Source organism: Mixophyes fleayi, chromosome 6 (assembly GCF_038048845.1).
Source record: "Mixophyes fleayi isolate aMixFle1 chromosome 6, aMixFle1.hap1, whole genome shotgun sequence".
Taxonomy (NCBI): domain Eukaryota; kingdom Metazoa; phylum Chordata; class Amphibia; order Anura; family Limnodynastidae; genus Mixophyes; species Mixophyes fleayi.
The window spans coordinates 17,071,230-17,215,408 of record NC_134407.1 but is presented as its reverse complement, the minus strand read 5'-3'; the positions used below and the strand labels follow the sequence as shown (position 1 = coordinate 17,215,408).

Below are 144,179 nucleotides of genomic sequence, written 5' to 3'. Positions count from 1 at the left end.
CTGGCTGGGCTGGGGGGGGGGGGGGGGGGAGTGGGACATCCAGGCCGGACTCATACTGGGCTACCTTGGGCTGGTAACCCTCGCTTTGTATACAGAGTTGCCAAATTCTTCACTCGGTGCGAAGTGTTCTTAAAATTTTGGGCAAGCTCAGTCGAATTTAAGAATTGTCCTAAACAATTCTCCAAACCTCTAAACGCAGGCCATGGTTTGCACGTACTATTAATTTATATTTGTGTTGGCTTTGTATGGCAGAGCCATCAGACAACGGCTTAAGTAGAGAAAGAACAGACTCCGTAAGATATGAAGGACAAACAAAAGAGCGACTCTCAGAATTAATAGCTGTACCAAACACAGCATATTTAGTCCATGTAATGTTGGAACAATGTTTAACATAAGTACACAAGTCACTTAGTACTTCGTTAATTTAGTAAAAAGAGCGAAAAAATATGCTGTGAAAAGTTTGCAGCAGATGGGAACCTTGGCTTAATGAGTGCTGGGATTTCATTTCTTAACATATATTGCCATCTGTAATCCTGAATTTACAGACTTCACTAATCCAATAAATATTGTCTCTTTATTCACCTTTTCTGGGGGGGTTTCTGAGCAATTATCATATTCTGCTGACCAGTTGAATACTCCTCTTTGCAGTATAAACATAAAAAGTCAATTAGCGGTTCAACACAACACATCAATATTCTTCGGTGGAACACCATTTGTGGGAGGCTGAGCTTAATGACCCCTACAACTGATTATCTGCATGCTAATTAGTTCATTATGTTTGTGATTAGACAATAATGGAGATGTTGAACATCTTTGTTCTATTAAAACAGGTGGAAGACGCTCTCTATATGTGAGTGTAGATTACACATTGTCAGTAGGCTATATGCTGATTTAATATTACACTTAAGAATCTTGTAAAAATAAACTAAACATTCCAAAACTTATTTTCTAAGGCATTGTTGTTGTTGTTTTTCATAGCTCCACTTGGTGCAGAAAGGTCACTGAACAATATTCTCCATGTTGTTCCCTTTTCCTGTGTTCCTCCAGCATTAGCCCGTACCTCCCAACTATTCCGATTTCAGTGGGACAGTCCTGAATTTAGGGCTCTGTCCCGCCACGAGACATTGTGCCGTGTCCACACCCCAACACCCCACCCTGCTGCCGGGGACTTGCGTGTTGGGAGGTATGTTTAGTCTGTCACTTGGAGGACCAGAGGCTGCTTCTAAATGATGACACCTAAGCGCTTACTCAATGGCTCAACATGTTTCTCTGTATAGTCCTGATTCCTTTGGCATGAGTGAAGCCATCTTGAGAAGGAGACGGGTGTGGCTGAAGGAGAGGTGTGAGAGGTCCACATGTAAGACCCCAGGCCTCATTTTAATTATACAGTATATGTTTCATAAGGCTTTGGCGCATATTTAGGGCCAGAGGAAACATTACAACTCAGGTGGTCGCCTAGTGCGCCAACATTTCAATGGCACCTAAAACGCTGAACAAATGAAGTTATATAACTTATTGAGTGTTTTTCCTTTTCCTGTCACACCACTACTTTGAGCTGACTGATTTGGGGATTTAAATTAAACACGCCCCATTGTCTTCATTGGTACATTTGCTCCAAATGGAAAAGCAACCAATCAGATTCTACCTGTTATTTATTTACTGCATTCTAGAACATGGAAGCTGGAATGTGATTGGTTGCTATGGGCAAACACCTCAGAAGGTTTGATAAATCTACCCTAGTCACTTGCTAAAGGAGCATTAATCATCCACTGTAGATTAGGATTAGTTTAGTGTTCAGGATGATGCTAGTGATTTAGGGCCTGTTGTGGGCTACCTGACTGAAGGTTCACCAGGTGGTTGTGGGAGGGAGAAGAAACACCCCGATCCGCCCAGCTGCTCCCATCGGAAGATGCAAAATTTTGCCCCAACCACAGATGCCAACACCCTGGCACACACAGCTATGTGCTTCATGTATAAAGAAATACAATTGTACAAAAACAACATATGATGTCATAAAACACCATTACACAGCTTGTCTGCAGCTTTGCACTTTCCTGAATAGAGATGAGGGAAAGACGTTCATAGAAATATGGCAGCATGAGAAACTATTTATTTTATAAATCATCACGGCGACTTTGACATAGAAAAAGCAAAACAATACAGTTCAGCTAACTCTAGCAAGAAATATATCATTTATTTTCTTAATTACCTGTTTGTGAAAATATATGAAATCACATTGTTACTAGGGGGTATATTTACTAAACTGAAGGTTTAAAAAAAGTGGTGGAGATGTTGCCTATAGCAACCAATCAGATTCTAGTTATCATTTATTTAGTACATTCTACAAAATGACAGCTAGAATTTGATTGGTTGCTATAGGCAACATCTCCACTTTTTAAAACCTGCAGTTTAGTAAATATACCCCCAGGTGTTTATACAAATAATAATAATAATAATAATAATAATAATAATTTAAAATAATTTTGCTTTAATTGTACACTAACTACACCAGTTTCCATGATAATCTCTTTCTCTCTTGTTTTTGTTTTGTTTTATTAAATTAAAGTGTTATAGAGAAACCTATATAGTAAATATAATGAGGGCAATCTTCTGATATTATGTGATACATTTTGTTTGTTGAGGGATTTAAACAGTGTCTGAAAATGTCATGTACGTCACAAAGGACTGTGGATGTGTAAGTCACAACTCATTCTGGGTCAAGGAAATTCAAGTGATGCTAATGGGTTAAATACTGGAACAATTGTGCAAAAGAGAGAACATTAATTGACATAATCTTTAAATACCAGTTTGTCCTCGCTATTCACCCTGCTAATCTGCTTATTCAGGGAGAATGGCATCGATCCAAAGCTTATACCACCGTCGTTTCCAAAAACTCTTTGGAATAGGGACTCTGTGGATCTATTCTTATCCATGCCTGTTCCCCCTCATCTTGTGTCTTTGGATGCCTGTCTGCCTCACAGTCTGGGGGCCCGTGTTTGGCTAATTTGTCCCATTCCCATGTGAAAAGGGACTGACTACTTGGAAAAGCACATAGACCCAGACACGTACTGCAGCCCGGCTTTATTCACTTTGTGGAGAAAATTAACTCATTGGTTCTCCTTATTCAACTGCAGGTCAAACAGGGATAGGAGGGGGCAATTATTTGTGCATGGCAGCTTATTAGAGGGTCTTCCAGCCCAGTGAACCTTTTTTCTTTCACAGTCCTTGGCTGTGGGCTGTAACAAAGACTAACAAAGCCACCCAGATGGGCTTTATTATGACCTAGGAAGCTATATACAAACAAACGTGAACAGTGCGCTTTCATTTGCATATGCACACTATGGGCTAGATTTAGTAAACTGTGGGTTTGAAAAAGTGGAGATGTTGCCTATAGCAACCAATCAGATTCTAGCTGTCATTTATTTAGTGCACTCTACAAAATGACAGCTAGAATCTGATCAGTGGCGGATCCAGGGGGGGCGATCGCCCCCCCCCCTAGCAGACACTTGCTGCCAACGGCTGCACAGTATGTGCAGGTCCGTCCAGTCGTGACAGGCAGGGACAGTGTGCTGCCCGGCTGCTCTGATTGACACAATCAGAGCAGCCGGGCAGCACACTGTCCCTGCCTGTCACGGCTGGACGGACCTGCACATACTGTGCAGCCTAAGATGTTAGAAAGGGGCGGGGCCTAAATCCCCCCCCCCCCCTAAATCGCCCCGGGTACTGTAGATTTCTAGAGCCGCCCCTGAATCTGATTGGTTGCTATAGGCAACATCTCCACTTTTTCAAACCCGCAGTTTAGTAAATCTAGCCCTATACCTCAATAGGTACAGAGAGTAATGCTTCTCTGGAGACCCCAAGGAGAGGACGCGGCACTTCATCACATAGCAATATCTCTACCCAGATTTTTATACATTAATGATCGAGGTTCATGCACCTTGTTCTGGACCTCGCCATGCGGCCAAAACGCGCGTCATCCGTATATTAACGAGGGGACCCTCAGTGATGGTCAATCTGATACACTTCCAGGGCCGCAGACGCTGACCTCTTACCTTACCGCACACTACCTCTAATCTCACTATGAGTTAAAACAATACATTTAATCAATGATAAAGACAACACATGTCCTTACAATAGACCCCACATGCCACTCAAACTCCGACCTCAGCCCAAAACACCCCTCAGACACCTCACAATGCCCACACACCCAAAATACCCTTAAATGCCCATTTGCCACAAAAATGCCTCACAGACCTCACACTTTCCCTAAAACATCCCTTCACCTTCCCACTAACTTACTTAATAAGATCTTGGAAGTGGGGGAAATTATATATACAGTGACAGCGGTTGAGATCTGGCAAATTTTAGCCCGAGGGGCAAGACTCGGCTCAGGAGCCTGGTAGGAACATTTTAAAGGAAAACAAATGCAAGTGGCCCAGTGACCCAGCCCAAGGTAGCCCACTATGGGACAGGCCTGGGGGGCAGATGCCCCCATGTTCCCCCCTTCCCCAGCCCACCCTACACCTGAGTGATAGTCTTGCACCAGAAATCTATGATCCCTGGCGGGTGGGCACATTTGACTAAACCAAAGAGCACAGCGGGTCAAAAGGTTGGTCTGCACTGTGCAGTGTCCAATTTGTGCTTAGGAAGTTACCCCCAGGGAAGGCAAAACAAATCCAGATATGGGGCTCACCTCACACAAGCAATTTTTAGTGTAAGTGTAAGTATTATAAGGAATAATATATAATAATAATAATTTAATAATTTATATAATAAAAAGGATATTAGAAGCTACCTTGGTGTTATATGACATGTACAAAAACACATAACATGTGATCTCATGCTTTCATATGCTCACAGAAAACCTTTAGGGCTGTACTTATATTTTGCAGCGTTGGGTTCAATATTCCTAATATATATATATATATATATATATATATATATATATATATATATATATATATATATATATATATATATATATATATATATATAGCCATGCATTTACTAGGCTGCTGCTATTTTGTAAATGTAATAACAGTGTAGATCTCTAGACAACTTTACTGTATGGTACGGAGAGCTAAAAATGCTATTACCGTGTTGTTAAGTGATCAAAGAGTTTCCTAATAGAAGGCTGCAGTTATGGACTGAAATCAAAGCTACCTCTCTCTCTCTCTCTCTCTCTCTCAAGCTGCTCTCTACAGAATTACCGCTAGGACCATTTACACAGAATGTAATTATGTTGGTCGTGGTTATTAATGTATCTATTTTCCAGTTTGTATTTAGTGGAAAAAACAGCAGGCACGAAGATGGGTGTTTAGATGTGATGTCTCTATAATACCGTTTGTACCAAGCTACCTGCCTGGAAACAAGCTTACAGGTACAGGTTCTATGCTGGCGGGGAATGTAATCCACTGAGGGACCTGGCATAGGGCAAAATCAGCTTTGAGCCTCAATTTGCGCTAATGTGTCCAGATTTGCGCAAGTGTGACCGCCTGGGTTTGTGAAGGAAGCAGGAGGTCTTTTCAGCAGAGCAGAAGATTGCACAGGCTAATGGGAGGCCCACCAGCGCAAAAACAAGACTTTATTTTGCTCAGTGAGAATTTTGAAAGGCGATAACGTTACGGACGGGATATATTTTTGGGGTGTTCTTTGTGGTCCGGGTGGTCAATGGCCCTTTTCACTCTGCAAGAGAACTTGAACTGTGCACCAGTTCAGGTCTGGTGGCCTTTGGCTGTTGTTTTATACTTTTGATCGTGACAATTTTGTGCCTTCATGTTGCACATCAGTGGAAAAGTATTGTGCAATGTAATAAAGAGGATCAAACACACAAACATGAGACATAATAAAAGTACTCCCGATGTCCCCTCATTCTCATGAATAAGACATAAATAAGTCTACACATAGCAGTAATATAGGAGATAAAGTTCTATGAATGAAAGGGGTTGTTCTTAAGTGGTCGGAATTTGGACATTGATGCGACTTTATACTAGAGCAGGTCTGGCCAACCTGTGTTGTGAAACTACAAGTCCCAGCATGCATTGCCAGCAGATAGCCATGTTATGGACACCTGTTTTGTATTCTCAAAATTCTTCTTTTTTTTTTTTAAATTCTCATATATATACTTTTTAAGTTATACGTTATACTGTGAACTAACGCTCATCTACGTTGTATTTGCAATTTGTCATCTTTGAATGTCTTGAGTTATACCATATACCAATGTTTACCGTTGTTTAAAATTGTTTTTTAAAAATAAAAAAGATAAATACATTTGATTTGGGCAAATAATCCAGGGACAACCGAGTACTAGTAAGGACATCTGACTTTAAGACAAAAGTGATCTGCTATAAACGAACAACTCTCTACTCTGTTCACTTGTATTTATTGTAATATACACTGGTTTAAGGGGTTAATGATAAAATCTTATTATAATACCTGTTATTTGTAAGCGATTTGGTCATTTTGTTCTATTGCATCCCCCTATTGTAGACTTCTCCCTTTACATTGGACCAGTGTGTGTGTAGAACATCTCCAGAGGCATTCTGGGTAATTTACACAATTGGCTTTACCGGCTCATTGGCTTTACCGGCCGGAAGCCAGTTATCAAACTTCACCCAGTAAACCTATTATATACTATTGTTGGTTCAGCCACTAGAGACAAAGGCTCGTCATTTGATTAAAAATATCTCTGTGCCCCTAAGTGAAAAAGCCACGTAAAATCTCATAATATATATTCTGTGAGATGTCTGAGAGACATTTTTCTCTCAAATTACCATTTGGCAATGCCACCGACAGTTTACCATTCATTTGCCTACTGGGTGTCGCTCATCTATCACTGTCTATGAATACTTAACTTTACAACCACAAAGCAAAAAGCAGCTACTAATTAATCATTTTGCTGCCAGCCTCATCCTGTGCAGAGGGAGAAGATGGCACTATTACACCGGAAAAATTGTCTTTAAAAATACACCCACACATACACTAATTAATTTCCCAGACACTCAGGGTCCTATCATCACGGATCTGCACTATGAGGGCTGGGCTGATGGACTTATTGTATCTAGTTGGCTTTATAAGGCTGCCAGCAGCACACTCTCATTGCCTGTTACAGGGTTAGCTTGCTTAGGCACTATGCTCTGTATCTGTTTTGTTGTCTGTTGGATTTTTGACCTTGCCTATTGACCATTCTACTTTGCCACCTGTACTGATCTTACTTGTTTATTGACCATTCTAGTCTGCTGCCTGCCCTGACCTTAGCCTGATTATTAATGATCCTTGTCTGCCGCCTGCCCTGACCCCCTTTTTGTCCCTTACTATTCTGTTCGCCACATACTACTACTTTGGATTCTAACTGACTATTCTGCCTTTTGTATTCAGTTACTGTTTGTAATCTGGTATAAGCTCTGTGTTGATTCAGGGTACTAGTCTTCAGTATATCCTGTGTATGCACCAGTTTAATAATATAAGCCTATGCTATTGCACAAAAATCTGGGGTCACCTGAGTATAGTATAAAGCTGGTAGTATACATTACAATAAGAGACTGCTGGTTTGCTTAACAGCAATGATGATAAAGGAGATTCTTTGATTACAGCTACATGACTCTTTCTCTTATAAGGCCATCACAGTAACAGTAGACTTACTGATAGATTAAGTTAAAATTTTAGACTAACATGTTTAGATATAAGGTATTTTGGAGGGGATGGGGGGAGTTTGAAGGGCTCCAAGATTTATTTTCCTCTTGGGCCCCACGTTTTGTTGAACCACAGTTGACCCATATGTTTTACTGAACACTATTGGAGAGAAACCATAGCGTCTGGAAACCTTACTTAGAATATGTATAGTGTCCCTTTCATGGGAGGGCTGCCCCTGATCCCTTTATTATGGCTGTATTGTTCAGATGTTGATCTCAGAATCCACATATTGGGTCTAATTAATTAAGGAACTTAAATTAAGAAGTTTCTTATTTAAGTCTCCTGGACAAAACCATGGTACAACGCAAGGGGTGCAAATTAATTTTGTTTTGCACATAAGTTAAATACTGTCTGTTTTTTCATGTAGCACACAAATACTTGATCGCTTATTTGTACACTGAAATTTAAAGTTGATATTTGTGTGCTACATGAAAAAACAGACAGTATTTAACTTATGTGCAAAACAAAATTAATTTGCACCCCTTGCGTTGTACCAAGGTTTTGTCCAGGAGACTTAAATAAGAAACTTCTTAATTTAAGTTCCTTAATGAATCAGGCCCATTGTCTTATATTAAGGCTCAAGTTCTCAGATATTAAAAAAAAAAAAAAATGGTAAAACTAACCAAGCCTTTAGTAAAATAAACTAACAATCTCATTTTCCTCTATTCCTCCTAGGTTATAGTTTATGTCTAATGTTAAGTGCAGTTAAGATTCTGAAACCAACCTCTCAGCAGGGGCGGATCTAGACATTTGTCCTACCCGGGGCGATTTTAGGGGGGCGCGATTTAGGTCCCGCCCCCTTTCTGATGTCTAAGGCTGCCGGCGGCTGCACAGTATGTGCAGGTCCGTTCAGCAGTGGCAGTGTGCTGTCCCGCTGCTCTGATTGTGTTTAAAACACAATCAGAGCAGCCGGGCAGCACACTGTGCAGCTGTCGGCAGCAAGCCCCTGGTAGGGGGGGGGCGATCGCCCCCCCCCCCCCTGGATCCGCCACTGCCTCTCATCCAACAAATTGGATGACAATTTATATACTATGTGTTACAAGAGCAGCACAGATACAAATACCTATCCCTAACCATATCTTGCGTTTTTATTTCAATGCATAAGAGGGAATTAAACACCCACCTTCCATTCTGCATTTCTGTCATACCAGAGCAGACTCGCTGACCCCAGTATTACTCCCTGTTGATACAGTCCACAGTTTTCAAGCACATGTCTTTAATAAGATTTCTATCAGATACTATCAAGAGTCTTAAAATCCTGCTGGTTCTCTCGTGTGGCTGCCAGCCGCCTCCCTGTATGCTGTGTAAAGCTGCTTAGCAACCAGCGGCAAACAAGACATAGTTTTCTCATATTTTTTACATTTTCGATTTTTTTTTTTCTGGAAATTGTTTTGTTCAAGTGTTTTTTTTTATCCTACATAGATGTTCCAGATGTGCTGAATATAGGGAACCAGGGGAAAGGTACCCTTTGGCCAAACAAGGTAAGCGGTGTCTTTTGTTCACCTGGCACAACAATCATCTTTGCTCATACCTGCCTACTCTCCCGGAATTCCCGGGAGGCTCCCGAATTTCGGGGAGTCCTCACGGATAAGTAGGCAAAAATGCCGAAATTTGGCGAAATTAACGGCAGTGAATGGAGGGGGCGGGGCTTAATCGCGTCATTAAGCTCTGACCCCTCCATTCAATGCCATGAATTTTTTTTCACATGACTTCTCCCCCGGATCTCCCCGGGGAGAAATCTTAAAAGTGGGTATTATGTCTTTGCTTATGACGTATTAAAACATTAATTTGAAGGTTACACCCTTTGCTTACATTCGCGGCTTTATATCTGACCAGCAGTAGCTCTTGTACTAATATACAGCCGGTCACATGATCCTCTGCCAGTCACTAATACAGAGGAGTTATCACTATTAAACACTTTACTTTAGCTGATAGGATTCTCTCCCTTGTAAACGGTGGTGGATGATAATAAGGGTGGATGAAGTTAGAGGTGTATTACAATAATCTATTACCGCGATTCACCCCCTTCATTGCTAAAGTAACATCAATGATCTGTGACCCTTCCCAAAATAATTCCAAGCACCGCAAAACAACAACTATGGGCTAGATTTACTAAACTGCAGGTTTTAAAAAGTGGAGATGTTGCCTATAGCAACCAATCAGATTCTAGTTATCATTTATTTAGTGCATTCTACAAAATGACAGCTAGAATCTGATTGGTTGCTATAGGCAACAGCTCCAATTTTTCAACCCCGCAGTTTAGTAAATATACCCCTAAATCTTTATTAATCGGTCATAAATTCTTGAGCTGTAATTGTATTCTTTAATCCCAGTTAGCTGCTAACTGCAGCCTTAATAATGTTGCCTGTTGAAGCACTTCTGATTCTGCAGGTCCCTTATGCTGCAGGGCACCGTAGCAGTATAACTGAGCTAAGTAATACACCCACCATAACTAAAGTGTTCCTTCCAGTCCTGCATGTTACCTATATTATCATCATCGTCGTCATCACCATTTATTTATATAGTGCCACTAATTCTGCAGCGCTGTACAGAGAACTCATTCACATCAGTCCCTGCCCCATTGGAGCTTACAGTCTAAACTCCCTAACATACACACACACACACACACACAGACTAGGGTCAATTTGTTAGCAGCCAATTAACCTAACAGTATGTTTTTGGAGTGTGGGAGGAAACCGGAGGAAACCCACGCAAACACAGGGAGAACATACAAACTTCACACAGATAAGGCCATGGTCGGGAATTGAACTCACAACCCCAGTACTGTCAGGCAGAAGTGCTAACCACTGAGCCACCTTTGCTGATGACTACTGTTGTAAATTGGGAAGTTCAATTTTTTATTAAATAAGAGCATTTCTAGAACAAAAGGGACAGAGGGACATATTTATTAATATTTGCTATTTCAGTTCATTAATTAATAACTCTTATCACCGCTTTTCAGAGCGACAGGTGATGCAGTTACGCATCGATTTATCATTTTCTGGCTGCCCTGGTGAAGACTATAAAAATAAGATAGGTTTCACCGCTTGCGGATCGCAGAGGCGAAAGACGATCTCTGAGTTCTCTCCCCGGCTGTGCTCATTTCGCATGTGTGCTGCTATGTCTACAGTACTGTAGACATTAATAATATCTGCTAACGCTATCCTCCAAATGCTGTGTGTATAGGTAGACAATCAGCAAAGGAATTCAGCGTAGGACATCAGAGATGCAGATGAGGTAGAAAGACAGACATTAGACATAGGGTAGAGAGGGCCCTGCCTGTGAGAACATTATAGAGGGAGGGGGTAGTAGGATACAGTAGGTGCAAATGGGACACAAGTGAATGTGGTGGGTGGAGAAAGTGGATGGAGTGAAAATGGGAGTCTAGGAAAGGCATGTGTTCACTTCTACCATTTGTCCAAAACAAATGTGTTCCATGTTTGCTGTGCTTTACCACTTGAGCTTGTTGTCCTAATCTAGCACTGGTTTACCTTTGTCTATGAGCTGTAGGAGGTGTATATAGTTGTTTGTGATAGAGGAAAGAAGAAATACTCAATTCTATTTTACTTGCTAACAGTGCTGCGATGAAAAGTCAGGGTTAATCTCATCAGTAGATTTTGCCTTCATGTTTCAAATGTGAAAATGTGCTCTTTTAACCCCTTTCCACAGATTGACATTTTAACACATCTTATGGAGCCTTTCAGCAAACTGAAATGTAACATGTCATACTAGAGACGGGGGGACTGCACTCCTTCGTTTCGCGATCAGTCACAGCCGCTGGGTTCAGTGATGGGGTTGGGAACCATTTTCTTTGGTTCCCGGTAGGATGATCAGACAGCGTTCAAATGCAATTGCTAATGCAAATTTAAGTTAATGTTCCCATAGTTTTTTCACATGAGAAATAGAGACTTCAATTTGACCTGAACTTTTCTCAGGCCATGCCTACCCCTTTAACATCCCAAATAAAGTAACACAGGTATAGAAAGCTTTGCCATTTATCCTGTTAATTTGAGTTATTCTAGAGTCTGAATAAGAGGAAAATAGACTTTAAGAGTCATTAAGGCAGCATACTGAGCACATCGTGCTGATGTTCTCAACGCCAAGTTAAATCGGCTCTGCATACTCCCAGCAAGGTCAGCAAGGAGCAGTTCTCATGATACGTGTGGTGATGACTATAGGTGTAGGTTCACTCTGCTGTATTACACCAGATACTGTACAATACATATGTGGAAAATGAAATCTCAAAACGCAAAGAAAAAAAAATGAATCAATTAAAGTTACCTTTCAATAATATAGCAATTTACGATTAGAAATGGAAACTGTCCAAAACCAAAAAAAATTTAATATTTTTTTTTTTCCGTTGAAAAACATTTATTAGGCTGTCCTTAATGTCTACTGTACATAAAATACATTTATACAGTTGTTCCTGATTGCAGACATATGTTCTAGCATGTATACGCTACTGACCCAGGACTTAGACTAGACCGGTGGTTCCCAAACTGTGCGCCGCGGCTCCCAGGGGTGCCGCGGCGCTGTCACTGGGGTGCCGCGGGCCAAGCATTGACAAAAAGAAAGAACACAGAAACTTACCAATCTGTCGGGCGCCGGGACCCAGCAGACTCCTCTCTCCCGCAGCTGTCACTGAATATCGACGTCAGTAACAAGCTGCTGCGGGAGAGAGGAGTCTGCTGGGTCCCGGCGCCCGACAGATTGGGTAGTTTCTGTGTTCTTTCTTTTTATTCTATGGCTGACGCGCGGCAGAGGAGTGAGAGGGAGCGGGGCACAAGAGGACAGAGGAGGGTGACAGCGGGGCACAAGAGGACAGAGGAGGGTGACAGCGGGGCACACGAGGACAGAGGAGGGTGACAGCGGGGCACAAGAGGGCAGAGGAGGGTGACAGCGGGGCACAAGAGGGCAGAGGAGGGTGACAGCGGGCAGAGGAGGGTGACAGCGGGCAGAGGAGGGTGACAGCGGGGCAGAGGAGGGGCACAGCGTGAGAGAGGGCAGCGGAGGACAGCGTGAGAGAGGGCCGAGGAGGAGGACAGCGTGAGAGAGGGCAGAGGAGGAGGACAGCGTGAGAGAGGGCAGAGGTGGGGGGACATCGTGAGTGAGGGCAGAGGTGAGGGGACATCGTGAGTGAGGGCAGAGGTGGGGGGACATCGTGAGTGAGGGCAGAGGTGGGGGGACATCGTGAGTGAGGGCAGAGGAGGGGGGACATTGTGAGAAAGGGCAGAGGAGGGGGGACATTGTGAGAGAGGGCAGAGGAGGGGGGGCATCGTGAGAGAGGGCAGAGGAGGGGGGGCATCGTGAGAGAGGGCAGAGGAGGGGGGGCATCGTGAGAGAGGGCAGAGGAGGGGGGGCATCGTGAGAGAGGGCAGAGGAGGGGGGCATCGTGAGAGAGGGCAGAGGAGGGGGGCATCGTGAGAGAGGGCAGAGGAGGGGGGGCATCGTGAGAGAGGGCAGAGGAGGGGGGGCATCGTGAGAGAGGGCAGAGGAGGGGGGGCATCGTGAGAGAGGGCAGAGGAGGGGGGGCATCGTGAGAGAGGGCAGAGGAGGGGGACAGCGTGAGAGAGGGCAGAGGGGGCAGTGTGTCTGGATGCAGAGGGGACAGAGTGCCTGAGGGCAGAGTGTCTGGATGCAGAGGGGGCATTTTTGCATACATAAGTATTTCTGTCCTGACCTAAATACATATTACAATTTTTTGACCCAACTACTTCTAAAACAGGACTGCTCAGCAATTATTTTGGAGGGGTGCCTTGAAAAAATTTGGAGACTCTAAGGGTGCCGCGAACTGCAAAAGTTTGCGAACCACTGGACTAGACCCTTAGCTGGTGCAAGAGATTCGGCAGAAAAACAAGAAACTCTCACACACGCAGAGCTTCATTCTGACGTGGCTACATTCATTTCAGTTTGGCACGTCCACATTGTGCATCGAGTATGGGCAGATGTTCGAAATGACGCCCCGTTCACGCCCCGAAATCGTAGGCTGTCGTAACCGTCATTTGCGTTGGCATACACAGCGGACTTGCTTTTGTTGACGGCTGTGTGTCCTCGCTCTGGGCATGTGCAGAAGGGAATTGCGTAAGATACGCACAAAAAACAGAGATATGTCCCTTAATGACTCAGGCCCTAAGAGTTAATAATGTTGGGTGTAAAATGAAATGGGGACAACATGCAGACATTACTAATAGTAGAGATAGGCGGACTCGGTTCCCCGAGATCCGAATCCTACCGAATTTAGCCTATCCGAGTACCGAGCCGAGCACGCTCGGTACTCTCCCGCCAGTTCGGAATCGAAATCGAGGCAAAACGTCATCGTGACGTATTCGTATTTCTGAGCTCGGTTCTCACGAGATTTGAAAAGCATAAATACCAGCCTCCACAGCAATCCATCGCCATTTGACACAGGGAGAAAGCAGGGTTAGGTCACACAGGCTATATTAGCGCAGGGACAGAGCAGTAATTGGACACATTATTGTTTCTATTCAATACCATTCTAATCTTAATACCAGTTGTTATAGCAGTAAGAGGAGGATAGAGGAGGGTTTTTGTTCAATTTCTGGCACTCCAAGTGCTTTTGGGGTGTTCCCCATTCTTTTGCAGTAATTTTTCTGACTGTCAAAAGTCCTATTTGTCAGGAGTCTAAAAAAAAATATTTAGCACTACTAGTGCTTTTAGGGTGTCCCATATTCCCCAGTGTTTTACTGTAACTTTTCTGGCTGTCAAAAGTAATATTTGTCAGCAGTATCTAAAACAATTTGTAGCACTCCAAGTGCTTTGGCCTCATTATAATGAATTTAAAGCAGTCCACATACGAGCAGAATCAGCAACAAGGTTCTGTCACCAGTCCTGATGGTAGTGTTCCCAGTACGTCCTCTGGGAAAGGCTATGTCAAACTACATAGTCTTTTGAAATCAGGCAAAAAAAACACACCCCAAAAAAAATTACTGTGTTGAAGCGAAAAAGAAGTGTAACTGAGGAAAAGTTAACTACCGATACAAAAAAATTTGCCAACATGCCATTCTACACACGCAGTGGCAAAGAGAGAATGAGGCCTTTGCCTTTCTCTATTAGTGGCAGATCCAAAAATGTTACTGAGCCTTCTTCTTGTACAGTCACTCGTGACCAAGCAAGACCAAGTAATTTGGAGTCTACAAGTGGTGCACAACTACTGTTTTGCGTCAAAGCCGAGCTGAAAGATAACAGTAAGGCATTAGAGGATAATGTATGCTCTGAATCAGAAATGACACCAATCCCTGTGGTGAATCCATCCACCAGTGGGATGTCTAATCGTGAGCATTCTGTTAGTGACAGTGTACCCATAAAGAGGGGCCTTTTCAGCAGTTCTGCTGATGTGTGCCTGAACAGCTCGAGTGTAGCCGGTGATACCCAAATTGAGGATGCCACTTTGGAATTAGAAGAGGATGAGGGGGAGATTTGTGTAGGCGACGAGGGCAGTAATGATGATGTTGATGATTATGATGCAGACAGATGCCAAATTGCCTTTCTCAATTTCTATTTATATTCTAATTGTTCAGTCTATGCAGGCTGTTTTTTTCTATTCAACTACAATCGGAGGGCGGTCATAGACACCCACCAAACTACCTTGGTCCATTTATTATTTATATTGTTCAGTCTATGCAGGCTGAAACCAAACTGCCTTTGTCCATTTCAATTTATATTGTACAGTCTATAACGGCTGAAATTTTTAGTATTTTCTACAAGTGGAGGGGGGCCTAGAGAGACAGAAACCAAGCTGCCTTTGTCCATTTCTTTATATATATATTTAACTATAAGTGTAGGGTGTAATATACACCCAAAGACGATGGCTGCATTGCCAATAGGCTAAGATGAAGAAGAAGACAATCAGGTTTGTGTGCAAAATTAAGGACGGCCTACCAGGGATTAAACGGTTTTCTTCCTAATTTATTAGCTTAAGAATTACCTTACTTATCCAAGAAACAGGTGGAGCACTAAATTTGGTTATTTTATGCCCCAAAACATTGATTGTTAAACAAAATAGCAAAACAAAACCAAAGAAAAACAAAAAACGCAATGCCGGTTTGGCAAAACCAAAGCCAAAACACAACGGTAATCCAGATCCATAACCAAAACACGGGGGTCAGTGAGCATCTCTAACTAATAGATCCATGCTAACATGGCTGTAATAATGACTACTAGAAGTCATGTGACAAGGGGTAGGAGGGGGGCGTGGTGACATCGTCGCATCACCATAGCCCCGCCCCCACTATAAAATGCCAAAATGCATGGCATTGAATAGCGGGGGTGGGGCTAAATGACACTATTAAGTCCCCTCCCTCCGCTCACTGCTGTGAATTTTGGCGAATGCAGGAGCCTCCCGGGAGTTCCGGCAGAGTAGGCAAGTATGAGTTACTAATAGATCCGATATGCATTGGATCTATTAGTAATAAAATAGGGGAGACTTATTGGTGTGTCTAATACTTAGGTATCTCTCTGGTTAAAAACAAATAATGAAAAGACTTAGCAGGGACATCGCTAAACAGTGTCTCTTAAACTGTAACGTTAAATTCACAACTTAAATCAGTTTGTAATCAATTATCCTGCTCAGATCATGGTCATTTGGAACATCTGTTAGGAACTAATTTGAAATTGTTCCCATAGAGAACAAGTCAACAAACCACCAAATAAACACATTAACAATTTAGGGGATGAAGGACACCATGAAAGAATGTTGGTTCCACTATCAATAGCTCCTTTAAGACCCTTGAAACCGTAATATAGATTGTTTCATAATTAGCAACTGCGGAAAGTGAACATCTGGATTATAAAATGAGCATGAATTTCAGTAGCAAACCGAAATAGCCCGTAGGCCGGAACCATGTCCATATAAGCGCGATTCTCCTGCATATTTCAAGTGGGTGTTTGCAGACTTTTAAAGAGAACACCGCACATCTTAATAAAAAAAAAGTATATCCTCTACGTTATAATAAAGTTACCATCATTTACTAACATTATATTTACATATAAGCACAAAGTTTGCGCTGAACCACCGTGAACAATCAGCCACCACTTCCAGCATGCTCTGGACAGATAAAAGTGAATTGCTAATTGGTGACTGTGGTTCAATTTTGCACCTAAAAGCATCATGTTTCACAATCATTGTCATCTGGTATTATTGGCACAGTCTACAAGATTCACTACTGGGTACAGAGTTCATTCACTGGGAGCAGAGCAGCTCACATACATTTCTCTGGAGCATTGCACAGAATTCTACTACTTTTAGGCATGGTTTGAATTAAACCGCACTCTCTGTAATGTGTAAGAATTGTAATGTTTCTTGCACCGATTAGTAGTAGGAGTGTCTGTCATTAACAAGCAAAATGCACACATCCCACATCCGATACTGATAACGTTTTGGAGCAGTCTGCATATTACTTATACACAGTGAGTCCAGCTGTAAATGTTGTATCCAGGAGACAAGTTTTTCCTCCATAAAGAGTAAGTCGTTAAGTAATGTTTTCGTCTCAACTTTTTAATCCTGATCAAAATCCATTGTTTAAAAATACACCTATCATTTAGGGTGAGGGGAAAAGCAAAAACACTGAGTAAATATGAACCTTGGCAAATGTAAAATGTGAAGACAGTTTTAAAGTTGGGAGAGGGCGTGTCCTAACTCAACTCTAAATTGAAGGGTGAAAGCTGTCTAGTGTTTGTGTGCTACATCTCGAAGCAGCCGGTGATTTCCCAGCATGCAAACTGTTACGGTGCTGGTAGTTACAGGTCTGATAGTCAGAGCAGGCGCCTGTACACGACCAGATGTTGAGTCTACTAGGTTCTGAATAAGGAGGCAAGACACAATGTAGTTCTTCAATACTTCAATGAAAAACATATTTTATATATATATATATATATATATATATATATGCAGATGATGATATGCAGATGTCAATTAGCCGCGGCGGAGCGTGACAAGGTGGTAAACACAATAGCAGTCCATTCACAGCACAGATGATAATATGCAGGTGTCTAATAGCCACGGTGGAGCGTGACAAGGATAAACACAATAACAGTCTTGTTATATGCACATGAACAGACTTGCAGCAGGCTGTGAATCAGTAGAGGCACAATAGAGAGAAAACAAAGTCTTGGTAATATGCACAAGATGATACTTGCAGCAGGGAAATCCCAGTAGAAGTGCTCCAGCACTAGGTAGAGAACTGAAACTCATACACAGGAAGACACAGGATACACAGGAAGACACAGGATACACAGGAGTCCAAGGAATCAGGCTAGCAACAAGTTGCACTGACGGTGAGCAGATGTCAGTGCTGAGTTTAAATAGAGCAGGTAAAGTGACCACACCCTAAGGGGGAGTCATGTGATGCACAGAAAAACAGAGCAGACAGGGAAAGTAACAAAACCTGGTCAGGATTGTTACACAAACAAAATAAATACATGCAGTTGCACCCCATACAGTGCAACAAGGTTTGTCCTGGAGCAACTTTGACTAGCATGTGTTGTGGGAGGAGCCACCAATTTTGTGTGGCCACGTCCCCTTCAGTAGGTATCGAGCTATCGAAGGGGCCCCAATAAGTTGCTTTACCAGGTTCCGAAAATCCTCTTGGCGGCCCTAATCAATAATAATAATTAAAAATCTTGGCAACATTACAAACCTAAGACATTATGGGGGGAATTCAATTGACCGCAAGGTGTTTCTTTTTGCTGCCGGGTAAAAAAAAAAATTCCCTGAGCGGGTTTTGATCCGCTAGCAAGATCGTTTTTAGCTAACCCCGCATAAAAAATAGTGCAATTCAATTGAAAAACAGGTAACGCTGCTTCCGCATGTTAATCATTGGTGCTTGCGAATTTTTAGAGTGAAGGGGAGGGTTTAACGCGGTCATGTATAAAAAAAAAGGATTGGCAAACATTTGCATACATTAGGTTGCATTACACAACCTTTCTATTTGATAATATCTACATTACAGTACTTTCTTTTAGCATATTTTTTTATTTTACTATTTTTTACTATGGAGTCATCTATACCACGTCAAAACACATTAGTACATACATATTAGTACAAAAAACATATATAAATATAATTAATTAGTGATTTTTGTGTTTTTTTATTTTGATGGAGGTTTTTTTCCATTCTTTTTTTAAAGTAAAAAAAACTTTTACGCATTACTGATAAACATAGTTTACCTTTTTTTCTAATTATTACATGATTTCAAATAGTTTTCTAAGTTTTTTTAATTTTATCACACCCCAAAGAGGTGCGAGATAAAACAGCATATTGGCCTGTTTAACGCACCGAGTTAAAAAACAACTGAATAGATTTTTACGCGGCTGCCTCTCGCACACCCTATGCTTTCAATACATCTTCTACTTTAGCGTGATAAAACCGTTGCATTAAAATTTGAATTGAACAGCGGGTAAAGTTAATGCGCTCCAAAACTAAGAAAAAATGCGTTAAAATGATTTAACACAGTGTTAAAAAATAGCTTGCGGTCAATTGAATACCCCCCTATATACATGGGTATTGTATTAGGCACAACTGAGAAATTGTGACATATCCTTGACAGCGATGAATGCACAAGTTTATTTATGTAATTATCCTGTCTGAGGAAAGTATTCAGCATCTTGCACAAAAATTTATATTATCATATAATTGAATCAATCACAGTGACAGTTGATTAAAATTTAGCACAGATGTCCCTAGCCCAAAGAGCTTGCAATCAATAGATAAAATAGATTAAAAAAAATAAAAACAATAAATAAGTGCATAGGATCTGCAGGTATCTTTTATGATATTATCTGAACCTTTTCCTGAAGAAAGTAGTGAGAATGATTGACACTCGAAGCTTGTGAGCTCCTTACTGCTTTATTGTTTGCTATAGCTTGTAACACTTGTTTAAAATACCTGCTGATATGTTATTACCGATAAGTGTCTCTTTCTTTGACTAAATGTATTGTTTTAACTTATTATTGAGAATAAGTGTAATGTGCGGCCCCTTTGAAGGTTAGAGAGTATCAGGTTGCCTATCACTGCCATAGAGTACAGATCCGTGTTTCCCAACCCTAGTCCTCTGGACCCCTAACAGTGCAGGTTTTCCATATCTCCTTTGTCGAAGTCAGCAAATTGGATAAAGTCATTTCAATTAAAGTCTAGCAAACCTGGTTGTCTTTGTCTGAAAAGATGCGTACGGTACGCTATGACGTACAAGGGCACGCTACGGCGTGAAAGGGCGTACGCATCCACTGCACGTGGCAGCAACAGTAATTGGTCTTTTACCATACATTCGCACAAACACGCATACTTATAAAATAGTACACATTAATGGTAGTTGCAACACATAGTCAGTTATGTCGAAATATAGTAGTATTTATATGTTATATCAGAGTTACATGCATATTAGTGAAATACACGGAACGGGTTAAAGGAATAACCTCATGAGTGGTATCATAATGAACCTTGTTACATATCCTACTGTTTGGTTCACTCTGCGAGGGAATCGCAGAGTGCATACGCAAGTTATGAATGATAGGGAACTACTTAAGACTAAGGAATCCTGGCGGGAAGAGCAGAGCATACCCCCTGCAGAGATGACCCCCTCCTTTGGATTCCTTAGGATGAACCAGCCAATGATTGACGACCTCTTGGACATTCCTGAGACCCGGACCAATAGATGCAAGCTATACCATCTTCATTGTATTACTGTATTTGATTGTGTATATAAGCAGCAGCTTGTGATCCAGAGTGCAGACATCTTGTCCCCAGACTTCAGGATTGAATGACTGCACTGGATCCAGAGCGCCTGCGATAAGTAACGGCTGTATTTACTATTACTTCGCTTGAGCATATTATTCCACTTATTGCGAATAAATCTTTGTGCTTTGGAAACACAAATCGAGGTTCGACAATCGTTATTGGTTAGCGACAATACGCACATAACACCTTGCTGGAGCACAGGTGTAATCATTACTGACTGACACATTTTGAAAGATGCACAGGTGGTATAATTATATCACTTGTGACCTGGAAAACCTGCACTGTTAGAGGTACTTGAAGACTAGGGTTGGGAAACACTGGTATAGATAGATAATTCATGGAGAGAGAATGACTATATGCATGACCTGTCTCTGTATGTACAGGGGGTGGAAATATATTAGATTATGAGGTGTGAGGGTCACAGGATGAGAGGTGAAATGTAAGCAGGACCGTAAGCTTGTCAAACTTTCTCTGTACAGAGACTATTTCTCATTCACATCAGTCCCTGCCCCATTGGAGTTTGCAGTCTAAATTCCCTAAGACGCACACTAGAGTCAATTTGTAGAAACCAGTATGTTTTTGGAGTCATAGGCAAACCGAGAAAGGGGGGGTTCCTAGTGCCGGGAACCCCCCCCCTCCAAGGCTGGGGCACTGTATTACTGAGGAGGCTGGACCCTGCCCCCGCTTCACAAGGCTCTGCTTGAAAAGGGAGAGCTGCTTGCACCTAACACGCAGCATTGCCCATGTATATTATGGGGATAGGAAGAGTAGGAGAGCAGCCAAGCACTGTCTAAAATTATAGCCACGCCCCCATGCATGCTGGTCACACCCACTGGTGGCGTGGTGTGTAAACCCCCTCTACAAATCCTGCGTTTGCCCATGGGAGTGTTGGAGGAAACTCACGCAAACACGGGGGGGAACAAACAAACTCCACACAGATAAGGCCATGGTCAGGAATCGAACTCATGATCTCAGTGCTGTGAAGCAGAAGTGCTAACCACTGAGCCGCCTTGCTGCCCATGAAGATACTTTATTACTTTATCTCATCTACCACTGAATGGAGGAGACATTTTTAGATATTGCTGAGGTTATACAAGCTGCAGAATGCTGTACAGATTGTGATAGAGGAAGATATGAGTGAGGGAGTTTATTAACTATTAAGAAAGAAAGTACAAGGACATATAATTGGAGAGTATGTCTAAGCACGCTGCCGGTTACTGAGAGATCAGTAAGTGACAGTCAGCGCCTATGATTCCCAGAGCATGTGCTCCTGAGATCCGGCATATAGTGACATAATTACTGCCATTAAGGAATTGGGAAGAGGTTCGGGCTTTCACATATTCAGTTTAAGATGACAGACGAGGTCTAAATGCCAGAACATTTATACGTCTCAGAAGTTACAGCTGAGAAAGGGATTTTTTTTTTGCAGCTGAATGTTAGAAATATTCTGTATATAGAGGTTATTAGAGTGAGATGCAGCCTTCTCTCTGATTCCTCATCACCTATGAGAGTAACCTCATATTACTGTACAAAAAGAGCTGTGCTTGGACTTTATTTTAGTTTAGCAGTGTAATAGATTTTAGTAACTGCATTAGTTTCAGTCAAATAACACAACACAAGGTAGCAAGACAAAGGCAACGTCTAAGCACATTTACAGTATACTTGGCAACTCTCCCGGAATGTCCGGGAGATTCCAGAAATCCTGGTAATGTGGGCAGGATGGGATCCTTAATGACGCAATTTGCGGCGAAGAAAGTAATCGACCGCATCCCGCTCTCCTGACACGCCCCCTGACCAGGATATCTCGGACTTTTAATTATTAAAGACGGTAAGTATGATTTAAAGCAAAATATTAAATGCCAAAGAGCTGACACCACTGCACCCCCTTACCTATTTTACCTTCAAGCTGTGTAAGCTTAAATCATGACCTGAAATAAGGGCATGGACACATGCTTACATTTTTGGCGAACAAAGGCCACAGTTTTAATTGTTATAGAGATTGTGGCAACGAAAGCAGTTGCAGTAACAGCTACCAATCAATACCAAAGGAGAACTCGGTGTGGCCAGATGGCCCTGAACCCCGGTGCTACCTTACGGCGTCAGAAAGACTCCGCCCCTTCTGGCCTCAAAAGGCACGCCTACACAAGCCATACCCCGAGCACCTACACAAGTGACCCTGAAGAGGCAAGAGCGAAGGGGGAAGAATACTGCGGACCAACATAACACTTGCGCCAATGTATTAAACCGCTGGCTGCGCTACCCTTCTGCCGACTGTGCCTCGCCTGAATTAGGAAAGGGAAAACAAGGATAACAGCAAAACACAGATAGCATTGAGAAAAACACATAAATAGGGAGGGTGGGAGGGAAATCCTGAGAAAAAGAAGGAGAATTCCTGTCCCTCCTGTTTCCATCCCCCTCCTTGTGCTCTGGCCTCAGGTCCCCCCAATATCCATGCCCCTTACTTAAACAGTAATTATTTTGATAATAATAACACGACCTTTGTAAAAAAAAAATTTGTTACCACTTTGACTTCCCCCAAAGTTTCATTTTTTGATTACAGAATATACATTTTTTCGTTACTTTTTTGCCTTAAGGTCCTGTTTCAAAGGCCGTTTAAAATGGATACAGTGTCTATTGGATTTAAGCTCAGCTTGCAGCACTTTCATGAACTTTAAAAGAGTACCTTTTCACTGAGCAATTTGTACTCACAAAGAACAATCTAAATTAAATAAACTTGATACATTGATCAAGGGAGAATCCAGAGATTGCTTAGTTTTCATCGTTCAATCTGCCATATTTGTGAAAGATCTTTTAGCTAATACTGTGCGCCCCACATGTAACAATAATTATTGTTAATACAATTATAATTGTAAGATAAGATCAATTGATTGCATTGTGGGAGGAAATCATTGTGTGGGGGAAAAAAGTGAAACTCTGTAGACTGTTACCTCTATTGGTTTATCTGTATGTATAGAATGTCCTGCAATAGGGTCAAATTCACGTCCTCTACCTTATGTCTCCTGTCTGTTCTCTATGGCTCATGTCTGTTCTCTATGGCTCATGTCTGTTCTCTATGGCTTATGTCTGTTCTCTATGGCTCATGTCTGTTCTCTATGGCTCATGTCTGTTCTCTCTGCACCTGTTTTGTCTTGTACTGTATAGTTTATGTTCGCTCTGCAATTTTCTGTTACTTGCATCCATTCATTTATTATTTTACAAAACTGTAATTTTGTTGCATGCTGTATCCTCCTATATAAGATGCTACAAAAGCTTTGAAGCCCCTTATAAATAAAACATAATAATAATTTGCTGCAAAAGTCATTAAATCTTGTCAGTTGGAGAGATAGAGAAAAAAATAAGCATCTTAAGTTCTACAGTGGTCATGGGCTACTGAGAAGATGATCGGTGGCCATGGAGATCTGAGAAGATGATCAGTGGTCATGGGGTACTGAGAAGGTGATCGGTGGCCATGGAGAACTGAGAAGATGATCAGTAGCCATGGCGAACTGAGAAGAAGATCAGTGGCCATGGAGAAATGAGAAGAAGATCAGTGGCCATGGAGATCTGAGAAGATGATCAGTGGCCATGGGGTATTGAGAAGGTGATCAGTGGCCATGGAGAACTGTGAAGATGATCAGTGGCCATTGAGAACTGAAAATATCAGTGGCCATGTAGAACTGAGAAGATGATCAGTGGCCATGGAGATCTGAGAAGATGATCAGTGGCCATGGGATACTGTGAAGATGATTAGTAGCCATTGAGAACTGAAAATATCAGTGGCCATGGAGAACTGAGAAGATGATCGGTGGCCATGGAGAACTGAGAAGAAGATCAGTGGCCATGGAGAACTGAGAATATGATCAGTGGCCATGGAGATCTGAGAAGATGATCAGTGGCCATGGGGTACTGAGAAGATGATCGGTGGCCATGGAGAACTGTGAAGATGATCAGTGGCCATTTAGAACTGAGAAGATGATCAGTGGCCATGGAGAACAGAGAAGATCAGTGGCCATGGAGAACTGAGAGGATGATCATTGGTCATGGAGAACTGAGAGGATGATCATTGGTCATGGAGAACCGAGAAGATCAGTGGCCATAGAGAACTGAGAAGATCAGTAACCATGGAGAACTGAGAAGATGATCAGTGACCATGGAGAACTAAGAAGATGATCAGTGGCCATGGAGAACTGAGAAACTGATAATGGCCCACATCAAAACAGTGGAGCTTCCAACTATGATGTCTGTACCATTCCCAAGATGCAGACTCCGAATAAAGGATAGAAGATAACTCTACCCAAAATGAGTGCAAAGAAATAATAATCAAGCGTTATTAATGTCCCTCCCATGTAAACATTCTATTTATGTGAAGTGGGAGGGACTTCTCTGTGTACGCCCATGTCCCGCTGGTTGAGTACCTCTTTGTTCATGAAATACAAACGTATCAGACCAGACTTGCTGTGAGCAAATGGATGTGCACACTGTACAACATCCATACATAGGCAGATAAGCTCCAAAAAGACACCGGCAGATGCATTAGGTGTTTTATTGTTGTGGCTCTGCCATGTTCTATACTTCTGGTTATCAGGTTACTGATTTTTGGCCCGCGCTCTTTGACCCTGCTCCCTGACTTGACTTTCTCATTATTGCCGCCTACCCTGAACCTTTACTTACCATCGGACATACTCCTTTGGTGCCGGCCCAACCATTGTCTCTGTATTCTCCTCTGAAATTTAAATTTTAGCATTTGTTCTACTCTGCACATTATCTGCCTGTCATATATTGTAATAAACGTTAGTGGTACAAAGGGCATACTTAATTTGCTGATAATTCTAAGAGGCACCTGTACTTTTTCTTTATTTAAAACAATGGCAACTTACTGCTAAGAATGAAAGGAATCCACATGATTAATATTTATAAAATGAACAACCACAGCACTTAAAAAGTGACAATGAAATTCCAGGGAGTAAACCACTAAGTACTTCATAATAAGTCCTATTAAAAAAGCATGAAAGTTGTCTAAAGCATCTAAAGCGTCTTGTTCATGAATATACAAGTTTGTGGGTCTGGCTTCCAGCTTTAACCACAAACAGTCATCTACTATAAATGTGAACATATCCTCTCTCGCTGAGCCATACAAACCTCAATACCACATCTGCTGCCACACAGCAATTCTATTCCACTGTGTGTCTGCCAATCTGCTAGGAGCCATTACAGTTATATGAGACATAGAGAGTAGCGTGAAAATGGTTTTATGGTCACTAAATATGTCACCGGGATATGCAAAGGTTCGTTTTACCTAGACACACGCACAAAATTGTTGCAGAGGAGTAAAGAGGAGCATAATGGACATATTTAGTTAAGTATAAGAACTCCAGTTACTTAATTCATGCCTTTGCCATGTCTTCATGTTAAAAAGTAGCGGCTTTAATTGCTTTTTAAAGAGCACATACTATATCAATTTATATTAGAGTGACACAGACTCACCACCTCCAGTGTCAGAGCTATTTCCACTTACAGTTTCCTCATTTCTCCTTTGGTTAAACAGTTTGGATGGTCAATTATCGGACAGGAATATTTGAAACTTTCAGGGCAGTAAACTGGTAGCCCAGATTGTTTTGCTTTACAATGTGTGTAGATCTGCTCATATGTAGAAGTTGGGTAAGTGTGACTGCAAATTGCAGTGTTCTTCTGTACCATGGTCAGCAGCCATTGCAGTGTTTTCAGGGAGGGGAGAAATTAAAGACTGTCCCGTCTTATTTTTACTTTTCTTACTTTGTTTGTGGGGCAGTGAATGTCTGTTATCTTTTCTCTGCCAGTGACACAGAGGGAAGAAAATAAATGATCAGAACAGTTACTATACACGACTAATTTACAAAAACACCAAAATATAAGATACCATACTATGGTATATATGGTCACTTTTATGGAGCTGACATAGGGATATATTTACTAAACTGCGGGTTTGAAAAAGTGAAGATGTTGCCTATAGCAACCAATCAGATTCAAGCTCTCATTTTGCAGAATGTACTAAATAAATGACAGTTAGAATCTGATTGGTTGCTATAGGCAACATCTCCACTTTTTCAAACCCGCAGTTTAGTAAATCTAGCCCATAGACTTTATCCATACACATCTATATGTTAGGCCCAAACAAGGGACTGATTGAAAATAAAGAGGGACAGGGAAATTCGGGACTAAAAGAGAGATAGTTCCTCCAAAAAAGGGACAGTTTGGAGATAATCACCAAAATTAATTTAGTGGGATATTATGGAAGAAAACTGGAATGATCAAATTTAGTGTGCAGAAGCAATAAAAATGGTTATGGTGAGTTGAATTCCCTAGAAAGTATAATACTGGTCAGTGCTGAGACCATACTTGCCGACTCTCCCTGAATATGCGGGAGATTCCTGAGTTTCACAGAGTCCTCCCGGATTCCCAGAAGAGTAAGCATCCTCCCGGACTATGGTGGCGACCAGGCTTAATGGCGTATTTGGGGTCATCCAGCCTTGCCCGCTATGTCCCGCCCCTGCTTTATTTCTAGAGTCCCATGCCCGTTCTGTTTCTGGAGCCATTTACATAGTGGAATTTGTAACCCTAGATTAAACCATGCTCATATCTCATTGTGCAAAAAATGGCTGCCTCCACTGCATGTATTGAAAGGTACACTTAAGTCGTACGTCCTGGAGACTCCTGAATTTCGGGGAGATCTCCCAGAAGAGCATGGAACATCCCTGGATCCCACCCACTTCATGAGGTGGAGGCGTGGCTTGGTAACGCGATTCGCTGCAAATTGCATCATCCTGGCTCTACGCAGTGCTGGGGGCGATGACGAGAATCACAGCAGATTCTAAACAAAAGCATGCACTAAAATTATATAACAAGATTTGTGTCCTTTCATGAGAAATAAAGAGACGAGACCATTAGGATTCGATAAACTTAACCATTTATATAGCAACTACAAAAGGACACACATTTCTACCTGGATGAAGAATTGTGAATATTGAATGGACACACTATAACTACTTAGATAACTTGGCCTTCTGACCAGTTCGGTAGAATTTTATAGGGCAGCACGGTGGCTCAGTGGTTAGCACTTCTGCTTCACACCACTGGGGTCATGAGTTCAATTCCCAACCATGGCCTTATCTGTGAGGAGTTTGTATGTTCTCCCCATGTTTGCGTGGGTTTCCTCCGGGTGCTCCGGTTTCCTCCCACACTCCAAAAACATACTGGTAGGTTAATTGGCTGCTATTATATTGACCCTAGTCTCTCTTTCTCTCTCTCTCTCTCTCTGTGTGTTTGCTTGAGAATTTAGACTGTAAGCTCCAATGGGGCAGGGGCTGATGTGAGCGAGTTCTTTGTACAGCATTACGGAATTAGTGACACTATATAAATAAATGATGATGATGATATACTTGAAGCACTATTTTCCTTATTCCTTTTCACTTATCTATATTTTACATATATCGACGTATTCAGGCCCAGATATGTAGAGAGCAACATATATTTTAAAGAGAATTAAATTATTAAGGGATATTATAAATCAGTGGACTGGAGTGCCTCTCTGTGTTACATTCTAGTTGTTTAATTAGGTTAGCCATTACTTTACCTGGTTTGAGTCAAGTCAAGTCCTCTTGTCACGTGGTGCAAAATTTTGCATGAAACTATAAATTGTCCCCCAATCCCCAACATTCTGCAGCAGTAACAGAGGAATCTGCCCACTGCAGAGGTACAACCATGATATAAAATCTGTGCTTTCCTTAAGCACATACCAGATAAACATCACTCAAGCAGAACGTTCTCATGTCAGAATTCCGTGGATTCACCTCAAGGCGTTATAGCTCATTGTTCAACAAGGCCGTCCAGTTCCCATTGCAATAAATAATAGAACTAGGATGTTGCTTCACGACATTTGTTACACAACATTAACAATGAGATATGTACGGAGGAGCTAGATAAAGTGCAATAGCGTGCAAAGTAGCCATCAATCAGCCAGCTGACAGACATGACAGAGAAATATGACCTAACAAAACAGGTAATAAAAGCCCAAATATTAATAGATGGTGTTAGTGAGACATTTTAAAGGCTTGCATCAATAATAGAGGTTTATTTTCACACAACCAGGCACTGTGACCGTGCAGTAGAGAGAGCGCCTTCGCTGTAGCATCTCGGTAAATAGATCACACCGGACCATAAATTAGCTGCTGAGAAACTTCCATTGTGTAAAGAGCTACGTTAAAATAACAGGCTCAGCCACCCACATTCGCCGCTGGATAGACACCGGCAGCCGCAGAACCTCTTGGCAGAGCCGTAACTTAGAATTCAAGTGCCCTGGGCGAGACAGACAAATGCCGCCCCCCTAGACCTCAATTTTAACCAAATTAATCTAAAATATTCCTAAATTGCGCCCCCCTTCACTGTTGCGCCCTGGGCGGTCGCCCCTGTCGCACAGCCCTAGTTACGGCCCTGCCTCTTGGGATACTTCTCTAATGGACAGTTCTTCTATCTCTCAAGTTGGGGAATATGGGGCCCATTTATCAATGTTCGCTTAAAGTGAAAAATAGTTTTCAATCCTTATCGCATTGATAAGGATTGAACTATTTCTCAAATTTATGAAGAACCTGACACAGACACAGCAGTTCCGACAAACTGCTGTTTCTATGATAAAAAAAAACATACTCACCCCGCCTCTTCGGAATGCGCTGTCTCCCGATCTCCTCCTTGTCTCCTTCGTCTCTCTTCTTACTGCAATTGCGCATGTGCAGTTCAAAGACCTGGACATGCGCACAAACATCTCCGCTCTGTCTCTGCAACTATAGTCGCAGAGAGAGAGCGGTGAGTGACAGGGAGAGATCATGTGATCCCTCCACACATGCGCTGTCCAGCTCTGCTCTTCGGAGCAGAGCTGACAGCACTGACATTTTTCAATTATGATAATGTACACGCGTGCGTACATTAACATGACAAGTTTCCGAAAAAAAAACGATTTTTCGGAACTTGTTAGATTGCGGCCAGGAGCAGTCACCATTCTGTTGAATGGTGACTGCTCCCAAAAACGAAACAGAATGCAAACCAGCAGATATCCACGATATCTGCCGCATGCACCCTTCATAAATATGCAGCAGACTCCATCTCACGTTGGAGTTACGGAAAGACAGTGAAATTGTGCTAACACCACTTCATAAATATGCCCCTATGTCTCAAAAGTGTCACGAGCCGCGGCGGTACTTACAGACGCCGTGACTTGCTTCCTGGTCTCCCCTGCATCACAGCCATCACCTTGACGACCGGGACATCACTTCCAGGCAACGGTCGAACGCTCAGTCTCAGCACCGCGTCCTGCAATGAGAAAAAGCCGGGCGCGTGTGCAAAGCCCCCTTGTTAGCCTGCTGGCTAAATAGCAAATTATTATTAGCAGCTGCTGGGCAGTGATTGTTTCAGAGCTAGGCTCTGATTGGCCACGTGGAGTATTTAAGGCAGGGAGGGCTTAGCCTCCCTGCCGGTAATAGCATCTGTGTTGTGCACTTGTGCTGACCTGCTCTCAGTTTATGTTGGATTGCTGTTGTGACCTTTTTGCCTGCTTACTGGATTTTGCCTTCTTGCCTGTGTCCCTGATCTTTTGGCCTGTGTCTCAGATTCTGCTGACCTGCTCATGACCCTGACCCTTTGGTGTGTTTCTGACTATTCTTTTCTGCAAGTGACCCCTGACCTCGGCTTGTTCTCTGGATACGCTGTCTGCCATAACTCTCTATTCCTGGGTTCTCCGCAGTCAGTACACATCTCACGACCCTCCGTTTGTCTGCAGCCAAGTCTGTCCCCACCACTAGGGGCAACAGTGAACACCAGACTTTCGGAGCAGACTCCGGGTTTTGTTGTACTGGCTGCAGGGGTTCCTAACAAAAAGTAGCGAAATTTAGGGCTAAACATGTTTCTCTAACTATTTGGAAGAAGCAGTGCATTATGAATCATGTTAATCTTCCGTCATGTTTTTGTAACAATATTCTGTGTGAAAGTCTAGCATTACCATTAGCCTGAACCGATGGATTATTTCAACATTAAACACACTGACAGTTATGGAGCAAATTGGGACATATCGCTTTAATGCCCTGTGTTATCCAGCTGTTTGTTCCAGCACAGACATTTGGATGAACCTAACGGTCACAAAGCCTTTACTTTCCTTCACCCCCTTCATTCACACAGATAATACACGTTAACTGACTGTGACACGTCCAGTTGCCAATTAAGATAATTCCGCTGTTTGGTATGTGCGCGCTGTCACTATGATGTATAACCTACATTTTTTAACATTTAGAACTCGGCACAAAGGACAGGCCTCTTGTCCAGCTTGTGGGATGGTTCTAGCTGTGGGAGCAAATTCTCCACACGGTAGTCTGCTTTTGCATAAGAATTTCAGTTTCCAAGTCATTTAAGTAAAAACGTATTCATTTTATTTGTTTTTTCTGTGTGTCAGTTCCCCAGGCTTTGCTTCTGGCATGATCAGCATGCGTCATTATATGTCGATTTACTTGCTTCTGGTGTGATCTACTACTATAATTACATACTAATTACATACCGTTATGCAGATCTGAGCACCAGAAATGTACTGCACAGATCATATTCCAGTGGTGTCAGCATTTACGCATCTATAGTGCAGATTTTAGAATCACATGTGGATGACATGAATTATAAACATCCAGAGGTCTGCTCCTGCTTCCCACCTTCCTTAGGGCCCGGTAATACTGCAGAATCATTTCCAGTTTATAAGAATTACTTTATTGCAGTCCAGAGAAAGTATATGGGAATATTAACCTTCTGAGAATTGCCAGCTCTAGTTAAATACATTACAATCTGGTGAACCCAGCCAATTGTCTGGGATGCTTTATTTGTAGGACTATTGGATGGTGGCCTAGTGGGCAATCCAAGCCATCCCCATCTGCTAGCTGCAGGCAATACTCAGAATTGTATCACACTTTCTTCATCAAATGCATAAAACATTTCTGCAGAGCACAGGGCAAATCCGTGCCCGGGCCATACAGGTCTACAACTTGATCATGTCAAATCTGGCTGCAGCGTTCAACATCTCGGTTTAAACGAAGACCTCAGCTGTTGGTAACAGTGCGGAAAGATGAAAACCTATTTCCACAGACAGATTGAAAATTCTATGAGTAACAAGCTGATATGTTGGATAACAAAAAATATATTATGAGCAGTTAGATGTATTTGATGTACTGCTACGGAATAAAAATCAAACAATGTTTACAGATGTGTAATAAAAGCAGACATAAAAATGAAATAATTACTAACCTGTATAATTAACTTATATACAAATAAGATTAAAAAAAGCTCAGGAAGTCCACTGAAACATGGGAACGACAGAATCTTTAATACCACGGTGCAGTCAGCACTATTGTCAGCAATCTGTCATACATCTCTATCGCTGAATGTTTCTGTGAACTAGGTTCGCGACCCCAATTCCCATTTACAAGGAATAGTTTCCATCTTTTTAATATGTATTGTTTACAAATGAAATATATTATTGGAAACAGATATAAAAAAAGAAAATCAGATTTGAGGACCGGTACAAAATAATAATAGTAATAATAAATATCAGATTTTTTTAGTTGTCCACACACTTTGCAAAGAGAGGATCCTGGTAATCCACCCTAAAAGGCATGGCAACCGGTATGTTGGATCCTAGGCAAAAGAGAAGCCCATCCTCAACAGACTGATCTAAGCTAATATCTGATTGGTTGCTGTGAGTTGCAGCACAGATATACCCATGGTTCTGATTCATTACGAACGTAAATGGTGATTTTTTTAAAAACGCACGCAAATCGGGCATATACACGACTGTATTCAATGAAGAGCGGATTTAAAGATATGTCTGTTGATGAATAGAGGTCTAGGTGTGCCATGCGGTGGTAATCATTTTTCCGATTATCATCCATCCAACATCGTCAAGCCCTCCAACTAAAATCCGAATTTCTAGGAAACCCATGTGAAAATGAACAGACTTACTTAGAAGTCGACGCTGGAGATCTCCGATTGGATCACCATGCTGACATCAACTTATCCCGATTGGACAAATATTCGCCACTGCAGCTTGATGTCATCGCGACGTCTGTCAATAGAAATTTAAAGCGCCAATGTGGGGAACACTAAGGTTAAGTGTTTAAACACTTAGGGCTAGATTTACTAAGAATCGTGTTTGGTGGCGGTTTGAAACTGCCACCCATCGCCGGCGGTTTAGTGGTTCAAACCGCCCCATTTACTATAGGGCGACTTGAGGCTTCAATTTAAAATGACTGGCGATGTATGGCAGATTGAAAAAGCTAAACCGCCATCAAAAAGACAGGACAGGACAGTTTTAATACCTGCTTCAGAATGGCTTGATAGCTTAAACAGGCTGTTTGAACTATTTTGCCATTCAGAACATAAGAGAAAGCACCATTGACATTTAAATTACGTTGGCAATCATTATTTATTGATTAAGGGGCAAAATGAATTAAATATTAACTTATGAGGGAATAAAAAAAATTCATTATATTAAGGGGATACAATTATTTAATAATTATATTATATTATTTGGACAATATGTCATGAGAAATTGTGCAACATAAATAATTATATCCACCATTAACAATCAGTTAATATTATTATATATTCACATTTTCTACATAATATAATGCTATAATAGTGTCCCTTTAAAAAGAAATATAAAAAAAAAATTCTCTCATAAATTAATATTACATTTATTTTGTCCCTTTAGCAATAAAGGATGATTTTTCAAATGATTAAAATATCAATGGTGCTTTCTCTTATGTTCTGAATGGCAAAATAGCTCAAACAGCAGCAGTTTGATCAATCTCGCCTATTGCAACCTCCTCTTTCATTTTGGCCGTTTGGATGGCTGTTTTGCGGCGGTTTTGAAAACCCCAGCTTAATAAATCTGGCTGTTTGTATGTTCATCATTGTTAAAATCGGGATGGCGGTTTGTAAAGTAGTGGTTTTGAAAAATGTCATTTCTGGCCGTTTTGACTGCGGTTTGGGCTTCAGTAAATCCAGCGGTTTCAAAACCGCCGGAAAACCAGCTGAAAACCAACACGTTTCATCCAATAAGGACTTTCTCAAGGGAATATGATTGTGTGGATCCTTCATGGATTTGCAGCCTCCTTCCAATTAACATAAGGTTTCTATTGGTCAGTAGTAGATGTATAGTTTAAATCAGCTGTAGTCACCTGTACTGCAGCCACTCTGAGGTTTTATACAACCTCACAGAAATGACGATGAAAAACAGCATGAAATTCTATTCTGTGTTATTAACACACATTGCTATAATCACATTTATAGAGATTTATTGCTTTGCTATATGCGACACAGTGAGACAACTGTGCCAGGATGGATGTTTATCCATCAGAGGTTTATAACTAATTATAGCTAATGCTCCTATATTTCATACGACACACAGTGCGCTTCTTGTCACCGAGTGATACACAATATTCCGTATTCTAAATGTATACAATCCAATTCAACAAAGATCCAAGTTGGATAATACAAGGTCAGATCTTTAGTGACATATTAGTATCCATTACATTACATATATCATAAGGTGCGCCTCTTATCTCACAGGATATTCGGGATCTATATTTCCTTATTTGCATGTAATTTTTGAAAGTGGAGACCATATAATCAATAAGTTTACCATACGTTAAACTCAAGGATGATACATAGACTAGCCTGCCTCTGAAAAATGTGAAGTTCTTGAGTACATGCTGCTGCTGTCTCTGCTGGTGAAGGTGAATCACCAACCCAGTGGGCTGTCACAGTCATATAATCTTTAGTTTGCCCAGTTCCTCTTGGTTAAGTGTACAGTGGGTAGAATGGCATTTTGTAGCCCAATAATTACATTTTTACGAACCTTCTGGTAGAGGTGAGGAATAGCTTTTCTAGTAAAATGGTGTTGTGATGGAATTTAGTAACGGGGACAGAAGACCTCAAGTAACTGTGTAAAACCAGCTGCATTATTAGTGAATATTGGACGCAGATCTAATACTAGCATAGTCGCCATGGCGCCTGTGATCCGCTTTGTGACTGGGTGACAGCTTTCATACTTACTTCCCCATGCAAAGGATTGTTTAACAATCAATTGTTGTAAACTACTAGTAGTCTTCTTCTTGGTCTGCTTCTGGGTTGAAGATCCTCCCCCCAGCAGCAGGAGCAGCAGTGGGGCGAACGCTCAAGGATTCTTCTAAGGTGTCCTGGATAGGGGAGGAGTCATCTCGCCTTAGAAACTTGGATGCAGGACCATCTTCGGTCACTTGTGAGGATGTTGATGATGAAGGTGTTAGGGGTGTAGATTGCAGGTGCTGGGATCTAGCTGAGAGAAGGGAGGTAGCTGATGCTGGACTGCTTGTTGTTAATTTTTAGCATAAGTTTCTGATTTTCACAAAAGCTTTCCATGAACTCGCTTCAAATGGTGTAACATGGATGAGGATCCTAGATGGTTAAGGTCCCTGCCTCTACTGACTGTGGCTTTACAATGCTACAAATGGCTAGACAACTGTTGTCAGGATTTGTGTAAAAATAATTACACACACAAGAGATGGATTTTTTGGTTTTATGCCCAGGCATGACAATGGCCTTCTTCTTTTTTTTTACTGGCAGGAACGGTTTCCACTGGTGCATGACTTGCCACAGTAGAGTTTATTAACAGCACTGTTTGCTTAGGTGCCTTAAGGCCATTGTTAGCTTCTTTTGTGGGGGCCCAAACAAACCAAGCACTTCAGCAACAAAAGTGGCACTGCTTGTCGCTGGAGTGCTTGCTTTGTTAAACTGTACATGTCCTTTTCAATATCTTACATAGGGGTGGGTGGGAGGGCCCAAGTACAATTCCATCTTACACCATTGTTCTTTTCTGCCACTGCTGTGTGGCAATGTTTCCTAGATGTGCTATGAACTGCCATGTGTTTGTGTCATTGCTCTGTCGCTTAGCATCCAGCCAGGTCGCTGCAGTATTTGTTTGAGAGTGTATGAAAATAATATTGTTACCTGTTAGTTGGTCTAAATTGACTGCAAATTACTTGAAATTAGTGTTAAAAAAAGAGCAAAATTATGTGATTTTAGCAATAGGGATTTAAAAAAAAAAAAAAAAATAGGGATCCAAATCCAAAACACGTAAGGGCGGTTTTGCCAAAACCAAAAAACGAAGTTAATCCAGATCCAAAACCAGAACATGGAGGTCAGTGAACATCTCTAATAAAAAGTCTCCATTCCTCATGATTGTGCTCCTGTCTTAATACATCACCATTTATTTATATAGCACCACCAATTCCGCAGAGCTGTACAGAGAATATTTTTCATTCACATCAGTCCCAGCCCCATTGGAGCTTACTATCGAAATTCACTAACACACACTAGGGTTAATTTGTCTGCAGCCAATTAACCTACTAGTATGTATTTGGAGTGTGAGAGGAAATCAGAGCACAACCATGCAAACATGGGGAGAATATACAAAGTGTACACAGATAAGACCATGGTCGGGAATTGAACTCATGACCCCAATGCTGTGAGGCAGCAGTGCTAACCACTGAGCCACTGTACTGTCTAGTAGATTATACATCATTAATCCACTAGGTCATCTTGCATGGAGAACAGATGCTGCCAAAATTAATCATTTATTTATTTATTTTTAAAAACTAGTTTGTCAGTTAGGAAAAAGTAGAGCAATTGGTACAAATTCTGACCTCATTTTCGGAATCGGCACCGAAATACATAAGATTCAACCAAAATGATTTAACAAAATTAGTTTTGACCAGTTTTTTTAGCACCAACAGTCTTTAGTTGGATCAATGGGCTCAAATCATTAGGACTGAGGACAACCTTTCTTCCAGTATGCTACATTATTCATTTAGCAGGGGTACTATAATTAAAATAAAAACGAACACTGGCAAAACCATGAGAAACTTCAGAATTTTCTGGAAAAAAATATGTTTTTTTTGTAAATGTTAAGTCCAAATGAAGATCAGTCAATCAGGAAGATTTGACCCGGTACACCAGGAACGGCAGCCGCACTAAATCAGGCCCATGATGTACAAAATATTTTAGGAAAAACTTATTTATATATTTATTATGCTAGGGCACCAATCCAATCACAAAAATAAAATCTTGGTTTGTAGCTTTTTCCAGTCCCCTGTTTTACAATACTTGCACCCCCCCTTCCCCATGTCCTACCTTTATCAATATCAATTTTATATCACCTTTCTCCATAGTCATATCTTCCACATCTTCACCATCATAATCACCATGTGTCTGCATACAGGTGTAGTTTTGAAACAATAATATTTCAGGCTTTGCTTGGCAGCAGACTACAAAATTTAGCACCAATTAGTCACAGAGGGGGTTTATAGCTAAATTGGCTAAAATAATACTGCTTCTAATCCTATAATCTGAAGATCAGTCAAGAGGCCAAATTACAATTGTGAATGCAAAAATATACATGCATACAATGCAGAACATCATAAAACGTTCCAAAAAGTGGACACAGGTCATGTTTTGAGAAGTTCTATAATAATGCGCAGGTTAGTCTATCTGTTTGGCTGAGTAAGTAACTTTCCCACCTGCTCTCTCAGACAGAAATGCACAAAACATGAGCTGTTTGGGGTCCTTGAGGACCGTAGTTCGGAAACAATGGCATGATAGAGAGGAGGGGCTGTCCAAAACCTTTAACTCGAAGTTCCCATATAGACAGCAATTCGGTCTAATAGTTAAATAATTTTAGTTGGCTACAAATTGTTGCATGTGTTTGCCTAAAACTATCGCCAATCACCAACTGACCATAATCAACATCAACATTTATTTTTATAGCGCCAACATATTCCATAGTCCATTACAATTGGGAGCAGACACAGTAATTAAACAATACTGGGTAATACAGACAGACAGAGAGGTAAGAGGGCCTTGCCCACAAGCTTACAATCTATGGGACAATGGGAGTTTGATACATGAGGGTAAGTGCCACTTATTACATATTGGTCCAGCCAGATTGCAAAGGTAAAAAGTGCTTAGTGTGCTGTATGATCAGGTTACACAGCAATGTTGGTCAGGGGGTCATAGAGGAGTTGTCTTGTAAGAACTGTGTAAAGGGCGGTAGCAAGGTAACTAGGGAGGTTAAGAGGTTGGTTCAGGAATTTTATAATCTTGCCTGAATCTAACAGATGCATTTTGAGAGGCAGAAAACGACAGTGATCTGATTTTGTCTGTGGTCATTGCCCGATGACACTAATTGGATCTGACCATTTAGTCTGAATGCCCAATGGACAGATCTTACCAATTTGTTTGTTGCCAAATTAGACATAGATCTGTTTTTTTTTTTTAGTCGGTTTATAGAATCTTAAGTTCTCATGCTCTGACCTGTTAAATCTCCAGCACTTCTTCTCCCCATTGTGTCTCACACATACATGCTGTTTCATAATTCTCATTATGTTCTCTTCTTCAAAAAGCCACCATAACATAATCTCTTCTAGAACTTGTCTTTGCTTTGATACATTATCACCCCCTGTGCTATGTTGAAAGCCTTGCTGTTTTTGGACAAAACAAACTAATGATTTACGCATTAAACACACAAGCAAATGTCGATAATCTGTCATCAATAGCTGTGGTTATTGAATACTTCAGGGAGGAATCAGGGGTCAGTCCTTGGTGAAAGACAAGGTCTCACTTTGTTTGACTGGTTAATGACAGTGCTGTATGTATTATAACACCAGTATACTAATGATTCCGTCAAACCATGACATATTTCACTTTACTGAGTTCATCTACAATATAAGGCACGAAAATCAGAACGAGTTACATTCATTCATTCCAAGTTAACACATATTAACATAATTAGTAACAATTTTAACAACAATTATATGGAAGATACGGGAATCAGAGTAATATAAGCAGCATTGTGGATATAACAATTGCAATATTACTAATAGGAAGTGTTATAGAAAGGGGAAAAAGTTATCAAGTTTAGTACAATGAGGATACACAAATTAGCAAGTTATTAATTATAATTGCCAGGATAACACATTCAGAGTAAATTATGTAGGTATACAATATGTATGTAGGATACGCAAATCAAATTGTATTAATAAGAGTAGAACTAGTGAATTGTCTTATTTTGATTACTGAATACACATTGATCAACTTCTGGACTATGATTTATGGACCCGCCGCACCGAACAACCAAAGACGTTGATGGCGTTGTTGACCTTGGGTCAGCTCTCCCTTTTATTTTGCAAACCCTACATGTACTTGGAGCAGACTTTCACTTATAGTGGATACATATGTATTTTTGGTCAACCAATCATTATTTATTTGGATTTGTTTTTGGATTTTTTTTTACCAAATTGATCAATCATTGCACCCTGTGTGGTCCTGAATGAAACGTACAGGAATGCGTCAGCTTTTCTGCAGACATGTTGGTAGAATCTGATTGGCCGATGACTGCGTCAGAATCTGTGAGCAGTGATTGGGTGACCATATGGCATGGTGTCCTGTATATGTCCATCCTCTAGATGTGGCTGTGTGTGCCCATTATCACCTGTGCTAGACAATCCGTGCTCTCGTGTTGAGTCCTGTTCTGGATATTATGTCCTGATATCAGCTTGGCTCATCTTTACTAGCCGTTGCTTGTACCACCCCCCAAATGTTGGCATATACCAGGTACTTTCCTGAAGAAAATCTTGTTTATCCTGATATTTCTTCAGGTCCTGCAATGCCCATCCCAGTCCTCTGGAAGCAGACCAGCGTGTGTCACTAGAAGCCAATAAAAGGCAAAAATGTCTTTTCCATCTAAATATTATAAAACGTTGCTTTTTATTTACATGCAAATGTGCTTAAAAGTTCTTACAGCCTGTTTACTATTACAATCTGCCCAATTATCATTGACAGAAAGCATGGGAGAGGAATGTGGTAGTGAGATATGTAAAACCATGTAGTTTTATTTGTTACAAAAATCTGGTGATAATCCCCCTTTCATCTACAGAGTTTACAATGGCTGTAATGTAAAACGGCTGTATACCAATGGTTTATCCTCTGTTTACTTACCACCTACAAATATGTTTATCTTATTTGGTGTTATTAGTAAAAGCTTTCTGAACCTATTTTTGTAAAGTAAATACTATGGTATATACTATTTTTTACTTTATGTGTTGTTCAGCAGGCTGGGCTGGTGCTGGGGTTCTCGGCGCCCTAGGTAAAATTTCAAAATCCCCCCCTCTCCCCGCCACGAACACACCAAATACCCACTTCACAGACCCTCATATGCTTGACTTTGTGCTCTTGTGTTTAAAAAAAGGGACCTCCTCCAGGGGTCCAGATGCAGTGATGTTTGATGCAGGGCGCTGTCCAGACTCCACAGCAGACACAGGATTTCTAGAGGGGAGGTATCCAGGTGTTTGATTTCGGAACAAACAACTTGACACAATAAGCATCATGCCACTCCCCCCCCCTCTGCATCACACCACTGCCCCCCCCCTCTGCATCACACCACTGCCCCCCCCTCTGCATCACACCACTGCCCCCCCCCTCTGCATCACACCACTGCCCCCCCCTCTGCATCACACCACTGCCCCTTCTCTGCATCACACCACTGCCCCCCCTCTGCATCACACCACTGCCCCCCCTCTGCATCACACCACTGCCCCCCCCCTCTGCATCACACCACTGCCCCCCCCGTCTGCATCACACCACTGCCCCCCCCTCTGCATCACACCACTGCCCCCCCCCTCTGCATCACGCCACTGCCCCCCTGAATCACAATGACCCCTCTCAAGCACACTGCCCCCCTCGGATCTCAATGTCCCCCACTGCATAACACCACCCCCACTGAATCACATTGTCTCCTGCCCAGCACACCCATCTCAATGTCCCCCCTACAGCACATCAACCTCCCCCCCAAATCACCATGTCCCTTCACCAGCACACTGCCCCTTCCTGGATCTCAATGCCCCCCTGGGCCTCAATGCCCCCCCCTTTAGCATACCAACGCCCCCCTCCCCTTCTTTCCTTACCTGAAACTTTTCTCCATGATGAAGATGCTCCTCTCTGCCGGGCTCCTCACTGATACTGTAGAGACGTAATGATGATGTCACGACCAACAGTCAGTGAGGGGAAGGTGAGGAGAGGGGAGGAGACAGAGGGACGGTGTGCCCCATCGGCTGTTGGAGGGGAGGGCGGCGATCAATAGCCCCTCTCCCCTCTCTGTGGATCTAACTGAAGCTGTGCGGTTGCCGTGGAAGGTATGATCAGCGGTCGCCGCACACCATTAATAAATGCACCCAACTTCTTTGGCGCCCACCACAGCCCGGCGCCCTAAGCAGCTGCCTAATGGGAGTGCCGGGCCTGTCAGCAGGCATAGTCCATAATGTATTCGTTTCCTATTGTATATGATGTCAGGATATATAATATCTGCAACACTGCCTATAACCTCCCAAACTGTATGTTATAGTACAACATCTATTCTCCATTATACTAGACCGTGACTAATATAGATCATATTTGTGTATATAGTATACATATTAAACTTGGATGTGGCACTTCACAAACCAAAATGGTGTTAAGTAACTATGAAAATCCTGTTTCCCCCCGAAACGGCTCGCAATCTACTATAGACCTTGAAATAACCTGTCGCCTACACATAATCCAGACAGCTATTGTGTAGGAGGGCTGGGGGGGGGCAGTTGGGGCATCTACCCAGCAGGCCAGTCCCATAGTGGGCTACCTTAGGCTGGGTCACTGTTCCTAATAGCCTGCTGCCCCAAGTATCGCACCCAAGGGTAACCTTTTCCAGCCAGCTCCTAGTGTGGGTTGAATAGTATTCATGAGCCTCAATTCACTAAGACCAGAGATTCGTTGAGGAGGGCAGACAGAAGATTATAGCCAAACATAAACAATCTTAAGGCTACTACTCAATCTCACGAGACCTTGATGTTCTCGTTTACACCGTACATGTTATTAGTAGAGATGAGCGGGCTCGGATTCCGCTAATCCGAGCCCACCCGAACAGTGCGGATCCGAACGGGATCCGAGCACTGTTCGGATACTTCCGGCGGGCAAAAAAATCAAAACGAGGCTCTGTCGTCCAAGTCTCGCGTCGAATCTCGCAAAGGGTGGGAGGGAGGGCCCAGAACAATTCCATCTTGTACCTCTTTTTTTGGCATTATGTGCTCAAGCTACCTCGGTGCAACCTTTTGGCCTAAAAACAATATTGTGAGGTGTTCAGAATAGACTGGAAATTAGTGGAAATGATTGTTATTGAATGTTATTGAGGTTAATAATAGCGTAGGAGTGAAAAAATAAAAACAACAAAACTGGTTTTTAGCACTTTTTATGTTTTTTTCAAAATAAATCCGAATCCAAAACCTTAAATCCGAACCCAAAACCTCAAGCAAATCCGAATCCAAAACACTAAACACGAGACACCAAAAGTGGCCGGTGCACATCCCTAGTTATTAGTAAGTTTAGGATGAAAGGCACTGTAGCAAACTTCCCTGAGAAGAGAAAACTTGATTGAAGATTGAAGCACAGGTTTGTTTGTTCAAGCGGTGGAGAAAGCACCTCGATCATCTGCCAGGCGGATTCAAGCTGACCTCCAGACACAAGGTGCCACCGTTTCAATTTGCACCATCCATCGCCAAATCAATAAAAGGGGGTAATGTAGTAGGAGGCCCACTGCTGAGAGAGAGACATAAGAAAGCCTGCCGGTCAATGGACAAAACACACCTGAACAAACCAAATTCCTGGTGGGAGAATGTCCTAGAGAAAGCAAAATTAATAGAACACCTTATAGTGTAACATGACGGTTCATGGCATCATGAAATCAGGAGATTACCAGGCTATTTTGGAGAGTAACGCTGAACCCAGTGTCAGTAAGCTGGATCTCTGTCGAAGGTCATGGGTCTTCCAGTAGGACAATGACCACAAACAGACTTCCAAAAGCACCCAGCAGTGGTTCAAGACAAGACCCTGGGCTGTCCTGAAGGGGCCAGCAACGAGATCATATCTACATCCCATAGATACCTGTGGAGAGATCTGAAAACAGCAGCTGGGAGAAGACGCCCTTCAAATCTGGAGCACCAGAAGAATGGACCAAACTGCCCGTAGAGAGGTGCCGGAAGCTCGTCCATGACTGTAGGAAGTGGTTTAATGCAATTATTTTGACCAATGGCTGGGCCACCAAATATTAAGTCTAGAGCATCAGTCTTTTGTCAGGGCCACTTCTTTTCATTTTCTGTTGTTTCTGTTTTTTAAAAATACATTTTTAAATTCAGAATAAAAAAACAAAGGTTCTGTATATTAACAGAGAAAGAAATTGTGGAGACCAAATATTCTTGTTAATGCCAACTTCCGTTTATTTTATAAAAAGTACAAGGATGCCCTTGTTCTATAAATCCTCTTCTGTTTTTTTTTTTACATACTGCCTTCCTGAGTTTTATTAATACCTATGATTTATTTAACTGGTTCGGTCATATTACCTCTGTTCTCTCCTCTAAGCTGTACATGTTCAGCCTGGGAAGTCTTTTCTGCAGTTCATGCAGTATTTTAGTAGCTCTTTGCTAAGTTATTTCTATTTTATGTAGATAGAACTTACCAGTGACCAATAAAAGTAGCAAAAGAACCCCCCCCCCCCCTCTTCCTGCTGGTAATACATATTCCTATACAATTTTCATACAAACCATTCATTCTGTATTCTGGTTTTGTACCATATGCATTGCTTTACATTTTGATTTATCCCTTTTGGAGTAATAACCTTGTTACACATCTTTATATAATCTGCAAAAAGACAAGCCTTCCTTAACAGACCACAAGTAATATCCCTAATCAATACATTAAACAAAACAGAACCCAGGACCAATCCCTGAGGTTATCCGTTAGTTACCAGCCCTCTCTCTGAGCTCACGCCATTGACTACAAGGCTCCGTTTTCTGTTCTTCATCCAAAAATCTTTATCCATTGCAACTATATTTGAGTCAATTCCAAGGATTTGCAATTCCTAAATTTATTTATTGTGACATCCCATATGAAATGCCTTATTAAAAGTGAAATAAACTATATGCGCTGATCCACTTTAATCTCTTGTCTTAGTTACCGAATAAAACAATCCATTAAATTTGTTTGGCATGATCTCCCAGTAGAAAAACCTCGCTGTCTCAGATCCTAATTCTAAATAGTCTACAATCCTTTTTGTTGTTTGTTTTCCTTTTAAAAGATTCCATTAATTTCCTTCGTTGTTGTGCGACGTGTATGTCTATAGTAATCATGCATTTACCTATCGCCTTATTTGTGTAGTAGAACTACAATTGGCAATTTACATTCTCACACCTGGAATTACACCGGTCAGTAGCGATTGGTTAAAACTATTGTTTCATTACACTGAAAGCAATATCATCATCATCAGCTATTTGTATAGCGCCAATAATTCCACAGCGCTATACAGAGAACTCACTCACATCAGTCCCTGCCCCATTGGAGCTTACAGTTTAAATTACCCAACATACACACAGACCGAGAGAGACTACAGTCAATTTGATAGCAGCCAATTAACCTACCAGTATGTTTTTGGAGTGTGGGAGGAGACAGGAGCACCTGGAGGAAACCCACGCAGACACGGGAAGAACATACAAACTCCACACAGATAAGGCCATGGTCGGGAATCAAACTCATGACCCCAGTGCTGTGAGGCAGAAGTGTTAACCACTAAGCTCTAATAATATTCTTGTATACCTTCTGGACACACTGATGATTTTACTTTTCATTTTGAGAATACAAGTAACACCTCTCCTGTAGTAAATATATTTGTGTCTACAGTACAGTAGGGTATCTTTTTCCCCTCCAGTGTAGGTGACCCTTTTGAACAGTTCTACAGAGAAACAAATGTTATTTCGGCAGTGTGCAATTTCTTAGCCACCTCCAAGAAACTCCCTTCAGTTTTTAGCCTTAATATTTAAAGATTTGTTCATTAAGTTGATGCGCAAAATATCTTCTCATAGTCTACACAGGATCAATACGAGGGAAATAACCAGCGGAATCCTAATATATTCAGCCGATTTTGTCTGTCTAGATGCCAGAAAGATTCCAGATTACAGCCACAGTTAAATCACCCTGGAACAGTTATTAAGTGAAGCAATGGAAGAAAAACATTATAATTATTATTTTCACAATGGCTGCAGGTAAACTCACAGCACTCACTGCCGAAATCCCACCTGAACCCAAAAAATGCAAACGTGTTTTCAGATCAATGCAGCTCCATATTGGAGGGTGCTAATCACTAGCACGTGTCCGTCATTCAGAATCCCAGATGTTTCTGGTATTCAGACCTTGCAGGCAGGGAAGGGGAATAGGAAACAAGGCTGAACATTGTCCTGGCTGTCAACACGTCAAGGGCATGCCTGTCAAGTCTCATACAAGGCGTGAGCTTAATTCGGTGGCTGTCGGCCTCTACGCCCCGCAACTAAAGTGCCATCGGAGCTTTCAAAATAAGAATCAGCCACTGGAAAGATACATTCATTGTAATGATCTGGCAGGGACTTATCAGAAAATGGGTGGACAATGAGCTACTGTTGATCTGTACCTTTAACTCATTGGACCTTAGATCTAATCAATGAAATGAAGTTAGGAATATACGGATGACACATTCCCAGTGTACAGAAACAAACCAGGTATTGTAACACACAAGTCCTATGTACGCTCCCTGGTGTGATGTTTGGTATCTAGAATTTGTTTCCTTAAAAGATTTCCAGGACAAAAGAGGGAAATGAACAGGGCTATTTAATCTTCACAAACCGGCAGCATTTTTGCCCAAGTAACAGTGATTAAACTAAATATATAAAATTATAAACATCAAATATATCATTGGAAACCATCACAAAAAGATATACGAGACATAATAATCTAGAAACTCTTCTAACTATGAAAAAGGCATCTCGTAAAATTCATGAATGTATACGTAAAATTACCGGTATCAACCGTAGAAGACGTGGGTTTGCGAATTATCTTACTCAGAGGCATTATCCCTATATTTGTAATTTTAGACACTGAAAAACTGCAGGCAGCAACCTTTAATATGTTTTCATTGGTTGTAGTTGAATGACAGGAAAGTATGGTGTACAAGGAAAAAAATGGAATTAAACTTTAAAATAATTCAAGTCCTCTGGTGCAAAAACTAATAAAGTGGTAGGTTAAGTCAAATGAATGGGCTTCTGACACCCTGAAGAGCGGTCAATGAAGATACTACTTACTACAACATGTCCTTAATGCTGATTGGATGGGCTGCTGTGGCTCGTCCAATCAGCTTAATCTGCACACTGCAGTGATGTTCATCTGAAAATAAAACAATTTTTTGACAGCCAAGAGCAATGATTATTATCTGTAGCCTAATAGTGACAGATGGAAGTCGCAATTTTACTGATCAGCATTTTGTTTTTTTTACCAAAAGGACAAATAATTTGACTTTTTGTTTTACTATGGGTAGATGTACTGACTTTGCCCACTATGCCTGTTGTATAAATGTTGAGTTCCATGATATAAAAGTGATTCTAAACAAACGAATTAGAACAAGATTAATGCTTACAACAGTTTTCGGTCGGCTGTTTCTCTTGGCTGTTGCCTCAGCCACACAGGTGTAATAAACACCCCTATATATCACATCATTAGTGTCAATCAGAAACCCTTTATGCCCACCGCCTATCACCGACACCTAGCAGAAAATCATCTTTTGTAAACAGCATTTTATTATCTGGTGGTGTTAATGACAGAATCATTTTCTGCATTGGCTAAAACAGGTAGATATGGCTAGTCAAAGTGCGTGGAGACCACACAAAACTAATTATCAGAAAATACAATTCAGAGAACAATGTTTACTGAAGTATTACACCACAGATTGTCCATTTCCTCACTTGGGAACACACACGAATAGCTCATCACTCTTTAGTAACCCAAACGAGTTGCTTGTATGAGGCGATTCTCTTATCTAGGTGTGATTTATCTACACTGACAGGAATACTCTGCGTCTGGGAAAACTTGCTAAGTCAGACACATGACACAAGCGTGTTGGCGGGTCTTTTTACCCTTGGTATGTAAATGCGTACATAGATAGGCACAGACATACATACGCACGCAAACATACACAGATGCACACATTATATTATATATACCAACATTCTGAATATCCAAACCGGAACAAGGCTCAAAAAGGGGGCGTATCTGTGTCATGACAGGTGGCGTGTCTGCGTCATGTTAGAGGTCATGGTCACGGTGCTATAGGCATGGCTACACACCCCAAGGGCGTGTTCGTGTGCTCTAAAGTGCTTGACCCCAAAAATCACCAATCACTTGCCGCGGGCACCAGTGACACCCATCTCTGGTGCCCCTGGCACTGGCTCAGCATGATACCTGCTAGGCTTATTTTCCTCTCTCGCCGTTCCACCTCTGTATCCCCACTCTACCAAGCCCTTCACTGGCTCCCCTTCCCCTACAGAATCCTTTTCAAGCTCCTCACTCTGACTTACAAGGCCCTCGCCAACTCCACTGCTCCCTACATCTCTAACCTTATCTCTATTCACACTCCCTCCCGCTCACTGCGATCGTCCAATGATCGTCGCCTCTCTTCCCCTCTGATTACCTCCTCTCACGCACGTATCCAAGACTTCTCCCGCACCGCTCCCCTCCATTGGAACAAGCTCCCCCGCTCCATCAGAACTTCCCCTAATCTGTCCTCTTTCAAACGAACATTAAAAACCCACCTTTTCCTTAAAGCCTTCCAGTCTCATGCCTAAACTCCCACCGGTCGGCTACCTCTCTTTCTCATCTCTTCTTCCCTTCTCCCCCTTCCTCCCGTCTCTCCGTCTCATCCATGTGTCTGTCTGTCTTCCCCTCCCTTTAGATTGTTCGCTCCTTTGAGCAGGGCTCTCCTACCTTCTGTTTCCATCACTTTTAACTGCGCTCTCCAGCTACTCAGCTCACCTCCTCTCAGTCCCTCTGCCCTCTGTCTCCTCTCCGCTCCCCTCAGTGACTCTCAACCTGTCATCCGTGCCCACCCTCTTGGGCCATAGTTACCTGCCTGTACTCACTTTTCCCCTCCCTCCCTCTTTCATGCTGTGCCTGAGCCCCCAGAGTTATAGTGCTTACTGTTACTTGTACTGTGCTGTTTCACCTTGTACTGTGCCATTGTTTGTCCTTGTACGGCGCTACGGATACTTTGTGGCGCCCTATAAATAAAAATTAATAATAATAATAATAATAATAATACCTCCCACCTTTCTTCTTACACTCAGGCCTCAGCAGCATGCTGTATGACCCTGGTTTCCAAAAGGTCATCATCATTAGTGTGTACTTGTACATGCCCTATAGCAGGTGTAAAACATACGCTTCCCAACAGCTCAATATGCATGTTTGTATGTCTGCGTGTGCTGCACTTGTGAGAAGACTCATTTAGTGTACTCAGCCTGTTTGTTCGCCCCTTGCCTCCCCCATTCTGCCCCTCCGGGGCGGAATGGGAGAGGCAGAATCCCACAAGTCTGCATTGGAGTGTATGCGTGCGCCCACTTTCTGGGCACGCGCAGACCGTTTTCATGCTAGAAACGCTACATAAACTGGCGTTATGTCCTACTCTGCACCCAGCTCAATATGTGTAGTACAGTCCTCCTTCTGTATACTACCCACTCTCACTTGCCTAAAGTATATTCTCCGCAATTGTAATAAAATGTATTATTTCCGTTTTACGCCACCCTCCATATTTGGCCTGTGTTTTAAGATGGAATTATAAAGAGGGAGCGCGGTAATAACAATTAAAATACTTGTAGCACACCAGAAATTCAATTACTCGCTTTATAAGTATTTTTTCATATAGTACACAGCGCTGTAGAGAATATGGAATCATTCACATTAATCTGTACCTGGGCTTTCTTTTGGCAGATTTAAATAGACACTATATACTTTTACGTTAAGTATAAAATACATGTTTCAAGATTCTGTTATTTGCCACTTGTTTACGGTTAATAATTTATTTAGCAAAACCCTGTGCGTACATGGCGTGGCTTAAGAGACGATCTTTCTGTGGTGCATTTATATGCTGATCTGAGAGGAGTTTAGCTGATCAGCTCAAAGCTGTCATAGCAGAAATGTGTAAAGAAAACACAAAAACACTGTGATTTACTTATATACATATTTTTATTTTTACATATTCTCAGTGAAAGCAGGGCAGTATTGAAATAACAAAAAAGGCAGATATCGCAGCAGGAATAACAAACAACAACTACATTCTAGAAATCTTGAAAGAAACATTGGTAAATCGTCTTTCGTTAGGCTAGCCTCAGACGAGAGGGGCAATTCTATTTGATAGCTATTACAGTGATAGACAGATGGTAATTAACGGAGTTTAAAAAACAAGGCTTTTATGGTCTGCAACAAAACTTCTGAAACCCCATTCATTGCCAAGTGTTGGGAGTCGATTCAATTCCAAGCAATGTGCGGCCGGACGTCACTGCAAAGTACACCTCCGCACATTACTGTGTACTACGGTAACCCAACATTCTGCGCAACACTACGGGCTACGATACTTTGCCGTGGCGCGCCTTTGCGAAAATTCTCCGCGGCACATCTCTTAGGATTGAATTGAACCCTTAGGGGCGTATTCAATTGTTAAAAAGTCCTGCGGCATTAAAACTAGTACCGTTAATACGGTAGAATCTAGCTGGATTTCAGCTCGCGGCTCAGGAAGCTGCGAGCTGAAATCCAGCGAGTAAATTACCGTATTAACTGTTTTTCCGTAATAACGGTAGTCGTGCGCGGACCGCGGGATTTCCGGCGTTTCCGCCGACAATTGAATACGCCCCTTAATGTTGTAGCGATTAAACGCAGGATAGACTATCTCCCAGTCTGACACTAGCTTACAAAAAACACACACACACACACAAAACAAATTATTACACATCAAACAAGTCTACATTACCTCCTAGTCAGCAGAATGGAGAAGTGAGCGAGGTTCAGTTAATGTATTGATTAGTCGAAATGAACATATTAACTGTTCATTGTCCCTTTAATAGAATACCTGGATGACAGACATTAGGGAAAATGAGTTTGTATCCTAAGCTGTTCAGTTTAGGTCAGTGCCTCTGCTCAAGTACAACCTCTAGAAGGCCATATATTTCCAGGCTACACTTAATATAAACCCCATTCATTTTTTATTTAAGTTTTTTTAATTAAAAAACCTGATCAAAATATTAAGGCAGGTTATTATGCACAGAGAACACCGTTCTCTGATTATCTGAATATAGTCAGACACTGGAAAATGCCCCCCACCTACAAACTACCCTTTACGTTACCTCTGATGGGCATTGTTCACGATGGTGACATCTACAGCACGTCACCAGCGGGCACACCGATTCCGCAGCCCAACTTTGGTGATAGATATCACCAATGGTAAGGACTACTCTCTGAGTGACAATTATGGGTCATGCCATGCATGATTTCTCCTGCCCGGTGAAAATGGATCTTGCCAGTTGTACATATTGCCTCCTTTTCAGAGGTAAAACTTAATGGCTTTCTGAACAGTGCTAACAATTCGTTTTCAATACCACCCATTGGAATTGTTACTGCTTTGGAACATTGAAATGTAAATAAACTGGCAGCAAAAAATGCAAAACGATGCCAAAATAGAGGTCCAACACTGCGCTCAGCTCTGTTCTGTTCGGGTGGACCATTTATGTAAGGGGTTTTAATATCTAAAACCCTTGTTGTTAGAATGTGAAATTATCCTTTAAACATTATCCAAGGTGTCCAATGGAAACTTGCTGTAAATGGCCATGTTGCCAAGGTTGAAATACATTGTTTTGAGAATAACCAATGCTTCTGTTCAGTGTCAGAGCATGAGACAGTGATGTCACTGGGTCTTAGTGAAATAATAGAAAACAATCTCAGTGATGTCACTGGTTCCTAGTGAATGGATAAGCTGCATTCTCAGTGATGTCACTGGTTCCTAATGAAAGGATAGCCTGCATTCTCAGTGATGTCACTGGCTCCTAGTGACTGGATAGGCTGCATTCTCAGTGATGTCACTGGTTCCTAGTGAATGGATAGCCTGCATTCTCAGTGATGTCACTGGTTCCTAGTGAATGGATAGCCTGCATTCTCAGTGATGTCACTGGTTCCTAGTGAATGGATAGCCTGCATTCTCAGTGATGTCACTGGTTCCTAGTGAATGGATAGGCTGCACTCTCAGTGATATCACTGGTTCCTAGTGACTGGATAGGCTGCATTCTCAGTGATGTCACTGGTTCCTAGTGAATGGATAGGCTGCACTCTCAGTGATATCACTGGTTCCTAGTGAATGGATAAGCTGCATTCTCAGTGATGTCACTGGTTCCTAGTGAATGGATAGGCTGCACTCTCAGTGATGTCACTGGTTCCTAGTGAATGGATAAGCTGCATTCTCAGTGATGTCACTGGCTCCTAGTGACATCACTGTGTGTAGTGACAGATGCAAGTTAATTCATTTGGACAGTATTTAAATCCCCATGTTTTGTTTGCACGGATTAACTCCTCAAGACAGGGCCTGACTAGGGGTACTGGGGGCGGTGTGTGTGAGAACTCCCCCTTCTCCTCTCACAAAATTGACATTGCCAAAAAAATGTTAAAGCTGACAGAAAACATGGATTTATCTTCCATTCCTGGGAATAATGCCCGTGTTTAGGTAGAAATAAAATGTAACAAAACATTGAGCACTGACAAACAGTAATAAAATATTTGCTTTCCACAAAAAGGGACAGTATGACAGGAGCAGCTACTATACTGAAACTAAAATACTTTGCAATAAATATAATAAATAAAACACGTCTATCAAATTTATTTAAAAAAAATGCTCACTAGGGACCGTTAGAACAACATAACTAAAACAGCACAAAACTATATTCATGTATAAATCTAAGTTAAAGAGAGAAAAAAAAATACATCTCCTAATAGCACAATGTACATCCGAGTCATTGTATCATGAGGTCATCCTTTATAGAAATGCTTGTTACCAATTCCTGTTCAAACAATTACCCCCCTCCCTTCTTTACAAGAAGACTCATTCACACATATACAAGCTCGTGGGCCAGATCCTATTAAAAAAATATATTAGAAGACTAAAGAGTAGATTGATCAAACATTCTAAAAAGGAAAAAGTAGAGGTGTTGCCCAAAGCAACCAATCGGATTCTAGAACCATCGTGTTCTAGAATGTACAAGATAAAGGATAGATAGCATCTGATTGGTTGCTATAGGCAACACCTCCACTTTCCTTTTCAGAAGGTTTGATAAATCTTCCCCCTAAGGATTTTCTCACCAATGCTAGGGGCCACCAAAAAGCTTTGACATTAAAATGAAGAAAAACAGCTTTCATATCCTCTGGATTTGGTGGCCCTCCGAAGCTTTGTTATTTTTTTGCCAAGCAAGGCAGCGTTCTTGAGAACCTCTGTAGACTATTATATAATGTTATTTTTTTTCTTCATAGAATTGGATTCAGCGTTTGGACATGTAACAATAACCACTGTTGCTTCTAACTTCTGGAAAACGAGAAACTTAAAAAGCTTAATCTTATGAGAACCCATCCTTGAAGGGCTACTTTTACAGTGTAATCATGAACAATGGATTTTTTTCACCCTAGAATGTTTAATTTTTAAAAGTAATTTCCAGAGAACAATGCAGTGATTATTAAATTTTTATGTAAAGAGAACTGCTCTAGATAATTAAACCTGATATTACAAACTGACCCTTTACACCGAAGGCTCGAATCCAAATCTTGGCACTTCTTTTTTTTTTTTCATAATGCAGTTACTTGCTGAATTAATTAATTTATGAGAAACATGCTTTTTTCCCCCCTCATCAATTTAGCAGCAATAGGCAAATAACTGGGGCGATCAGGAGCGGACTACTGTGATTCAGGTGAGATCGGCCATGATGCAAGGCAGGAGCAGTATTATTGGTTAGCCAAAACAAAGATCTATTTTACCACGCAACAATTGAGTTAAGAAAATAAATTGCTTTATGTCAAGTAGAAGATCCATGAGAATGATCTGCTTGATGAGGGTGCTTTTTGGATACAAACATACACAAAGCTTAGTAACCACCGAGTTTATGTACATATCCGTCTGTCTACATACAAACCCATTTACAGTATGCAAAGACAAACAAGTAATGAACGCCGACTTCTACGTACCTAACCGATGGTTTGAATGAAGATTTGCTGTGTTCTTTGATAAACTATGGAAATCCAGTGTAGTATTTTGTATACATTGTGCTCAAGTATTCATATTTATGCCTATTTTTGGCACACTCTGTTCTTTCAAGGCCACCCAACACACCGCCAGTCATAGAGGGGGGTGTCACGGCATTTAATAACTGTCTAACACAGATAATGTAGTATTTTTTTTACAGCAACCATTGCACATAGCCCAATAACGTTTACTATTAAACTTTTGAGGGAGATGACTTGGTAATTATAGCTCTAGAAAACAAATTTTGAAACATGTAAGACAAACAGGCCGATAACGTTCATCGAAGGAAGCATTAAAAAGTCAAATAGCTCAGATGGAATTTTTAGCCAACACACCTCCAACTAGCGGGTCTTCCACATGACCATTCTCCGCCAGATTTTAGGAGAACGCACCCCAAGACAAGAAGCAAAGCAGCGTTAAGGAGTTCTCTCAAGCTGCGGTCATCCCCAGGATAAAACCATTCATGTTTCTGGTAGTTACCAGGCACGAGGGTGTGGGGTGAAACAAAAAGTCATTTTAGCTAGAGTCAACCTTTAAAATCAATAAAAGTTGTAGCAAAAAAAACACAACAAACTTTGTGCCCATAAAATAACATTGTATCCTTATGCAACTGACTGTGTGTACATCAGAATCCAGACCGGTGAAAGCCTCTTCGATCATCACTGGTCAGTCTGTGGCCCTAACAGTCGCTATTCATCTAGAAACCTTCTGCGCACTCACAACTCCAGTGAACGGCTACAAACAATCTGGCGGTGTTTGAAAACGATGAGTCAATGGAAGCCACTTTGCGGCAAATGAGCGGAAGATGATATACTTTGTTGTACATGGTTGTGGTCTCTATCACTCCATTGGCTGCGGTAGTGAATCCGCCATTAAACTCGGAAGGCATTGCTCTCAACACAGCGTCAGGCTGACAAAGGCCTTTAGCGAATATCAGCACTTTTCTCTTACGCGTCCTATGAATAATCCCGCTCGTCTAATTCACTGATTCGTTTAAAGTCTGTCACTAAAAACCGTAATGTTCTATAGGTTTCTAATTTAGATTCAATGCTTGTTTCGTTTACTGAAATGTCGTTATTTCAGGTGTATTCAAATGAACCTTCAAAGCTTTCTTTTTTAGCATAAGGCTACAAGTGCGGGGCCTAGAGAATATACCTCTATATAGATATACAGACTGTGTATGAAACATGTAATGTTATAGTTACATAACATGGGGAGTTTGTGTGCTATCGCAGTCACACCATATTTGCCATCTCTACAGATATTTCTAACATCTTCCTAGGCTGCAGGAGAAGGTTTAGATCGACGCTTCCAAGTCCAGAGAGAATATTCCAGTCCTACTTGTTTAACGCCTGGTTGCAAAGCGCACAAACAAATACAGTTTCTCTCTGTGCGTCTGGAGCTGCAACAATATAAATATACGTACGTATTGTTAGTTTGTGAGCCGCCTGCAATAGCAAATACAAAGAAGAGTTTATACACACTAGTCACATACACGACACACATTACCCATATGCTCCTTAGGTCGGCCTGGCTGCCAGCACTGAACCACACATTTGGTACCCACCTGTGGCCCCCATAACCGATTTGAGGACTTTATAAGAGCAGCATCTTGAGCAGTAGCTATTTCCGCAGTTGCTGCAGCTCCTCTGTAAGGAGGAAAGATGGGAGAACCAGAGTCAGTTTCAAGTTAAATGAAAACTGTAATCTTAATTACATGTTGTTATTATTAATTATTATTATTAATTTTTATTTATAGGGCGCCACTAGGTGTCCGTAGCGCCATACAGGGACGAACAAAATTACAATACGAGGTGAGACAGCACAGTACAGTAAACAATAAGCACAGTAACTCAGTGAGCTCAAAGCACAGCTAGGGGTGGGGGGGAGGGGAGAGGGGAAGGTCCGCATACGACGGAGCCCAAGAAGGAGGGCATGGATGACAGGGAAACCCCCAGAGGGGAGAGGAGGGAGCGAGAGGGGACAGGGGGAAGAGGGCTAGGTAGCTGGAGAGCAGAGTTAAAAGTGGTGAAGACAGGAGGAGAGATGACCCTGCTCAAAGGAGTGTACAATCTAATAATTGCTGCATTTAATAAAGTTTCTGCACAAGTTCTATAGAATCATGGTTTTGTGCATTAAAAAGTATTATATGTCATCATATTTATAGTGCTACTTTTGGCTTATGCTGGTGATATGAAGAGGGAGCACTGTAGTATTACGCAATGAATGGGAACCGGTAAGAAACATATAAGCTGTTCTCATCCATCCTATTTTCCTATACCTTCAATAATGACCCGTAGGCACCCAGCAAACCCATCACAGCACCACATAACCTTTATCTAGACATATCTGTATAGAATAACTGAATGCATAAATATACCACTTCTACACGGACATTTCATAGATGTCATGTACAGGAAAAACAGAATTTTGCAAAGGAGAATAATGGGAAGAAGCCAATTCATCAGATTATATACGGAGCTATAGACCATAGCGACACATCCAAGTTATTTTTTAATACCGGTTTACCTTATAGAAAGCACTTACTCTTAACAGTTGCAGTACAATAAGGAATACAGGGAGTAAAATCAAAAGTATACGTACCCTTTTTTTCAGTACCGAAAAAGTGGCATTGCATCCATTACATGTACCTAGAAAATGAGAACAAAATACAGAAATTAGTAAATGAAATGAATGAAAAGTATCAATTGTATCACTGAAAAACAGTTTTCATTTTATTTTTCCATAACTAGACACAGGCATTATGGGTGTACGCATTAAACACATTGAGATCCCTTTGCCATTAATCCATACAGGACATGATAGTCTACACTGTGAACGATTGTATCGGAATGGGCAGATGATTAACACAAAGGACAAACATTCTGACCACACCCATTTATGTGATGTCACCTAGACAGGCGAAACCAGCAGAGCCGCAGGGTACAACAGACGAACAGGCTTGAAAATCCGAACTCTGCAGCAACGTGGCCACCAGTGGTAGCAGAATTTGAGAGATACAAATCTGAAGACGTGGCGAAAAAAAATAAAAATCTGTATATAAGTTGGACCTTAACGGAAAGTGTCATTTATTGACTTTGTCACCTTTCCTGGCATGTTTCATAGACAGTTTGACAAGCCCCTGCATTATAGGGTAGGCATGTTAAAGAAAGCATATGTCCTGGAAGGCAGATATTCCACAGGCTTCTATGCAGAAAGAGAAAACTCCTGAAAGTGATGTTATACATGACAGACGTCAGGGAAGGGGGCTGCAATGAACACCTACAATGTTCTTACAATATAGGCAAACATTCTACGGACAAGCAGCATAAGGTTGATGGAAACCAATGACAGGTTCCTCGCACACTGTGGGTTAAATCCACACGGCCCCCTGGTGAAGAGCGGATTGTGTTATTTTCGCTGTCAGAAAACATACAATGAAACAGAACTATAAAAATCCACTAATAAAAATCCACCTCTTGGTCTCGACTCTCGATTTTAGATTTATTTTACAATAAGGATGTGGCAGAAATTTTAAAGTGCATGCGTCTCCTACGATAAAGTGGAGGCACCAACCTATCCAAACTGTCCAGAAATAGTATATGGAGTTCGCGAAGATTCATGTCCGAGATCCAGGTAAAACGTAGCGTGTCTCCACTCTTGTGCAAGCAGATGTATTTATGGAGCAGTCATTAACCCAATGAACTACTGCTTAGTAAATGAAGATTTACAAAAGATACCCTGCACCTAGATAGTACTGGCCCAATGCCGATTAGCGCTGGCACTCTTGACTGATGGGTACTTGAGAAACACTCTTAAAATATAGTGCAGTATGAGCACCAGTGCATACTTGCACTCTTATCTGTGATTGGCTCAGAAGTGTAAGAGACTGCTCCTGATTGGCTGCCTCGGCTATTAAGTATCCAGACTAACCGAAGCTCCACTCATGATGGAATATTTACTAAAATGCAGGTTTGAAAAACTGGAGATGTTGACGATAGCAACCAATCAGATTCTAGCTGTCACTTTGTAAAATGTACTAAATAAATAACTAGAATCTGATTGGTTGCTATAGGCAACATATCCACTTTTTCAAACCTGCAGTTTAGTAAATATACCCCATGGCGTGTTGGGTGCTCATTGAGAACAGTCCATTCGGTTCATAGGGTGCTTTATATTTCCAAAACGGATTATCTACCTTCATATTAGATTACGTTGGACCAAGAAAAGTAAAAGTATTTAGTGTCGATGCAACATTTATTTATAATTTATGGATCACATAATATTTTATTGATTACGGCAGCAATATTTTTTTTTTATTACTTTATACAAGTGGACACTATATTTTTTATTTTATTGCTATAACTAATGAGGGCACCATTACTTAAATTACTACTGCAGTCTCTACTAGTTATTTTAATTACTACTGTTTATTTCCTTTAGGTAAAGCTTTTAGTGCTCGCTCCTGTGGCACTACAAGTGCAAGTACGCACTGGGTCGATGTTTTCATAGACTGGGTTTGTAGAAATCGTATGGGGTAACACCGTATGCTTCCCCATCTGGTTTTACCATGTGCTTTGGCCTAGGCCAGTGTTGGCTAACCTCTGACACTCCAGGTATTGGGAAACTACAAGTCCCAGCATGCTTTGCCAATATATAGCAGCTTATTGCTGGAAGGGTATGCTGGAACTTGTAGTTTCACAACACCTGGAGTGTCACAGGTTAGCCAACGCTGGCCTAAGCCGTAGGCGGTTTAGGGGGTTGCAACACATAGGATACGAGAACAGTTTTCAGCCTCCGAACCTGGCGCTGACCATTGCACACAATCTGTGGCAGTTTGCAAGTCACAAACAAATCCTTGCTGTTTAGTCAATTAACTTCCGTGTAGTATCAGTTTCAACAATTTACAACAACTAAAAAATTTTCAACCAATTATCGTGCAATAAACTTTATACAACTTCCCAAAAACAATAATGTCCATACTTTGATGGTGGCCGCAATGCTGACTATAGTGACACATTTAAACAATCATTATACCTCCCTCCTTAATCCTAATTAGCTGAAATCTGGTGCAACGTATTTAAAACATAGGACTAGTCCATAGGACCCGCTTGTAGTTTTCCTCTAGCCTAGTGATGTTCCCAATGTGTGGTGGTGTTCTAGACTCATACCACATTCATTGCCTGTTACCCTCACACTGTAAACTTGCTCCAGTTTTATATGGTTAACGTTTTGAGTGATGAACTCGTCTTGAAACACGCCGCTGATCGTAAAACTTCTGTCCGTACCTTGAGCAGCACAGGAGCCCCGTGATTGGATTAAGCGTTATCTTGAAGCTTATATTAGTGTACTAATGCATAAAATACCCTGAAAACATCTTTTTTCCATTACACACAGCAGAACAACTGTGATCATGTGTTTGGGGATGAAGAACCGACATCCCCTGCCTGCAAAACATCACTCATACCTGAAATCTCGCAGCACCCCTACAGCAATCGGTATGTTGTAAAATTGTTACATCTATAAATTTTCATGTTTTTTTACTTTTACAGTGTTTTGATTTACTGTTCTGCTTCATGCTGGGAGAAAATCAGTCCAAAATAGCAAATTAGGGAGCTGGACTAAAGCCATAGGTGGCCGCTTTACGACTTAGCCTTGGAATCCAAAAGTTACAAAAAACTTTCTTAATTTTGGATTTCATGTTGATCCCATCTCTCGGGCATTGTAACTGTAAACCTCCCCGGGGCCGATCAACTATTAGAACCACGATGGAAAGGGCCAGAAAAAAAAATATATTCATAAATATTAAACTATTTGCACCTGGTAACGAACATTTTGCAAATGGACTGTACTTAGATGTCTGCCGCTACAGCTTTGATCTCTGAGGATGTCATGTTATTTAGTTCCCTAGCAAAATTAAGACAAACAGGAAAACATTTTGACATAAATAATAAACAGCATGTGTTCATAGTTTGCATATAAATACAATATATTTTTAAACTGCAGTAAACAGTTTGTTGTTGAATATAATCTTGAAATTCTTGGCTGGGACGCTTACGAGGTGAACGAAATTTGAAGAATGCAGCGTAGGAGAACTTGCGAAACAGCCAGATATATACATTTCTACCCATCGCGCCTCTGATCCAGCAGACATGTTTTCCAGATGTCGTCGTCGCTTCCTACGCGAGACGTTAATTTGCTTTCTGAATCTAGAAATGAGGATAATTTGCCCAGATCACCTGTTTTCTCGGCAGTATTATTTAAACAGGTGCGGTTAATTTGCACTTGTGATTGAATACATCATATTTACACGTACCATTAATTTCAAACTAATTGCACCTGCTTAAATCAGAGAAGCGATCCATTCATACGGCTCTTTATGTAGCGTTTACCAGTCGTAGAATTAAATCACACAATATACAGGCAACCGGCTCAGCGCAGATGAGGTGGATACAAAGCAAATGTTACTTTTTTTTCTTTTTTTTAATAAAATTAAAACCTCGATCTATATTGCCGGCTTCTCTTTTTTTCGTCTAACATTCTACCACACTTAAATATTGTTTACCAGTCACACAGACCACAGCATGTTGAGCTAATAGGACAGAATGTTGTCTGATGACTTAACGTGATGTTTTTCTTATACTGCTAACAGCAGCTCTTTTTAGAGTCATTGCAACAGACCCTGAATCACAAGACTATTTTTTTTAAATGTTTTGTCATTAATGACTAGATTATTAATAGGTGACATTAATTGAATAGGTTTTTTTTTCCTGTGCGTTCTTTTGTGACTTTATATTCCATATATATTGAATTGGACATAGCCTGCAATGTGTCGTCTGTTAGACCCGTACTCATCGACATATCTTTACAACCGCTCCTTGTCGAATATGGACGTAAGTATGTCCGATTTACGTGCGTTTTTTAATTTAAAAAAAACGCACAATACACTTGTTTTGCATGCCTTAATGTATCAAGCCCTTGGTGTCCAATTGTTACAATCAAACTGGTCTCCAATGGTGTAGCCACATTGGGTAAGACATTTACACAGGCCTCTGTGCATTTTTTGTCTCCAGAAACATGGCTGTCGCTTGTAAGAGAGACACTGTAAAATGTTCAGTCACCTGAAACGGATGTCCTGGCAAAACTTTATTTAGCAACGTCCCCTGAATTGAAGGAACAAACCAGTTCTACTATTTATTTCTTCATTACTCAACACTATTCCCAGCATCTCCCTCAGGACACAGGAAGGCACTTTAGTGATAGAGCCGTGTGTGCGAGTCCCATGTTTGTGAGGGGATAGCACCAATATGTCTTTGTACAGGGGCAAACACAGGATTTGTAGAGGGAGGTTTCCACACCACACCACCAGTGGGCGTGGCTATAATTTTAGACAGTGCTTGGCTGCTCTCCAACTCTTCCTATCCCCATATTATACATGGACAATGCTGTGTGCACTACTGTTATGTGCACGCAGCTCTCCCTTTTCAAGCAGAGCTGTGTGAAGTGAGTGCAGGGTTCAGCCACCTCAATTATACCGTGCCCCAGGCTTGGAGGGGGTTTCCATGCACTTGGAACCCCCCCCCCCCCCCCCGCCTCCCCTCGGTTTGCCTATGTTGTATTATGCTAAAGAGCATCTAAAGTTGGGCTAAAACTAATTTAAAATTATCAAACGCCATGAAGATTTGGGAGCCAATTTGCACTGTGGTTATTACTGTGGTTATTACACACATAACTGTATCTTCATAATTTCCGGCATATGGTGGTTCTAAAACATGTTCAACCCCTTTGGAATTTTTCACGTTTTATTTTTTTACATCATGAAATCAGGGTCGAGTTATTAGGGAATTCTCACCACTGATCAACGAAAAAAATAAAAATAAAAAAATATGTAAAGTTTTCTCTGTTCGGCCCACAAACACAGTTTATGGAGGGGAGGAGCTAACTGCAATGTGAGCTTTGCTTATACCCAACCAAGTTCATTAACGTGCCCTGGAACCCAGACTATACTCATCCTCCCAGTAACAATCCAACAGTTGGTTTCCTTACAACCAATGGGAAGAGACATTTTCACATTCTGCTCCTCTGACACGCTGTATGGATTCCATTGGCTAATCAATGCTCTGGACGCGTTACTAGACACAGACAAAGCCACAATGTGCTAAAAGACCCCATTTAAAATTTCTCCGGGCCATTGGCTAGTTCAGTCATTAGACAGCCACGGGGACAGGCAGCGGAGCTCCTAGAATCTGTAATCTACCGTTCCAACAGGGTAGAGGGGGTTTGTTGCTAAAATACATATGGATGACCATCTCTTTTAAATGCTATCTTAATACACTTTGATGGTAGATAGCAAGCAGCTCCCACTAATGTACCCTTAATAGATTCCTAGGGATATGAACTTTATACAGTTAGATGTGAAAACCAATCTAAACACATTTTTATAGGTCGATTGCTGTCACGCGAAGCGAGAGAGAGACAGAGAGACACACAAACTAGGGTCAATTTTGATAGCAGTCAACTAACCTACCAGTATGTTTTTTTTGGAGTGTTGGAGGAAACCAGAGTACCCGGAGGAAACCCACGCAAACACAGGGAGAACATACAAACCCCACAGAGATGAGGCCATGGATGAGAATTGAACTCATGACCCCAGCGCTGTGAGGCAGAAGTGCTAACCACTTAGCCACCGTGCTGCCCCATTGTGTTATTATTAGGATTCACAGTCCATCCTGTCTCCTTACCTTACACTTCCTATAACTGTTCCTATTATAAATTATGCTGTTCCGTTTATGAATGGTCTGAATGAGGGCTATGGGAGTCAAAGCTCTGGATTAACATTTACCACTGACGGATTTGGCAAACGAAGATCTAAAAGGCTTTGATCATATTCCACCTCGGCCTATACTAACCGGAGATCACATATGATAATGTATGTAGCACAGGATTACTACATGTCACTTACTCATAGACCTATAGCATCGTACTGCAACGATAGGACTTGTAATGTGTACAACTGGCAGTGGCCTTTTCTCCACATCAGCACTTCCAGTCTGCATTTATTATAGTCATCACCACAGTACAAGCCACAATTCCCTGGACCATTAATAACAAGCAGTAAAGTCTGTCACCACCAAGATAGTATGTTTTACAGAGACGTTTCTGGGCCATCAAAGATCACTCCGCAGCTCGGGGGCAAAGTTCAGCCAGCCGGTCCCTCGGGGTCTCCGCTTTATGACACGAGAACATTTAGATCACATCATTCCGTTCAAGCTGTTTACCTACAGCTCACAATATGTCACCTTTACAGCTCTGCCTGAAATACAGTGTGCAGTTTCCCACCTACACAACAGGCACAGAGGAGCGGTGGACCAAGGTTCCTATATATGGTTCCCATATGGTCCGTTATTACTTGCATTTCAACCTGCAATGGCAGAAATGCTGCCTGCAAACAGACTCAAACGCACGGGGATGATCCGATGGTGAAAAACGAGATATAAAACAGTTTATATTAAATACGTCTCGTCTGAAATATTGGCCATTGAGTAGAAAGAACAAAAATGTTTCAGGTCTGTTAATATATTAAAGCAAAGGGCTTGTCAACGGAGAATTTATATCCATCCTCTCTCACTCTCCATGAGATGCACACAGCTGCTTTACATAGGACCCATAAATCTCTCATTCTCCGGGGATATCCGCTCGTACATTTATCCGCCCCCTCCCCGTCTATTGATTCCTTTATCCCTTAATCTGATAGAAACATTGATAGTAAAGTGATGGAACCCTTACGATACAATATTCTTCACACACACACAATAAAGCAGTGAATGATACTAACGGAGAGAGATGCTTTTGGAAACAAGATCCCATAGATTGTAAGCCTGCGAGCAGGGTTCTCTTACCTCTCTATCTGTATGTATTACCCAGTATTGACTTATTAATGTTTGTTCCCAATTGTAAAGCGCTACAGAATTTGCTGGCGCTATATAAATAAATGATGATGATGATGATAATGATCAGCGGCGGCCTATGAATATGTGACAAGGAATTTAATCAAAACGTTGTTAGCCCCCTCACCCAGATAAGGTTTAATACAATGACACGCCAGAGGTTTATAGGGAGGAAGGGCAAGCTTTAGCAACGTGTGAAAATGTAACATGTTGTAGTACTATAAGCGCTATCTTTATAAGCACAAAAATCAATTTATATAAACATTTCACTTTAATTGAGTAGTTTATAGACTAGAGACTTTATACGAACGATGAATCCAGTTTTATAGCTTGTGCACAGGGTACAGAACTTGGAAATAGGTGAATGAGCTGACAAATCGCTGTCTGCTAAATAAGCACAATGATTAATTAGATACAAGATTCAAAACACATTTATACCAATATGATTTACTTGTTTAATAAAATACCCAAGTGTGATGATCTGATTGGACCCAATCCTGGACTAAAACTGGAGACAAAGGGTTAGAATTATTAATTAAATAGGAAAAGTGGAGGTGTAGCCCATAGCAACCAATCAGATTCTAGCTATTTATCTAGTACATTCTAGAACATGGTAGCTAGAATCTGATTGGTTGATATGGACATCACCTCCACCTCTACGCCTAAAGACTGAACAACTGTGACCTCACAAAGGACAGCTCATCTGTACAGCTGATGAAGGAACAGAATGAGCGGAGGTCATGCACTCAGGACTGTCTGTACAGTATAGGCCAACTACGGTATAGTCAGCAGAGGAAATGGTTTTATGATCCCTAATTGGTATTTAGGATGGTGAGTAGGACAGAGTTATGAGCATATAAATTACTAATTTAGAGCATATTCATTCACAACGGCCAGGGGCAGAGTCACCCCTAAATAAGTCTCTTGTCTGCGGTATAAAGTTATCGTCAACTCAGCTATGCCCTGTTTATTGCAAGGAGCAATCATTATGTAACAAAGCTTGATAATGGAATTTCAGATCTCAAGTAATCGGAAAACAATATATTGCATTTTGGTGGGAAATTAGGATTTTCAGTAATTAGGGTGAACTTACCCTTATCTACTTTAATGTTTAGGGAAGACAACTCCCACCCTTGGGGGAGCCCTTGCTTTTAATATGCTTGGTGTCCCCCATTTACCCAGGATATGGTGCATTATACCTAGGGATGACTTTTTTTTTTTTTTTTAAATAGAAAATCAGGATACCTCAATGATGTGAAGTCTGCTCAGTTCTTGAAGAGCAAAGCAATCCACTATTTGACATGAAAGTATATCAAAGGTTGCGTATTACTGAGCCTGATGATACACAAGGACTAACTTGGCTGAGTAATATACAAGGATTGGTATATATATTATACATTACACACACACACACACACACACACACACACACACACACACACACACACACACACACACACACACACACACACACACACACACACACACACACACACACACACACACACACACACACACACACACACACACACACTCTTCTGCAGAATGTACCATATTGTGGGTTGGGGGAATGGTGTAAGTATTTGACTTTCATGGGTTTTGTCTATTCATATTTAGAGTTTAACGGTCATGTAAAACCCTCCTTTCCATATTTCTAGGGGGCCGACTACAGTAAATAGTTACGGTTGATCCCCGATAATCCGGATAACACAGGTGCATCAGTCTGAGTTATAGTAAAATAATCTCTCTTTGTTAAAGGATTTCCATTGGGAAAAGCAGAACACTTGGGGGTCCTGGTTATCTCTTCCACAAAGAAATATGTGGTCTATGCAAAATGCGATTCTTGTTATTATGTAACGAACAGGCGGAGGAAAGAATGTGCCACACATAGCTGAAGTGTAAATGAACTTCCTGTCTCCAGGCGACGCACAATAAAACTTCTGCAGCTAAGAGGCAAAGTATAAACATGCGGTCTCAGAAGGCGATTCCCCTGGACACACAGGCATAATGAATGGACAGGAAACATGGGTTATGTAACTCTCTCGTACAGTGTGGGGTTTGGACAAAGCTAAGAAATGAGGAATTGTTCTCCCACATCTGTGCCTCATTCAGTGCTGATCGGAGGTGGTGATCAGCTGTATAATAACTAACGACAGACATTGTGAACAAGATGATAAACACAGCCGGTTACAATGTCACACACTTACACTACCCCTGCACGGAACATATATCTACAAGATTAACAAATTACAGGATTAAAATCATTAGACGTAATTACAGTTCTGGAGACGCCCAGTCCAATCCCAGGATCGACTCTTGTGCCCTTTGATAAATCACAATCCCTTCTGAGCCTGTTTCAGAGTATTGAGCAGAGTATTGTGGGCTGATGTGTCTGAGTAATTCCAAGTAAGGACTCTTAATAAAAAGCTAAAGGTTATAGAACAAATTCCAGCAACAGCTCTATATACATCGGCCTCCCCCCCCCCCCCCCCAAGACCCCCAACCTTCCAGGCACAATATATATTGTAGATGGGCATATTTTTTATATCCACCAGAGGAACGATAGCTCAACACTGGAAAGACCCTCAACACCCCCTTCATTACTAAAATTCTAGCCAAAACATAGGAAAGTTTTGGAATGGAAACTACTATGGGGTCAAATACCCCAATTCATCACCCCCCCCCCCCACTCCTCCCCAAAGATAAGCAGTATATATACATACAGCAATTAAATAGATTGAAATAGGATCACTAAAACCCATTATAGAATAGAACAAAACTGGAGGTCATAGACGTTTCAATTGCAGAGGTTTGAACTCCCTGGGCTCCTCTACATACCCAGACTTGGTGAATTCCACACACATAACGGATGTTGGCATGGCCCATATAGCATGAAAATATATTTGTGTACCACCCGTAATGTGCAAATCCAGACTACATTAATAGAGCAAATCTTATTAGGGAAAACACTGTCAAAAGCCATCTACCAAATAAATGTAATTCTTTTTACCCTCATACATATTTAACCCCATATCTCCCTTTTCTTTTCTTTTTTCACTACCCCTTTAACTTTGGAGAACGCAATGTACACCTAACATTTAAACATTTCAGCTTTTTTAACATCATTGCCAGCAAAAAAAAAAAAAAACACATACTGAATTGTGTGTCTACATGGCTTGTAGTCTACAGTGGGATCTTGTCCAAGCATTTGTGATGTCATAGAATCCTTACATAGTGACTTCATCGCCTCTGTAGTATCAGACACCCAGGTGTCAGAAATTACCTTTATATCAGAGACTGATCAGCACTCTGCCAGTTTTCACCACTTGAAAACTTTATTAACAAAACAAAGCAGGAACAAGACAACGAAACTGGAAGATCTACACTTCTGTCAGTCACATAGGTCTTTATACACTGAGGAACGTATAGAAGCCACGACGCAAGTTAGATAGGACATTTAGCCATACTTGGGGTTGAATGACACTTTGAAGTACACCTGGTGCTTTTGCAGGATTCTAAGAGTCTAAACCTCATTGATGTATATCAGTGGTGGGCAGCGATCCGCCAAGACTTCACCTTCGGCTCCTCAGGCAGCTGGTCCCAATCTTATTCTCCATGTTTGTCGGGGGCAGAGTCACATGACCTCCTCTGCACAATGCAGGGAGGTCACACAGCATAGCGGAGGACGGAGAAGGAGGGAGCGTGTTGTGCTTTCCTTCCTTCCTTTTAGCTGCGCATACCCAAGGTCGCCCATCGATGTTGTATAATTATATATATCAGACTAAAAATAAAAAATTTAGCTGTAGTTAAGAAATGCTAGGTCCAAATTCCTGGGGTGTTGTCAGTTCAGTTTCAACCAATTGGGGTAGGTCCAGTGTCTAGTTTAAATACCTTCCCCAGTAGGAGCTCTGCAGTGTTGGCTGGTGGATTAATACAATATTTGAAAGTAGAATCTATTGAGAGAATGATACAACCTGTCTGTGTTTTGGAGGGAAGGTGCAGAATCAGAGGTCCCTTCCAACATAAACATAGCCACGTCCTTGTCTGTTCCGTGGCTGCACTACCTGGGTGGGGCCGGATCACTGAGAAATAACTTATTGTACAAATGTATTCCTATTCGTGGCGCAGGGCGCCCGCTATAGATCATTGTAACTATATTGATTTCTGAGGTAGTATGCCAATTTGGAGGCAACTTGTTTCTATTACATGTTAATTAAGCATTTGGTTTGAGAGTGACCAACATATCTCTTTAGCTTGAATGCACAGCAGAGGTCACCTTACATTGTATCCTGTGTGTTATAGGGAAACAATTTTAATAATGAAACAGCAAATTACTTGGGGAAACACAGATTGATGTAAATTGTGTTAAATCCAATTTTAGAGAATGCTCTTAAAGTCTGATCTCTCAGACTTGGTTGTACCAGGGATAGGTAGGAGGCTGGATTACCCTCTACCAAAATGCATGGTAGAAAGTTCAAACCTCTGCAATTGAAACGTCCAAGACCTAGAAACTGTGTATAAGGGAGCTGCACTGCGCATGTATTCTGTATTCCATCTTTGTACATCCAAATGATCACCAGTACCTCTAACTGGTGTGAAATGGTCCTTAAGAGTAATACGGTAAGACATCACTGTGCTTTCAAGATTCTGCCTGATGCCTATTGCCTGCAAGATGTCCTGTGATCAGAGAAGAGAAGAGCGAACACTAATCTGTTTCCTGGCCGTCCTTTGTTGAAGCCAGCAGTCCTGATCCATAGTATGTGGTAAGGAGAAACCAATCAGTCTGCAGCAGCTACATACTACACCCAGAAGAGGTTCCAGGTGCCAGTGAAGGAGCCTTGTGCTGGGTACGACTACTCTTGTACAACCAGTGCGCAGTAGGCATTCGCAGTCTCGGCGAGTGTCTGGTGTCCGAGAACACCAGTAGAAGTGGTCTGTAACAACAGGTTGCTGCTGGTAAGAGAGAACCCCCCCAAATAAAACTGTAGTGGCGAGAAAAGTCAGAGCGGCAGAGTAAGCCCACCCTGTCCCAGTTTATAATTGGTGCCAGTGGTGGGATTAAAAGACAGGGTGGCCAAGTAAGCCCACCCATTCATACTGGGCCTCTGCTTTGTTTTCTTAATGTGGGAGTGGATGTCTGGTCAAAGCAAAGTGAATCCACAACTTCTCTACCTGGTTCTCCAGCCTAGAAAGATAAAGATACAATATCGTCCTCTAAATCAGTGTACCGGTTTGTGAGATACTATCCTGATTTGCCGGGTAGGAGAACTCTTAACATTGTGGATTATAGGGTGTACCCCTTAGAAATACAAGCGGCCGCTAAAATCGAAACAAAGTATTTTTTGTTTCTTTATTTTAAGCACGTTGAACTTTTCAATAGCACATATGAAGTCACTACCTAAAAAATGTATCATTGTGTTATATGATGAATCGAAGATGCAGTGCAGCGATAGACAACCGGATTTACATGAGGGGCTTCATAGTGCGGTTAACTAACCAACAGAAGGGCTGCACATTGCCTTTAATCTCAGTAATAAGATAAATACATTAAAATCAATTAAATGGATCCCTATCTGTGATAACATATCAACAGGCATTTTAAACAAGTGTTGCAAACTATATAACAAACAAATCTGACAATAAAGTAGGGAGAAACCAGGGTGACCGCTCATCCATCCATCCATCCATATATATATTTGCTTCAGACATACAGTCCAAGGTGACATTAATACAGGAATTAATTTGCTTTCTTGTACAAGTGCCAGAGATCATCTTTAGTAACGACTATTCTAAACAAATGTTCTAAAAAAACTGCATAAACAGCGTAATTCTGAAACATATTTTATTCAAAAAGACTGGAGGAGGACAATGGCTTTTTTTCAATATTCTATGTGACTGTTCCGCTATGTGGTAGGTCTTGTGCAGCACAGAAAATAAGCAGAAGATATGTGCGATCGAATGCTGCGGCCCAGGACAATCTATACAAAACTGGGGGAGGGAACGGATACGTCCCCCCCTCCTGTTTGAGCAGTAAAATGAAAAGAAAACAACATTTCTTGGGAAAATGTATCAGTTTAAAAACGTTTCAAAGTCCCGAGCAGGAAAAACTGATGTTGTTGCAAAGACTATTGTACTAAATGAAATAAACAAGGAGCTGCCACCCTGGGTGATGATATGCATGGAATCCATACATTGTAGGCACATGTCCGCGCTCTCCGTAGAGCGGACATTAATGCTGCACACATGGTCTTAGAATGGAAACATGAATTTTGAAATCTCCTTTAAATCTCTTTCTGTATTTCATTAAATTCTGGGCTGTGTGATTATACGGCTGCTAATTTTGGATGCTGGAGCAGCAGAGCTTTACATGTAAGCCTAGAGAATAAAGTGTTGAATAGAATAGGTCCGATATGTTATTACTGCAGAGTGGAAAGAATTCTCTCCTGTGTCATCCGCATAAAGGAATTGCACACAGTCCACGACCGCTGGCGTGTCCTTTGACTTATACGTTGGATTAGTAAGCCGCAGTCCATGCTGGACGACGAGCAGTAATCCAACGGAGAGGCAACATAGACTACGTGGTCACATCTACTTTAAGGTCCAAGCATCGCCATCATCACCATTTATTTATATAGCGCCACTGATTCCGCAGCGCTGTACAGAGAACTCACTCACATCAGTCCCTGCCCCATTGGAGCTTACAGTCTAAATTCCCTAACATACAGACAGACAGACAGAGACTAGGGTCAATTTTGATAGCAGCCAATTAACCTACCAGTATGTTTTTGGAGTGTGGGAGGAAACCGGAGCACCCGGAGGAAACCCACGCAAACATGGGGAGAACATACAAACTCCACACAGATAAGGCCATGGTCGGGAATTGAACTCATGACCCCAGTGCTGTGAGGCAGAAGTGCTAACCACTTAGCCACTGTGATGCCCTATATGTTCCAACCCCAGTACTTCCACTGCGATGGTCCTCATATATTTACTACGCAATAATAACCAGGCTAATCACTGTGTGCTTCCTCCTGCAGGTATTGTAGAAGGTACGCACCAGTAGGTGGCAGTAATGGAGCTACAGGTGGAGGGCACGTGCTCCTTAGGGTGACTTTAGAAGGAAGTAACGAAGGTCAGTCTTTGCTGGACCATGTGTGGTTCCTATAGCAGGATGCACACAGATAAACTGGAGAGGGGGGTAATATATCAAGATGCCGGAGCAAGATTAGGCAGCATACGGGGCAAGAATGTCCGTCTATAACTAGTTTACAACCAGTGCTGTTTTAATAACTGACCGGAATTGGCATTTCCTAAGGCCCACCAATAGGGTTTAGTAGAGCCAAGTAGGTGGAATATTGGAAATAATTGTATGTATAAATGTACATTTACTTCTTTTACATAAAATCGCACAGGACCCAGGCTGAAACAGTACAATTTTCATCATTACAATCAAAATGAAAACCCACATCCATGGAGAGGTCACACATCGCCAACATGGAACGTCTTAAGCATAATATGCAGCTATTTAGGTTGTACGCCCTTAGATTGTACGCTCCTCTGAGCAGGGCCATCTCTCCTCCTGTTTCCACCACTTCTAACTCTGCTCTCCAGCTACTTAGCCCTCCTCCTCGAGGGTCCTCCACCCCACGTCCACTCTCGCTCCCTCCTCCCCCCTGGGGGTCTCCCTGTCTTCCGCGCCCTCCTTCTTGGGCCCTGTCGTTTGCGGATCCTCCCTCCCCCTTCCCCGCCCTCTCTAGCTGTGCATTGAGCGTACTGAGTTGCTGTGTTTACTGTACTGTGCTGTCTCCCATTGTATTGTGATTTTGTTTGTCTCTGTACGGCGCTGCGGATGCCTTGTGGCGCCTTATAAATAAATATTAATAATAATAATAATAATAATAATAATTTAGGTCAAAGTGGTGGTCCGGTGTGCATTACTGTTGTGAAATGATTCGCAAACACCTCTTTAAATCCCAGACAGACGTCAACTGGAGCACGGCTATACTGATAATCCATAATTAAAGTATTCTGTACCGTATAGATGTATTGTAGATTACAACAGATTTTGTTAACAGTTAACTAAACGGTCTAAAAATGGAAGACTTTTAATACAAACTATTATTTTTCTTCAGCTTACGTTCTAACCGGACATCATATTTATATCACTATACATGTTCCAATCTATAATTAGAGCTTTTCTGTTTGTGATACAACATTCACCTTCCTGCCAACGCTGGGGACCGTTGAGGCAGTCGTTTTGTTTGCCGAGCCAATAGTCAGCCTTCTGCCTCAGTGATGTCACTAGATCCTAGCTCCTCTCCCGCCATATACCCAAAAATATGGGTTCAACCAAAAAAAATGGCTGCCCCCACTGTGTGCGACATGTATGCTCAAGTCAAACTCAAACCACATGTTGATAATAATTCTCTACATTGAATAAGCAAACACATGAAGCAAAGTTCATTATTTATTACATGGTGTTTTGTTAACATGTAGGTTGCAAGTAGCTGGCATAGGAGAGATCCAGGAGGTGATAGGAGATCGGCAGCAGATGATTCATTGTACAGAGAAGAGGGGTGGAAGCCATCTCTCACTGGGGCTTTATATCTGCACATACCGCTGCTGCGCTCCAGGACGACCCCTGGCTAGTCTGGACAAGCATTCGGCTGGAACTTAAAGAATAAAATGCTAAAGCTATAGTGCGGCAACATACCACGGAGGAGGCATAATTTATCCATCTGTCCCGAGGAGGGAGCTTTTCCAGATGGGATCAGTATATATTCAGCTCCTAAATGACAGCCATTCCCTTGTAGCTCATCCAGCTCGAATTATTTGTGACGGACAATTATGACCATCTGAAAACCACCATCTTACCAGAACGGAGTGATTGGACTTAATACATGTCACCATTAAATGATTACCTCTGTAAGTGAGCCGCTACTGCTGAACTTTCATTTATCATGTTGTTATCTAGTGTTTAAGCTAGAATGAGCAAGCTGTGGCTCTGTACTCAGGTCTCTTGTGCTTTGGTGAAGTTATTTCAGTGCAGTAGATATGGATTTAAGGTGTATTAGACCTTCTTGTATAAATAAAACGGTTGTATGTATCAAACGGTTATTAGCTTCACATTATGCAATGTAAAAAGCTCTTTTATAATAGATAAATGTTTTTGTTCATTTACCAATCACTTGTTCAGAAGCCAAACAGTAGGCAGTATTGTAAGACACTATATTTATATAATAGATACTCAGGGGTGGTACACAGCTCCATAGCAAAATTTGCAAGAGAGTCCATTGATGCTGCACCCCCCCCCCCCCCCCTCCCCCTTTGCTGAAGGCCCCGCTCTGCTCAGGGGCCGGCGCATGTGCAACTAGGTCCCAATCTGGTTTTCACTGCACATGTGCCGGCCCCCGCTCAGGCTCAGAACAGCAGAGGCAGGGCTGCTGGAGAGGAAGCTGGAATTGCCTCTGGGATCTGTAGCCCATGGCGTGGCGATACTTCCAACACTGCAGATACTAAAGAAATCTTGAGAATGGTGGACACATATTTGGATTAATAATAGAATAAAGCCCCTTTGTAACTTATTTGTTGAAGGCACGTGGAATCCCCTGTTTAGAAACACAGTACAGTGTTTTTTTTTCTAGCATGACTGTACTCCAGAGCATGTCATCGCCTCTTTACTGGTGAGCCTTAATTCTATTGCTCCACACCGACAGCATGACCAACTGGCTTCACTTAACACACGTCATGACAGCATGGGGTTAATCCAGCAAACACGCTGCTCCCAATTACTTCCCATGTTGGTAAAACCAACTTACTCCATGTTTATTTGACATTCTTTTCCCCAACCAATATGGACATACACAACAGCCAGCTCATGTTTCCAGTGAGCAGGCGAAGCCCAAACTTAACTCTTAATCCACAGCGAAGCAGAGTGAAAAGAATGTGCGTCTGCGATTGAATTATTTTACATGCATGGACTGATGGTGTAACGTTACATATCTCAGGAGATGGCAAGTATGTACGCCCTGTGTACCGGTGTTTTATAGAGCGGTAACCGAGCGGAACAAATCTCTTTCCTTAAAATAAAGGTGCATTTGTTACAAAACTTTCTAGGGACCAAAAAATAAAAAACACAAAACAAAAAACGGTGGGTTTCCTGCAAACCTTACACCATTCATTGTTATTATGGCAAATTCATATTTATAAACGGAGATCGAAGCTACAACATTCCACATTAACCAACGATTGTACCGTTGGCAGGATCAGTGCTAGGTAAAGAAACAGGAATGGGTACATACCAGTGTTATTTTGAGGGTATCTTTTGCGCAGCCGCTCGGTCAGTTTTGATACTTTGTTTTTAAGGGCGTCGTTTCGGCTGAGAAACCCATTGTCCTGTAGGTTATCCTGTAGGTTGTCCTGCAGGTTGAGATCATACTCCGAAGGGCACTGGGAAACGTCGTCATCCTCCTATCAAGTACAGCAATACAAAGTCCATGGTCAGTAGGACGACACAGCACCAACACTCTCTTATATCACGGCTTACACGTTACTCTATGCTCCATGCACCGGAGAATGCAGCATGACTGGGAATGACGTTGAAAGAATTGCAGCCAAATGTAACACTGATGGATCTAAATGGGTCCCATCAAAGTTCTGTTCAGAAAACTTAAAGGCCACTGAAGTACAGCATTCAAATTCAGTGTTGGGTGGAGTTTAGTAATTTAGGTTAGTAACTTACTCTACTTACCCAAGGTCAGGCTTTCAAATACATAGTGAACTTTTCCGTGAACTTCCCAGAAGATATAGCAATAACTAAGCTACCTAGCGATAGTAGGAATGCGCTAGACCAGGCCTCTCCAGTGTATTATGGAACTACAAGTCCCAGTAGACCTTGCCACCTTACCAACTGGCTATGTTCTGCTGGAGCATGCTGGGGATTGTGGTTTCACACACCTTGAGAGCCACGGGTTGTCCACGTCTGTACTAGATTGTCGGTGGCTTCAGGTGACTGCCGCCGGGGTAGCGGACCTCAAGTAACTTAAACTAATGATTCCAGCACAACTTATTGACTCCATGGATGAAGTTCTTCTTTTAAACAAGCAGAATAAAATACTAACCCAACGTCAATTTAATGCTGCAAAAGAAGAGCCAATAGTTGATTGGGGTCTGGAGGAACCTTCACTGATCCTACTGCTGCCAAATATAATCACTTGGCTTAACTATAGCGGCTAGTACTCGCTATTCACCAGTGCTAGGTTTGGCGGCTACATTTGGCTGCAACATTTCATGATGGCAGCTTTAAGAGTCCGCCTGCCGCCTATTCCGTGGCAGCACCTGAAGAATATTCGGCGGCAGAACATGCAGTAAGCGTGACAGCAACATAACTGTGAGCAACTGAAAGAAAACTGGGATGATTTGACAACGAAACTCCTTAATCAACTGTTTCATTACAATCTCCCTGCGTTACATCCCCGGAACTCACCATGACCATTATTAGCTGCTGCTCCTTCCTCAGCATGGACAAAAGAGAGGACAATTAAGTATGAACCATTCCTCAGCGCATGGTTCCAATGTACCTGGGCCGGTACACAGGCAGACATTTCCACCTTCCATTTTTTGCAGTAATTAGAGGTAGCTACCTAGATGGCCAGCAGGTAAACAGACATTTAAAATCAGGTTTATAACTTGCCCGAGGGGACGTAAGAGAAGGGGAAGGTCTTATTTTAACAACCAGAGGGAGTCTGTTAAAAAGAAAGGTGCAGGGTGCGTGGTTGGCACTAATTTCTATGCTGTGGTGCACCGGATGGCATCTATACGAAGGAACTGTGACCCATTTGTAAAACCTTTAGTAAATACAGCCCTGACCGAACCCTCACTGCTTGTTCTAGACAATATTCAAAAGTGCAAGAGCTGTCCTGACCAGGGGGTATATTTACTAAACTGCGGGTTTGAAAAAGTAGAGATGTTGCCTATAGCAACCAATCAGATTCTAGCTATCATTTATTTAGTACATTGTACAAAATGACAGCTAGCATCTGATTGGTTGCTATAGGCAACATCTCCACTTTTTCAAACTTGCGGGAAACTCGCAGCTTGATCAATTTACCCCCAGGAGGAAGACTCAAACCACAAGAAATGAAGAAATACTGTAGCTATAAACCATGACATTCCAGGTACAGCTCAAAGTAATTTCTGAAAACCAGTATACAGTTAAATGTTATTGTAGGCCACGGCAACCAATCAGATTTGGTCATTTCTCATAAATGCTCTCTTTACGTATGATAGGTGTATTATATGAACTCCAAAAACGTCTGCACAAGTTATAGACGGCGTTTAGACATAAACCACAGGAATAATATGAATATTTGCCTCGTCAGACAAGTCTGCGGAAAATAAAATCCTAATTAAAGTATTCAGTGCTGTTCAGCGTGGGGACAAGTTTACACAATGCTGGATGCAGATATATCCTTTATTTACACTAGAGCGTTAAAACAAATCTGGGATCAACTCCTCCAAGTGGATAGAAAACAAGAATGCACAGAAATTCTATTTCATCTCCCAAAACCACCCAATCCATCACTTGTGCTCAGATATCGCTCATCAGAGGAACATAAATGTTTAAAATATTTCAACCCACCTCAATAGCATCTTTAAATTCTTCATCAGGCTCAGCTTCTTCCGCTTCCTCCACACTCCCCGGAGACAGATCCTGCCGTACACAAAGCACTTTGTGAAATACTAAATATTTTAACAAACCTACAGCGAACACACGCTTACGGGAAAGGAACATTTTTTTATACTTAATTTGTTTGGTTGCCAAGTCATAGATTTTCTGTGGCTTGCCACTAGCCTGGGTAATCGGAAAGGACTAGTTAGTACTTGTGATTCAGCAGCAAACGACAAGAAAGTTCTGTATTAAAATCGGTGGTAATCATTCTCACGATTACCACTAATCCCACATCGAAAGAAAGAAAATCCGAATTTCTGAAAAACCGATTGGGAAAATAAACAGACTTGCTTTTAACCAGACACTGGAGATCTCCGATTGGATCATCATGCTGAGAGCAAGTTATTCCGATTGGACAAGTGTTCGGCACTGCAGCATGATGTCATTGCGACTTCTGTCAATAGAAATTTAAAGCAGCAATTTCGGGTTAAGTGTTTAAACACAGAACCTTGGGGGTCCCCACATTGCCGCTTTAAATTTCTACTGACATCAAGCTGCAGTGCCAAACTCTTGTCCAATCGGAATAACTTGCTGTCAGCATGGTGATCCAATCGGAGATCTCCAGCGTCGGCTTCAAGGTAAGTCTGTTTATTTTCCAATCGGTTTTGCAGAAATTTGGATTTTCTTTGTAGGGCTTGTCGATGTCAGATTTTTCCTCATCGGTCAAGCGTACCCAACCCATATTAACAGCGTGTGCCCATATATTGTTCCTCCAGCGGAGGGCTACTGTGCCACCCTAATATATATTTCCCTTATTTTCATCCTATTTACAGCACCAACATATTCCGCGGCACAGTACACTGACTGGAGTACACAGAGCCAAGGGAAAGCAGCTGATTTTCGGAGGCAGTTATGTTATAATTTTCATAGGTGTATTTAATTAACTTAAAATCAGCGACATGTGTTTGCCCCCTGTTGGCCAAACGTGATATTGCAACAGGGTGATAATACCTGTCTGGAGATTTCAAATACTTTCCCCCGTCTCCCCCCCCCCCCCCCCCCCCAAGAACCCTTTATAACAGAGTTGTTCAAAACCAATTCAACGCAGTGATAAAGTCGGTAAACAAAACTCCACAGTAAATAGTAGTTTTCCCAGTTGATTGACAATCGCACAATTACAGGCAGGATTTTACTGAATGAAGAGTTTACATAATTTCCTCCCAGATCACAGGGTAACAATAGAATGATTTTGTTTTTCAACAGTTCTTTTACCATTGAATAGAATCCAATGTTTAACGCTGAACATTCTCTCTGCTGCCGTCTAAATGTTCCCCGAGCTCAGAACAAAGTGGTTTATATTCTATATAAGCCGATTCCTTTATACCATCGCAGTGAAGCGCTAACTCATCAGTCTTGGATAAAAAAAAACAGCTTTAGCTTCAATTTCATTATGAAATCTGGACTTTTATTTAATCTGTTCTGAAATACACCATCAGCAAAAAAAACAAACTTGGCCGTACTGAGGAGACCGGAGTTGTAGAAGAAAGCTGGTTAAGAATAATGATTATAGAATGAAAACATTATAAAGTGTTGGGGTGTTAAATAGAACGGGGATTATGTGCTGTTACACGCCGCTATCAGTTTACTTCAGTACATGAAAAGTCTCTTGGTTATAAGAAACAAAAAAGCTTATTTAAAAAAGGCTAATTCCACATATAATGAAACATTCCCAGATGGATGAGAAAAGCAAGGGGGAGGGGCTTAGACAACCATGCCTAAGTAGGAGAGAAGGTTGTCAGAGGCAGTACGGGACAACCAGGAAAGGGCTTTTTGGAGGGGCAGGGGGGTGGTGGTGAACAGTTAAGTGTGATTTTCCTGTTTACCATTATTTAAAATGTTAAATAATTTTATTTGACAATATCACGAGCATCTGTAATGCAAATGACAGCATATATTTCATAATGGTATTATAATCACACCAGTAAACCTATGGCATTTTGTTCTTGTATATAAAAAAATAATAATAAAATGGTGTTTAACAGGGTAATTTACTATAGAAATGTGCAGTAACCCATAGCAACTAATCAGCAATTACTTTTGATTGATCTAATGCAAGTTAAGTTACCCCATAGACATCATATACATTCCCACCTAGTCGCCCAGTAGAACTGGACTAGATCATTGAGCCATTACTGAATTGCAGTCCAGGCCGAACACGTTTTGCACGAGCGACTACACGATTTACACTATGACCCCACACAAACGGGATCGGTGCTAGAAGTTCAACCTATTTTTCAATCATAGCCAATCAAATTGCATCATAGTTGAGATGGTTTTGAAGCCCAAACAAAGTACTATGAATGGCCAGTTTGGTCGGAGTGACCGATTGATTGGATTGACGTCCAATCGCGCAAGTCATCAATAGGAGTAAGGGGAGGAGCTATTTGTATACCTCTGCCCAGAATCCCGAGGGTGAGATCCATTCCCTCACTCTTATGTTCTGCTGTATAACGCTGGGAGGTTAGACTAGCGGAGGACATCAATAACTTCTGTTATGGGAATACTCTCACAGTATAATCTATAGGCTGTGAGCAACCACCTCTCTATAACCCCAATGGGTGCACAATCCCTGTATAGTTATCAAGGTGAGGTTTGTCTCCATTTGTGCAGTGCAGAAGAATATGTTGGCAACTTAATAATAATAGTAAGAACATTAATTAAAAAACATAAAAAGACAAAACCAAGTAATTTTGGGGACAATTCATCATACTTCATCTCTAAGCACTTGAATAGTGAAACTAATGATATAAAAGAGAAAATGAATGAGGCCTCAAAATGAGTAGTGAGGTGTATACAAAATCTAAAACACTCTTAGGGGGGAATTCAATTCCCCCCTAAGTACTGCACCGCTAAAACTATTACTGTTATTACGGTAATAGAACTGCCGTAGTAACGGTAATTACGTGCACTGTTACCGCACAAACGGTAATATCTATAACGCGGCAGTACTTCAGGGGGATTTGAATCCCCCCCCTCAGGGGTAGATCATCAAACTTTCTAACAAAGAAAAGTGGAAGTGTTGCCCCTAGCAACCAATCAGATTCTAGCTATCATTTACCTAGCACAGTCTAGATCAGGTGTCAAGCAGATGTGGCACATGGACCACTTCTGTCTGGGACGCCGAGCTCCGCTGCTGTCAAACTCAAACAGCTGAAGATGACCGAAACGGAGATACTGTGAAGTAGCTCCTGTGGAATGGAAGATCGGCATCTAAGGTAAGTGTGTGGCATAATATGAACTGGGGGCACTATTGTGTGGCATTGCATGAACGTTTATTTGTTGGTCCCATTACCATTAATATTATAATGATGTTAGCATGATAAAATAAGAAATAATTAAATGTTACATAAATATATACACACAGTGGTCAAAGTGGAAATTTAGAAGTGGCGGTATGGATAATGTAGGTGAATGGAATTTGATGGTCAATCAAAACAGTAAAAGAAGTGGCGTATGGCATACCACTGTATAACAGCACTCTTCGAGCAATAATATATATATATATATATATATATATATATATATATATATATATATATATATATATATATATATATATATATATACACATACACACACACATATACATATATATATACACATACATACATACATACACACCTCGGCTTGACAAGATTTTTGCCGGCTCACTGATAGAAAAGGGTTGCCGACACCTGGTCTAGAACATGATAGCTAGAATCTGATTGGTTACTATAGGCAACACCTTAAATGTCTAAATGGCAACGTTACAGTGCAAAATACCACATTTTCTGTTTCTAATAGTACAAATTACACTGCATGAGGGACCTTTTTTTTTTTTTTTTTTTTTTTTTTTAGGTAATCTGGTAGATATTGGTCCGTTATACATTTTATTATGCAACCTCTATGATGTCCGTTTCCTAGTGAGTTAATAGACACTTTTCTCATCAATACCCTCTCATCTTCCCCGTTGTGTACCCTTTTGTCTACTTTGTATGTTCCTGTTTTATGTATGCGCTGTTTCCCCCACTGTCCTATTGTCTTACAATAATGCTATGCCGGCTCCGTCAAAATGGCTGCCTCCATAGTGTGTAGACAAAAGGTCTGCTTTGATGTTAATAGAAAACATTAGGACATCCTGCAATATTAGTGCTATCACAATATGAAAGGTACAGTGATGGTAACCAACAGGGGGATTCGTCTCTTACTAGTGGCCGTGGAACCCTGTCTGACCTGGAGGAGGGGGGAGTACAGAGAATTTGAAAAAGCAGAGATCCCCCTTTAAAAAGATCTGGTCTGCTAGCATATATGTGTACCCCTGACCATAGGAGGCTGCCCTACTAAATACCACAGTACTTACCACATTAGATTTGAGCATTTTCTTTTAAATAATAGGTTTTAATAGAAATCCAAGTCTCAGCAAGACAAGAATTTATCTGCAAGGCATTAAGCTTATATATAAAAATATATTTAATACTTCAAACTGTGAACATGTGGAGTCCAATAGTGAAAAATGTATCTCTCCCCACCCCCCAACCCCCTGACCACCTTGTCTCTCATCTTCTCCTGATGTTCAGGAACTCTAGCTGCGTTATTGGCTTAATTTTATCCAGGGCTGTTGGAAGTAAAATTAATCATGTTTCCAACACGGAGTGAGATGTTGCTCTGTGAAATCCTACCAGTTTATGGCTTGTAAACTCGGAGTTGTCCAAGCAGGAGGAAAACTGAGGAGACAGAAAAATGGAGGAGGAGGAGACACAAGAGAGAGAGGCGTTAAAAAGGGAAATTTGGTTTTTGAAGCAAGAAAGTGAACAAAAAAAAAAAAAGAGAAAAAAAAGGGAGCTGTTAGGAAACCAGCCAGGAGGAGAATATAGTTTAGCAACCAAAATAGAAAAAGGGAGAAATTGAATTACTGTTATGCAAAAGGGGAATACTTTTCCAAAAACACATTCATCATGAAAATAAACAAAGCAATATCTCGGGCCCACTAAGGAAGGCCGGGCTCGGGGCCAAATCTGGACAAAGCTCACGGGCTCTGCCAGGCTGCGACTGATTTAGGAGATTCTAGCCAGCGTCAGAACTACAGGAGAACAGCGCTGCGGGAACCCAGGATGTATTTCCAAGTCAGCAGATGGGCAGTCAACTAATTCCTCCGCAGGGCAAGAGTTTATTGCATCGTCCGGGGACTATTAAAGGAATGTGCGGAATAATGTAGCAAATATAAATTAAGTCTAATAATGATCATCAGATGCAAACACAAATAAAACGAAAAATCATTTGTACAGCCCACAAGATGAATTATGAAGCATGTGATGAATTAGAAGGAGATTGAACTAATGGTTTGATAACTGCAATTCTTTTTTTATTCCTGCCTAATGAAATGCACGTTTCCCTTCCTTAATGCAAACATTGTGCTTTCGTGGGGTTTTCTATAACAAAGACTGATATGAAATGATATAACAAATTACATACAAGAAGGGGAATGCTTGCCAAGTCCTAGTGCCTCTCCGTGGTGTGAAAGTCTAACGCATAAAGAAGTGTAGCGGTGTTCAATAAGTGGGAGGATTAAAAAGGGTTTTCCACCTTCGTACAACTTTCAGTTATTAGCTTGTACATGCCCTCTTACAACTTTTACTAAATACTCTTCTCTATCTTTCAGGGTTCCTTAGGTCCTAACAGCCATGTTGTTAATTTAAATCCTTAGGATAACGGGTTATTTTGTGGTCACGAGTGTAATAAAGAGAAAAAAAAATTGTGCAGTGGACAACGAAAATAAACTCTGCTTGATGTTTTATAGATATGGCTGAGAAGCACAGAAATTAACACAACTGGGGGGGAAACTATGTATTTAGTAAAAAGAGCAGAAAGGCGGTAAATGAAAGACATCTGTTGAAAGACCAGTTCAAACACGTATTATATGTGTGGTAACTGAAGGAGCTTTACACATTATAAGTGTGACAGAGATATGATTGTACGGGGTCTTCCACCACAGTTTGGACCTGGTACCCAGTCCACTAAATACCGTTCCCCAAAATGAGTCGAGGAAGCAAAAAAAAACCAAAAAAACAAACAAATAAAAAATGAGGGAAAATAGAAAAACACATGAGGAAAAACGTAGCACTGAAACTATCCTGTAAAATATTGCGCAAAACAGCTCCCTCTTTTGACATTTGCATACCATACACTTGGGGCAGGAGGTAGAAGGAATTCAATTGCCAGCAAATGCAAAAGAAATCTCCAGCCATTTTTCCTCGCACTTATACCCCATTCATACTGCACCAAAATCCCGGGTTTTTGTCGGGGCGAGCTCAAACGACCCGGGTCTTGGTGCAGTATGGATTGTACAAGTCAAAAATCCCGGGTCTAAAAACCCGGGTCTTCAACCCGGGATTTATCGAGGGGTAATTCCCCGGTCGGACCCGGGTTGCCTGCACTATGAATGGTGCAACCTGGGTTTTTCAACCCGGGTTGCACAGAAAACAAGCTGATTGGCTGTCTGCCTGTCTCTGGAGGATGATGTCATCGGTGGGAGCCCGTGGAAGAAAAAAAAAAAAAAAAAGTCACCTTTCAATGACATCCCCATTTTTCAGCCAATAAAAACTGCTCTGGTGAGGACTCCCACAAATTGCCAGGGCACAGACTTGTGCAGTATGAATGGGGTCAACCCGGGAAATTCCCGGGTCCGAGGTGCAGTATGAATGGTGTTTCTGAGCTGGGACGCTCCGAGCCCCGGCAAAAACGTATGAAAGCGGTATAAATGTTACATTAACATGTTATAAGGGGGTTAACAGCTGCTTTCCACATGATCAGCAATGCAATAGATATTTGGGCGTTACTCACTTCTGGGCTGGTTGGAACGGGTGTGGGGGGGCGATCCACCACCGGAATATTCTCTGCCTCCGGCTCTGCCACGGGCGATGGCGCTACTGGAACGCTGTCACTTCTGCTTCTCTGCTGCAGAGCCGCTCTGCATTCTGCCACCACTAGACACAAAGCAGGGAGACAAGACGTCAGACAGAGAAACACTTTGCTTTGGTGACATAAACCTGCGGCTGGAGACACAGTACAGACCTACCCTCTAATTTTTTGAAAAAGTTGTAGTTTTTTTTTTTGTTTTTTTTAAATATCATTTCAAGAGATGTATGTATGGGTCAGTTCAACGTAGCCCCTCATACCTAGCAATGACCATTCTATATAGCAAATAACCACAATTGTCTTGACCAGGAAATAGTCCATCATCACCAGATACGTATGGCAGAGAAATACCCTCATTGCCAGCCTCACATTGCAGAGACTCACTGCCAGCCACCTACTGCACACACAGCCCCCCCCCCAACTGCCAATCACCTATTGTACACACAGCTCCCCCTCCCCAACTGCCAACCACCTACTGTACACACAGCTCCCCCCCCCCAACTGCCAACCACCTACTGCACACACAGCCCCCCCCCCAACTGCCAATCACCTATTGTACACACAGCTCCCCCCCCCCAACTGCCAACCACCTACTGTACACACAGCTCCCCCCCCCCAACTGCCAACCACCTACTGTACACGCAATCCCCCCCCCAACTGCCAACCACCTACTGTACACACAGCCCCCCCCCCCAACTGCCAGCCACCTACTACACACACAGCTTCCCCTCCCCCAACTGCCAACCACCTACTACACACGCAGCTTCCCCTCCCAACTGCCAGCCACCTACTACACACACAGCTTCCCCTGCCAACTGCCAACCATCTACTACACACGCAGCTTCCCCTCCCAACTGCCAACCATCTACTACACACACAGCTCCCCCCCCCCAACTGCCAGCCACCTACTGCACACACAGCCCCTCCCCCAACTGCCAACCACCTACTACACACGCAGCTTCCCCCAACTGCCAACCACCTACTACACACGCAGCCCCCCCCAACTGCCAACCACCTACTACACACGCAGCCCCCCCCAACTGCCAACCACCTACTGCACACACAGCCCCCCCCAACTGCCAATCACCTACTGCACGCACAGCCCCCCCCCAACTGCCAACCACCTACTACACACGCAGTTTCCCCTCCCCCAACTGCCAGCCACCTACTAGACACGCAGCTTCCCCCCCCCCCCCCCCAACTGCCAGCCACCTACTGCACACACAGCCCCCCCCCCCAACTGCCAACCACCTACTGCACACACAGCTCCCCCCCCCCCCAACTGCCAACCACCTACTGCACACACAGCTCCCCCCCCAACTGCCAACCACCTACTGCACACACAGCTCCCCCCCAACTGCCAACCACCTACTGCACACACAGCTCCCCCCCCAACTGCCAACCACCTACTGCCCACACAGCCCCCTCCCCCAACTGCCAGCCACCTACTGCACACACAGCTCCCCTCCCCCCCCCCAGCCACCTACTGCACACACAGCTCCCCTCCCCCCCCCAGCCACCTACTGCACACACAGTTCCCCGATTGATGCACATTTTACACAAATGTGACTCATCGCGTTATGGACATTCCTAATACTCTTATTACTTAAGACATAAATGACAAAAAATAAACAAAAAGGGGGAAAGTTGTGAATTAAGAGGTTGGTCAAACAGGGCCATTAGGCAGCACTTCGAAGTCACGTTTCTACGTCTGCAAATGTTCATTCCCATCATAGACTGCAATTCACCTGCGCAAACCATCCGCAAGTATGAACTTCAAAAAGCGGTGTAGGGAACGCACACGTTTATGTGCACAGCAGACAGGCAGCGCTTCTCCAGATTGTAAGTGCACCTCACTAAGGGGCACATTTATCAACAGCCACATAAAATGAAAAATAGTTTTCAATCCTTATCGCATGGATAAGGATTGAACTATTTCGCGAATTTATTAAAAAATCTCCACAGTAGCAGCAGTCACGAAAAACTGCTGTTCCTGTGAAGTTAAAAACTTACCTCATCACTGCTTCTTCGTTCCCGAAGCTGCTGTGCGATCCACAGAAGCCTTGTGCGCATGCTCCGTCTGAAAACTTCTCTGCACTTCACTGCTGCAGAGAGCGGAGTGCGACAGGGAGGGATCACGTGATCCCTCCACACATGCGCTGTGCGACAGGGAGGGATCACGTGATCCCTCCACACATGCGCTGTGAGACAGGGAGGGATCACGTGATCCCTCCACACATGCGCTGTGAGACAGGGAGGGATCACGTGATCCCTCCACACATGCGCTGTGCGACAGGGAGGGATCACGTGATCCCTCCACACATGCGCTGTAGAGCTCTGCTCTTCGGAGCAGAGCTGAAAAATAGCAGAAACGGTAATGTACGTCAACCTGAGCTGGCGTACATTACCGTATGTGTAAAACCATTTCATTCATTGTTAAATTGCGGTATATAGCTGTCCCCATAGACATCTATAGGGACTGCTATGTAATACGATAAAAAGTGCAAAGTAGCAGATATCTATGATATCTGCTGCGATGCAGTTGATAGACGAGGCAAATACTTCAATTGAAGTCTCTTCCCCGAAAACTGCTGTTTTCAGGTAATAGACACCAATGGAAGGTTTATTAGGCCCCAATATACCTTTAAGAAAAATTACACAGATATTCAAAAGGTCACAGGCGCATTAAATCTGAACTCACAGCGTCAGCGAAGGCTCTTCAGACATCTAGACGTATTGATGAGTGGAGGAATTAAGCCAATGTCTTTTCTTGTTTCTATACTCAGTTGATAAAAGATGATTACTAAGCTTCTAAATTCTATTTCCGTTTCACATTTTGCTTTTCTATGGCCTGAAGGTTCTTGTTCTGTTATCGGATTGATGTTATTAGCAACAATGTGTCCCAGAGTTCAATGACAATATCTTGAGAACAATGTTTGGGAGCAGCTATGCAAGTGTTATATTATAGCCCCCCGAGGGGAGAACTGTACTGTTATGTACTATGATTAATGCATTTTGCTACTTTGACTTAACAACCAGATCATCCTTATTTAGATATCATAGAATGACTGAAAAAAGGAAAGTGTAATCAAAATGTATTTTTCTTTACTTGGGTTTGTTTAATCGTATACACAAGAGGCATGAAATATCAACCACCGGCTTTGATGATAGGGGGCCATTACTGCTGTAGAGGCAACTTCTACTGTTCTCTAGTCTACGGCACTGAACGCTCCCTCTCTTCAAAACCCTGTCAGCCAAAGGCTTAGAAACCAGAGGCTCGGAATCATGTCACGTTTGTTTAGAAGCCTTTGTTTTCTCCTAAAAATGTTGGTCACTTAAACAGTGAAAGTGGCCAGATGCGCAGGTCACAATTGCCACTAGGAGGTGCTGTTCACTTCTACTGCGCAGGTGCGATTAGATTTCAACCGTAACATACGGGGTTGCAAAGAAATATGATGGCACTTAGAGGAGCAGAGATGTGTAATGGGCGATGGCAGGCAGCTTCAGATTGTCCCACTTCTCTACAAACCTGGGCGCACTTCAAGCTTGCTTCTCCAGGATGTAGGGCATAGAGGTGAACCTTGGCGTGCGTTGGATGGAGCCAAGGGCATCAGTGCAAATCTAAGGTGCTTTCAGATCTTCTTCCAGTGCACTTAATAAAGGAGGTCCTGTATGTAGACAATTGGACAGGTAAATTGACCGCCTTATAACCAGATAATAAGACTGAATGTAGGAAAATAATTTTACTCGCTGATAATGGTTTTGTTCTTCAGCCACTACATGGGCTACCTAACGTTGGATGTTGTGTCATGACAGCCCATCCACTCGTCCTGCTGCCCTTTAAACATCTAGACGTTGACTGATAATTAATGCCCTGATGGACAACAAAAAGCCAACATTAAATCTGTGTTTATTCAGCAGATCACGATGGGGATTGGAGAGCACCAAAGACTACTTAGATTGTAGCGCATGCGGCACGTACGGATGTATCCCACTACCAACAAGTAGATGTTGGCAACTATGTACAGGCTGTTCTAGCCCCGACACACTTAGAATCACCCAACATAAAGGCTTCCAAAGATTAAAGCCGGTCTCATGGGTCTATTGCTCCATTCAGCTGTATTAACGCGCAATTGGAGCTATTTAGTGCAGTCGGAAGATGGCCACAAGCACAGGACGATAGGGGTCACGTCACTCCCCATCAGGACGCTTTGCTATACTGCAACGTCTATGGAAACGGCTCTCACAGCCTAGTGGAATGTGCCTAAATGATAATGGTGAAGACCTTTAAAGATCCTGAGCACATTCCCAATTTATTTTCCATTTATTAATCTGTAATTGGGCTACATGTTGGGTCTAATTTATAACGGTCATGTCAGGGGGAAAAAATGTAACAGATAAAAAAGAGAATTAATGCTCCTGGTATAGAGACGCAATACGGCGAGAGGAGGCGGCACTGGATTCCACAACTGTCACCAAACCATTCATACACTGGAGCAAGCGCAGGTACGATGCAGCACGGTGGCTCAGTGGTTAGCACTTCTGCCTCACAGCGCTGGGGTCATGAGTTCAATTCCTGACCATGGCCTTAACTGTGTGGAGTTTGTATGTTCTCCCCATATTTGCGTGGGTTTCCTCCGGGTGCTCTGGTTTCCTCCCACACTCTAAAAACATACTCGTAGGTTAATTGGCTGCTAACAAAATTGACCTTAGTCTCTCTCTCTCTCTCTCTGTGCATGTTAGGGAATTTAGACTGTAAGCTCCAATGGGGCAGGGACTGATGTGAATGAGTTCTCTGCACAGAGCTGTGGAATCAGTGGCGCTATATAAATAAATGGTGATGATGACGATGATGTAGTGGAAAATAGGTACGGGGGTTGTGATGGAGGAAACGAAAAATTAATAAATAAAAACAAGATGAACAATCCCTTCAATGATACAACACAGCTGTAGGTTTTAAAACTTGACTAGTTAATAAAACGAAAAGTGTGAAAATGTAGGTTGTTCAAATTAATGACTGCCATTTCCTTAAATACCTCAAATAAGACTGCTCATTACATTTTTAGGTCATAGAAACAAAAATAGGCGATACAAATCGATTCCAATAAACAAAAAATATACCATATTGCATTTAATCTATTTGACGACGTTCGTTCCCTGTAATGCTGAAACATGCGTTTTAAAGCTCTCCAGCCAAGCGAAATGGCTGCACCCTAGGTCACAAAGTACACTGACACCATAGTATTCACCGCCCCCTCAACGTCTTTCCACAGAATGGTTTAAATAAAACCCCACTTATTACAAAAAAAAAAGAAGTACTTTTTTCTATTGCATTGTACAATTGATCTATATCCAACACACATCGCTGCCAACAGGCATTTAAGAAACTGGCAGACAATACTGACATTCCTCAGTGTTCTTATCTCCCTTCTAAATTTGTACAAAGCTTTACATGACTCAGACTGCGAAATATCTTCCTATCTCGCCCTATTAAATTAGTAAGTCATATTCCAAGCCCAGAGCCCACGTTCTGCCGGGTTAATTCCCCTTCAAATGTTTGCCTAGGTCCCCACCTTTATTGTTCGCTGGGATAACCTATTACAAAAGGTGCGCCTCTAATTACTTGCCAACAGCTGCAATAAAATTAGAACCCCCACCCCCCACTGTCCTCCCCCCAGACATGGATTGTGCATCTCGGATTACAGACACAGGGTGTTCTATCTAGAACAGGCTGCTTGTTGTGCCAGGACAGACACAGAGTGGCACAAACCCCCTCGTCACCAGCTACTAATTGTTTTGTAATAGATCTGCCCCACAAACGTTTTGCTCAAGAACTATTACTGTGCAAAGTATGAAAACCTTTACATATAAAATTTTGATATAAAGATCTATTTCAAGTGTAGTGAACATTTCATGGTCCGGTCTTGAACACCAATTATAAAAACAGACCATATATAAGTAGTGGACTAGTGGTTAGCACTTCTGCCTCACAGCACTGGGGTCATAAGTTCGATTCCCAACCATGGCCTTATCTGTGTGGAGTGTGTATGCTCTCCCCGTTTTTGCGTGGGTTTCCTCCGGGTGCTCCGGTTTCCTCCCACACTCCAAAAACATACTGGTAGGTTAATTGGGTGCTATTAAAATTGACCTTAGTCTCTCTCTTGTCTGTCTGTATGTTAGAGAATTTAGACTGCAAGCTCAAATGGGGCAGGGACTGATGTGAATGAGTTCTCTGTACAGCGCTGCGGAATTAGTGGAGCTATATAAATAATAGATGATGATAAAAAAAAAATTGTCTCGTGTGTCCAAAGTTTTCTTCCTGGCTGCTCTGGAACAACATCACTGCCATCATGAAAACCTATTCCTAGACAATGTAAAAGACTTAAGCACGCACCTACACAACCTGACTGCTAAGGTGCGCTGCCATGCAACATTTTTCTAGACCACACGCATTTGGTGGCAGGAGAAGAAGGGACGGACACACCTGCCATCATCATCCTGTGTCACCGATTGGCCCATGCCGGGCTCACTCTGTTTTATGAATGCAAAGCACTTATGGCACTTAATGACCCCGACGCTTCCAGGTCCCACATGTGCTAGGTGGAAGCGTCTCATGACAGTATGCATGTGATTCGGAGGTGGCGGGAGTAAGATGAGTGGCCTAGGACTGCACATAGGGCACAGGGATTCTGTGCATACACTGTCCTGCTCCTAGGGGGCCGTCCTTAATCAGATCGAGACTGCTGGGTGGTACGTCCGGCTTACCACTCCTGTGCACTGCGCAGTGGCAGGGAGTGGCTGCTGCGTGTACCTCCCACTGTTGTCCATGTGCCTTTTCTAGTGGTAAGGGAGCGGAGGTGGCCTACTGTTCAGAAGCACTACACACGCCCCCTAGTGGTGTGATCTGTGCAGTGTAAGACAGGAGCTGGCTAGGGGTAGATCTCTGCAATATATAGACAGTAATTGGAGGTCTCTCTGAGCAGTATATGACTGGGAGTCATCTGTCCAAAATATGTCTAGCAATGAGGGTTTGCAATCTGCTTCGACCACTTAGAGAATGAGCCCACGTTTGTCACAAAAATGCATTCAATATATTGGTTCCTTTATATGCCACTCTTGTGTTATAGGCTGGCAGTAAAAAGAGGGAGCGCTGTAGGTATATTTCCAGCCTCGATCTATACCAGTGTTGGCTAACCTGTGACACTCCAGGTGTTGTGAAACTACAAGTCCCATCATACCCTTCCAGCAATATGCTGCTTTATGTTGGCAAAGCATGCTGGGACTTGTAGTTTCAAAACACCTGGAGTGTCACAGGTCAGACAACACTGATTTATACTGTAGCCAAACGTATGGCCTATGAACATAGTGATAGTTCTAGCCTAGGTATATAGCCACAAGACTAGGCCAAAAATTGGAGGCTCCGTCCTCTAATAAATGTGTGCAGAGGTCAAAGCTGGCCGAGCATGATCACGGTGGCAGATTCCTGGGCAGGATGCCACAGACTATTTGCCCGGCAGTAGCATTGCCGTCACTGTTTGGTACTAAACTACAACTTCTTTTTAAACTATTAACTTTTTTTTAGTATTATACACAGCTTTTACACTTAGCAATGTATTATGGAACCTGCTATTCTCTCCAAGTAATAATTCCAGGTTTGCTATAAACTAACGCTCTAATCGGTGTAACCAAAGTCTGCAATACTGACCGAGTGCTTCTGTAGATAGACCGATTACCTTCACTGTGATTGAACCCGTCGACAAGACATCTGTTACCGCACCAGATTCAGATCAGGAAATGTTGTAAGACACATAAATATTCACAGTAAACATAATCGCCCGCGTTCCAGCCTGTCCTTAATGCTCTCGCCCACATTAAAATGACATTTGGACAAATTGCACGAGGTCCCATCGACCATTTAAGCGCCGGCCAGATGGAACCGTGCACAAAGTCTGTAATTACCAGCAAACACATGAACGTCATTATCGTCTCCAGACTCCAGCGGCGTCCAAAACCTGACACTCCCCTGCCAGCCCAGAAGTGATTCAGCATCTGAGCGTTAGGCAGAAACAGGCCTCGCTACAGCTCTGTAGAACACATCCTTCTTTTCACGCTGGACAGAAAACACGTCCGGCCAGGGGACTCCGGAGAGCCAGAATTTAAATGGATGCAATTTGTGTTCTAGTATCCAAATGCAAACATCTGTCTTGTCTTTATGCTTGGAAGGACTGGAGCAAGCAAGGAATAAATAACATGGGTGAGACTCGAAGTCCAACAGGGATTTGTCAGTGTCCAAATTGTGTTCAACCAAAACGCCACTACTTTACAGAGATGCTGAACGTGCATGAATGCTATTTCTCTTCCATTCTAGTACTAAAAGAAAAAGGGTCTAGAAAACTGACTCCTGTATCATGCAATTTGTGTTTGAAACGGTCAAAACAACTGCAAATAAAAGCTTGTAATTAATTGTTTTGTATTTGTGAGCAGCCACTAATTAAACAATCATAAAAGCACAGCAGCTCTGGGATTTAAAGTTCGAGAATGTACGTCTGGATCAAATTTGCAAAAGGGGAAAATGTGCAGCTTTAGTCTGCAAACCTCTCTCATTTTTTAGACTTCAAGAGCAATCAGCGACTTGCCGTGCTGACACAGTGAGATACAAGGGGGTCGCCCCCCTGAATGCCCTCCACTCACACGCAGACCCAAGTTGGAATTTTGTAAATCCTGCCCCTCTGCGACGTTGTGGAGGTCCTGATCACAGCAAATTGGAATATTCACGTAAGAAAAATGTCAGAAAGGAGAACGCAACTAAAAGAAAGAGACAACCCTGAAAGCTTTTGTTAGCTTTTCTTGAGACAAAAACCAGCTGAACAGCAGCACTGCCATCTAGGGGTTATTTTTTATATTACACCTTATATGGCAAAGAAAAGGAAGAAAATAGACAAAGCTGAGAGTGAATCTCCCTTGTCAATGCCACATGTGTTTTTCCATCATTAAGCGGCACATAAGGGCCCTTACAAAAGGTTTTCTATGGGGTTCCATGCTTCAGAATAACTAGCTCCACGTTGGTATCAATGCCCCATTAGAAGGATTACATAGACAAAGGAATAGCGCAAAGGTTAAGGGTCCCCAACACTGAAGGAGAACCCTGTTCAATTCCCAGCAGTAAATTTACTGAACTGTGGGTTTGAAAAAGTGGAGATGTTGCCTATAGCAACCAATCAGATTCCAGTAATTTTTTAGTGCAGTCTACAAAATGACAGCTAGAATATGAATGGTTGCTATAGGCATCATCTCCACTTTTTCAATTTGTTTTAACAGTTTGAAACATAGTGAAACATTTTATGGAATAAAAGTTATATTTTATTATCTCCTTTACTTTCGTCGGTCACATGTGGATTCGCTAAACAGATCTTTAATAACACACTTTTATTAGCCCTCAATAATTAGTATTTATTTTCTTTTTTTCTGTACTGAGTATTCTAATAAACTAAGAGAGCAACCAAGTATAGGGACTCCAAAAATGAAGGATTTATTTCAAGTATATATTTTAAGGGTGTACCAGAGATAGATATCTATATTGCGCGGTGGGTTTTTCTTCATTTTGTACGTGTTCTGCACATTCATCCAAAGACAAAATTCTGTCAACTGAACCCCCATATAAGAGAACTTTCACCTGCTCTAAGTCAAGTTACACGTCACAGACACAATCCCCCACCACACACTACAAAACATCGTCATCTTTACAGTCGGTATTGACCGCTTCATGGCACCAGTGTGATGTAACTATTAATGACCAAGTCAATGTATATAAGCGTACAAGACATTCACAATACGTAACAAGAACAGGGGGGGGGGAAATTATCCCACATATAAGGTTTTCAAGGAATGATCAAGTTGAAACATGGACCAGTGTGTAGAGGAAGAGTAGATTTCACATCCCGCTGAGAGAACTTTACTAATAATAAGAAACAAACTGAAATGCAATGGAGCAACCATAATCAAGGATTCCTAATCTTGTTGAGACCGGACCTATATCTGGATAACTATGCATAGGCAAACCGAGGGGGAGGGGCGGGAGTTTCCTGGTGCCTAGAATCCCCCCTCCAACCCTGGGGCTCTGTATAATTGAGGTGGCTGGACCCTGCCCCTGCTTCACACGGCTCGGCTTGAAAAACCTAACAGTAGTGCACGCAGCATTGCCCATGTATATTATGGGGATAGGAAGAGTTGGAGAGCAGCCAAATACTGTCTAAAATTATAGCCACGCCCCCATGCATGCTGGTCACGCCCACTGGCGGCGTGGTGTGGAAACCTCTCTACAAATCCTGCGTTTGCCCCTACAATGTTTAAAGAATACCATATGGAGTTGATCTATTCAATAGTTAATCTAATGTGCAATCTTCGTACCCCAAACACACGTCTATCCTCTCATTATGTTGGTAGAGAGATGAGAATAGTTTTATAAAAACAATGGATCTACTATGAAAACTTACAGTTCAGGTTATACACCGATCAGCCACATTAAAGCCACTGACAAGTGAACTGAATAACATTGATCTTCTCATTACAATGGCACCTGTCACAAGGAGGGATATATAAGGCAGCTAGTGAACAGTCAGTTTTTGAAGTTGATGAGTTGCAAGCAGGAAAAATGGGCCAAGTGTAAGGATCTGACGGACTTGGGATATTGTGATGGTTAGACGACTGGGTCAGAGCATGTCTAAGAGGTTAGTACCTACCAAACGTGGTCCAAGGAAGGACAACCGGTGAACAGGCGACAGGGTCGTGGGTGCACAAGGCTCACTAGGGCAGCGAAGGCGAACCAGTCAGGACCAATCCCACAGAAGAGCTACTGTAGCACAAATTGCTGAAAAAATTAATATGTCAGAACACACAGTGCATCACAGCTTGTTGCCTATGGGACCGCCTAGCTGCTGATCGGTCAGAATACCCGCGCTGACCCCTGTCCACCATCGAAAGCGCCTACAATGGGCGAGTGAGAGCCAGAACTAGATCACTGCCAAATGGAAGAAGGTGGCCTGATCTGATAAATCACGTTTTCTTTTACATCTTGTGAACAACCAGGAGCGTGTGTGTCATTTACCTAGGAGATGGTACCAGGATGCACTATGGGAAGAAGGCAAGCTGGCAGAGGCAGTGTGATGCTCTGGGCAATGTTCTGCTGGGAAACCTTGGGTCCTGGCATTCATGTGGATGTTCCTTTGACACGTAGATTGTTGCAGACCAGGTAGACCCCTTTCAGCAGGATAATGCACCCTGCCACACTGCACCTATTGTTCAGGTATGGTTTAATGAACATGATGAAGAGTTTAACCCGATCGAGCATCTGTGGGGTGCGCTGGAAAAACAAGTCCGAGCCACACCTCCCCGCTTAGAGGGCTTAAAGGTCCTGCGGCTAACGTCTTGGTGCCAGATACCACAGGACACCTTCAGAGGTCTTGATGGGCCAGAAGGGTTTTGGTGGCATAAGGGGGAAATACACAATATTAGGCAGGTGGTTTTATTGTTGTGGCTGATCGGTGTCTACTCCTATGCAGGAGTCATTACTGTAATAAGTGTGGACGACATCTCTTACACTTCACAAGGGGTTAAGAGAAACGCGTTAGCCGCTCACCTAGAGTAATGAACTATAACACAATCATTCATATTGTAGTCAACTGACAGGTACGAGATCATTAAAAGTTATCAGAAACATGTAATTGCTAATTAAATTACTAAAACAGATCTAAAGAATACATTGTATATTAAATGAAAAATAACAGAATGGATGACTGAATATTGATTGAGGATTATACATCTAGAAAAAAAAACCCAGACCATTCATCTTCCTTATTGCCTTCAAAATACATAATGCAATCTCTAATGATTATATGTCAGTGCAAGAGGACTATTAAAGGGAAAATAAAATCTGTGATACATACTGCCCTCTAGTGTTATATTCCAGTAACACGCATTTCTGCTATCTCACATCTAATGTACTTGAAGCTACTGTTTTTATATACTTGCTTGCCCGAATGGCTCACTGACTATAACCAATTCAATATTAATAGTACAACCATGGTTCAAAGAGTCCTGTAGGCCCCCTTAGCACATGTTGGGCCTGTCCAGTCCTCTCCCATACACACGTCACTAGATCGCACCCCGAGCTTTGCGACATTTGTTCTGGGGGATCGTGAGCAGAGCTGGGCCTAGTTCAACAAGAATTACTGAACCTTACAGGATGACAGAACAACCAGCTAGTGTTATTATTGGCTGCTGGGATGCCAATCACCATCCTGCACTGAAGTCCAAGATCCAATCAGAGGATCAGCCAATAATACTACTGGGCGTTAGAAACTCTGCCTCCCAACATGTTGGACTGGATATATAGTAAGCTGGACCACTGCAACAACAGTATCATTATCTGCCCCATTGCCAGACAAATAAAATATGTAATAAAACAATCAGTATATATAATGTTCTGCTTCCAAATTAGTCTGAACCTCACCTCTGTTTCTCACTACAAGGGGATGAGAACTCCCAAATCAATGCCCTGTCTAATGGGCCAATGGAAATACAGGAGTGTTCCAACCAATTTTAAAAACCACGCCCACCACTGCCCCGCTGGACGGGGAGAAACCACGCCCACCACTGCCCTGCTGGACGGGAGAAGCCACGCCCAACACTGCCCCGCTGGACGGGGAGAAGCCACGCCCAACACTGCATGGGGAGTAACCACAGCATTATATGCTGGATAGGAGGTCATTGCTAGGTGTGATGTTCTATATTATACATGTATGAGTCCTTCAAAAGGATTATTAAAAAGAAACAAAAAACAAACCAAAAAGGGACACAGACAAGTACATTTGTAATTGGATTTGGATACAGTTCTGCATTCGACCGAATACATTTCTGAGGATTCCAGCAAATCCTATAATAGTGGATTGATTACAACCCTAGCAGGATATGCAGTTATCTGGACTACAAGCTATAATCACACCCATCCGCTGCGCTGTGTACAAGTTCTCCAATGAGGACTGTCATTTGTGCATGAGGGCTCGTCGCATGTGGTGCCTTAAAATACGGATGGCCAAGTAGTGAGAGGAGCCACCAGCCTGCTGTGACCACGCCCCCTTCTGAGGCTATAGGCGGGGCCTTTTAGTGGCCCTGCTGGAACCCAGCACAACATGCAAAATGGGTGGAATCAAAAAGGGGGCTGGCAGGTACCACGTCTAGCAGAGACCACTACTCGTGTATTTGTCTGACAAACAGGCGCACACACACACATTAGAAAAGTTTAAAGTATTGGTTACCTACGGTCCTCATCTACTGCCCTGCTCTAATTCAAGCTCTCGAATACGCAATACAAAGTGTGACATGACCCTTTCTCCCTCACAGAGCAGCGCAGCATATATCTATAGCATAAAGGATTGCAGCGCAGTATATCAGGTTACTAGAGAGAAGAGCGAGCGATGCTTATCACACAGCGGGCAGAGACGCATCCACGGAGGTCACGCTCTTGTACTGTAAGAGGTCAACTGAATTGAGAATTTCAGACACATATAATTTCTTACCTCTGTAGAAGTCGGAGTTTCTCAGAAACAAAGTGCTGTTTACAATGGCCAAAACCCAACACAGCGGCATGAGATAGAGGGTGCAGACAGAGCCCAGCAGTAATCCGTACAACCTGGTGGAGAGAAGGGACATATAAAACGTTTTACTTCACTAAAAGACCCAAAATCCTGTTTAAAGCAAAAAAACAAAAAAGAAAACATCCTTCTTACAAAACAGAAAAAAAAAAGTCATTGTGAAACTAGACATTGAAACCAGGACAGATGTCAGTGTTGCAAAATATGGCAAAGGCTTCATTTCTGAACCTACGTACATATAATGGGGAATTGCTGAGTCACCGCGCTGTTGAATTACAATCAAGAACTTGGCCAGGAAGAATTTAGTCCGTTAAATAATTACAAGTTATTGCAGAATTACTTCAAACACACGACTACTGCACATTATTATTACTTTATTGTCTACGGACCTGATTCATTAAGGATCTTAATTTGAGAAACTTCTTATTTCAGTCTCCTGGACAAAACCAGTAGCACACAAATACTTGATAGCTTATTTGTACACTGACAAGTTGATATTTGTGTGGTACATGAAAAAACAGTCAGTATTCAACTTATGTGCAAAACAGAATACTAATTTGCACCCCTTGCATTGTAACATGGTTTTCTGAAATAAGAAGTTTCTCAAGTTAAGATCCTTAACGAATCAGGCCCTACAACCTTAAGGGGAACTAAACAAATGAATTCTATCAAGACCACAGCCAGCATAACACCACAGGGGGGCGCTCTATGCGGTTACCGTCATGAAGGCATGTAGAAAGGGACATTGTTATCAGTTACCAGCCATGCTATAGACACCATGATCAGCTACTTCCTATCCGTCTATTATTTTGAGGCACAGGGACAAGTCAATAAAATAAATAACATTTATTTTAATAATGAAACAAGAACAATGTGTTTTGTGCAAAACATTAGCCGTGAAAATGGGTAAATCTCCCCTCTATTAATGCTGCAACATAGATTTTCATTGGTGATATACAATACACTTTCCTTTACTCGTCTATGGCCTAGGCAGATCTTCTGCCTATCGATTATCAGGGTCCGTGTTCTGCTTTGTCTCAGAGGGAAGAGGATTAATGCACATTTAGCAGTACATGTCTGTGCTGGGAGTATTGGAAGAATCAAGGATAGGGAAGAGATTCATGTAATCAGCTCATGTCTGACATTTGTGGTGTGTGACTTGTTTCTTGTCCCCTTACTCTGGCTGGTCTGTCCTCAAGCTGCATTAACCCCTTTGGAGTGACGTGTTAAAGGGAATTACAGCCATTACTGGGTGCAGCTCTCCAAGTTACATGGCGGATTTATGAGCTTTATTCTACTAGTAATGCCTGGGAAAATTTGCCAATATAATAACAGTCACTGAACACAGTGAGAGCGGAGCCACCATTACCAGCAGGGACTAGAGTAGGCTGAGAGTGGAACCAAGTCACCGACAGGCTGGGAGAGGTGACTGACAGGACTGAAGTTGCAATGCCAAGTATCACCACCAAGGGGAGCAGGGACCTCCATACATTCTGTTATGCTGATGAAAACTTATAAAAGTCATAATGCCCTCAGAACAGGGTATTACTGACTAACAATGTCCTGCTCGGATTTATAAGTAGGGGCAAGCGACTTCCCCAGGCAGGAGATTATTTGCCACTAGTTGTCCTGTTCACCAGGGATTATTACCTAAAAATTGTGGGCAGCACGGTGGCTTACAGTACTGGGGTCATGAGTTTGATTCCCGACCATGGCCTTATCTGTGTGGAGTTTGTATGTTCTGCCGGTGTTTGCGTGGGTTGCCTCCGGGTGCTCCGGTTTCCTCCCACACTCCAAAAACATACTGGTAGGTTAATTGGCTGCTATCAAAATTGACCTTAGTGTGTGTGAGTGTGAGTGTGAGTGTGAGTGTGAGTGTGAGTGTGTGTGTGTGTGTGTGTGTGTGTGTTAGGGAATTTAGACTGTAAGCTCCAATGGGGCAGTGACTGATGTGGGCGAGTTCTCTGTACAGCGCTGCGGAATTAGTGGCGGTATATAAATCAATGGTGATGATTGTCCCATTTACAAGCATTAATTCTTTCTGCTTTCCTTTCTATAAACGTTTGGAACGTCATTTCATATTTACATTTATTAGAAGGATATCTCCAACCATATCTGAAAATTCAGTTTTGGATGACATTCCAGAAATGATTCATCATCACAGAATATTGGGGACCAGTGTTCCAACCAATGCGGCAGGTCCTCCAAAGTCTGCCGTGTTACCTTCCAACAATGAGGTTCTCACTCCCGCCAAGCCAGGATTATTGTCTGGTTCTTAGATACAGACAGGATAGTGGAGAGCATCGATGGACCGCCGGACCGTAGTGATAATGTATAACTTGTATTGTAAGGCTCTTACCGCAAAGGGACCATCATCTTAGTCTGCGCAATTTCATGGCTGGTTGAGAGGAAGTTCTCACTGTTCCTTTCATCTCTACTTAAGACGTGCAGACAGATTTAGAGTCGGGAGGGAGTGTCATAGCTCAACTAATTTTTTTTTATGCTAAACACAACAGGTAATATTTTCCCTGCACGCTAAAAGAAACCCCCTGCGTTGTAACATGGTTTGTCCTGGTGCAAGTTTGCTCCCTCCAACTGGATTTGCTGCCAACTGTAAACGAGGCCCAGTTGTGTTTAAGGTTGATCATTAAGCAGTAATACTAATGACCCAAGTAATACATATGCTTTAGAAAAGGAGTTTGTGAGAAGAGCTGAAACTGATCATACTGCAATCCGTATAAGTTTATCACTGGATATGGGTGTATAATACCCATTATTAGAGTATTCTTCACTATGTATTATTATATCATTAAATACAAGTGTGCTTCATAATGTAACATACTCCAGGGGGTAAATGTATCAAGGTGGGAGGTTCTGGCAGGTTTGAAAAGTAAAGATGTTGCCTATAGCAACCAATCAGATTCTAGTTATCATTTATTTAGTACATTCTACAAAATGACAGCTAGAATCTGATTGGTTGCTATAGGCAACATCTTCACTTTTTAAACCTGCCGGAAACTCCCAGCTTGGTACATTTACTTTGTCACACCCTAGGCCCTTTATCCCGCAGGTGGGAATACTGAGGTATGTAATCGGCTAGTCAGCCCTCTGTGGGCATGGCCACACCTCTTCGCAATGTGACCACACCCTTTGAGATGTGGCCGCTCCCCCTGTCCTGCTACGGGGGACAGACGTGTTGAGAGGTATGTACTTTGTGAATGGAGCTCAAATGTCACTGCAGACATCAGTACACAAAAACACTGACAGGGCACACTGGATGGACAAGGACCTAATAAAATAGGACATTTTGCGTTTATATAGGGATATCTATCTGCAGTAACAGTTATGCTGCATTCATGAGTGTGTAAGAGAATACACGAGTGCATAAGAGAATACACAAGGGCATGCACTCCTGTAAAAGTACAGGTTAAAAAGAAAAACCTAATTACTGTAATTTGCACAATTAATGCTATCTTGCATTCCTGTTAGTACATGTAATGGAAAAAGGCAGCCATTGTTATTTACTGGTCCAACGTGAAGACTTGTCCCTTTTTGGTTGTCACTGTATTATATGATCGACTCCATCACACAACTTGATAAATCATTGCTGCTAAACTCACAAAGCAGATTCATCAAACAGCCTCTATTATATGCCTTCCAAAAAGCCCCCTTATCCTGATAGCCACCTCAGCTAACACCCAAATCTACTTCGTTCCTTATGCCCTCCTTTTTCTCATTTCCTTGCTTTTTGAAGGGACAGATTTATCAAACCTTAAAGAGGAATCGTGGAGGTGTTGCCGATAGCAACCAATTAGATTATAGCCCTCATTTATCTTGTACATTCTAAAATAAAAAAAATAATAAAAAATAGAATTATGGTAGCTGGAATCTGATTGGAGGTGTCGCCCATAGCAACAATTTTCCCTTTTCAGAAGGTTTGATAAATCAACACCTTAAACTCTTGGATTGTTTTGTTTTTTTTGGAGTATAATATCGTGTCCTTCAAAATCAGTACAGCACTCTATTGTCTAATCCGATCGTGCCAACATGAAGTTTTCGCCAGTTTATTAATGTATACTTATGTAGTGTTAAATGATAACAATTCTGAAGAAAAAAAAAAAAAATAGTAAAAGAAAACAAAAAAAAAAAAAGATTGACAACATAATCAGTGACACAGCTCCTACTTGTGAAGAGACGCGTTCTGCCACTTACTGAAAGGAGGCGGAGGGCTCCTGCCAGTACATAACCTGATAGACTTTCTCGCAGGTGCTGCAGATCAGGTTTAGGATGCTCTCGAGGTGAATTAAGCTGTGGAACATACGGCAGAAGTCAGATTTTGATTTAGCAATTGTACAAAACTAAATCTTGGTAGGAATGGGAAATAAAACACATTACACAATCTACAGACACAGTAACATACAGATCATTTCCTCTAAAAATTAAGATCTTGTTATTTCAGGCTGTGTAACCCTCCACGATATAGCACAGAGATGGGCAACATTATACACTCTAAGGGCCCCACATGGGTGACCCTCTAGCCTTCAAAAGGGCCACGTATGACCCTTGTCTTCAGTAATACATTAAAACAATATATTTAATCAACGAAAGAGTTCCCTATCTGTAAATCATAGTCATAAAACTGTAAATATGTATTTGGGAATGGATTCATAGTATGAGCTTGGTGTGTTCCAGATGAACTGTGAGTCCTGCTATGGGTGAAAACCTGAAACTAAATTAATGCATCTCATTGACTGTTCGTAAACTCTTGGGTTCTACCCAAGAGGTACTTATTGAGAGAGCTTCAGACACTGGTTACAGATGAGTGCCCAGTACCAATTTATGGCATGGGTCGTAAAGCAGTGCATACTATAAAATGAATGTTGGCATTTACCATTTTCCTTTGTTTTCTTTTCTTCAGGCTGATATTAATTATTCAAGGCTCTGGTCTACTATGGCAACCACAGTCACATGACACATGGTGTTGTGAGCAGAGAGACTTTGGAATGCCTCTCTGAGCTCGATCTGCACGGTGACATCCTTCGGCCATCACATGACATGCTGAAAGCTGCAAGTCTGTGTAGCAGACTGACTGCATCTGTGTCTGGCAGCCAGTATTGTTTGCCAGATTTTGAAAAGGAGATAATATTTTTTCTTGGCTATTCTCCTTCAAATCATTATCAGATGTCTGCTTGAAAAAGGTACCCAACGTGCTATTTAAAGAAAGAAAAAAAACGTATATGTGGGATTGCCGGTTTAAATAGCAGATGTTGATAAATATAACCTGAGCAGGGTTTTCCATTATGTGACGATTTATGTCACTATAGGGAAGAGAATGCACAGAGGACCACATCCAATATGGACTGCCTACACAATGTGTGTGGCAAACGCACACACAGGGTATTATTTGCCAACATAGGTGAAAAAGTGCAGTATACCAAATTAACAGATAAAGGACCATCGATCCCCGAAATTGAAATTTTCAAATATGAACTGACGATAAAATACATAGCTCAGTCTAACCCCACAGCTTTGTAAAAATGTAATGTAATACCTCCCTATTCCAATATTATTCATTAAAACTCTTCTCACATGTTCAAGACAGTACTAATGGGATCTGATACAGGTCAAAGGGCTTTTTCTGCAGGAACTTGAGTTGATGTAAAACCACTGGCCCTGTATATGAATCCATCAATCAGCAAAGTACATTTCTGCAAGTTTGCAAATCTGTCAGTCCAACACTGTCTGCTTAGTTAGGGGGAGATTTTTCTCTAACACAGCAAACATCTCCAGAGAAGTGAAATATAGAGTATGATGGATAGATTAACGAAAATATAAATACATAACACTATAATATATATATACACATTTTTTTAATGTCAAAAAGTGGTTTTATTTGCTCTAACTCCAAGGCGTTACTGCAGTAGTGGCACCTGTGTTAGTGAGATATATCCAGAGCAGGGGCAAATGTGGGTGGGGTTATTCTTAACATAAAAAACCATAGCAGAATGGGAAGTATCAGAGTGGGGGGGGGGGAAGAAAGGCATTCATTGGTTCCATGCTACACTAACTAACTTAACGTTAATTACCAGATTATATTTTTGATTATCTACCTTTGAGGAGAGAGAGGAAGAGAGAGAGAGAGGGAGACTTTATAAACATAATTTAATATGCATACACTGACATAGGAAGGAAAAATTGTGTGCACAGGAAAGAAGCAATATATAATATGAACACACACACACACACACACACACACACACACACACACACACACACACTAGTGCACAGAGAGACTGGCGTTACTCATAGAAACCAATGCAATTTGGTCATTTTTGTAGTTCATTCCAGAAAACAGAAGCAAACGTGGGATTGGTTGCTATGGGCAACACCACAATATTGCTGTGCTCTAATTATTATTCCTGTGCTTTGCTCTATTGCACAACACGCCCAGATTACCAGCACAGATTAGTCAGTGATCACCGAGCAACGAGGAAGCACTTTACTCACAAGCTCTTGAACTCGGCCACGGCCTCCTGACGTGTCAGTTTCACTTTCTGCAGCTCCTCCCGGCGCACGCTGGAGTATCTCCTCCTGGCCAGATCAGGTTCAGGGATAGGTGTGTGAGACATCTGCTGGAGGTAACCGAATAACGCCGGTATGGAGACGGCCAGGGCTCCCACAGAGAACCAGGCGACTGTGAGAAGCAGTTTACATTTAGTGACAAGCAGCTAAGAAGGCATAAGGTTTAAATCACTTTGCAGGCTCAAATTCACTTAGGTTGCTGGAGTGGTGGGATTTAAGAGGAAATGCAGTTAGTTACCAGCAATCCTTCTCTGCTACCAGTTAGGTTGATCTAAAGACACTTCTATCACTGCTCTCACCCACCCTGGCACACTGCTCTCCAGCAGGCAAACAGTTCATCATCATCATCACCATTTATTTATATAGCGCCACTAATTCCGCAGCGCTGTACAGAGAACTCATTTACATCAGTCCCTGCCCCAATGGAGCTTACAGTCTAAATTCCCCAACACACACACAGAGACTAGGGTCAATTAACCTACCAGTATGTTTTTGGAATGTGGGAGGAAACCGGAGCACCCAGAGGGAACCCACGCAAACACGGAGAGAACATACAAACTCCACACAGATAAGGCCATGATCGGGAATCGAACTCATGACCCCAGTTCTGTAAGGCAGAAGTGCTAACCACCGCGCTGCCCTAAACAGTTAAACTCAATACATACACACACACAAAGTATAAAAACCCACAAAAAAGGACTCATAGTAACTCCTGAAAACACACACATATTATATATATATATATATATATATATATATATATATATATATATACATATATATACACTACTATATAAATGCCTAGTGGCGTGTGTGGAAAAAAAAAAACCAAGCTGCATCCCCACCTGCTGGGCAGAGTTATACACTGACCTATATATTTCTTGAAGGAGAAGTGACAGTTGGGAGTGGTTGGTGGTTGCCGGGGGTGACAGTGGGGAGTTTTAACACCTTAAGTAGCTTGATGAAGGATGTGGCGATGAAGATGAAGGACGAGGTGATGGAGAAAAATGATGAGGTGGTGACATGTGGACAAAACCACGTTAAAAAAGGGCGCTTGCGTCGGGAAGTAACGCTCTTCCCCTGAGGAGGCCTGGGCTAGGCCCAAATGCATGACAAGAACCTTTTTAACACCTTAAGTAGCTTGATTTGACTAGAATGCATGAGTATCATGCACGGGTTAACATATATTTATATACACATACACACACACATATATATATATATATATATTAGTTTGTATTACTATCGAACAAGTAAGCTATTAGACCACACAGCAACAACGTGACAAAGCGACTATTATTGAAAACATCGGTTTTGGTTTTGTAAATAATTGTTTTGACTGCTGGAAGGAAACCTCGCAGCAACACAACATAACGACAACGCGACAAATCTCGCAACAATTGCATTTTTTAAATGAAAGTGTAACTTTAAAATAAAATAACCGCAATAAAATTTATTTAATTTTACCTAAATAAAATTTTTAATTAAAATTTTATTTCTTTAATCAGTTTTTGTATATTTTCTAAATAGCATTTTTGGTCTATTTACCAAATACTTTGCCAATATATAAAGACAGCTACACATTACAAATCAGGCCCCCGCAACGCCGGATGACCCTGCTTAAATAAAAGGGTACAGATGGCCTGTAGAACCAATCGTTGTATTGTCAATATACCAGGCCAGTGACTGATTCTTGCTCTTAATATATTTATCAAAGAACAGGGCATTTAAATCCATCCTACATTCACTGAAAGGAATTAAGAACCACATCCCCGCTGAGTGTTAAGCCTTTAAATACTGTCCCCGATCTACTTCAGAGTGCGGATGTTCTACTTAATACAAACTAAAGTATCTACACCAGATCAGCTCAATTATTTGGGAGACAGGAAAACATATCACACGCGTGTATTAGTGGTAACTATAATATTCTTCCTGACTGACTCATCAAATATCGGCTTTGTACGTTGGTTCCAAAACCGGTGATCCTGAGTGATGGGTCAGTACCATAATTATAGGCAAACTAACCTCAATACGCTCTATTGTGCCTAGTCCGTGGGGAAGGTTTACGATTTATTGTTTCCAGGGTTAACCAATGAGATTCTACCGACATTTTTCCAGCAGACTACAAAATAAAAAGCTCAGTGTTCGCTTGTGTTTATTATACCCTGGCAGAGACTAACACCTTTATAGAGGTTAGATAATGCCTTGCAACAAGATTATGATGCATTCTTGTCCTAGTACTTCAGACAAATTCTAATAAAGAATAAAAATAATTGTGACTCAGACAAAAGGCATACAAACTATATAGGTATTGCAGTCATGACCTACACATTTTAGCAGGACGACTCTCAAATATTCTAGAGAGAAAATACTGTTTGCTTACTTCTCGTAAAGAGAAATTATACACTTGTTAATTAGAAACTAGTTTACTTAATTTCGCTATAAGTGTTAAGCAAAATATTGAAGATATATGCAAGTAAGAGGGATTTTGGTTTTAACTAAAATAAACCCACTAACAAAACCCAAAATGTGACTGCCGTTCAGGGTCCCCCACAGCAGCATTGAGGGTCCATCCACACTGTCAATCGCCTCTTAAGCAAATTCTTCCAATTCCACCCCTCCTTACTGCTGAACTCATTCCCAGAATCTAGATGCGCTTCCTCTTAATTGAATAGCCAGTCACTTGCCGTTTCTTCACATTGCTAATCACTGTGGTAGCAGGGCTCATGGAATGTGGATTTGCAAAAAAATCCAAAATGCTTCTCCAAACATTCTAAGACGCCTTACCTAACCCCTGTCATTACTGTTCACGATGAAGCCCTTTAGTGGATGCACTGTCCCTCTATAAGGGGTGGGAGTCAATTGAATGTGAAGTCCCGTCGGAGACTCAGCGGAATGTTAGGGTGCGAGCAAAAATAAGATGTTTTAGGAACAATAAGAGGTCATAAGAGGTCATAATGTGAGGCTCCAACGGGACTTTGTGCTGAACTAAAGCTCCCCCAAAGTGTAGCAAGAGGATTAGCAACCCTCTCACGGTCTAAATGATAACCGAACCATACACAGTGATTAAACTGCCACCCCATAGGGTACAATGCTTTCACATTACAAAATGATCATATATTAACAAGATGATATCTCTAGTGCAGCGAGGGGCAACATCAAGTAGCTGGAGGCCGCAGGAGTCAGAGGTAGAGCGCAGGGCACTCTCTCCTCATTCGGGTATACCGCGTGACCTCCCTGCACTGTGCAGAGGTGGTCATGTGACGCAGAAGACGGCTACCCGTCATAATTGCCAATTACGCTTATAACAAGCGGAAATGGGCTTCTTTATGTGTGAAGTTGCGGGGTTTTTTCGAATGCGGTGGGTAGCTTGTTTTTGGTCTTGGACACGTTCTCCAAGTCCTCAGGCTGTATAATCGTTTTTTTTTTTCCTCTGTCACCATTTTGTGATTGGTGCATTCAGATGTTTTTTTTGTGGGCGGGTTGTGCAGCGAATTTCTCCAATGAAGTGGCGCTTTGTGGGTGGGCGGAGTCAGAGGAGGACGTGGAATAAATCACAGGAAGACGGATCTACAGCAACCTACTGAAATAAGTGCTGTGACAGACACACAATCGCTGCACTTATAGCAGGTAACACTGACATATAACACCCTCCCCTCCCATTTAGTAAGGTGCTCATGTCAGAAGACTGCTTATACTGTTATATCATGGGGCTGTGTGGGGTAGACATACCAGTGTCCTAAATTACAGCATTTGATTTTTCATTTGCCCTATCAGTGTATAAATGTGTCCTCTTGTGTTTATAAAGGTTTTCTAAATGGAGATTCAATGTAGAAATTAGTGTTATAGAAAAGGACGGTCCCCTCTAAGTTGGGCTTTTTTGGATTGATTTGGGCTTGTTTTTCACTAACCGGTTGCTTTTTTTTCATTTCAGAGTTGGCAACCCCGCTACCCGTTCTAACGAGACCAGGAGCAGCCAGCAGGGGGAGCAGTTTTGCTCACAGCTGCTCTAGTGTAAAAAAAAAAAAAAAAATTGCTGTTGCTCATAGCAACTTCATAATCGCTGTCATTATCCTAATGCAGGTTAGAAAACCAAAGGCAACATTTGATTGGTTGCTACAGGCAACAACGTATCTTTCCTTTATACAGGTGTTCCTGCTGGTCATTTTTGTATTAGTAATCTAGTAGGGAAGGCAGTAGAACAGCTCAGAGGAACCACCGCTTGTCAGTAATCATACTTCAGATGTAAAGGAGTTGTGGGTCCTTTAAGCAATATTGCAAAAAAAAAAAAAAAAATAGAAATAAATAAATATAAAATCCCCAAAACAAATAAAAAAAAATGCTTAGATCTTAACTTGCATGCACACAATACAATAGACCGTTCACCAGCACACAACAGATAAAACACACATTGCACATGAGCCCTTGGTTAACACTGTACCTTAAATACATCATCAAGTTTTCATGTAACAGACATTTACACAGAACCTCACACCACCCACACATGTAACAGACTGTGGTTACTAAGTCTATTTACTGCAACACCTGCCTGCCACATCTTACAGAACACCCCAACCTGTCATCCGGGACACAATGTGGTTTAATAATCCAGGCAAATTACTGCCAGTTCTTTGTTAACAGTCTGTGCACACAGCCAGGTAAGTAAACAAACTCCACCCTGTCATACCTTATAAAGTAGAACAAAAGGCCCATTTATAATGTGTACCTTAGATTTGGCCTATGTATCCAGCAATATTAATTACAGCTTAAAAGACAAAAAGCAAATAAAAACTGGGAGATTAAAAGGAACTTTGTATGGAAACAGAACTTCTGTTAAAAACTGTGTATGATAAACTTGTCACTGACTTCACCCTTTTATACAGAATATCCCCGGGCTAACTGTCTAAATTCCCTAAAACACACAGATAGACACACACCCTAAGGAGAATTTTGTCAGCAGAGCTACTAGTATGTTTTTGAAGTTTGGGAGGAAACCAGAGCACCTGGAGGAAACCCACACAAACATGGGGAGAACATACAAACTCCACACAGATAATGGTCAGGAATCTAACTCATGACCCCGTTGCTGTGAGGCAGAAGTGCTAACCACTGAGCCACTTGGCTGCCCATAATAAAATAATCACATCTGACAATGGATGTGGTCAGTCTCGAACAGAGCTTATAATGCTCGGTCGGATACATCTGTTTGACCCTAAAAATGCTAGTCCGTTCGAATTTAGCCACAATCGTGTATGGCCAAATCTGAGAGAGACCAGAGGGTAAATGTATCAAGCTGAGAATTTTCCGGCGGGTTTGAAATGTGGAGATGTTGCCTATAGCAACCAATCAGATTCTAGCCATCATTTTGTAGAATGAACTAAATAAATGATAGCTAGAATCTGATTGGTTTTTCAAACCCGCCGGAAAACTCTCAGCTTGATACATTTAGCCCCTTTACGGTGATCGACCTGTGTTTGGACTTCTTTACTTATATGTGAGTGGTGGTCAGAAACTTTAGTACATGTAAGTTGTTGCTACCAGATCCCACAGCTCACTGCTCCAGTCTCACTGTAACATATTGTTCAACCAATGAGCCACAAGCTATTATCAACATATTATAATGTCCTACTTACCTTCATTTAAAGTGAGCAACAGAATATTTACTACGACACACGTGAGGAGGGAACAAATGGGCGTTTGCCACCTGTGGGGACGAAACGGAATTATTTGAGATATTAAAATATAACAAAATTCCTTTATTTTCCTGTAAATATTCTGCAAAACATATATGCCTTCGTAAGTTATTCTGCAAAGAGCAGATTATTTATCAGAGATGTAGGTCAGGGATTGCTGGGACTTGTAGTTCCTCAGCCCCTTGAGCGCCTCTGCTTCCTGTACGCAACAGGTGCACAAACTCAGACTATAACCTGCTTTATCTCTAGGCTATCGCTTACATCGGCTGGGTTAATTATTATACAATGTGTGACATTTTTTGGAGGAAGGAAATAATTCCCAGACACTCATCTAGACATGCCAGCTCTCTGCAGCGTGCAGTGAGCAACGTTTGATTCATTTTCTGTTTATCCTGAGCTACTCTTACATTTGTGGAAAGGTAAGACGATAGAGCATGCCTTCCCCTACAGAAAAAAAACAAAACAAAAAAAAGTTTCTTTTGTGTTTAGTTCCACTCTAAGTTATAGTAAGATCTTAGCGTATATGTGATAATATGACCTATTGTATATTATACATGACTGGAGAGTACCATGCCCATATGAAGAAACAAGGGTGCAAGTCGAGTGCTATTAACTCAGAGATGACTTCTAATATCCAGATTGATTTACAGTAGGAGAATTATATATAAACCATACATTTTCTTAATGAACATTAAAATTACGTCATCAGAACTCATCTTTTATGCAGATATTATGAACATTTATAAAGCACCACATGTGTATTATATAATACTAACTAGCCTATGAGTTACATTTAGCCATTACTGGTCCACAACTCCGGGGATGTGATGAATATTACAGGAGGTATAGTATAGCGAGTTACACTGCTATATGTTGGCATGTCTCATAAAAGCACTTGTAACGTTATAATCAACCAACACACCTCTCGTTCCACAATATTCACTTTAAATGTCTCCACTAACAATATTACATGCAATTAATGAATTTGCAACTGCATCTTCCACTAATCACTTCGGCAATTCACAAAGGAAAAATATTTATCATAACTATCAAAACACTGAAAGCAGAATATAAAAATAGAGCTTATAAAAGACTAAAATACAGTCAAACCCCAAGCGAAAAAAAAAAATACAAAACAAGTCATTTATACCATTCTAAAGACAATTTCTGACAGCTGCAAAGTTATCAGGATCTTACTACGATCTTATTGTGTATTAATAATGGATACATCCAGTTTAGAACTAGACAATTATCGGCCGGACATTACCTTAAGAGGTATCGGATTCCATCCCAGCTATCTCGGATTGGATCCAGATAAATTTCTATCCTCTTGTAGGAGATGACCAAGTCGAACAGGTCAAACGACTTGTTGGTGGCTTGTGGAGACTCCGGGTGAGATTCACCCTCAGACCAGCCGCTAGAAGCTGCATCTTTCTCCATAGCCTGCATGCTGGAACCAGGAAAGAAGATACTGAATTATACAGCAGGGACTCTGAGACACAGAAACATCCTGGTGAATAGAAGAAAACAAATTTACATTAAATTTAGTTTGGAATGAGACCTCTTCCTGGCTACCCGTCTCACCAGCCTCCAAAACATTGCTGAACGGGACGATCACGACTCTCTATTCGGGTACTCGTCTATATATTACCAGGAAGTCTATAAGTCAAGTCACTCTTAGCAGAAAAATGTTCAAAGGTCATATTGAGACTCAATAGCAATCGTACATCAGGACACTTGATAAACAAGTTATGTTTTTATTAGCCACTCAGCAAGTATGTGGGATGGGCCCGAGGTATAATTACTTGTGTCAGATGTACATGAACGTAATGTGACATCCCAGCTGTTCCTCTAATGTACACAGATCCACCTGCACCTCTACAAATTGACAGTTCTTTGCTACTGTACACAGCTGTACTCCTAAACATCACTATACACCGTAACAAAAATAACATTTATTTCAATGCATAAGTGAAATTCTGCACATCTGTGAAGCATGTCTTTTTAGAAGAAAATTTAAGGGTCTCTCTTTAGCCGCTGGAAGATAAACAGAATTATAAGGGTGTGTGGGAACGGAGCATATAGTACCAGTGTGTAACGCACAAATGACATGAGCAAAGAGTTTAAGGCATCATAGTGTAGTAGTAACGACAACAAAAGAGAAAACACCTTCATCCCAGATTCCAAACATTCCTCACCCAACCTTAGCAAACATTAGTTTTCTTTGTAAAACCCGTTTGTGTGGTATGTTTTGAGACAGCTTCTAAAAAGTTCTACTTATCTTGAACGAATATAAATGAAGGTTCCACAGAGGGAAACTCTCACGGAAAAAAAAATGCACTATCTTTTTCTATGCATTTTAACCTTGAGTCACCGCTGTAATTAAATTAATAGAATGCAAGTTGCATTTTACCTGTGAACGAGATATGAAGCGTTACTGAGACTATTAACAACAGTTGGCAATTCAATTTAGGTAGAGTCCAACATTTAGACACCAAGGACAATACATATTGAATATAGTAAGGTCTATGGGGTTAGAATAATGTATGTTGGGGCAGGCTGGGCTGGGGGGCAGGGGGCATCTGCACCCACAGGCCAGTTCCATATTGGGCCATCTTGGGCTAAGTCAACTGCATTTTTTTCCCCTTTAAAATGTTCCTAATAGGCTGCAAAGTCAAGTCTTGCCCTCCAGTCTAAAAGTTGCCAGTCCTCCCCTGAATGTATGACTCTAAACTTAATGATTAGTTTTGTATTTTAAATGTAAACAAACACACACACACACACACACACACACACACGTTCAATATTGAACTTTAGAAATATCAGCTATACAACACCATTCAGTCCTATGAGCAGAATGACTATGGTCATTGAGTATTTCATCCCACATTGGGAGCGCTGTGAAACAAAAAGATATTTTTATTTTTGTATAATAAAACTGTATACAAAGGCTGCAGTAACAATCCACAGTTAAACTGAAAACTATGTCACATATAAAAAAAAAACAAAAAACATAGCATTCCCAGAGCATGGTGCCAGAACCCACAGAAAGTTCAGTATCAGCTGAGGTTAGACAATGTCACAAGGCTGCTGTAGGCTGTATGACTTGGGGAATATATGATGGATCAGCTCATACCTGCCCTGCAGCAGTCAGTTTACGGCAGCTGATACAATGTAACAGCTGGGAAGGAAACAAATCGGAAGGACCTGCTAGGATGACATGCAGTATATTCCAGGTATAAATCTGTGTTATTGGGCAGTGCTGCTTCCTGGAGGGCACACACAGCCTGGCACCCTCATTGATGTTTACCTCCATGCATGCAGCCCTCCTTCCTTACCTTCCCTTTCACCAGCACATTATTCTCACTCTTCTAGTTCCTATTCTGTGGCTGCTTAGTGCATTTCCTGTTTGGAGTCATTGTGACATCACACAGCAGCCAGGGGGGGGAGGATGGGGGCAGCTCGGAGTCCTTGTGTGACAGCAGCTCGGTGAGTCACTGGGCCGGGCTCTATCCCAGCATTAACTCTGCCACTGCCATGCGGCCGCCGGGCACAGCTGGCTCCATGTCCCGGGAATCCAGTCCGGGGGGGGATCCTGGCACTGACTCATGACAAGTACAGCGCAGGAGAGAGAACCAAGAGCAGGAACTGGAGCGCGTCAGGGGGATGGATGGGGAATGTGGCTACAAGTAGATGCTCAGATATTGGGCAGCTGGAGCCATGTCATGGTGTAATGTTATAGTGATCCTGCTTTTACCAAACTGTAATTAGTATATATGGGTGTGGTGTGTACCTAAGGGTTTAGTTAAAGACCAACATTCATCCATGAGTCATTAACCCTTCATCCCCCATCATTAACCCCTCCTCCTCCATCTATCATTAACCTCTGCTCCACCATCTGTAACGCCCCATCCTCCGTTAATCATTAACCCACTTCTCCTCCTTCATCAGTAACTCCTCATCATCCATCTATCATTAACCCCTCCTACATCAATCATTAACCCCTCATCATCCATCAGTAACTCCTCATAGTCCATCAATCATTAACCCCTCATCCTCCATCTATCATTAACCCCTCATTCTTCATTAATCATTAACCCCCCCATCCTTCATCAGTAAATCCCCATCCTCCATCAATCATTAGTCCCTAATCCTCCATGAATCATTAACCCCTCCTCCATCTTTAACTCCCCATCCTCCATTAACCATTAAGCCTTCTCCTTCCATCAATCATTAACCCCTCCTCCTCCATCATTAACTCCCCTTCCTCCGTTAATCATTAACCCCTCCTCCTCCATCAGTGATTAACTCTCCATCCTCCGTCAATCATTAACCCCTCCTCCTTCATTAATAATTAACTTTTCCTCCTCCAGTGATTAACCCCTCCTCCATTAATCATTAACCCCTCCTCCTCCATCAGTCATTAACTCCCCTTCCTCCATTAATCATTAACCCCTCCTCCTCCATTATTAACTCCCCATCCTCCATTAATCATTAACCCCTCCTCCTCCATTATTAACTCCCCATCCTCCATTAATCATTAACCCCTCCTCCTCCATTATTAACTCTCCATCCTCCATTAATCATTAACCCCTCCTCCTCCATTATTAACTCTCCATCCTCCATTAATCATTAACCCCCCACCCTTTATCAGCAATCCCCTTTCATCATCATTCTCAATTAACCCCCTTTCATAATCATTTGTTATTAACGCCCTCTTATTACCAATCCCCATTAACCCCTCATCCTCCATATTAGTCCCCTTTTATCATCATCATCATTCTTCATTAACCCCCTCTCATCATCATTCTTCATTAACCCCCTCTCATCATCATTCTTCATTAACCCCCTCTCATCATCATTCGCATAACAATGTTTACAATTTTAGCCAACAGCTGTAGTTGTGATGGCAGGGACTTATATTTTTGTTACTTTACTCTTATTTAGCAATTCAATTTTTTCCATTGGATTTGATGGATATAGTTATGCCTTATGGACTCCATTACCCCGATCTAGAGGCGATATTGTGGCACTGATTTCTGAGATGTTCCCCTTTTTTGGGGAATCTGAAGATTTTAATGCCAAATCTCAGGGCAAAGGGGGGGTAAAAAGACCATTGTTCCTATTAGAACCTTTTGCAGGTTTTGGCCACTAGCGCGGAGAGAACACATACTCCAGTTGGCAGGATATGTTGTAGTTTTTTTCTAGCCTAAGGTGTACTGAGTCCTAAGTGCTCAGACCAAAAATAAAGCAAAGCGAGGAAGGGATCGCTAGGTCTACAAGCTCTCAATAGGGAGCTGTCAAGGAACTCCTATAGCTATAAGGCCCCCTATGGGACAGAGATCTACTGGCCTCCCCATCCAAAAATTCCAGAACTCTTCAACTCCACCTAAGAGGGAGCTTCAAGAATCTTCAGGGCAGAGGCGGAAAGTGCATTGTTAGGCCCTGATGCCTTTTCAGAGCAGAAAGAGGCCCTCTTCTGAGCATGCACGGTCCAGTGAGATCTTCAGGCAAAGGCTCCTGAATATATGTAATACAGTCAGTACAAAGATTAGTCTATACATGTACCCCATATTGGACGCAGCAGACTTACTTCACTGTGTTTTGTAATTTGCAGTTTAATCAAAGAACCAATTATTGTAGTGTTTTTAATGGATTGCTTTATTGTTTGCTCAATTTATTTTATGTCAGTTTATTTTATATTATGTAGTTTTGTTGCTTTACAATATAAGATCCCATGTGCTGACTAATTAACTTGAATTAACCAATGAATGAACCAAGAAACAATCGTGCTCTCATTTTAGCTATGTAAGCCATTCATGGAGAGGGCTAGCAGCTTTGAAAAAGTCTATATGATGTAGAGAAAAAACGCGTCAGTGACAGCTCGTATGTGGATTTACTAATTACCTACTGAACCAAGAGATTACCGGGTGGTCGCCACATATCCCAAGCATCCATCGTTCCATGCCTTGCTGATTTGTAAGACAAGTAGAACTTTAAAACTGTGTTTTCCTAAGAGACTCGAATCACCTAGTGCCGATTGTGGAGGCTTTTACTACTCCTTATATAAACTTAATTGTACTATTATGGGAGTGAGGCTTTGTAGCTCGTGATTGGACTTCTCTGTGAATACGATCTACTGGAAGGATTGAGTTTCCTTGTGTTATCTTATCGCCAGCTCACTAGAGCTGGCTACTTATTAATGTTGTATTTATATCTGTTTCGTGGTATTTTTAGATTGTGTTCCTAATGCTAACTATCACAATCCAACTCTAACCACTGGCCAACTTGTTCAGCATCAGTCACAAATATAGCAACACAGTGCAGGGTTCAATACCATAAACCCTTCCCTTTAATCTAATTACCTCAAGAGACTGCTATGCAAATATTTAAACCTATCTGTCCCCTTAAGCTACAAGTTCCCCGGGAACTGGGAACTCACCTGTCCCTATGCAGGAGAGGTGTGACAATATATATATATATATATATATATATATATATATATGTATAGTGAAATGTATTAAGCAAATAAGCACTAGGTGACATGATACATGCAGTTTCTTAACCACCCTGGTGAATAATAATAAATTATAATAAATCATACAGTAGGCTGCTTCTTATCCTTACCACTTATTTTCAAGTGCAGAAAAAAGAAACGCCACGCATAGTTTATCAAATTATAACATCCAAATCTGAATATTGTTGTAATTAAAGCCGCATACCAATAAGACCAAATTTTGGAGCTTATCTGAGGTAGAGGAGAGCTGCAGAAGATCACAAGGCAGTCTTTATTCTGTATTTTTCAAACAACGGACAGCAGGGCTTAGAAGAGGCTGGAACTCAAGAAGAGAAGTGCCATAGTGTAGTGTGTTCTAAACTAGAACCATACCATGAATTGCTCGTAACACTATATGCGTACAAGAAGTAGGGACATATAAACAGAAACAGCTACCAGAATAAATAGCTATAATATAAGGAATAATAATAATGACATCCAATGCCCGTACATGAATAAACAACAATAAAGCTTATCTGTGTTCCTCTAAATTAATCTGGTGGAAAAAAGTCAATCTCCTGGCCAGTGGAGGTCCAGCAGAGAAGTCTTCGACGGGTTTCGTCTTGCCGACTTTATCAAGAGGTAAACAATATTATATATTGTGACACGGGCACCCTTAGGTGATTCATACACTGACAACTTGTTTCTTGAAATAAACGGTACTTTTATTGTTCCATCACAATAAACAGCATATACTTCGTCAGGACGACACGTCAGGCAACCTAACACCTACTTAAGTTTCCCTCTCTGATGATTGGCCACTATCTGGCGTCGGTCGCAATGCACAACCCAGGTTTTTATACTTGAGACTCCTCCCACAGCTTTAGCTTGACGGACACTCCCACTTTGCCTTCAGAAATGAGTTCCCCGCAGGTGTTCTGTAATTACCTCTTCTTGCAGACACACCCCATCAGCCTTCTGTTGCTGAGGAAAAGACACTTTCAAAGCATGTAAGTTAAATCACATTTCAGACTTTGACTTACACCTATATATTTCTGAACCTAGGTGCACGGCTATACCTGTGTGTACCCTGGTCTGCAGCCTTTACCTGCAGACTGTCAGCTGAATAGCTGATTCCTCTATTAGAGGCCTGTGGAAAACCACTCCCTTTGTAACAATATATACATATATAAATATATATATTAATTTATTTCACTTCAATCTACCACTCGTTAGCGCTTTGTTTTTCGCCTATAGGACTCTCCGGCAATATTACCGTTTATTAAGTAATGAGCAGTGTTTAGTCACAGAAATGATGGAAAATTGGCAGAGTAATGTAACCGCAAGATAATAATGAAGTGATAGCAAAAAAAATATAAAATACTTGGTAGAGTATCACCTGAACTATAATGTACAGTATCAATATTAGAGGACAAAAGACAATATGATGAGTTAACATCTAAATGCAATGACCATAGCTCTTAAACACAATATAAGATAAGTAACAATGATATAATGAACAAGTAGAAGATAAGCGTAATGCAGTGTTGTTAGGATGCTGTAATTACGCCTCTAAGCATCGTAATGTACTTGGCTCAATAAAGATGAACTAAAGAAAACTGGCGGTAAGCTCCTTAAATGAAACTGAAATGTAATGACTAAATTACTTTATTCACAGAATTCAATTATTTTTTTATACACTACATGACATGTAAAAAGTTTAAAAGTGGAGTATAATGAATAAATACATATATTATCAATCACGATAATGAAGGAACCAAATAATGTCTTTATACATTACAATATGGGCCTGATTCATTCAGGAAAATATAGCAAAAAAAAGGAGTAACTTTGCATCTTGGAAAAACCGTGTTGCAATATAAAACGGGACAGATTTATAGTTGAGGTAGGACATTTCAGTGTAAAAATAAAGCTATCAAGTATTTGTGTGCTATATGAAAAAAAGGCCAGTATTTCACTAATGTGAAAAATAATAAACTAATTTGCCCCCCTTGCATTGTAACATGGTTTATCCAGGAGAAAATGTACTCCTTTTTTTGCCTTACTTTCCTTAATGAATCAGGCCCTATATGTATAAGTTCTTCCATCGACGTTACATTGCTGGACATGGTCCCTGTAAGACGCGCTGATATATGGGGCTGCAAATAACTGTCACAGTTTCCAGACTACCCAGCAGGGCACATGTTCCATGTCACCCAGCAGAGCTGCAAATAACCGTCACAGTTTCCAGACCACCCAGCAGGTCACATGTTCCAGGTCACCCAGTAGGTGCACAAGGAGAGTTCACTAACTGTCACCGTTTCCAGGGCAACCAGCAGGTGCACAAGTTTATTGCCAATTGTCACATTTTCCAGAGGACAATGGTAATACATTGGCGCGCAAAATAACTCTGAAATGATGCAACCAATTATGACGCCAATATTTTTCTGCAAATATACAGACGAAGACCTTGATGTGCGTTGCTCAGGCAGCGGCATCATAGAAAGAAGTCACTCATAAAAGTCATACTTATGCTATTAATAGTACTCTAGTGCAAGGGCTAGGATAGTAATTAAGAGCATTTACACTCTGAATTTACTTTACGGACACACATCCCAAAACCAAGAAATTGAATGCAAGAGATATGGACAAGAGGGAAATGATAACACAAATGGCAAAGCTTACACTCAGAACCATAAACATGTCTGAATTTGATGAACATGAGGCAGCAATAATAATATTACAACCTTAATAATGTGAGAATATTTGGTCAGTGCAATTGTAAAATACTTGCAGGATCAAGAAGACAATGGTAATGGGTATTGTAGTCTAAATATTAGTTATTTAGAGGACTTGGTAGTAAACAGTGTGTTCAGTTCTGGGTCATCGTGGGATTCATCACCCACCAAAAAAGTACTGTCCTCTGAACAGGAGTAGATACGTGTAGTGAAATATGGCAGCGTCCTCAGGTAACAAACACTATCAAATGTATAGTATGAGGATGAGGGGAGGAGTAATCACAGCAATATAGGGCGATGTAAGGCTGTGGCTCTGTCTCAAACAGACTGTCACACAGGGAAATAGCTCCAAGTGTGGTGGAAACCAGTGATACGCAGCTTACCCACATATGCAGTGGTCATTGACCAACCATGGAGTGTTCTCTGAACATGAGCTTTGAATGACCTTAAGTAACTCTCCTCACCATAAAGCAAAGTAGATAGGGCTAGCATGAATAGCAGCAGCAGCAGGAACCTGGAACAATGTCAAAGAGACAGGACAAGCACCAGACAACTGGAACACTCCTGGGGGTAAATTTATCAAGCTGCGGGTTAGAAAAAGTGGAGATGTTGCCTATAGCAACCAATCACATTCTAGCTGTCATTTTGTAGAATGTACTAAATAAGTGATAACTAGAATCTGATTGGTTGCTATAGGCAACATCTCCACTTTTTCTAACCCGCAGCTTGATAGATTTACCCCCTGGACTCTCATCGGATCTCTGAGTAGTGTCTGGACTCACACTGTTCCTCTGGGCTGGTACCTGGCACACTCATTTCCTCTGTGTGAATCCCCACTTTGCTAGCAAGCAAATGTAAACCAAACTATATGGACAAAATACAGCGCTGTAATTGGTCAAAGAATATATATAAAAACCAACACGATGCTAATATAATATATACTTTACTTAACAAAGACACATATCAGATGATATATGATTAATATATATATATATATATATATACATACATATATACATATATATATATATTATATCCAAACTCCAGCAGACAGATAGGCTATTTTGTCTATCATTATATTTTGTCAAATGCATGATGTAAGCATTAACCTCCACCTGCTGACAGATATTTGTCATTTTTTTAGAGGTCCTTTCATCTTTTAAAGAAGTTTATTTGAATAGTTTTTCATTTGGTCATGTAATCATATAGCTTAAGGTGCTTCCCCAAGGTTTCAATACAACATTGTTCATTGGAAAATCCTACTGATGCCGGGGATCATCTAATCACGTAATTGCAGCAGATGACAGATACAGACTTGTATACAAGTCTCTGCATTTTTCATTAGCATGACGGCTGGGTGTATATTTCTGGTATTATAAATGCACATTCCCTGAATAATTTAAAAAATGAAAAAAAAATCAGTTACATCTTTTTAAAAAGACGTCATTAATATGGGTCATTGGAAACGTAGTTGTTTTATTAGTATTGTTGTAATTAAAAATATACTTTTGCTTTTAATCCTTAAAAATATCATGACATTGTTGTCAATTTCCCCTGGAAATAACTGTTCATTTTTTAGCCTATCCAAGCAAGTGTTATGTTGTTCTTTTTGAGGCCAGATAAAGCGTTATTTCATGACCTTTATACTCTGAAAAAAAGGACAAAAAAATAACAAAAAGATACTGATTCTTCCCAAATCTACTTTTATGTGATTAGAGAAACGCCAAGAATTGAAACCTGAATTTAACCTGCTAAAATTCATGAGCTTGTTCATACCAAATACATGCATTTTGTAAAAGGTCTTATGGAATTATAGGACCCAAAGACATAGGTATAAATTGTAGTTGCATTTTATTGTTCTTTTAAAGTTATATCGCAACAGATCTGAAGAGTGGAACCGTTTGGAGCTGGAGCCGGTAGTGAATGGACAAAAGTAGGGGAAATTACAACTCTTTATTTGCATTCCAGGAAGGGAGCAAAGGGGGAGATGTGGACCACTTTTTAAGCCTATTTTTATTTAAGTATTATTTTTTTAAAACTAACATTTTTGGGGGTGTTCCATATCCTCCTGCATATGTAGAGGGGAGGGCTGACATGGCTGCTCTGCTCCCAGGCAGGAGGAAGTCACAGTGACCCCACTATCCCCTTTCTACATTGGGGTGCGTAGCGCTTATTTTGAATGCTCTGTACCCCGAAAACCAAATGAAGCGGTCCACACACACAGCGCTGGAACCAGAGGCTGACACTGGGGTCAAGTGATAGAAGGATGAACCACCCTCATCTTTACGTTCCGTTTTAAAAGCTGGCGTAAGGTTCACTGGCGTCTGAGCCACTATTTGAAGCCAATTGTTGTTTGGGAAGTAGTTAAGCCACAGTGGATCCCAAACTTTCTCAGTTCGAGGCACCCTTAGGGTCTCCATACTTTTTTCAAGGCACCCTTAAGCCATAATAATTACCAAGTAACCTTACCACTGGCCCTGGCATCACTGTAAGATTGCCACGGCACCCCGGGGAGCCACAGCGCACAGTTTGGGAACCACCGAGTTAGGAGTTTGTACAATATTTACAAAATGTCCTTTCCTTTCCTCCCTCTGGGTAGCAGCGTGGCTGACTGAAAAGTATTACAGGATTTGGATGACACATGAGACCAGCGTGGTACAGGCCATGCAGCAGTGAACACCTGGCGTGGCGTTTTATGATAAACAGCCGATAGCACATCAGACAAATTGCGTTCCAGCCTCTCACTCTGTATTTTAAAATTATGTTGTGATGTGTAACTTAACGTGGAACAGACGCGACACCTAAAACCACATTTACAATGTGGCTGCTAGTTAAAAGAATAGACAACTTTTGTGAACCATTTTTAAGGTAATTAAATGTAATAGACCCATGCCTACATGACTTGTAACACCGGGTTAATACACTTTAGTAGAGCGTATCTACTGTGAACCTGGTGAAAACCGATAGCAGCCATGCATTCTGTGCCACTGGGGCAGTACTTTTGGCCGGCAGACTGACGTAGGCCCTCTATACAGGTTTACTGGCCCGCCAGACCAAAAAAACAATACTTATGGTTTGGCCCACGAGCCACCTGCTGGACCGCCTTAAAGTCACTGCTTCACTGTGCTGGGATCAATTATCGCTATGATGGCGAGTGCTGATAGTGGTCACTGTTCCCAGACCCACCATTACCATGCCATCCATACGTTGTATCTTCCTCCCTGCGCCTCCACAACATTAAGTTTCTGGGGGCATTCAGTGCGATGTGTAACCCTGTAAAAATGCAAAGGGTGAGAATCTGTGCTCCATTTGGATCTAGTAAATGTTTAGTCTGCTGCCAAAGGGGGCGAGGATTAAGGAGGGGAGTTAATAAATAAGAATAATAGTTAGGCACTCATTGACTCTTAATATTGGTTGCATACGCACTCCAAGGTGATATAAACGCTATGAAGTTAGAGTGGTAGTAGTATATCCTCATTGTATAGAATACCAACTGATAAATGAACCACAGATTTAGGAAAACGCACCACAGATTTATTAGAAAAGGCTGACACAAACCAATAAATCTTACACAATACTCATATATATTAAAATGAAATTAAAATTGCAAAACCACATAAATCCCATATATTGTGTGAATCTCGTACATTGCTTAAACTCCTAAATCATAAATACTAATATGACAATGAAACAATAAGTTTGCGTACAATAAATATTAAAAACAAATGAACTTGTATGATTAATTGAAGACAAGTCCAGCCAGTAATCAGTCTATCCAGCCAATGACTGACTAGTAATATATCAATGTATAGTTCCAAGTAAGTGAAACTTCACTGGGAGTGATGTAATATATATCGGTCTTCTACATAGGAGGAAAATGGTAATATTATTGTTCTATGTGTCAATTGGTGATAGACAAGTCCTTCTCCAATGATATCTGCGATAAGTATGTGGATAACAATCAGCAATATATTGATGTTGTAGTTGTAGTGAGACGTTAGCCGGTCAGGTACCCAGCAGATGTTTGGATCGTGGAGAAACAGGATATGCATGCGTTCCACTGAGGAACGCGGGGCAGTCACTTCTGGGTTTAGAGAAACAAATAGATTTACAGGGGCATGTTACCAACGCGTTTCGTCCCCAAGGGGTCTTCCTCAAGGGTAAAATGGGCGTATATGTCCTATATAGATATATATATAGTGTGGATCCACTTAGATGTTCGTTCTGATTGGCTGGAGATCTTATATCGTTTTATATATCCATTTGGCTGTTTCCCTTGGTTCTGACTCCCGGCATTAATTGCTGGTCTTAAGGAGGTGAGTTCCAATCCTCCAGGTGAGTATAAATAAATAATGGGGTCCCCTTGGCGCAATAATATGATGGATGTACACATATACTGTAATCCCCTTTGTTGTATGAAGCAAAACTTATAACGATACAGTTTACTTTAATAATGCAATTGCAACATTGTAACATAATAAACCACAGTAGCGCTTGCCTGAGCTGCAGCTCAATTATACAATGGGTTGGTATCAATACTATTACATAAAGTACCAATACAACAATGCTAGGAATTAGTAAAAATAGTATTAGAAACTATTGTCCTCAAAAGCACAAAAGTCCAAATGTTATTTTTTTCATTGCTAGTGACGTGAATTATAAGTGTTGGCATTTGCCGTGTTCGTAATCTATAGGAGTCGTGAAGGACACGTGTGTGGGGCATCTGCTATGTCGTATTGATAGTAAGTCTGCATTTAGTTTTTATTGTAATTTTTGCAATTGTCTTTATTTTATCGTAATTTCAGTTGACGTGATTATAATTGTCGTTATAATCAGTACCACAGAATGGTAGCGCATGTATCTCTATATATAGATCTTAAACAGGTAAGATAACAGTCTCCTGTTGATAATGGCTGTGTAACCCTGACTGACCCCGAAAACTAAAGACAGCATGCAAGTACCAGGAGGATATTCACCAAGTATTAAGTAAATGGGAGGGAGACCAGCAATTGGAGGGGGGAGGAGGGGGGGGGGGCATCCATGTTATATATGGACAGCAATTTGGGGGGGAGGGAATCTCTGTGCAATCTGTATGCTATAAGACCAGGCATGGAGGGGGGATCTCTGTGCAAGTTAGTGGGATATCTGTGCAATGTATGACCTGCAATTGTGGGTGGGGGGATCTCTGTACAATATATGGACAACAGATTGAGGGTTGATCTTTGAATCACTGGGCCAGTGGCTGCAGATATCATCCTCGTACTTGTCCCCACATTGCTTTGTTACTCACAGCTGCCAAATGCCCTTTCCAGCGGCAATAAAGGTCAAGTATGAAAGTGTAAACAATGTGGCTGCAAAACATTTCTATATGTGAATGCACATGGTGGAAACAGTGAACACAGAACTGAATCTGGTAAAATCCTGGCTATAACAGCACATTTTTTTTTATAAAAAAGCATTTATATCTAAAAAATATAGTGATTAAAATAATATATAAGTTACATTATATCTTCACCCCAAAACACAGTGTTGGCTGAGGGTGGGGCAAATGGACCTTTCTGTTAACAGGTAGTGCTGCAATATTCAATAAACACAGTAAAGCATCATCATCTTCATCAGTTATTTATATAGCGCCACTAATTCCGCAGCGCTGTACAGAGAACTCATTCACATCAGTCCCTGCCCCATTAGAGCTTACAGTCTAAATTCCCTAACACACACACAGAGAGACTAAATGCAATTTAATAGCAGCCAATTAACCTACCAGTATGTTTTTGGAGTGTGGGAGGAAACCGGAGCACCCGGAGGAAACCCACGCAAACACGGGTAGAACATACAAACTCCACACAGATAGGGACATGGTCGGAAATTGAACTCATGACCCTAGTGCTGTGAGGCAGAAGTGCTAACCACTGAGCCACCGCGGGGAAGACTTCGCCTAGAAGAGACAGCGCTACTTAACCATACTTCCCAACATACGCCTTCTGCAAATCAGGACAAGAAGTGTGCGCCACCACGAAGCCCAACAGACCAAATAAAATACAGCAGACTTTGCGGCAACATTACAAGCAGTGACATGTACAGTACACAGGTGGCTTCATGGTCACGTTGCATTGGATGCACGTGGGGAGTGGGGACATGCACCCCAATTTCCCATGAGGCGGGCCAAATGTTGGGACAACAGCATAGTCCTCTCAGTTGGGACTATCCTGCCAATCAGGGCTGGTGGAGCGCGGTAAATGGAGTAAGCAAGGCAGGGGGCACCAAGACTAAGGGGCGCTCCCCCCCGCCTCCCATCCCCGCTTGTCCGCCAGCACACAAAAAAAATTGAAAAATAACCTAGAGGCGAGGGGGGCTCAGCAAGGTTGAAAAGGGAGAGGGGGGGCAGCAAGGTCGAAAAAGGTTGACAGAATGTGGTGGAGGAGAGGGGGCAGCGTGTGATAAGGGGGCACCGTATGATGAAGGAGGGGGCACCGTGTGATGAAGGGGGCACAACTAAACTAATTTCTAAAAAAAAATGAAATCTTATTACAAACAATATATATTCTTAATTTATATTATTCATAAAGCAATTTATGTTTGCTGTTTAATGTATTTATTTGTAGAGATGTTCACTGACCACCGTGTTCTGGTTTTGGATCTGGATTAACTTTGTGTTTTGGTTTTGGCAAAACCGCCCTTGCATGTTTTGGTTTTGGATCTCGTTTTTTTTTTCTAAAATCCCTATTTTTTTTTTTTTGCTAAAATCATATATTTTTGCTTTTTTTCCCCCTACATTATTATTAACCTCAATAACACTAATTTCAAGTCATTTGCAGTCAATTTTGACCACCTCACAGATCACAATATTATTTTCATACACTTTCAAACAAATACTGCTGCGACCTGGCTGGATGGTAAGCGACAGAGCAATGACACAAACACACGGCAGTTCCTAGCACATCTAGGACACATTGGCACACAGCAGTGGCAGAAAAGAAAAGTGTGCAAGATGGAAACTAGTTATGGTTCATTTGATCGATCCCCCCATTCCTTGGATAACTGTGGTAATTCTACAGCTATTACATGGCAACGAGCGCTGACCCCCCTCCCCCACCCCCCCCAGGGGATGCGTGCTTTTATCAGACCCAGACCAATCCAGGGTGGCAGACAATCAGGGCCGCCGAGAGGGGGGGGGAGCGGGTACTAATTACCCGGGCCCGGGCATTTCAGGGGGCCCGGCACGGTCCCTAGCGCCGACAATTTTTTTTTTATAGATTTTTTCTACAAAACGAACTTTTTTTTTTCTTTCTTTTTTTTTTCGTAGGGGGGGGGGGAGCTCGGTCGTTGGTGGGGGGAGCAGGGTAGTTAAAAAAAACAAAAAAACATACTCACGAGATTGCGGCGCCGGCGTCCCTCCTTACTGCTGCTCTGTGCTCCATTACTCCAGACTGGCTGAATGCCGGGTGTGACATCATCCTGTCCAGCATTCAGTCAGTCTGGAGCAGTGGAGCACAGAACAGCAGAGAAGACAGGGAGGAAGAGAGAAGTAAAGGTAAGTGAAGGGAGGAAAACGGGGGGGGGGGGCAATAGCAGCATGGCACAGGGGGGTTAAAAAAGGGACAATAGCAGCATGACACAGAGGGGTTAAAAAAAGAGGGACAATAGCAGCATGACACAGAGGGGTTAAAAAAGGGACAATAGCAGCATGACACTGAGGGGTTAAAAAAGGGACAATAGCAGCATGACACAGAGGGGTTAAAAAAAGAGGGACAATAGCAGCATGACACAGAGGGGTTAAAAAAGGGACAATAGCAGCATGGCACAGAGGGGTTAAATAAAGGAAGGACAAGCAGCATGGCATAGGGGGTTAAATAAAGGGGCAAAGGCAGCATGGAGGGCGCAGTGTGATCATAAGGGGGCTGTCACTCACCGGACCGTGAGTGCCTCTTCCCGGACATTTAGGAACCGTGGCCGTCCACCATCCTGAGGGTCTGCGCATGCGCAGCCCTTTTCTATACTTCAGTGTATACCCCTTTAACTTAATTGGCAGATCAGGCAACCTCCCTATATTAAGCACCTGTGGTCACCACCACGTTGCCTGATCTTGGAGTCTCATTCCTCATGAGTCTCTGAAGGTGTTCCTGTATTACTTGTGTATTCAGTGCTGCTGATTCCTGTGGTTTCCAAACCACTTCTACTACTGTGGTTCCATACCACTTCTACCATCAACTTTATCATCATGACTGTTTGCTGATTCCTATCCGCTGCCTCCGTGCACTACAGTCTTCTACACCACTTCAACGTTATTTTATATCAATGTGACTGTTTGCTCATTGCTATCCGCTGCCTCCGTGCACTCCAGCTTTTACCTCACTCACCTGCTTCTCATCAAGTCTGTTTGCTGATTTCTATCCGCTGCCTCTGTGCACTACAGTCTCCTGCTTGCAACTCGCCTGTGTTCAACATCGTGACTGCCAGCTGACTACTATCCGCTGCCTCTGTGCTCTACAGTCTCCTGCTTGCAACTCGCCTGTGTTCAACATCGTGACTGCCAGCTGATTACTATCCGCTGCCTCCGTGCACTACACTCTCATCTCATCTTTGCTGTGACTTCCTCGAGACTGCCGCTTTTCATTACCATCTGCTTCACTTCGTGATCTACAGCTCCGGCCCTGCGCTGCACTCCTGTTTCCCATCGCTGTTGGTTCCTGTGGTTGCTACTGGTTACCTCCGTGTGCCGCTGAGTCCTGCCGCTGTGGTCAGCGCTATCGTCCATCTCCTGCTGATCCACTCTCCACGCCTTCACGTGTTCCACTGGCCTCTACCCTCCTGTCAGCATTGGATTTGTATCTCTTCTACTACCCTCTGCTGGATCATCTCCATTCTCCTGGGTTTCCTATGAGTCCAGTTCCACGTGTTGCTGACTCCTGTGGATTCGTGTCCCTGTCGGTCTACTCACCTGTGCGCTGCACCTGCTAGACCGCTGCTTCTCCTATCCAGGGACTTCCTATCCAGTCGGCCTCCAGCCGCTCAGGTACCGCTGCAATCCCATCTGACTGCTACTGCTGAACCACGGTATGCATACTTCTCATTGACTGTGCTGTGTATTGCATATCTTGCTGGACTGTGTTTGGTTCTCTCTGGAGTCTGCTATCCGCTGAGTCTATTGCCATCATTGACTGTGTTATCATTGTGCTGGACTACTTCAAGAGACTTTCTAGATTGCAGACCTGATCAGTCATTTACATATATATATACCTATATTGTGCATATTACTGTGGATCGTGTATAAGGTGCCTGTGTATATCCTGTGTTGCAGTCTTCCCCCGTGCACCTCCTCACATATATATGCAGTGGTACAACTTGCTGATGTCAGACCACTGATCCCTGTTTCCGGTATCACCTGTTCCATTATCCTCTCACAGAGCAGTGGTACAACTTGCTACCGCAGACCACTGACTACCTGGATACCTCCACTTGGATTCCATTCCTTCACTCAGACAGCGGTACAACTTGCTACCCGCAGACCGCTGACTCTCATCACCTCCTTGTTTCTGTTGGACATTCCACCTCACTATAGCAGTGGTACAACTTGCTATCGCAGACCACTGACTACCTTCACGTGTCCTTGTCCATACAGTTCCTTGTGTATCATTACCTCATTATTACCAGTGTTGCTAGTCATAGACTTTCCTGAGCATCTCATCGGCCATCATTTCATGTTCCGTGATCACCCAGCTACCAGAGTACCCTATTACCATCTACATTGCTCTGGTAAGCCTACCATCTGGTGATCCCTGGGTAAAGACTCCTAGTGCCCGTGACAGTAAGATCAGGCCATGACAGACCCAGATGTGGAACCTACCGCCAAAGAGATGCTGCAACATCTGGTTAGCCGTGTGGAGCAACAGGATGCCCGCCAACAGCTGTTACTTCAGTGTTATCAGTCATTAACCTCCCAAGGTACATCTGGACAGACTGTGACAGCTACTACTGAAGCTCCTGTGCTTTCCTCCGTTTCCCCATTGCCATCCCAGGTGTCTATAGCTTCCACGCTTCACCTGCCTACTCCGTCAAAGTACGATGGAGACCCCAAAACTTGTAGGGGTTTCCTTAACCAATGTTCAGTCCATTTTGAGCTCCAACCTCAAAATTTTTCTACCCATCGTTCCAGAGTGGCCTATCTTATCTCTTTGTTTTCAGGACAAGCCCTGGCTTGGGCCTCCCCTCTGTGGGAGAGGAACGATCCAATATTACAAGATAGTGCCAAATTCATTTCTACATTCCGAAGTGTGTTCGATGAACCAGGTCGTGTGACCTCCGCTGCTTCCAGCATCCTCCGTCTGCGACAAGGATCTCATACTGTAGGCCAGTACGTCATTCAATTTAGGATCTTAGCCTCTGAACTTCAGTGGAACACTGAAGCCCTAGTTGCCGCCTTCTGGCAGGGGCTTTCCGATAAAATTAAAGATGCACTGACTACCCAAGAGCTTCCTTCGTCACTTGAAGATTTGATCTCTCTATGCCATCGTGTTGATATGAGATTTCGTGAAAGAGAGGCTGAGAGAACGACTTCTGCTAAAGCACCTTTTCGCTCTAACCCTCAATTTCGTCCAGTGTCACCCGCTGTGATTCCCATGGAGATTGGACGTTCCAAGTTATCTTCTGAGGAGAGGAAACGAAGAGTCAAGAATAGACTCTGTATCTATTGTGCTGATTCCACTCATGTCCTCAGCTCCTGCCCTAAGAGATCGGGAAATGCCAGGCCCTAACTAGTTCTGGAGAGGTGAAGTTAGGGTCCCTGGAGTCCTCTCCATCGTCTATGAAATCTAAAGTCTGCGCTTTTGATGTGACTATTTCCTTTGCTACCAAGACCTTTGAGTCACAGGCATTGATTGATTCCGGAGCAGCAGGAAATTTTATTTCCAAATCGTTAGTTAATCAATGGTCTCTACCAATGATTACCTTAAAAACTCCCATTACTGTGACGGCTATCGATGGATCACGTCTCATCAACGGTCTCATCACCCAGAGTACGTCTCCAGTAACCCTTCAGATTGGTGCTCTGCATCATGAAGAGATATCGTTTTTAATTCTTCCTGTTACGACAAGTCCGATTGTCCTAGGCCTTCCATGGCTTCAGTGTCATTCTCCCCAGATTGACTGGCGCACCCCTCAAGTCACGTCTTGGGGGCCTGAATGTCACCATCATTGCCTTTCCCAAGTCATTCCTCTCAAGGTACAGCAAGCTTCCATTTCAGCTATTTCACCGGGACTCCCTCCTCAATATGCTTCATTTACCGATGTTTTTGATAAAGCTCAGTCTGAACGTCTTCCTCCTCATCGTTCTTGGGATTGTCCGATTGATCTTCTTCCTGGCAAGACTCCTCCCAGAGGCCGGGTCTATCCACTCTCGTTACCTGAAACTCAGGCTACATCTGAATATATACGGGAGAACCTCCAGCGTGGGTTCATTCGACCTTCCACCTCGCCCGCTGGAGCTGGGTTCTTCTTTGTCAAAAAGAAGGATGGATCATTACGCCCTTGTATAGATTTTCGTGGACTCAATGCCATTACTATCAAGAACCGGTATCCCATTCCGTTGATCACTGAGCTATTTGACCGCATTAAGGGAGCCCGTATTTTTACTAAGTTGGATCTTCGTGGTGCTTACAATTTAATCAGAATCCGTTCCGGTGACGAATGGAAGACGGCGTTTAACACCAGAGACGGGCATTACGAATATCTGGTAATGCCTTTCGGGCTATGTAATGCCCCCGCTGTTTTTCAGGGCTTCATCAATGAGATTTTTCGGGACTTATTATATGTATGTGTCGTCGTCTACCTGGACGACATATTGATTTTTTCACAGGACCTGCCTTCTCACCACCAACATGTGGCAGAAGTCCTCTCCAGGCTACGGAAAAATTCATTGTTCTGTAAATTAGAAAAATGTTCATTCGAATTACCCCAGATTCCATTCTTGGGGTATATTGTTTCCGGAGTTGGTCTGAAGATGGATCCTGACAAAGTAAATGCTGTACTACATTGGCCCCAGCCAACCACTCTTCGTGCCATCCAGCGTTTTTTAGGTTTTGCCAATTACTATAGACGCTTCATTCAAGACTTTTCTTCCATTGCATCTCCTATTGTGGCCCTGACTCGTAAAGGGGCTAATCCTAAGCAATGGTCTACTGAGGCTATTCAAGCCTTTCAAACATTAAAAGAGTCCTTCTCTTCGGCTCCAATCCTTCGTCAGCCTGATGTGACACTCCCTTTTTTCCTAGAAGTAGATGCCTCTAATGTGGGCTTAGGAGCTATTCTCTCCCAACGCTCGGAACAGCAAAAATTCCACCCTTGTGCCTTCTATTCTCGGGGTCTCCTACCCGCAGAGAAGAATTATACCATCGGAGACAAGGAATTACTGGCTATCAAAGCCGCATTAGAGGAATGGAGATACTTGTTGGAGGGAGCTCGCCATCCGGTGACGATCTTCACGGATCATAAGAACTTGTCATATCTCCAGTCTGCCCAATGCTTGAACCCTCGTCAAGCAAGATGGTCTCTTTTCTTTTCCCGTTTTGAATTAATAATTACCTTCAAACCAGCTGCCAAGAACAAAAAAGCTGATGCCTTATCTAGAGCCTTTGCTACGTCCTCTGATATAGAAGAGGTTTCCAACCATACCATTCTAGACCCCAAATGTATCTCACTGGCTGCTTCATCCACCAAAACGCTACCATTTGGGAAGACCCTCGTGCCTCCTACTCTAAGGAGGAAAATCCTTTCGTGGTTCCATGCCTCTCGTTTTTCTGGACACGCCGGTGAACACAAGACTTTTGAGATCCTCTCTCGAAGTTACTGGTGGCCTTCAATGAGGAGAGACGTCAAAGAGTTCATTGCTTCCTGTGAATTATGTTCACAATTCAAATCCTCCCGCAGAACCCCAGCAGGGTTGCTGCGACCACTACCCATTCCGTCCAAACCATGGACCCATATTAGTATGGATTTCGTTACTGACTTACCACCTAGTAAGAACCATAACACTATTTGGGTCGTAGTGGACAGATTTTCGAAGATGGCTCATTTCATCCCTCTGTCTGGTTTGCCTTCCTCGTCTATCCTGGCTGAACATTTCATTAAAGAGATCTTCCGTATCCATGGATGTCCATCTGAGATTGTGTCTGATAGAGGAGTACAATTCGTGTCCAGATTCTGGCGAGCCCTTTGTAAAACCTTGGGCATACGATTAGCACTCTCATCTTCTTACCATCCACAATCCAATGGACAAACCGAACGTGTCAATCAAGATCTTGAGACTTTTATAAGGATATTTTCATCAGCCAATCAAGACAACTGGGTAGAGTTACTCCCTTGGGCTGAGTTCGCCCATAACAACATGTACCATGAGTCATCATCCAAAACTCCATTCTTTGTGGTCTACGGTCACCATCCGTCTTTTCCGGAATTTCCTGCCCTCCCGCCCACCCAAGTTCCTGCGGTGGAGACTGTTTGTCAGACCTTTAAAAATATCTGGTCTCAGGTTAGAACCTGTTTGAAGAAGACATCTGTCAAATATAAATCTTTCGCTGATAAGAAGAGGCGGGCTATTCCACCACTAAAAATTGGAGATCGTGTCTGGTTATCCACAAAAAATATTCGTTTGAAGGTTCCATCCATGAAATTCGCCCCTCGTTTTATTGGTCCATATAGGATCATTCAAGTTATCAATCCAGTATGTGTGAAACTCCTTCTTCCTAAGAGTCTTCGGATTTCTAATGCCTTCCATGTATCTTTGCTCAAACCTCTTATTATCAACCGTTTTTCAACTCCTCCCTCAGCTCCGCAGCCAGTTCAAGTCCATCAGGAGGAGGATTTTGAGATTACCGAGGTACTAGATGCAAAAATTTCGCGAGGAGTCCTCCACTTCCTCGTTCATTGGAAGGGCTTTGGTCCTGAGGAGCGCTCTTGGATCAAAGCTGAAGATCTTAATGCTCCTGCCCTTTTGAAGAAGTTTTACTCCAAAAATCCGGACAAGCCCGGTTCCAGGCGTTCTGTGCCCACCTTTAAAAGGGGGGGTACTGTCACTCACCGGACCGTGAGTGCCTCTTCCCGGACATTTAGGAACCGTGGCCGTCCACCATCCTGAGGGTCTGCGCATGCGCAGCCCTTTTCTATACTTCAGTGTATACCCCTTTAACTTAATTGGCAGATCAGGCAACCTCCCTATATTAAGCACCTGTGGTCACCACCACGTTGCCTGATCTTGGAGTCTCATTCCTCATGAGTCTCTGAAGGTGTTCCTGTATTACTTGTGTATTCAGTGCTGCTGATTCCTGTGGTTTCCAAACCACTTCTACTACTGTGGTTCCATACCACTTCTACCATCAACTTTATCATCATGACTGTTTGCTGATTCCTATCCGCTGCCTCCGTGCACTACAGTCTTCTACACCACTTCAACGTTATTTTATATCAATGTGACTGTTTGCTCATTGCTATCCGCTGCCTCCGTGCACTCCAGCTTTTACCTCACTCACCTGCTTCTCATCAAGTCTGTTTGCTGATTTCTATCCGCTGCCTCTGTGCACTACAGTCTCCTGCTTGCAACTCGCCTGTGTTCAACATCGTGACTGCCAGCTGACTACTATCCGCTGCCTCTGTGCTCTACAGTCTCCTGCTTGCAACTCGCCTGTGTTCAACATCGTGACTGCCAGCTGATTACTATCCGCTGCCTCCGTGCACTACACTCTCATCTCATCTTTGCTGTGACTTCCTCGAGACTGCCGCTTTTCATTACCATCTGCTTCACTTCGTGATCTACAGCTCCGGCCCTGCGCTGCACTCCTGTTTCCCATCGCTGTTGGTTCCTGTGGTTGCTACTGGTTACCTCCGTGTGCCGCTGAGTCCTGCCGCTGTGGTCAGCGCTATCGTCCATCTCCTGCTGATCCACTCTCCACGCCTTCACGTGTTCCACTGGCCTCTACCCTCCTGTCAGCATTGGATTTGTATCTCTTCTACTACCCTCTGCTGGATCATCTCCATTCTCCTGGGTTTCCTATGAGTCCAGTTCCACGTGTTGCTGACTCCTGTGGATTCGTGTCCCTGTCGGTCTACTCACCTGTGCGCTGCACCTGCTAGACCGCTGCTTCTCCTATCCAGGGACTTCCTATCCAGTCGGCCTCCAGCCGCTCAGGTACCGCTGCAATCCCATCTGACTGCTACTGCTGAACCACGGTATGCATACTTCTCATTGACTGTGCTGTGTATTGCATATCTTGCTGGACTGTGTTTGGTTCTCTCTGGAGTCTGCTATCCGCTGAGTCTATTGCCATCATTGACTGTGTTATCATTGTGCTGGACTACTTCAAGAGACTTTCTAGATTGCAGACCTGATCAGTCATTTACATATATATATACCTATATTGTGCATATTACTGTGGATCGTGTATAAGGTGCCTGTGTATATCCTGTGTTGCAGTCTTCCCCCGTGCACCTCCTCACATATATATGCAGTGGTACAACTTGCTGATGTCAGACCACTGATCCCTGTTTCCGGTATCACCTGTTCCATTATCCTCTCACAGAGCAGTGGTACAACTTGCTACCGCAGACCACTGACTACCTGGATACCTCCACTTGGATTCCATTCCTTCACTCAGACAGCGGTACAACTTGCTACCCGCAGACCGCTGACTCTCATCACCTCCTTGTTTCTGTTGGACATTCCACCTCACTATAGCAGTGGTACAACTTGCTATCGCAGACCACTGACTACCTTCACGTGTCCTTGTCCATACAGTTCCTTGTGTATCATTACCTCATTATTACCAGTGTTGCTAGTCATAGACTTTCCTGAGCATCTCATCGGCCATCATTTCATGTTCCGTGATCACCCAGCTACCAGAGTACCCTATTACCATCTACATTGCTCTGGTAAGCCTACCATCTGGTGATCCCTGGGTAAAGACTCCTAGTGCCCGTGACAGGGGCATAGCGTGGTGATGATAACGGGGCACAGTAATGTGTGTGTGAGGGCACGCAGCTTTTGGCAATGTAGTGTGTGTGAGGTAGATGGTGGCTAATTAATGGCTGCTATTTTGTTTGCGGGGTAATGGAAATACTATTTTAATGTTGGGGCTGGAGGAAGGCCTAATTATTAATCATGGATGTTATTGATTTAACGGTGCGGCTGGCTGTAATTTTCTAAATGTAGCCATTTTTTTTTCCAAATAGGTCCTCCAACATTCCAGGATCCAGACAAGCCGCAACTAAAGAAACCAGCAGCCACATGTGGTAAAAGGGAGAAGAACAGGTAGGACAGAGCAGCATAGTGTGTGAAATGTTGTGATTCTAAAAGGGACAATGGCAATATTAGGTGAGTGTTTGGTGAGCCCAGTGGGCGCAGGCCAAGACTCAACTCTTTCTGTACACACTGCATTCTTTCTATACTACACAAGGGTGCTAGATGTCCTGAAAGTCAGGAGTGCTTGTACAAATGTCACGCTCCGCGGAATTCAGGACCTAGTGATTTTATTGTGCTTGCCACGCCCCAATGGCAAAGTACCACTCCCCCAATTGTGAGACCATACCGCTGAAAAATTTTGCGCCGGCGCAATTTTTTTTTGCTTGCTCCACTATAAGGGGGGCCCCATGAATTTGTTGTACCGGGGCCCTGAATTCCTCTTGGCAGCCCTGCAGACAATACACTACAAAGAGCCACTGTAATTCACAGCAAAAAGCAAGTTCATCACTGAGCTTCGAATCAGCCCCAATTCCCCAAAAAATATAATATAGTTTGGTACCTTTGGCGTAAAGTGCAGATTACAAACACTTTGTGCAATACTGATGAAACAGCAGCAAAGTGGAAGGAAATACATATTACTTCTGCAAACAACGTTGTTCTTTGTTACAATTTTTTTTTTTAAATAATCCTCCACCATTCTTTGGATTTTGATAGCTACATGTGTTTTATTCTTGACCAAGGTGAAAAGTGTTTTTTTGCATTTTTGTTTCCCTGACTTAAAAACACTATGCACTTTAATATAGGCATTAGCAGATGATGTAGAGGGATTACTATCAACATGACTGGTGCCAGCAGCTGCTTGGTGCTCCTGGTCTTCTGTGTTCCATTTTGGTAACACAGCATAATGTGACTGCTGATTAAGAGCAATACTGCCAGCCCTATTATTTCTATTTCAGCGATGACAATTAGCAATGGAGCAATCAAGCTCTTCTCTTTGTGTTTTACCTATATAACACAGTACAATGTGACTGCAGATTTAGAAGACCAAGCCTGCCAGACCTATTATTTGTATTTCAGCAATGACAATTAGCAATGGAGCAATGGAGCTCTTCTCTTTGTATGTTACCTATATAACACAGTACAATGTGACTGCTGATTTAGACCAAGCCTGTCAGACCTATTTTTTGTATTTCAGCAATGACAATTAGCAATAGAGCTCTCCTGAATGTCACTGGAGACTTTGAAGAACACTGCTACCCCTCCTCTTTCTATTCTACCTATGACGCTGCCCAACTGCACTAGAGACTGCCAAGAACTGTGCTACCCCTTTGGTGTCCCTCTGTGAAATGGCGCTGGATCTCCGTGGAGGGCAGTAGTTATAGAATCCAAAACTCGCGAGATCCAAGATCCTACCACGTAGCGATGACGTTTTGCCTCGTTTTCAATTCTGAGGGCGCACGAAAGTACCGAGGCGGCTCGGCTCGATACTCGGATCTGCTAAGTTCGGGTGTGTTTGGTTCTTGGGGAACCGTACCTGAGCATCTCTATTTATTTGTAATAGCAGCCAGCCCCTGGTTATTAACGTGTATTATATGATTTGTATTAAAAGAAAAAGCATTATTGAATGAACAAATAATTTATAAAAGAGGAGGGCGCAAATTTATTTTTTGCAGGGGGGTGCCCAACATGCTAGCACCGGCCCTGCTGCCAATATAAGGCCAGTTGGGGGTCTGAGTTAATGCTAGCAAACTCAGCTTGCAGCTGTAACCCCTTTAATATACAATGCAAAACAGGAGAGCCCTATCACCAGCAAACCCACCCGTATCCGCCATCTAAATGTCTCATCACTCTTAAGAATAAATCACTCCCTCAGACCTGGATGACTAGACTAGAGCTGCCGGACTTTTGGTCATGTCCTAAATCATACATTTAAATAAACCTATTAAATCATACAATTACAAGTCAACATCGGATATAAAACATATACAAGCATCTATATGTACATATTACCATTTCACACAATAAACATCAAAGACTTTTACTTATAAAAGGAAGAAGTCTGAGACACCCGCGATTCTGTGAGCGTCTGACCTGATTATGTCCGACACCTTTACCTCACTGATCAGTGTAAAGCGCACGTCTGATCTTCACATAATGTCAGGAAGGTAAGAAAGATTTACATAACCTCTTTGTATAATTTCACCAAAGGAAAATGTTTTATTTATGGCAGAGCTTGTTGGAACGGCATAACCTGTACAAAGATAGATTTGGGGTTTAATCCTTTCACTCCTATTTTCCATATTAGTTCATAATTTATTCATTGAAACTTGGATCCCTGCATCTGCAAACTGTCAGGGGGGAGGGGGAAACAGCTGAAGGGATATATTATACTAAAGCTTCTAAAAAGGGGAGGAGGTGTTGCCCATAGCAACCAATGGGATTCTAGCTATCAATTTCTAGCCTGTACTAGATAAATGATAGCTGGAATCTGATTGGTTGCCAATAGCAACACAATCCCTTTTACTTTTTAGAAACTTTAGTAAATTTATCCTCATATAGCAGCAGATACAGGAAAGTAAGTTAGGGAAACAGATGAATGAAAAGAGTCAGAAATACAAGTAGGGGCATTTATAAAACTGCTCTGCAATATTTATATGTGTATATATATATATATATATATATATATATAAAACAGTCATGGCCAAAAGTTTTGAGAATGGCACACATATTATTTTTCACAAAGTCTGCTGCCTCAGTTTTTATGATGGCAATTTGCATATACTCCACAATGTCATGAAGAGTGATCAGATAAATTGCAATTAATTTTAAAGTCCCTCTTTGCCATGACAATGAGCTTTATCCCAAAAACAACATTTCCACTGCATTTTAGCCCTGCCACACAAGGACCAGCTGATATCAGGTCAGTGATTCTCTTGTTAACACAGGTAAGAGTGTTGACGAGGACGAGGCTGGAGATCACTCTGTCATGCTGATTGAGTTAGAATAACAGACTGGAAGCTTTAAAAGGAGGGTGGTATGTATACATATATTATGTGTTTTGCAACAATGGTGCTTAGTAGCTATACTGTTCAGGGGCTGGGGGACTGGGGGGCACGTGCCCCCTGGGCTGGTCCCATACTGGGCTACTTTGGGCTAGGTCACTGGACCACCTGCATTTTTTCCTTTAAAATGCTCCTAAAAGGCTGCTGAGTAGAGTCTTGCCCCCGGGCTAACATTTGCCAGCCCTCCTCTGATAGTTAAGTAGTAGGTAGTGCCTATAATGTGAGGTGTGTAGAACATATTTGTTTCCTGTTATTAAAGGGGCATTTTTCCATAGGGCTTCCTCCCCCACTAGGACAGGGGGGTCACCATGAAACTGTTATTGGAGCCTAGATCTTCTCAAATTCATGTGCCTGGATGTTATTGTGCAACATTGTGCTGATATCTTATTAGGTTACCTTTATTGTAGATTGTATTTCTTATTATATATTGGAATACTGTGTAAATATTCAGAAGTAATGACAGATTATCGTATCGACTATAGTAGTTGCAAATTGTGTCTTTAATTTGTTCACTTGGGTCTACTGAGTACCGGACTATGTTATAATTCACTTTTGTTCGTAAATTTACATAGATTAAGCAAAAAGTCTGGATTTCTGATATTACTGGTTGATATATGTCCCATGTGCATTTTGTGCGCTAAAGGAGAACCCTAGTTTTTGAGTGCAGAAATTGTTCTGGATATTTTTTCTATTCTGTTATCCAGTATGTTATGTCATACCCACGGCATCAAAATACATGACTCCACTGCTTTTATTTCTAAAGTCGGTACAACACATGTAAATGGGAGTGACACTTGAACCCGTTGTTGCCAATGTCATCATACCCGCTCTGCCACTTGCAGTCAGGAGCGTTGCATTTGATATTGGGCACAGTTTTGCAAATGCTGTCTGTTCCATTATTTTGTGTTCAATGCCAGTTAATCGCATTAAGGTCAACTTGACAACCCCATATGCACGTACAAACGCTCATTAACCATTGGATGCCAAATGCATTTACACTTGACATGCAGTCTGACGGGAATTTGAACTTCCATTTGTTCAAAGACTAGTGGATACCCGGCCTGATAGTGGCTGAAAAGAACAGTCATTTAATTCATGAGTGGTATGAACAATTGATTTACTTTTTAGAGGGAGAATTAACGGGTAAAGAGGGGTTAACCTCGTCTGTGGGAACTTGTATGCGACAATTACGGTTAAGCAAGAACTGTAGAACTGGTCAGACTTGGCCTACAAAAAGCACAATGGGCTATTTAGAGGATATTTTTAGAAGCTGTCAGCGCAGTAGTAATAAATGCCGGGCATTTGTACCCACTGATTTTCAGCTGCTCTTATTCTGCACCTTGTTTTGTTTTCTTTTGTTTTTGGAGCTGCCCCAAATTTTATCTACCCTCCGCTCTCCTTTACTTTCATCACAAAAATCAATCCACACTTAATTCATTTATTCCATATTAATATAAACCGTGACCTGACCTTACTTGTTTGTATGCTGTCCATTGTCTTCGTCTAGTTCAGCCGCTGCTCTGGGACCCGCCTTTTGGTTTTAATTGACCTGTCTGTCCGCTGTGCTGAAGCAAGTCATCCTTTTTGTCGACTTGTAAGCATTACCAAACCCAGTTAATACACTGCAGGCTGAACGGCAAAATCTCCAAGGCCTCCTACACTCAGGTGGTATCTTAAAGCTCATTCTCAAAACCTATTGAGGAAAGTTCATTTTATTACACCCAACAAGTCATAAACACAATAAAAGTTTGTTAATATTTGTTTTGATGGCAATAAAAAATTGCATTCACTATTGGGTTTTATTTACATAATAAAAACACTCTGTATAATCTTCCTTCTTGTGTAACGATGAAAGCTGCAAACATTTATTCCAAATACACCCACAAAATCATATAATATATACATGAGCAATGTAGAAAAGACCTATGAGCTTCAGTGGGGAAACGCAGTCAGCCAATCGGAAGCGACTAGCTAGTGTGCTGACCATAAGCATCATGAATGTGTATTTGTATCAGCCAATAGGGACCCACAATTGATTGGCTACTAATAGGTGTGTATGTGTATCTGTGCGGATCTGCGTCGGTTGACAATTATTTGAGCACACCCTTACTGTACTCTGTCTATGATTGCACATCACTTCCCTCCTCCATTCTACCTCTCCTAACATAAGGAGGCACAAGTACCATACTGCATACGAACATAAGCGTATACTTTTTTTGTGGGCATTACGCTAAGTAAACAGGCATTTATGCCCAAATCAGGATGGACCCCTGTATCTTTTCTACACAATACACCATACTTACATACTTTTTTAAGTTGGTGTCCGGGAGACTCTCTGTAGCAGGTGGGCGTGCGGGGGGCGGGGCGCCAAAATCGCGTCATTTTGGCCCCGCCCCCGCGACGTAATAACGCAAATCACGTTATTTGACAGCGGGGGCGGGGCTAAACGCCACGATTCACCGGGAATCGCGGCGTTTGGGATCTAATTCTGCCCACTTCACTAGGAAGTGGGGCACTTCCTAGTGAAGTGGGCAGAATTCGGGAGATTGCCACACTCGCCCGGGAGTCCGGGAGACTCTCGCAAAATGCGGGAGTCTCCCGGACATTCCGGGAGAGTTGGCAAGTATGCAATACACTAGTTCTGACCTACATGTATGTCTCAGTTATTTGGAATGAATATACCACGCTTCGCCATTGTGTTAGAAGCAGAAGAAAGATTGCAAAGTTGTGTCAATATAGATATATTTCCAAAACAAATTAGGTAATGCTACAACATTTTAAGACAGCAGAGGGCAGTATAGCTCCATGGTACCAAACACCGTTCCAGTTTCATAGCCGTAGCCCATAATACGTTGTGTGACTTATTTCATTTTAAACAACACCTTGTCCCTAACTAATGGCACAAACATAAATCTGACTATGGGTTATTAAAGAAAATCTGCATGTCGCCGTGCCAAAAGGACAATCTGTTACTTGCTATGCCAGAGCATTTAATAGATGTTTGCTGAATAACTTGAACATTACCCCATTTGTGGCCCGCACTTGAAATTGATTTCTGGCCAAACATTATGTGCTATGAAGTGAAATGAAAATATTAAACTATATGTCAATCTATTTGCTGTTTAGGATTCGGAATATGCGACTTCATTTGGATGGTGTTCCAGATTGATTATAATTTAAGATTGTTGCCATACATCCACAAAGAATGAATACGTGTCAGACTGTTGCATAGTCAATGAATAAAATGACATACTACTCGCACACACACGCCAGCTATATACACACCTACACTAACCACAGCTCACGTTGTACTTAAACACACTCCTTCAGTGGCGGTCCTAGGGCCTGATTCATTAAGGAACTTAAGTTAAGAAGTTTCTTATTTAAGTCTCCTGGACAAAACCATGTTACAATGCAAGGGGTGCAAATTAGTATTCTGTTTTGCACATTAGTTAAATACTGACTGTTTTTTCATGTAGCACACAAATACTTGATAGCTTATTTGTACACTATCTAAACTAATTTTCACCCCTTGCATTGTAACATGGTTTTGTCCAGGAGACTTAAATAAGAAATTTCTTAATTTAAGATCCTTAATGAATCAGTCCCCTAGTCTTTATTTTTAGTGGGAGAGATTTAGCATAGTCACGCCCTTGCTTCATTCTGATTGGCTGGTGCCACTTGGCCCTGCCCCCTCCTCTGTTTTATTTGGCACGCTTGTGCATCTGGGGAGGGCGATTGTCCCGTTTGCCCCCCGTCTGGATCCGCCATCACTGCACCTCTTACTACCTCCAATGACCACTTAATACCCTGCTCACTTTCGCTCATGCTTTGCCCCCATTAGCCGGCTCTTCTTACTTGCTAATCATACCCTTAGGGCCAGCGCAAACTGCTGGGGTCCACCCATTCTGTGTTTACTTGATTCCTAATTTTTGGAGTAGTTAATAAAACAAGAAATGAAGGTGTTATATAATCCTATAAATATTATTACGTAGATAAAATATGCATAATGTAATTAAGTAACTTCAAATTAAGTGGAGGGATATTTGGTCAAAGAGGAGGAGAGAGAAAAGGGGAAAAAAAGAGGGTGGGATGTTTGCCACTATATAAAAGAAAGTATAAATATACAGTTAATAATAGTGAGAGATGAAAGAGAGTGTTTGTCAGATTATTTATGAAATATATCTATTTCCTCCTCGTCTCCCGGAATGCCAAGAAAACTGAACGTAACAATTATTTATTGCTGGAATGTCTTATCGCATTATACCAGGGAGACCACACTAAAGTACGATTGAGTCCTCTTACTTGCAGTTGATATGTTGTATTTCCCATCTTAGCGATGAACCAGACAAATTTATTAACGGAAGAAAAGGAGGGTGGCTCATGATATTTTCGCGATTGAACACTTAGGTTATAGTAATAAGCATTAAAGAAAGAAACCTACATTTTCTGCATAGCTTTTCATACTCTGCAATGATCAGGAAATAATAGCCAGTAATGGCCAGTACATTATACCCAGCAATAGACTCTGCTTTCTACGCTAGCCACATGGATACATGGATGAGGGGTGTCTATTTTCTATACTAGCCACCATGATGAGGGGTGTCTGCTTTCTATGCTAGCCACCAGGATGAGGGGTGTCTGCTTTCTATGCTAGCCACCAGGATGAGGGGTATCTGCTTTCTATACTAGCCATCAGGATGAGGGGTGTCTGCTTTTATACTAGCTAGCAGGATGAGGGGTGTCTTCTTTATATACTAGCCACCAGGATGAGGGGTGTCTGCTTTATATACTAGCCACCAGGATGAGGGGTTTCTGCTTCATGTACTAGCCACTAGAATGGGGTGAGTCTACTTTATATACTAGCCACCAGGATGAGGGGTGTCTGCCTTCTATACTAGCCACCAGGATGAGGGGTGTCTGCTTTATATACTAGCCACCAGGATGAGGGGTGTCTTCTTTTATACAAGCCAGCAGGATGAGGGGTGTCTTCTTTATAAACTAGCCACCAGGATGAGGGGTGTCTGCTTTATATACTAGCCACCAGGATGAGGGGTGTCTGCTTTATATACTAGCCACCAGGGTGAGGGGTGTCTGCTTTATATACTAACCACCAGAATGAGGGGTGTCTGCTTCATGTACTAGCCACTAGAATGGGGTGAGTCTACTTTATATACTAGCCACCAGGATGAGGGGTGTCTGCCTTCTATACTAGCCACCAGGATGAGGGGTGTCTGTTTTGTATACTAGCCACCAGGATAAAGGGTGTCTGCTTTTTACACCAACCACATGGAATGGAGTGCAGGGAGTCTGCTTTCTGCACTAGCCACCAGCATGAGAGGGATCTGCTTTCTGCTCTAGCCTCTAGGATGGGGTGAATCTACTTTCTACTCTAGGTTCTAGGATGGGATGAGTCTGCTTTCTATACTAGCCACCAGGATGAGGGGTGTCTGCTTTTTACACTAGCCACCAGGATGAGGGGTGTCTGCTTTATATAGTAGCTACCAGGATAAGGGGTGTCTGCTTTTTACACCAATCACATGGAAGGGAGGGCAGGGAGTCTGCTTTCTACACTAGCCACCAGCATGAGGGTGATCTGCTTTCTACTCTAGCCTCTAGGGTGGGGTGAGTCTGCTTTTTACAGTAGCCACCAGGGTGAGGGGGTGAGTCTGCATTTTACCCTAGCCTCTAGGATGGGGTGAGTCTGTTTCCTACACTAGTCACCAGAATTGGGGTCTGTACTAGAGACTCTCAACATTTCAGAGCACGTTTGAAATTTGATTGAACCATGTTTGTTCGGTAGCTTTCTATATGTGAGAAATTTGCTTATGATTTGGGACCAGCTCAATAAATTTTGAACTGCAGGTAGAAGTGGTGAAGGTTATAAACTGGAAGCAAACTGTTGATAAATTGGAGATGATGATTGGAGCGCCCCCCTCCGCTCTATACTCAATGCGGCAAGACTCATCTTCCTCTCACGCCGCTCCTCCTCCGCCTCTCCACTTTGTCTCCCCTTACACTGGCTCCCCTTCCCCTACAAAATCCTTTTTAAACTCCTTACCACCACTTACAAGGCTCTCTCCCAGTCTACTGCCCCTTATATCTCTAACCTCCTCTCCATTCACACTCCTGCCCGCTCCCTGCTCTCGGCCAATGATCGCCGCCTCTCATACACACTGATCACCTCTTCCCACTCTCGAATCCAAGACTTCTCCCGTGCTGCCCCCCTTCACTGGAACGACCTCCCTCGCTCCACCCGTCTCTCTCCCAATCTGTGCTCCTTCAAACGGGCACTTAAAACTCACCTGTTCCTTAAGGCCTACCAACCATCCATTTAACCTCTCATCTCTTCTGCTCATCCTCCCTTGACCCCTCTTCTCTCTCCCCTTTGACTCCATGGCTCCCTTTTGTGCCTGACTTTGTTTAACCTCCCTTAGGATGTAAGCTCGAATGAGCAGGGCCCTCTTCCCTCCAGTCTCCATACCTGTTCTTCTGCTCCGTCTCTACTGTATCTGCCCTCCCGGAGTTTCTGAAGTACTGGTACTGTGTGTTTATTGTTTTGTACTGTTCTACCCTGTATAGTCTACTGTATAGTCTACTGTTTGTACTGTGTGCGGCGCTGCGGAAACCTTGTGGCGCGCTACAAATAAACGATAATAATAATAATAATGATGATCATTATAAACTAGAAGTAAAACTGGAGGAAAAAGTGGTAGTGATCTTAAGGTTAAACTGTATCAGCGATCATGTTATTTGTGCCAACTGGCACTGCCCACCTCTGGCTCTTACTTTCTGTTCTTCTACTTCACTTGCTGTGTTGTCTTGGGGATGGTGAAGTGATGGGTAATGTGTGGAATGTACAGTGTCTCCAGTTGGCATCTCAGCTTCACTGGACTCAAAACGCCTGGTGCAGTGTTGCACCAGCCGATGTCCTCAGATTCCTTCTACCGGGCACAAAGTAGGAGTAGGTGATTCCACTACTCGGTGCACAGTCAGACGATGCAGCACTTTGTGCGGCACATCAGCCACACCTTCTTAGCACATTTGGATGTCTTACTCTCAAATGGCACAGTGATTCGCAGACATGAACCCATTAGCGGAACCATGCTGTTTTTTTGGGGTTTTGAATTCACCCAAATTTAGAAATCTGATTAAAAATGATAAACTCCCCCCCTTCCTGTTTAATTCAGTTACATTCTATTATATAACGACCACCTCACAAATAGTAAGGTGGTATGGAGCTGCAGCGAGCCGACTGAAAATGTCACCTACACCGAATATTAAAGGGATTTGTGTACCCGGTGGATGAAAAATGAGTTTGTTCTCTCCATTACATGAATGTACCTGGTGTGTATCTTCTCCCTTGTCTTTAGACCAAATCTCTAGCCTCAAGGCAATGTTTTTTTTCTTCCTACTACTGC

General features: G+C 42.2%; 1 protein-coding gene across 4 annotated transcripts; it reads right to left on the bottom strand.

The window, feature by feature from the left end:
- Window positions 1-48,636: 48,636 nt before the first annotated feature.
- Window positions 48,637-111,909, bottom strand: ZFYVE27 (zinc finger FYVE-type containing 27). 4 transcript variants are annotated; one of them, XM_075215934.1, is made up of 14 exons: window positions 111,573-111,909; window positions 109,502-109,744; window positions 108,175-108,245; window positions 102,467-102,653; window positions 100,172-100,267; window positions 95,885-95,997; window positions 82,236-82,378; window positions 80,075-80,119; window positions 75,327-75,398; window positions 74,172-74,195; window positions 72,988-73,156; window positions 55,344-55,390; window positions 54,307-54,388; window positions 48,637-54,141 (listed from the first exon to the last, which is right to left on the bottom strand). In XM_075215934.1, the coding sequence occupies exons 2-14, from the start codon at window positions 109,681-109,683 to the stop codon at window positions 54,077-54,079; spliced, it is 1,296 nt and encodes a 431-aa protein (XP_075072035.1). In that variant the 5' UTR covers window positions 109,684-109,744; window positions 111,573-111,909; the 3' UTR covers window positions 48,637-54,076. The 4 variants fall into 4 exon arrangements, with proteins under 4 accessions (XP_075072035.1, XP_075072036.1, XP_075072034.1 ...); XM_075215935.1 differs by having other exon boundaries at window positions 109,502-109,684; XM_075215933.1 differs by lacking the exon at window positions 111,573-111,909 and adding an exon at window positions 109,772-110,013 and having other exon boundaries at window positions 109,502-109,684.
- Window positions 111,910-144,179: the final 32,270 nt, after the last annotated feature.

What these genes read in the sequence shown, in the direction of transcription:
- ZFYVE27 (XM_075215933.1), bottom strand. Translation starts at nt 109,833, where the DNA reads ATGTTTTGGAGGCTGGTGAGACGGGTAGCCAGGAAGAGGTCTCATTCC. An exon ending in AGTTTACAAGCCATAAACTG is followed by an intron (nt 75,399 to 80,074) that starts GTAGGATTTCAC and finishes TGTGTACGGCAG; the next exon opens with GATCTGTCTCCGGGGAGTGT. An exon ending in ATCGGTTATGGGGGCCACAG is followed by an intron (nt 54,142 to 54,306) that starts GTGGGTACCAAA and finishes ATATTGTTGCAG; the next exon opens with CTCCAGACGCACAGAGAGAA.